This window comes from Tenrec ecaudatus, chromosome 1 (assembly GCF_050624435.1).
Source record: "Tenrec ecaudatus isolate mTenEca1 chromosome 1, mTenEca1.hap1, whole genome shotgun sequence".
NCBI lineage: Eukaryota > Metazoa > Chordata > Mammalia > Afrosoricida > Tenrecidae > Tenrec > Tenrec ecaudatus.
The window spans coordinates 47355897-47498356 of NC_134530.1; the positions used below are offsets into that span (position 1 = coordinate 47355897).

The following is a 142460-nucleotide window of genomic DNA, read 5'->3' on the forward strand; positions in this document are numbered from 1 at the left end:
TGAGAGGGAAAGGAGCTGCCCAGGGTAGCAGAAGGGGCAAGACATCTTTTGGCTCAGCTTACCCACCACCCCTTGCTGGGTCCCCTAGCTGAGTTGGTGGGGCCCCTTCCACCTGCAGCTCTGGCCTGGCCTTGCTGTGTGACCTTGGACCAGACCTTCTAATCTCTGAGCTGCTGAGCACTGTGGTGCCTAGGACTGTCTCTGACCCCAGATAGAGGGGCGTTTCATCTCCACGCTTCGAAGATCAACCTGAAAACATTAATGCGAGTGCATCGGATAGGCCTGGGGACCTGAATGGCTGTGAGTCTGTCCCCTCTGTGTACACTGGGTGAGCCTGGACCGCCAACTGGATCTAGTGACCTCCCCCTGGGGTGATTGCAAAGTTAGAGGTGCTCCCACTGCCTGGTGTTACATAAGTGCGAGTCACCTCAAAATTTCCTCTAGTCTCCTTTGCCCTGCTAACTGCCCTCTACACTGCAGCTCTGATTCAGGAATGCCTGCCCCCCTCTCCCCCACCCCGCCCCGCTCACTTATTTCCTAGCCATACATCCTGACATCAACATGACAGTAAGCTTACTAAAGCCCACTGGGTGCCAGGCCTAGGCCACACTCTTCATACACATCAGCCCCGACCCTGCCAACAGCCCAAAGGGCCAGAGCCCAGTGATCACCCATTTTATGGATGTGGAGGTGGAGGCCAGGAGGGGGAGCTGCTTGCCCAATGTCATCAGCTGGCTGGTGACCAAACCAATACTGGCACCCGGATCTGCTCACAACCAACTTCTCCCAAGCCAGGCCTTGGCCGAGGAGGGACACCGAGGCTCAGGGAGGCCTCTGATGGCGCCCTATCAGGTTGGATCAAGTGGAACGGAAGGCGACACAGCAAGCAGGGAGCAGCCAGTGAGGTGGAGAAGCCAGTAGGGACAGTGGAAGGCAGAACTAGGGGATTTTGCTTCAAGGTCTTTCCCATATCCGGGTCTTGGTGCCACTGCTGGGTCTCTGAAGGCCCATCTGACACTAGAGCTTTACATTGCTGCAATGGGTCTCTTGGCTCCTTGGGTGGGCGTCTGGTGGGCAGGCTGATGATGGGGAAGCTGCTTGCTGAGCCTGGACCTGAAACAGACCTGAGCTCCAAGGAGGGCCAGATGAGAAGGCTGCACCTGGCTGACCCTAGTAGCTCAGTTCTGCTCTCTCTCTCTCTGTGTGTGTGCATGTTTGTGTAGCTTGTGGCCTGAGAGGGTATGGGCATCTGTCACCATTTCTCCGTTCATGACCAGGGGGTGGGCACAGTTGCCTCATCTGAGACCCCCCAGCCCCAAAGGGGTCTGTTAAGGGGTGTCCAGGACCAAAGGCTACCCTGCCTCAAACACAGCGGGCCTCTGCTCCTTTGACTTCCTGGAAGGGCTTTCCCTTTGGGCATCCGCGGTGACTGCGCGGTGTAAGACAGATTAAGGACTGTCCCCAGCCCGCCTTGGCCCAACTGCAGAGCTCAGCCTCTACAGAGGGAGGAGGGTCTCAGCCCCCTGGGGCGGACCACCTGCCCACAGCTGCTCCGCGCTCACAGTCCCCGAGGAGAGCTGTTGGCACCGGGCTGGGCAGAGGGCAAAGCTTCCCCTCAGCTCTCCTGTGACAGGGTGGCCGGCCCAGCAGCTGCTGCGCCCCCCTGTCCCCGTTCACAGCAGAGGAAGTCCCTGGGCCTATTCCTCCTTGACCTCTGGGGCCTTCAGCTGCCAGACCCCCGGCACCTGTGGATGAGCCACAGGTCTTTTTAAAGCATGACTGATGCACAGGGATTAAGTGGGGCTGGGCTCGTGGCCTCCCTGCCCTTTACTCCAGGACTGGGGTGCTCTCTTCCCAGAATGTTGTGGGTGCCTGCCAGGAGTGGGGTAGGGAGAGGTGTGTGTGTGTGTGTGTGTGTGTGTGTGTGTGTGTGTGTGTGTGTGTGTGTGCGCACGCGCACTAAGGGGCTTAGTTGACTATGTTCCTGGAGAGGAAACCTCCCCTGTGTCTTTTTTCTGGGGGTTCAAATCCCTGGGCCAGAGGTCCTGCTGACCCCTCTAGTTTTCCTAAAAGACTTCCATCTGCTGTCCCATGGCAACAGCCACAGGCACCCCCAAGTGAGAAAGGGCAAGCGGGAGGGAAAGGAAGCAGGAGAGCTCTGTGTGTCTGTGCCCACAGGGCCCTTCTTAGCCAACGCCCATCAGCTTTCAAGAATTCTAGCATCTCCTCTCCCTCCCCAGGCTCCAGTCATGAGCTGCATCTGTCTCCCTGAGCAGCTTGTTCTCCGCCTCTAGCTGCACGTAGGCCTGGCAGGGCTCAGCCAGTCCTGCTTCTGAAATGTGTCCCCAAGCCCACCGGCCACTGCCGCACTACAGGGAAGGATCCCCGTCTCAGGCCACCCCCAGGGTCTTGTTTTACAGCTTTCACCTCATGGAGCACTCAGTTTGAAAGACCGGGAGCCACCCAGCACGGAGAGCGGGGCAGGGGCTCTGAGGACCCTCTCACACTGTCATTTGGGTCCTTGTCTAAGCAAATATGGTATCTGCTTTCTCTTCCCAAATCAAATCTCTCAGGTCCCTTTACACACACACACACACACACACACACACACACACACACACACACACACGGCATTTGCCAAAGGGAAAGCAGAAGAGCCGAGGGTCCTACCCTCAAAGGTGACTCACAGAACCTTCGGTGCCCACTGTGGAGTCCGTCTCCGAGGAGAAGGTTCCAGAGGATGAAGGGAGGGGGCCTCAGTGTCTCTTGCTCTCTCTCGGCTGGGACTGGCAGCGGAATGTGGCCCTGGAGCCCGCACGGGTCTTAAATATAGCAGCACTGAGAGCGTGCAGTGACAATGGGTGAGAACTATGAGGGGGGGCTGTCCCCTCCTCCGGCATTGCTCAGGCTCAGCTCCCCACCCCTGTTCCCAGCCTCCGGCAAGCTGCCCCTCCTCTCAGTGACAGCCTTTCTGCACAACTCCACCGGCAAGCCCCCTTTGTCAGTTTACAAACGTGTTGCTGTCCAGCGATGCTGTCACGGCGATCCCACCGAGGGGAGCGGCTCCGGGGGCCTGTGGCTGTCATCTTTACAGAAACAGATGGCTTGGCCTCCTTCAAGTGTCGATGGGTGGATTGAAACCGCCAACCCTTCTATTCCACGTTGATGAACAGCACCACCCAGAGATCTTGGGGCGGCAGAAGAAGGGTAGCCGGTGGTTCTGATCTGGACTCGGGCAGAGGAGGGTGGAGGAACCCTCTTCACGGCATCCAGTCTGTGCCAACTCGTAGGCACCCTACGGCACAGGGTGGAACCGGCCCGGTGAGTTTCCAAGACCGCCGCTCTGTACGGGAGCCCGGGAGCCCTGTTGGTAGAGTGGTTATGTGTTGGGCTGCGATCTGCCTGGTCAGCAGTTTGAAACCACCAGCACCTCTGTAAGCGCAGTCTCAGAAACCCAGAGGGGCCACTAGGTGTCGGCATGGACTCAAGAGCAGCGAGTGGTTCTTTAATCCTTTATGGGAGTAGAAAGTCCTGTGGTTTTCTACAGCCCAAGGAGCAGCTGGTGGTTTTGAACTGCTGACCTTGGGGATTGCAGCCCCATGCGTGCACAGTTGCTATAAGTTGGCATCGGCCTGGCCGCAGGTTTGGGGTTTGGTGGTTCTGATCTCGTGCCCACACATGGTTGCGTGGCAGTCTCGAGGACGGCCTCTTGCATTCCTTCCAGAAGGAGCGCTGAAGTTAAGGGACAATGTCAGGATCCGCCTCGCGGTCCTGCTCTTCCACAGCCTCCAGGGAGCACGACGGGGCTACCCAAGCTGAGTCTGGCGAGTGACTTGCAGCGAGCCTGTAGGACAGTGTAGAACTGCTCCGAGGGGTTTCTGAGACCGTATATCTTTATGAAAGCAGGCTGGTGCAGCCTCCTCCCACAGAGCGACGGCTGGGTTTGAACGACTGACCCTTGGGTTACTAGCTGAATGCTTAAACCACTGTGCCATCAGTACGTGGTTGACAAGGGCCAGAGAGGCTGGTCATTTCTCTCCAAAGTAAGATTTCTTCGAGGCAAAATGTACTCTGGAGCTCAAGGCTGGACTAGTCAAGGCTTGGTCCACTCTGCATCATGGCCTGAAGGATTCCCTGCCACCGATGGCTCCTTCCCCCTTGGCCTTGACCCGAGTCACCTGAACAAATCTCTCATCCTCCTCATTCCACCTGTTTCCCGGAGGACCCAACTGGCACCCATTCATTCTAAAGGATTAGGTAATTAAGTGGATTATAGTAATGTGATGGTTGCTAGTCCTACAAGGATTTGGTAAGCCAACCATTCTTGACATAGCTGCTGGGAAACTGAGGTCTGAGTTGGAAATGCCTGGCTTAGGCATGTCTTTTGGGAGCAGAGCCCATTTTCTGGGGCTGGGCCGGGGGTGGGGGTGGGGGCGGGGGTGGGGGTGGCGGTGGGGGAGGGGCAGTCTGTATTCCTCTGGCTGTTCCTACTTGGGCTTGTTTCTGGTCCAGTCAGGAAAGAGGGGCGGGGTAGCTGCTCAGGACTTGTGCCATCTGGTTACAGCCTCCTAATCAGGCTGATCCTCGGCTGTGGAGAGTGGGGCCTAGGCTCTAGTCCTCTGGGAAGCCCAAGTGGAAACCCATGGCAGTCCTCCATGTACATCCCGGAGGGTGGGGAGCTTTGTGGGTGATGGGGAGGCGGGGGATGGCCTTGTTGCTCCCTACTCCTTGTCCGGGGGACAACTCCAGGGAGGCAATGTGAGGTGGTAGTATGAAGTATGAAGATACTGCTTCCTCAACTTACCTGATAAGACTTGTCAAAGGTATTTATTAAAAATGCAGATTTTAGGACCCCACCCACCCACCCCCCGGGCTACTGTGTGGGGAAGCTCTCCAGGGGAGTCTAATGATGAGGCAAGTTTGGGAAACTGACTTGAGCAAATAGCTCCTTCAGCCCCATTTCCTTCCTGGGCAAGTCATGAATGACACCACCTGTCATGGAAGGGGCATAGGCAGGTGGGTAATACAGGATGTGAACAGCCAAGTAACATGGCTGAAGTCTTCCTTCTGTCTCTGTAACTGTTACTGCCATACTCACTGATGCTTACTCCGGGGCTTGGCTCTGCTGGGCTTTCCAGGCAGGCAGCACCTTAGGGACTCACCCTTTTGGGGCTGGGCTATGGAAACTCCTGGGAATGGGACGCAGCCCTGACTCTGCCCCAGCTGCAGCCACAACCGGACCGGGAGGCCGGAGAATGTAGGGATTGATCGTGCGTCTGTAGGCGCGCAGGGAGCCGAGTGGCCCTGGGAGTTGGAACAGCTCTTTGCAACCTGCCTCACTTACCTGCCCGAGTGTAGTCCATCTGCTCACCTGTTTATTTGTTAACGGGCGAGGTGAAGAGAATCAACCTTTGGCCAAGTTTTCCACAAGTGACAGGAAGCAGGCCTTTGGCAGGGTGGGGGAATGGAGGAGCTATCAGCAGGGCAGAGAGCTACAGCTGCTGAGAGCCGGGCCACCCACACCTGTCACAGGATGTCGGGCCTAAACCAGTGGCCCTGGAGAGACGTTAAATATTAATGACAGACTGATAAGCACTGTGTGGCCTTCGGCTGCAGCGCAGGGAGGAGAAGGGGATGGATCTGGGTACAGGGAAGGAACATGGCCCCCGAGGTAACTGGAGTCTGATCCCGTTCTTTGGAATGTTCAGAGCTCTTGAGACAGGAGGGAGCGTTTGCTCCTCAGGGACCCCCATTAGCGTCTTTGTACCCCCACAATCTCGTTCTCCAAGAATCCAACTAGGCAAGGAACATGCCTTCTGTTGATGAGGACAAAAAGCCCAAGGCTTGAGCTCCAAGGTCTCTGGGGGTGGGGGGGCCTTCAGTGAGTCCCCTGTCCTCTATGGGCTCAGTTGCCTCATCACTGGGGCCACTGGAGATGCCAGTAGAAGGTGACAGCACCCTGAGTCATGCAGCAAGGGGCCCTGCCCTCACCTGGGAGCAGGTGCAAGGGGCAGGAGGACACTGTGGACTTGGAGTGACCTCCAGGAAGGCTGGGGGCGGGGTGGGGAGATGGGGTAGGCAGGCCTGCAAGAAGGTCCAAAGGCCTGGGGACCAGGTGACCACGCCACCTCTGAAACAGCTCCCACCTGCAGCCTCCTTTGTCTCTGGCCCCTGTTTCTGAAATTCCTGCAGTCCCTGCCTCCCCTGTGTGCCCCCACAGCCCAGGGCCTCTGACTAGGAGCGATTCTGAGGAAACTGGGGCACTGTGAGCCGGTGAGACCAGGCAGGAGGCTTCTGAAGCCACCCCCCAATTGGGGAGTGGGTCACTCCCTGTACTGTCCCGTGTTAAAGACCAAACAAACAACCACAATAAAAAATAGCTGCTGTAGGGGTGCTGCTGGTTCTTAGGCATGTTGAAGACATTGTTTTATTTCGTCCTCAACACAACTCTGTGAGGGAGGACTGATCCTTCCCATCTTACCGATAAAGGAATGGGGAGCCAGACTGCGATTCACTTGCTTGTACGTCACGCAGCTGGTAAGTGGCGAGGCCGGGATTCCGGCCCAGCTGTGCTGAGCTCCCAAGTCGGGAGGGAAGTCAGCTTGTTGCTGGTGTTGCCTCCAGGGGCCCCACGCTCCCAGGGTCCTTTGTGATGCTGCTCTCAGGAGGGACAGGGCCTGAAACGCCTCCTTGCAGAAAAGCTGAGCGAGCTCTCCCTCCCCAGGGGAACTTGTATTTCAGAGAGAGTCTCCAGCGAAGGAATGAATGAGGTGAAAATGGTGGCATTTCAGGAGGTCGCCCTGGTTGGGCATGAGCTGCAGGCTGCATCCCTCCATGGAGTCCTGCCATGGTGCTGCCTCTGGCCGGGGCAGCGGTGCAGGATGTTCTGGTTCCAGCAGACACCCTGGTTCAGATTCCTGCTCCACCCTTTGGGGAGTCAGAGCAGGCAGGGCGCTCGCTCTCCATCATGCCCCCTGACGAAGCTGGCTGGGCTCCTGGAGGGCTTTTGTGAGGCAGGGCCATCTCCCAGCACTGACCCCTCCCTCCAGGGACCTGGCTCACACAGCATGTAACTCCTCCAGGCAATTCATGATCACATCTCTTAGCTCCAATGGGCGATGGGAGCAGAAACCCGGGGTCCCCACTCTGATTTGCTCAAGGACACCCACCCGGAGCTGGGCTGCAGGGAATACACACGTTGAAGTGATAATTGGGGCTGTGAGGTCTGTGGAGATAGGGAGAGCGCCCTTGCCCCTGTCTCTCAGTGGCTCTCCCCTCAGGCCTCCCACTGCACAGTCAGGGCCAGGCCTTTGAAGAGGGACCCCAGCTCAACCGGCGGCTCCAGGTCTGGGGTCAGAGGGTCTGTGCTCCCTGTCTCTGTCTTGGACATTGAAACCTCGTCCTTGGGGCACACAAGGGTCTCCAGCAGGCCCCAGTGGCTTGGGCCCTGTTCTGAGGGGGAGCTTGGAGGGGAAGGGGTGCGCAGAGGGAGGGACACAGGATGGCCTTCGATCTGGACAGAGGACAACAGGGGGAGCTGGCCCTTTAAGTACCCTGGTGTCCTTGGCTCCCCATTCAGGTTGTCTCTGTCACCCTCCAGGTGCCGGTGGAAGGGTTTTACTTTTGGAGGCTCCTCCAAGGCCAAGGAGGTCACAGCAGTCACAAGAAGGCCATCTGGGACACAGTTTCTGGCCAGAACCTCTTTCTGGGGCTGGCCTTTAGGGGTGGGGTGCTTGGGACTGGAGGGTATGACAGGGGAGTCTTTGCCAGAGCCTTCTACACACACCCCATAGGAGGGAGGCCAGCTGGTTCGGGTGGCCTGGGGGGCGTAGGAGGAAGGCAGGCCCTCAGACAGAGTCTGTGGAGTGTAGTGTGGGGGTTCAGTTTTGGGGGTGGCCTGAGGCGTGTAGGATGGGAGCCTGGTCTCAGGGCCAGCCTGAGGTGCGTAGGACAGTGGGGACAGTGTCTGGTGAGGTGGCCCGTTGGGAGGCTGGAGGCTGGAGGAGTCTGCCTGCCCCAAGTAGGTGATCTCAGGCAGACCGTGCAGCTGGGGGGCTCCTGGGGGCTCCCTGGGCGCTGGCACCTTCACCTGGGTGTACTGGACTGGCTGGGAGAGGCCGCTGGGGCCGCTGATGTCCAAGGCCGGGATCAGGATGTGTTCCTGGAAGAACTGCAGCGGCTGGAAGGTCAGGACACGCTGGACGTTCTGTGTGGGGATAGCATTCCACTTCATCAGGCACCTGGTGGCATCTGGGAGGCTTTCTCATGATACGGGTACACAACCCCCCTCCCCCCGTTCGCTTTCCAGAAGCCTCTGAGTGCTGGGGCCTCTGGGAAAGCACAGGGACTCCCAGGCTTTTAGGTAAAGGCCACTTCTAGAGGCTGGGCTATCTTAGAGGGGAGATGGAGGCTCTGGGCTCTCTTGTTGGCTGCCGTGAGTCAGCTCCTAGTTCATGGCTGACCGCTGTGCTCCATTGAGCTTTCCATGGCTGGCTTGGGGCAGGAGAGCCAGGCCTTCCAATTTCATCATAATTTGGACCCTCCACTGAAACCACAGTGGTGACTGCTAGGTGATGCCCGGGCCAGCCATCGAACCTGGATCGCCTGTATGGAGTCCAAACCAAACTCACTGCCATCGAGTCGATTCGAACTCACAGGGACCCTGGAGGACAGGACAGAACTGCCCCTGTGGGTTTCTGAGATGTAACTCTTTCTGGGAGTCAGAAGCCTTGGCTTCCCCCAGCAGAGTGCCGGGCTTCAAACTGCAGACCTCGTGGTTGACAGCCCCATGAGTAACGGCTACGTCACCAGGGAAGGTGAGCATGTCAACCATGGGACTACCACTGTCTCACAAATACCGCGAGGAGGAGGAGCCTAATCCAGGAAGGAGAGATCCCAGTTCCCAAGGCCAGATGATATGGAGAAGCTGGGGAAGGAGGGGCTAGAGAGTGGGGGCGGGATTTCTATAGGAAGTGGTTGAGGGAGCAACCAAACCCTGCTAGGGCGGGATGCCCAGCCCTTCCTGTCCCGTGGGGCCTGCCACCTGAGCTGAGGTGCCAGATCGGGGCGGCTGTGGGATCTACATGGCGGGCACAGGGCCTTAGGTTTTCACCCGTGTTGCTGCCCATGTTTGAGGGTTGGGGATTGCACGTCACCAGCTGAAAGGCTGGCTCCTCCGGAAAACGAAACCCAGACAGGTGCATGTGGGCCACCCTGCACCTGTGTTCCCACGTGGCCACACTAGGCTGCCCGCCCAGCCAGCTCACAGACCCCACCCCTATCCCACCCCGATCCCCGGCCCCCCAGCCCCATTCTCCAGTGCGGACAGTGGCCTGCTTCCTGGGTGCTTGCTCTCAGGGCTGCGTGGGGCTTCTGTTCTACACCCGTTATTCCCAACCCCTGTCCACCCCCTCGGGCCAGGCCACTGCTGGCTCTACGTTGGACAGTGAGCACTCCCAAGGGGCCTAGAATAAGCCTCTGCCCTTGGACCTTTCCCTCCTACCCCAGCGCGGACGGCTCACCAGGGAGTTGGGTGGCTGAGGGGGCTTCGTGACGTATCTGTAGCTCAGGTAGCAGAGAACGGCGACCAGGAAGCCCATGGAGAACAGGAAGGCGCCTGAGAAGGAATAGGTCCACGTGCGGTCTGGGAGAGTCAGGAGGGGGAGAGGGCAGGGTCAAGCTGAGACCTGGAGCTGGGCTGGCTCTCTAGGGGGTACTAGAGAGCCAGGGCTTACGGGGCCTCCCCACCCCACTATTTGGGGGCCAGGGCCCAGGCACCAATGGAGGTTCACACAGGGTGAAAACAAGACCAATCACGGTCTGCTGAGTTGGCTGCAGCACAGGCAATTGTGAGTTCCACTGCAGAACGGCTCACGGACTTCTCTTGGCTGGAACCTTTAGGTGGCCAGGCCTGCCTTCCACCGCTCCACAGGGTGGGTCTGAACCACCAACGTTTTAGTTAATAGACAAAGCCATCTATGTCACCCAGGGACCTAGTCCTCACACCAGGCTTCTCCTGAATATCCAGAGCCTGCAAATCATGCTCTTACACTTTTTAATAACTTATGCGCTGTGTTCCCACCTGGACAAACACACTCTTGATAATAACCTGAAGGTCGGCTCTGGATTTCAAATCCTTGGAGTCGTTGGGGTGCTGTGCCAAAATGTGGAGGTGCAGCAAGTGCCCCTGAGAGGCCTGGAGCCCACTCAAGCTCCATCTCACACTGCCAGGAGCCTGGCCCACATGCTACGGGTGCTCCAGAGCACACAGCTAGGTGCCCCCTACCCCCCTGGCCACCCACTGAGCCAAGCAGCATCCTCAGGAGGAAGAAACCTGGGAGGAGGTCTGCACACAGTGTGTGGTCTGGAAGGGAGGCCAAAGGGTCTAGGTGGCCCTGTCCACTTTGCTGTGTGTGGGGGGCAGGGGAAGGACATGGGGGGAGGTTCTAAGGTTCAGGGCTCAGGGATGGTCCCTAATGGCTTGGGGACCAGCAGGCCTTTGCTGGGGCCAGGAGGCTGGGAAGGCACTGCCCTTTCTTAAAGGGGAAGAGAAACACCACAGGCTTCAATGTCTGAGCCTCGTCCCTGTGGTCTGGCATCTCTGGATTGCCACAGGCTGTCCTTGGCACGACCACTTCCTGTCACCACCCAAAGGGGCTGGTGAAACGCTTGCTGAGGAAGAGTTGGTGGCACTTCTAGTAAGGCTGGGGGTTCAGACTCTTTAGGCAGCTTTTTTTCTGATCCCGGCTTCCTCTGTGGCTTCAGCTTGGAAGTCAATCAGCAGCTGCCAGTGACCTTGGCCATTGCTGGCAGTCCTGAAATTGTGGGATCCTCTGCCACTCTCAGCTCCTGCCCCAGCCTGCATGGCTCGGCCTCTCTAGGCCAGCTTCCCTGTCGCCTGTCATCTCGCCTGTCAATGTCAACCCCCCCCCCCCAGTTGCTGCTGCAGGGAGAAGACCTGACCCACATGTCTCCACATGACATATCACAGGTTCCTGGGAACCCACCGCTCATTGTACACTTTAGAATAAGGACTTGGAACATTCTCTGGTTTGACAAATTGCTCATATGCTATTTCACTCGCGGGGAGGAAGAGAGAATGATAAAGGTAACAGTGGCCTGGGAGGGCCCACCATGTATCTCTGTAGTAGCCAGTGATTGCTGAAGTCTGGCTATGTGTGCCATGCCTTGTGCTGCGTGGGCTACCGGTATTGTCCAACTAGATCATCAACACACTTCAGAAGGATGATCTCATCGGACAGAGGGAGGCCGGGACTCAGAGACATTAAGTGGCAACGAAGGTCTCATGGCCACTCAGTGGACATGCTGGGGTTGACCCGCGTCCCTCTGAAGCTCATCCTCCGGCCTCATCTGGGAAATGAGGACACGGGGTGAGATGACTCCTAGTACCCTTCACAGCTTTCCGTTGCTATGATGTCGCTCTGCAGACTGCCCGGGATCCTGAGAGGAGATGACCTGGAGGCCTGAACACAGGGGCAGCAGGAAATGGCTAGGGACACCTTTGCAAAGGGGTGGCGAGAGCCCAGGATTCGGGTGGACAAAGCTAGACTGAGTGATCAGCTGCGCGGCCCCAGACATGTTACTCAACCTCTCTGTGCCTGGAGCGCTGCATCTGGAAAATGGGATGGTGTTACAGGATTGTTATAAGACTAAAGGAGATACTATGTATCAAGAAGTGAACACAGCGTTTGGCAATCTAGTAGGTGCTTTTAACAATATTGTTGTTAGGTATTGTCTGACAACATGTGTGTTAGTTCTGACTCACACAACAACCCTGTGTGCAATAGACTGAAAACTGCCTGGCCCTGCCCACCCTCACAATTGTTGTCATAGTTGAACCCGTGATGGCAGCCACTGCATCAATCCACCTGGTTGAAGAAGTGTGGGATGGCTTAGACATTGTCCAACGTGAGGGGAGGGTGGGGTAGGGGGAGGGACGGGAGACAATTAGTCTATTTTGGTCTCTAGAAGCGGACCCTAAATCACACACTCACCCTTAGCTTGATGTCAATGATCTTGTTCTATAATTTGTTCAAAGAAAGTGTCACCTGTCTTTGGAATGGGTGCAAATCTGTCTTGGAAGGACAGTCAGAAAGCTTCTCAGAGCTTTTGTCTCAATGTACTTTGGACATGGTGTGGTGTCAGGAGAGACCAGGCCCCAGAAATGGACATCCTGCTTGGTGAAGCAGAGGGGCCGTGAGACAGGAAGACCCTGGCCAGGACGCATTGACGCAGCGGCTGCAGCCATGGGCTTACCCATGAGAACTCTTGTGAGGACAGGGCAAGACGGGGGCGTGTGTCATCCGGTGGTCCAGAGGGTCCCTACGAGCCGGACAGGTCTCAATGGCGCCTAACAGCCATGCTCTCAGCCCAGACTGCGCATAACAGCGGTTTCCCCTGTCTAGTCCTCCTCTTGCCAAATTCTATTCTGGTCTCCCCTGTGGCTCTTTTCCCGGGAAGGCCGTGGCCTGGTAAGAAAAGCCCATGAGGCATACCTTCCCCTGTAAACCAGGGCACCAGGATTCGGGTGGGGAAATCACCTCTCTGTGGGCTCCTGGGAAAACGAGGAAGTCAAGTTTCTGGACAAAGCTGAGGATCAACAACTCTCTCACTCGGGCCGAGTGAGTCCAGCCAGCTGCAGTTGCCGACACCAGACCAGCTCCTCCAGGGGCCCCCTCAGACCTCATGTGGCACTCCCCTTTCCGCCTTACCAGGCGCCTGCCATCCTGTCCAGCCTCAGTTTCAAGTCCAAGCTGAGTGTTGGCCAGGGGCCCTGGAGGTGTGATGGCTCAGCTCTCGGCTGCTAACAGAAAGGTTGCCCGGTTGAGCCCGCCCACTGTCTCTGAAGGAACAAGACCTGTAGACGGGCTCCCGTAACACTTACAGCAGGGGTCCCCAAACTCTTTAAACAGGGGCCAGCTCACTGTCCCTCAGACCCATTGGAGGGCCGGACTATAGTTTAACAAAACAAACAAACTATGAGCAAATTCCTATGCACACTGCACATACCTTATTTTGAAGTAAAACAAAACAGGGCAAAACCACCTGGCAGCCTGGATAAATATCCTCGGCGGGCCACATGTGGCCCGCGGACCGTAGTTTGAGGACCTCTGACTTACAGCCTAGGAGAGCCTCTGAGGCAGTTCTGCGCGGCCCCACGGGGTCACTGAGTTGAAATCCATGCCGTGGCCCCAACAATCACCACGAAGCCGGCATGCTTGCAGCAGTAATCACCACGGGCGCTGTCAATCTGAACATGCGGACGAGGGTCGGGAGGGCCTTTCGAAAGCCTTCCAACCCCCTGCTGTCCCTTTCATCCTCTAGACATTCAGCCCGGGCATCGCAGTATTTTTATCTATGAAAATGAGCACTCATCAAAGCCCGGTGATGCTTCTGACCAGCGTAAGTTTCAGCCTTGTGTGCAGAGGAAGGGGGAATGAGACATTATCTCACCAGGCAGATGACTCAGAACTATTTCTGTGTGGCACACCGGGGAGAACACGGCCGGCGGGATTTGGCTGCTTGGGTTCAAACCTGGTACCCCCACTCCACAGCTGTGTGACTTAACCACGCTGAGCCTCAGTTTCCACCTCTATTAAACGAGGGCGGTAACAGAGCCTACTTTGTGCACAGTTTATGAGGCCTGGACGTAGTAGTGCCCAGTGCCTACTTCTAGCTGCTGCTGCGTCAATTATGACTCACTAGACCCCCCTATGTGTCAGAATAGAACTGGGCCCCATACTGTTCCCCAAGGTTGATTTTTCTTTTTCAGACGCCGACCACTAAGTCTTTCTTTGGTGGTGCCTGTCAGTGAACTTGACCCTCCAACCTGTCCATTAGCAGCTGAGCACATTGTCCCTTTGCGCCCCTCAGGGCCTCCTGACACTATGCAGTCCCGGCGACCCCTGCAGAGGTGCTAGGTATTACGATGGCCATATGATGGCTTGGCTTTGGGTGATATCGAGCGGTCTCTTTATCTCTTCTGTCCTCACCCCTGCAGCTTCTGTACACATCCCCTGCGGGCCCACAGGATATGTCACTTGGGTTGATATCAAGACCAATTTATTTTACCAGGGCACACAGGAAGCTTGCCAGAGATAGGAAACCCAGACATACACTGGACGGTGCAGAGTAAACATTTGCTATGAGACCTGTCAACCACCTCATTTAGGCAGAAACAAAGATTAGCCTTAATAAAACACCAACAACGCTCCCGCAGCTTTCCAGAGCACTGCCAAGTCTCACCGTGGTTACAGGGAGAAGGGGGCTCATGCCCCGATTCACAACTCCCTTCGCCCACCGGCTCCCGCTGAACTCACCTGGCAAAGTCTTCACGCGGCACACGTAGGGGGCGCTCTTCTTATGCCAGTTCGGAATAAAAATCATAGTGTTCCCAAGGAACTCGGTGTCCGGGGTCAGGCCAAAGAACTCGAATTCTTTCTGCTTCCCTTCAAGGTGCTGAAGGGGACAGAGAATCCACAGTGATTCCTTTTACAGCGTCAATCTCCATAGAGACCCCCACCTCTCCTGGGTTGTCAAGCTTAGTGAGATGGTACCTCCAGCTCCCCAACCAGAAACTGTGGGCCAGTCCCCGTTCTCCATCCCCTCTGCTTAGCCTCACATCCAAGCAGTGGTGCAAGTCCACAGAACAATGCCTGGCCCGATGGCCAGTGGGTTCCAACCTCGGACACCCATTGTGTTACAAAGCAGCACTGCTGCATAAGGCCTCCGCGGCTGGAATCACACAGAAGCGGATTCTTCCACGGTGCTCCTAGGCGCGCTGCGGTCTCCAACTTCTATGTTAGTAGCTGTGCGAACCTCCCAGTCTCTGATAAATAAGGTGAAGTAAGGGTGTATTTGTGCTCACATTCTTAGGAATCTTTAGTGATCAATAACATTTTTTTCACCCCAACAAAGATTCGCCGTCATTAATCCAATGGACTAAGGGGCCACACACCCATCAGTCACCACAACCCTGAGACCAGATGAACTAGATGGTGCCCGACCACCACCACCAACTGCTCGGTAAACGTCCTGATAGAGTGAGGGGAAAACATGTGGAACAAAACTCAAAATCATAAAAGAGACCGGGCTTACTGATCAAATAGAGACTGGTGGGGCCCTGGGAGTAGGTCCCTTAGTCACCCTTCAGGCCAGGAACAGAACTCATCCTGGTGGCTCAAATTTCAGCCCAAACACTAGATAGGTCTATACGGGGAACAATAAAACGAATCAACTATTTACGATCAAAAGGGCAGCATTCACCTAAGGACAGAGTTCAGAAGGTTGAGGGGAGAAGGAGAGATGGAAACAGGAAACGGTGCGAGCGCGATTAACAAGGGCACACTGCAGGGATTGAAATGGAGGAGAGGAAGCAGAATGCATAGGAATTTGTTGACGTAAAACTGATGGCCTACTCTGTAAACCTCCACTCAAGTTACACAAAAGAGCAAAAGGTTTGCTTCTAGGCCTGGCTGGCATCTGCCTCTCAGCTCCACAGCCCTTTCCTATCGACTCAAAACCTCTTTCCAAAGTTAAAGTCCTTGACGCAGACGGAGCACCTGGTGCGCAAGGTAAAACGTGAGCTTGCCCGTGCGCATTCGCAATGGGTTCTTGCACCTCTGATGTGGTGAAACCATTCACTATAGATTAGGAAAAAGTGAGCACAGGTAAGCGAGTGGTTTCCTTGCGTTTCGGGTACTCTACCCCTGGTCCCACCCACGGGTCTGACTATAGAAATTCCAGTTTCTGCCATAGTCCGCGTCCTCACCGTGGTCACACTTGACCCCAGGATGCAGCTGTAGCAATGTCACTCACGGTGGGCCCTGCTTGCGAGAGGCATGTCGTAGGAGTTCCGGGCACTTGGTTTGGGATCATGCTTTTAGAAACGGTTTAGCATGTCCCAGCCCAATGGAGCAGCCCTGAGCTTTCCAGAGAGGCCCTAGGTTTGCTTGCTTCCCTCTCTGATCAGAATAAAAAGCAAGTAGGCTAGCGGGTGGGTGGGGGAATGGGCTTTGAACCGAGCTGGATTTGAATCTTGGCTACGTCATTATTTGCTGGGCCACTTTGAGCAAGTGACTTTACCTCTCTGAGCCTCTGTTTCTTCATGAGACGAACGGAGACACAAGCACTTTCCTGGGGGGCCAGGGGGTGTAGTAGGTGACCCCTGGGCTGCTAACTGTGGGTCAGCTGCTTCAACGCCCAGCTGTTCCTTAGGAGAAAGAGGGGCTTTCTCCCCTCGTCAGGATTAAGTGTTGGAGCACACAGGGGGCAGTTCTCCCCTGTCCTACAGGGTCTCTGTGAGTGGAAATCAACCTGACGACTTTTCGTACCTTTGTCATCAGGCTGCTGAAAGGTCAGCTGACAGCATGGTTCTATTACCTGGCCTACAGGACGTGCTCAGCAACCAGGATTGGCCCCAGTGAGGAGAATGTTCTAGAAACTGACATCTTATTTCCCCCGTGATGCTCCTCGTTCCGCTGCTTATAGATGTTTGAGAGCTTGCTTGGACTCCCTCCCCACCTGCTACACTATAAGCTGCCTGAGAGCAGACTGGAAACACATATTCCTCCATTGAAATGATGGGCGAGTGGCACACGCTAGGGGGAGAATACTGTGCTTATTTTTCAATATAAAAGGAAGTGACTTTTAGACCCTTTTATAGCATGTGTTTCTCTATTATAAGCTGAAGCATCTGCCTGCAACAGGAGGCTTTGTTTCCAGACCCCCCAGAGTGGATACCTGCATTGTTCGTGGGGGTCGGTTCCTGGATTTTGAGAAATATTAAGTGAAACACATAGTCCAGATTCTACCAATAAAAAGGAATCTCTGGTCAAAGAAATGTGCGATCGGCTGTCTGAAACCAGTGGGAGCTGGGGCCCTGCCCCCCAGGGCTTCTCAAGGGCCTTCAGTCAGTGAGGCCACAGAGGCAGCCTGTGGTTTGCGATGTGTACGAGGCTCTGAGAGTCTCCTAAGAGGCAGTCTGGGGTGCTAATTCACACGATAGGCCCCTTTTCTACTTAGAGCAATGTCGACCTAGTTTAGTGGGAAAGGGGTGTCCCAGGCGGGGGCGTTCGGGCGCAGCCCATCTCACCATGGCATAGGTGTGGTTGACCTGGAGCTGGAGGTGGTACAACAGGTCCTGGAAGATGTCTTCCAGCGTTTGCCGGCGGCCGTCCTGTCCACGTATGGGCGTGAAGGTGGGATGAATAACCACCTGGACAGATCTCACTTTGGGGATACAGGTCACCTCAGGCTGTTTGATGGTAGCTGGGAAAATGCCGAGAGAAATGCGGAAGGGAGAGTCTCAGTTGGCTGTGGGTCTGTGAGGCTGCCCTGAGTGACGTCCTCCCCAGCCCTAGCTGCGCTTCTGAAAGGCCAGCGAAACAAAGAGGCAGGCAGAGGAGAGTGCCACGAGCAGCTGGTGATTGGCACTGAAGCTGCAGAGGATGACCAGGGGTGGGAGAGCGGGACCTAGATAAGGGGCACTCCTGCCGTTAACCACAAGGTTGGCGGTTTGCAGCCCCTCGCCGCTCCTCGCGAGAAAGATGAGGCAGGCCGCCCCCTTGAAGATCCCGTCTCCGCCGTCCGGTGCAGCAGTTCCCCTGTGCTCTCTAGAGGTGCCGTGAGTCAGTGCCCACTCCACGGCAGGGGTCGGATCCTGTGCTTGTGCCCTGGCAGGTCCACCCCCCCTCATCCCTGCCCCCCGTTGTCCTCAGTTAAGGCTGCCTCAGACACGCTCTCTCTCTCGTGCCGATGGCAGTTTGGGGTCCTGAAGACTCAACTAGAGAGCCTAAGCAATGCTGTGTGGGGTGAGATGGGCACTATTTTCAGTTCAGCCGTGAAGGCCAGATCGAAGACTTCGATCCCACTCAAGAGGGAGTTGATCTTCACTGACGGAGCAGCTCAAGGAGGCTGTGGGTCTTCCCTCCAACAATCTCATATCCAGTGTCAGGGATTCGGAAGGATCGGTTCCCTTAAACTATTTCTAAAAAAAACCCCAAAATCCCTCATGGATCAATTGGCCACCAAAATGCAAGCTCTAAGAGCTGGAAGAGTGTTCATCGCGGTGTTGTTGACGTAATTGAAACGCTGAGCGAACTGCCCACAAAGGGAACCGGGTCAGCCCACCAGAGCACCTCTGGGAAGGACCCACTTCCCTGCCAGGAAGCATCACGCTGCAAGTGTTCACCAGACCCGCCGATGGGAGAGCGAGATTCTGAAACCATGGACAAAGTTGTTAGCAATGGCAGTTCCATCTGAATGTCCTTGTTGTTCTGGGCAGGCGGATTTTGTCTTTGTGTATTTCTATAAACAAAATAAACAAACCCACTGCCATCGAGGCCAGGTCACAGGGATCCCGTGGGACAGAGTAGAACTGCTCCCATGAATTTCCAGGTCGGTAACTATGTACAGGAGTGGAAAGCCCCCAATCTTTCTCCTGCAGAGCTGGCTGGTTTCAAACTGTTCACCTTGAGGCTTGGAGCCCCACACCCCGGTGGCTATGCCACCACGGCTCCTTCCCCAGGAACCTGGATCAATAAACGAAGCTGGGGTGCGGTGGGGGGACAGGAGTGGGGGGGGGTAGGGGATGGTGTCACAGAATCCAACAACTTGTGTAAATATATTTTCTGCTTCGTTAAGAGACCACGTGACTGTTAAGTCCCTCGGTGCACATCACTGCATTTTAGCTGGTGTGCGGGTTTGGCAGCCATCCATTCCCTCAGTCATTTAACATCTTCTTGGAGCCAGGCCCTGTAGTAAGTAAAAGCCGGAGGACAGTGGATTCCACAGGTCACGGGCGCCCATGCATTTTAATGGAGCAGGGAGATAATAGACATATAAGCAAACACGATAATTGCGGGTTGTGTCTGAGCGCTAAAGAGAATGGAGAAGTACTGACAGGGGTGAGCTACTGAAATCTGGAGTTGAGTGGGGGGTGGACATGCTCTCTAGGGGGTGATGCTGAGGTGAACACCCAAGGATTTTAGAAAAGAGCCCGTGAAGAGCCATGAGGACAACGACACGGGAGCAGCAGGAGTGCCGGGGCAGGGCAGAGCTCGGCGTGACCCCGGATCCATGGAGCACGGGGCCCAAGGCAGGGGCAGGGCTTTAAAGGACAGGGTCAGGCAGTGGGTCTCATTCTAAGAAGCCTGGGTAGCCATTCAAGGGTTCTGAGCCAAGGGTTAAAACCCAAACCCCATTGCCATCACGTTGATCCTGACTTATCACAGCCTAGTCCACATCGGCTTGCTGAGGCTGTCAATCAGCGGTTCTCAATCTGTGGGTTGAGACCCCTTTGGGGGTCAAAGGACCCTTTCACAGGGGTCGGCTGATTTGTAACAGTAGCAAAATGACAGTGATGAAGTAGCAATGAAAATAATTTATGGTTGTGGGGGTCACCACCACATGAGGAACTGTATGAAAGGGTGGTGGCACGAGGAAGGTTGAGAACTGCTGCTGTAAATCTTTATGGGAGCCGGATAGCCTCACCTTCCTCCCGAGAAGCGGCTGGTGGGTTAGAACCTCGGACCTTGTAGTTATCAGTCCAGTGCTTGCCTGATAGCACCGCCAGGACTCCAGGGGGTTCGAGGGTCCAATGTGGTTTGAGCAGACCTCTCTGACTGCTCCATGGAGGGAGTGGGCAAGTGAGTTGGGAGGCAGGTCCCTGGTGGCCCCCCAGCAGAGGTCTGCCCTGCCCTGTGTGTGTCCGGAGACTCCCACTCACTGTCCTGCAGCAGGTTGAAGCGGGTGCTCATCTCCTTGGCGGTCTGGCCCCCTGGGCTCGTGGCCGTCACCTGGGCGTAGTAGTACAGCTCGGTGAGGTTGCTTGTCTCTGCCGTCAGGTTGCAGGATTGGCGGGTGATCTGCTGGCAGCCCTCTTTGGCCAGCCACGGTTTCTTGCCATACCTGTGGGCGAGGAAGGGGCAGGCCCCGCTCTGTGATGAAGGGTCGGGCTATCAAATGTTGACTTAGCACTTCTGTGTCCCAGGCAAATAGTCTGCTCACCCTGGCCCAAGGTTCGTGCCTTGTTCTCGCTCTTGTTCGTGGAAAGAACTGAGACCAAAGCAGCTGCAGCATGGGCTTGGGCCCACGTGGCAGCTGCTGTGAGACTTGGCAGTGCTTGTGGTATCAGGGCCGCTGTGAGTCGGAATGGACCCCACAGCACCGCATGACAACATCTAAAATATGCACATGGGGTCCCATGTGGACCCTGCAGTCTGAGCCCACAGCTCAAACCCATCCGCCCCGACGCCTGCGCCCCAGGCATCCCCCTCCCATTAGACAGATGCGGGCGCCTAGTGAGGCTTGGGGAGAGGAAGTGACTCGACACAGGGTGAACTGGCAAGACACCCCAGCCTGGAGGTCCTGAAGCCCACATCAGCCCTCTTCACCCCCACCCCCATCGAGAAGAACGAACTCACGGGGACAGACTGGGAGTGGGCATAACTATCAAATGATCCCTTCTAATCAATTGAAAAAACAAATACATAAATAAGCTATAGCTTATTATATGCCGGGCCCAGGTGTTAACTTCTTTCTTGGTCTAACTGAATCCCCCTGGCACCCCCCTCATGGCGCTGTGGGGTCATTACTGGGCTGCAGTTCCGACCGAGCCGTTCTGCTCCGTCCTATGGGGTTGCTACGAGTCGTAATTGACTTGATGACAGTGAGCTTGGTTTTGTTGAATAATCCTACATTCAAGTCTGGTGGCACAGTGGTTAAAGTGCTCAGTTGCTAAACTAAACGTGGACAGTTCAAACCCACCAGCTGCTGTCTGGTTGAAAGATGAGCCCATCTGTTTCTATACAGATCACAGCCTTGGGAACCCACAACAAGTCCTACTTGGCTCCAGAACAATGGGTTGCGTTGGAAAAACTGATAAGAGTACTCTCATACCCCAACTTCTAGGAGGGGGAGACTGAGACTGCCCAAGGTCCCAAGACGAGAGGGCATTTGAGATGGGCAGTGTGGTTGCAGAGCCTGCCCAGCTCTACTGCCATGATTGTATCCTCCCTCTGCAAACAACCCGGGAAGGGCCGGGGCTCCCTCTGGGAGGAGCTGTGTGGCTTTGGTCCAAGTGGGTCAACAGGACACGAGGACCGGGGGGATTTCCCGGGAGGGTTTGGTTTCAGCGTCGAGTCAGGCTTACGCTTTATACTCCACGCTGTAGACGGTGTCTTGGGTGCTGTCTGGCCCGCTGTCCCAGTGCAGGATGTTTTCAAAGTTCCAAGACTTGAATCGCACGTGCTGGAGAAGGTTCGGTTTGTCCTCAGTGATGTGGGCTGTAGGGAGGAGAAGGGAGAAGGGAGGGGGTAAGCAGAGGGGCTCACGGACCTGCCCCCTTCCATGCCTTCCCGGAAGCGGGCCCTCAGTGGGGATGGGAACTAACAGCCCACTCTCAGGAGGCTGTGCCAACTGCCCCCTCACTGCTCTTGGTCACTTCTTCACAAGAAATGATCCCCTTTGTATTGAGAGATGATTCACATTCCATAAACTTCACCCTTTCAAAGTGTGCCATTCATGGTGTTTGGTAAAGTCACCAAATTGTGCAACAATTCTCCTGGCCGTTGAGTCAATTCTGACTCACAGCCTCCCAGGAGGATGGAAGGGATCCACAGGGCTCCTGAGGCTGGACACCTGGAAGGAAGCAAGCAGCCGCCCATCCCTCCTCCCTCAGATCGCCTTGTGGGTGCTTTAACCACTGTGCCCTGTGGGTCTCCTGTGGTGGAGTGCTCTCGTGAATGTGGGTTTCCCTGGCATGACTGCCTCCCTTGCAGACCTGGCTATAGTTTGCCTGAACCTCAAATCACAGGGGGGAGTGTGGCTCCAGACCAGAAGGGTGACCAAGGATAGTCCTCTGGAGGGTTCCACCCGTCTCTGTCTGACCCAGGCAGCCCGGACTCTTCTATGAATTTGAAAGTTGTTCTACAGTTTTCACTCAGGTCCGCCGAAGGTGCCCCCCTCCGAACAGCTGGTGGGGGTCACCGGCCCCGGGGGGTTCTCACCACCCCCGAAGGAAAGCCTGCACGCCTTGGCAGGCGCCACCCATCCTATTCCTCCCCCGGCTCTGGCACCCGCGTCATCTACTTTCTGCTTCGATAGATGTTTCCTTGTCCTGGCTTGTCGGACAAGTCGAATCTGTCACCTTTTGTGTCTGGCTTCTTGCACTTAGCACCAGGCTTTGAGCTTTATCCTATGGTAGTCTATATCAATCCTTCGTTTCTCTCTCTCTCTCTCTCTCTAACAGCAGAGGAGTATCCCATCATATTTCCTAGTTTGCTGAGCAGCTGAGAGCACGCGGTTGTTTCCACGTCTTGGTGAGGGTAGATGATGCTACTAGAACATTCCTGGACCAGTCTCTGGTGTGGACAGGTGTCTTCCATCCTCTCGAGTGGAAGAGAGGAATTGTTGTCACCCTGCTGGGGTCCCGGGGTGGTGAAGAACCTTCGAGATTGCCCTCTGACCCAGAGGTCCGTGCCCCTGCAGGGCGGACTCAGAAGAGAGACCTTGCCATCCGCCTGGTGAAGAGCACACACGACAACCCCAGGGAGCTCCGTTCTGCTCTGGAAGCAACGGCATCGCCAGGAGTCAGAACTGGCCTTGATGACAATGCGCTTGTTCTCCAGCCCCTCTGGGCTTGCTGCTCCCGTGAGCAATCACCGTCTCAGAGACTCACAGGGCACTTCTACCTGGCTTGTGGGTCGCCGTGAGTCGGCGTCCACTCGGTGGCAGCTAGGCCACGGAGCAATTGAGGACCTGCTGATGCATTCGCCAAAGCAGCCGCAGCCTTCCTTGTGCATCGGCGATGCTGAAGGGGTCGGCTTCTCTCCACCTCCACCTCGAGGGCTGACCCTTGTTAGGGGCTCTCAGTCACTTCTCCACCCAGTGGGAAAGTGGTGTCCTCACTCCTAGTTTAGAGACACCCCACTAAGACACGTACAAAAGGGCTCTGCCAAGCCAACCATCTCAAACAATGGTGGAGGGGTATTCATGAATGCCCACAGCTCTCCCTGCCGAACAGAGCCCTACCCAGCCCACCATACGGCCTTCTCGCTAAGGCCAAGTCATCGCCTCCAGCTGCGTGGGGAGACAGGATTCTGACTCCTGCACAGTCAAGGTGACCTTGGGAAAGTTGTTTAAGCAAAGCACTCACTGCCACCGAGTCCATTCTGCCTCATGGAGGCCCTATAGGACAGGGGAGAACTGCCCCTGGCTCTAATTCTTTATAGGGGTTCATAAAGCCTCGTCTTGCACCCCCAGAGAAGCTGGTGGTTTCGAACTGCTGATCTTGTGGTCTGCAGCCCAAGATGTAACCACTCCATCATCAAGGGGCTCTGTTTAAGCAATGAGAACTTTGAAGCTAAAATGAGACGGAGCTCTACAGCCCTAAGGCGCACCAAAGGACAATAGCAGGAGGTACCATTTAAGAAGTGCTCACTAGACCCACCCCAGGCCCTACAGTCTCAGACAACCTGATCAGGCGGTTGCTCTTACTACAGCCACTGTATGGATGATAAGCCTCGGAGCGCAGAGAAGATCATTTGCCCGGCTGGAGCCTGCCAGCAGCGATCAGTGCGTGGCAGAGGCAGCACCAGTCGGTGGTGCTGAGCTGGTTGTGGGACAATGATGGAGGTGCAGATAGAGGCGTGCTGAGTCTGAGGGGGAGGGACCTGGGCTAGCAGGAGTTTTGCGGGGTGGGGCAGTGGCTGTGCGATTTACAATTTCTTATGGGTTGAGGGAGCTTCTGTGGCCTGGGTCCTGGTAACGGGGTCAGCTTAGGGAGGGCGGCACGAGCGGGGGAGGGAGAAGCTGCTCCAGACAGCATCGCTGGCCATCTGGCCCAGTCTCAGTCCTGGCTTGGTCACTCCTCTTAGGCCAAAGGAAGGGCAGCAAAGGCCCGAGCCCCCAAGAAAGGGATCAGGGAGGGGCTACTACATTTGAAGTCATCTTCACCATAAATGAGAACCCTCAACTGAGCAACTCCCTCCCCCAGCCCCCCAAGTCTGGCCTGTGGCGAGAAAGAAGGTGCAGGGCAATGGCGGCCAGGGCTCGCAGCTGGCTCTGAGCATACTCAGAAGGGTCTGATTGACTGGGGTGGGAAGCGAGCAGGTGCTAACCCAGTCAAATCAGCTTTTGAGGCTATGTGTGTATGTGTGTGTTTGGAGTGTTTGTATGTATGTGTTTGCAGTGTGTGCGTGTGTGTGTATGTGTGTGTTTGGAGTGTGTGCGTATGTGTGCTAACTGGGGGTGCCATGGCTATTCTCAGGCTCAGGGGCAGAGGGAGTGAGTTTAACCTCCCTTCCCAGGTTTACAGTATTTCATGGGCTTGGGGAGGCACCTGTGGGCACGGGAAGAAAATTATGATCGTCTGGTCACCTTGCGCATCCACAGGCCAAACCCTCGTCCACACGGACCTCCTCTCTGCGTTTGCAGTCTTCAGGCTCCCCAGCAGCCCCAGAACGCCTTGTACTTTGCCCTCTGTAATGGCTGTGCTTCTGGCTGAGGCCTTGCCTGGTCTGAACAGGGGGGTGGGATTAGGGTCCTGGATTCAGGGCTAGGTCTTGGGCCAAGGGAAGCAGTCTAGCTGGGCTAAGAACTGAGCGTTGGCTTCTAGTGGAATGGTGGGCAGAAAGGGAGATGGTGGCAGTTGAAAGATGGCCAGGTCCCTCTGCCTAGGGATGGGCTTGGCCTTGCCGCTCGTGGGTTAGGGCCTTCAGTGGGAAGTGTGGTTGGTTGGGATTGTGTCTTGGGTGGGGAGGTGGCTTTTGGTAGCGGTGAGGGCACCTGGGTTGGGTGAAGTTGGCACTACTTTTCAGGAAGGAACTGTGGTTGACTTCTTGAATTGGGGTGGAAAGACCCCAGGGAGGGGGTCTCCTAGCCACCATCTGCTTGCTCCTTTCCCCCCTCAAAGCCACTCCTCAGGCGGTGCCATTTCTAGGGTGACCCTCTGCACGCTGCACCCCCAGACGTCCTGTGCTGTGGAACTGGGCAGTCTGGAAAATGTAATCAAAGGGATGTTTCCTCATTTGTGTGGAAAAAGACATGTTTGTCCATCAGTGGAGAAGTGAAGACACAAAGAGCAATCAAATGTTCCCCACCCCCACCCCCACCCCGAACCGGCTTAAGAATCCGAGGGCAGGGAGGGAGGACCTGGGGCCCTTCCCAGCGGCTGTCAAGTCGGCCCCAGCTCGAGGCAGCGCAGGCGGGGCAGAGCAGATGGTGCGCCACGGGGTTCCCCAGAAGGTGACTCTGCAAACGGAGCACCAGGTCTTTCATCAGAGGTGTCTGGGTGGGCTCAAACGGACAGACATTCAGGTAGGCTTCACCTGCCTTGCTACCAGGGGCCACAAAGAGGACTTATTGACCCCTACCAGTTCTCTGCTATCTGGAGAGGCCAGTCCTTGGAAAAGGACTGCGAAAGAGAGGAAGACTCTCAACAATATGAATTCACACAGCAGCCGCCACTGGGCAGTTTCATTCTGTTGTACAGAGGGCTGCTCTCAGAAGGAGCCAACTAGACTGCATTCAACTACCACCACCACCACCTCCTCCACCTGCACCTCCTCCACCTGCACCTCTTCCACCACCTCCACCTGCACCTCTTCCACCACCTCCATCTGCACCTCCACCTCCACCTCCACCTCCACCTCCACCACCACCTCCACCACCTCCACCACCTCCACCTCCACTTCCACCACCTCCACCTCCATCACCACCTCCACCTCCACCTCCATCACCACCTCCATCACCACCATCACCACCACCTCCACCACCTCCTCCATCTCCACCACCACCACCACCTCCTCCATCTCCACCACCACCACCACCACCACCACTTCCACCATCTCCACCTCCACCACCACCACTTTCACCTCCACCTCCACACCTCCACCACCACCACCAACTCCACCTCCACCACCACCTCCACACCTCCACCACCTCCACCTCCACCTCCACCTCCACCACCACCTCCACCTCCACCTCCACCACCTCCACCTCCACCTCCACCACCTCCACCTCCACCTCCACCACCACCTCCACCTCCACCTCCACCACCACCTCCACCTCCACCACCACCTCCACCTCCACCACCACCTCCACCACCACCTCCACCTCCACCACCACCTCCACCTCCACCACCACCACCACCTCCACCACCACCACCACCTCCACCTCCACCACCACCTCCACCACCACCACCACCTCCACCACCTCCACCACCACCTCCACCACCACCTCCACCACCTCCACCACCTCCACCACCTCCACCATCACTACCACCTCCTCCACCACCTCCACCACCACCTCCACCACCTCCACCTCCACCTCCACCTCCACCTCCACCACCACCACCACCTCCACCACCACCACAGCAGCAGCAGTGGTTTCCTGAGGGCTGTTTTTCATGGGTCACCATCTGAAAGGAGCCAGAGCCTCCAGAGCCTCTGGAGCAGGCATCCTCAAACTATGGCCCACAGGCCACATGCGGCCCACTGAGGACATTTATGTGGCCCGCTGGATGTTTTTGCCCCATTTGTTTCTTTATTTCAAAATAAGATATGTGCAGTGTGCATAGGAATTTGTTCATATTTTTGTTTTAAACTATAGTCCGGCCTTCCCACGAGTCTGAGGGACAGTGAACTGGTCCCCTGTTTAAAAAAGTTTGAGGACCCCTGCTTTACAGCTTCCAACAAGCATGGGGAGACCTGCCTCAGGGGCTCCTGGGAATGCCCAGCTGGGTGGCAGGGGAGAACCGACCAGAGTGAGTGGCCATGGTGAGGGCTGGGCACCCTGGTCCTGGCAGTGGTGGGTGCAGTCAGCTCTCATCAGCATGGCATGGGAGCGGGGGAAGGGTGGGGGGGGGGAAACCCTGGCACCCTGGCCCTTCTGAGAGTCGCTGTGTGATTCCTCTTCCCACCCCACACACTCTGACTTCCTGGGAAGTTTCCCCGACCTTCACTGCACATCCTCTGGGAAGCAGAAATATAACCCAAGTTCTCACAGGTCTGTCTGAAAGTTCCAGATGTTGATTCCAAAGCCACGTGACTGGATTGGAAAACTATACCCTTTAGTTCTAATTTCAGAGAGACGTAGCTCTTTTCAGAGCTGTTTGTTTAGTAGATGGACCACTCAGCTCCGAGAAGGGGCTGGAGGAGGCCCCAGTGGGGCACAGGGAGGGGAGGGGGCTTTGGGTGGGACTCGAGCTTGGTCATCCGGCCTTCCTTGCCTCCCCCTGCAGGCCGATGCTGCCTGACACAGAGAAATGGGGGGAAGAACAACTTCTACCAGAATCATCATAGGGGTCAAAAGATGTCCCTCTCCCCTGGGAGGGGCTCTGGACCCCCTAGTTCAGACCACTGATTACTTCCCTCCCCCACCCCTAGACCTGAGGGTCATTTGAGTCCCTAGAAGAGCCAGGGCCTGAAGCACTCCGTCTTCTTCCCAGCACCCTGAGTTGGGCATCTGCTTTTCCAGGAAGATCTGGCACCCAGTTCTGCCCACATAGAGAAGACCCGGGAACTGGCTGGCTGGGGTGCGGGATGACAACCTGGAGCATTGCCTCAGAGGGTGGGCACTCACTCACCCACCAGGGATCCCACGGCCAGGATGGTCAGTAGCGTCCTCATCGGGTCCAGCTCGGAGCCCTCTCTTGGCCTCACTCGGCGCCGTCACAGTGGGTGGAGGCCTGGGAAGCTTTGCCGCCTTGGCAGCTAGCTCCACCTGAGCAGGGCGGGGACCGAGGGAGGGGGCGGGACTGGGCCCATTGGTAGCCAGGGTACAAAGGTGCAGGGCTTGTGCTTGGGAATTCCAGGTCCTGGGCGTGCTCCCAGGGAGTTCCCTTCCTTGGTGCAGAAGACAGGCTGGCTTGTTGATCTGGTCTGTCTGCTGGGACCGGATTCACGCCGAGAGGGACTCTTCAGAGGTTTATGAAGGAGTTGGTCGGCATGAGGGGCAGGAACAGCCTTATCAGAGAGCAATTTGGTCCTGGCTATCAAAAGCCTTCTACACGTGCCCATTTTCGGTCCCAGAAGTTCCATTCCCAGGGGATTTACCTTGAGAAAAATCACTGCATAGGGAGCAACACATATGTTCTAGAATGTTCCCTGAAGTAAAGGGAAAACTACGACTTCCTGCCCTTATTCCGGCAGGAGGAGATCCGAGGAGTCTGCCGCCCTTCCTGGTGCCCCTCACCCCATACTGTACCAAGGGCCCTGGGGACAGCTTCCTCCTTGTCAGGTTGCTGGGGGAGAGGGTGCCAGGCATTCTCGGAGCCTAGGATCTACAGTAGGTTAGGAAACAATAAATAAATCAAACCAAGACAACTGTTTTCAATCGTTAAGGATTCTGTCTGCTGCACTAGAGATGAAGTCAGAACCCACGAGTGGATCGCAGGTGTGAGTCGGCGAAGCCGCAGACTCTCTGTGGACCTGTGTGAGTCTAGGGGGATCCACACGGAGTGTGCCTGGAAGGCACGTCTCAGGAAGAGGTGGGAGAAAACGGCTTTCTCCTCCTCGTTGGCCTCCAGAGATGATTGAAGGGGCCAGGGCATTCCAAGTGCCCTGCCCTTGGGGAGAGGTTGGCAGGCCCGGGTCACACCAGGACAGGTTGAGCCCATGGCAAGAGACCTGCCTCATAAAAGATTCACTCAGCGCATTTGGCTTCTGGGCAGATTGGGGGGTGGTGCCCAAGGAGATATGTGGAGGCCTTTTTTCTGGTTGGTAATTTAATCTATCAGCCCTGAGTCTTTCGTAAGTTTTGTTCAACAAAACAATTAATTTGATGCTATGATTTACCAAACTTGTCTTCTACCGTATGAAACTACATTTCCCAGGATCCTTTGTGCACGGGTTCTTGATGGGTTCAGCTAAGTCAGGCACTAGAGTAGAGAGTCTTAGTGGCACCGTGGTTACTCCAGGGGCTGGCCTCTTCCTCATTGCCAGTTGGAACCCAACAGCCACTCGGTAGGAGGAGGACTGGGCTTCCTACTCCCCTAAGGAGCTACAGTCTTGGAAGCCCCATGGTCACGGAGGGCCATTATGAGTCAGCATTGACTCGTGACAGTGAGTTTGGTCTGGAGGAAGACTGGGTTTCTGGAGGAGAGCAGTCAGGGCATCTCTCCACCTTTGTTTCTGCTTGGAGTGGCCCCCTGAAGTAAGAGCTGCATCTCTCTGGGACTGCAGTTGCCGCCGGACAGCCCCTCTGGCCAGGTGGCCCCCGTATGTTCCTAGTTCCTGTCTGGTGGCCACTTCTGGGCCCTGGACCACCGCTTCCCTCTCTCTCCAAGGATGGAGCAGCTTCCACTGTGGTGTCTCCCAGTCCCGGGCTGGGTTCTCCTGACGGGGCCACAATTGTCACGGGACCTTGGATGAGTCTAGGAACAAGGTCATGGCCCAGAAGAACAGCTTCCCAAGTGTAAGAAGGGCCGTTACCAAGAGGAGCAGCTCTGGAACCAAGAAGGGTGACTGGCCTCAGAGCTGAGCTGCGAGATAACCCCTTCGGATCTGTGGACACTCAAGCCCCCCTTAGGGTTTCTCAGGAGTCTCAAGAGGAAAGAACTTGATGAAGCCAGACATCCCGGTGGTTATAAGGGACTATAGGTATGCAGGGGTCCACGGGAAGGATTTGAGATCATCCAGACTTCATTTCTATGAGTTAGAAAAAAATGAGGGAGGGTGCATTCCGCTTGCCCAACCTTTGGTTAAATGAATGATGGTACGGTCACCCAAGGTCAGCCCAATGCAGCCTTCAAATGATGTTCGGGTACAAAATGTTTGGTGGCCAGAAAAGAGTCACCACGTGAGATAGTTAAAGGTTTATTGTGCCAACCTGGTCGATAAACACTTGTGGGATTCATTGAAGGGTGGAGAGATAAATGGCTTGGTGAGCCTCGCCTTTCTAGTTCTCGGGGTCGGACCAGGCTGCAGCTGCCTTAGTCAGTTCCCTGCTTCAGCTGGCAAGGCTTACTTTCAGCGAGACATCCCTGAGGAGAAGCCACATGGACCTGCCCCGATGCAGCCCTGGGTGCTGAAGCACCTGTGTGGAGACTCCTGCCAACGCTGAGATGCTTACGTGCTCACTGATTTGGCTTTCCTCCTGTAGTCGGCATCCTTGCGTGTGTTTTGTGAGATTGAGGAGGACTTTGTAGATCGGTGTCAGACATATGGGCTAATGTTGGACTTGTGGGCTTAGACTGGACTGGGTTGGGATGGTTTCTTAATGTACACTTGTCCTTTATATAAAACTCTCTCTTATACAGATGAGTTTCTGTGGATTTGTTTCCCTAGTTTACCCAGACGAACACACCATCTCTCACTGTGGTGAAACCATGTCTAGGTCAAGGCTGTGTCTGGTAAAGACATGCAGACACAGAAGGAGGTCTCCTTCTCATGTTCATATGTGCTTCTGAAAACATTTCAAAAGGAAAACTTAAGAGGATTTCATTAAATTATTCTTCCTAGCATAAAAATATTAACCTTTCTCATTTGTCCTTCTGTTAAAAGTCTAAGCTTTTGATTTTTTTTCCTCTGCAATGATTTATGCATTTAGACATTAGGATTTAGAAATTCTTCCATATAATCTTTATATATTTTCTTTGCTTCCACCTCTATCCAATATAATTTCCCTCCAACAGTTTTCTTAGCCTTAATTCACAGATCATACAATGCAATCGCTCAGTCGCGTCAAGAAGCGTTGTACGAGCATCTCTACAATCCGTCTTAGAGGCTTTTCTTACTTCCTGTACTCGTGTCAGGGGCTCCTCACCCCCCAGCCTCCCTGCCACCCCCCAAGGAGGCAGTCACCCAGTGACCGTATCTGCAGATTGCCCGTCCTGGATTTCACAGACAGACACACGTTAAAACCAACAGACAAGAACAAACCCGCAAGAATGACAATGTGCAACCGATACGCACCTCAATGGAAAAAGGGCAGAAAATATGAAAAAGTGGAACCAACTTCGATGGGTCCCAGGGAGATCAAAGGGGAGGGTGCTACACTGTAACCTCCCTGCAGCCTGCGCGGCACAATCCCCTTCGCAATGCGCTCTGCCTGTCAGGAGACCCTTCCCGTCCCTGGTCCACCGTCAGAGGGGGTTCCCCAGGAGTGTATTTCCAAACATTTTTATAAGTGATAGTTTATTTTGGTTACTGAGCAAAACAAATAGGCTATTGTTAACGAAATATCTGTGCTGAAGCTCTCTCCTGGAAGGCCATTTCCTCACTCCCAACCAAATGCCCTGGTCTTCAAAATCCCCCTGGACGGCTTCTCTTCCTGGAAGATGAAGGCGCACATTTAAGCCAACTCCAGCCCGCGGCACTCTCCCTCCCTCCCAGAGCTTCCAGTCGGCCCTGTGTTTTCCTCGGTGCTAAAAGCAAGAGCCAGTCTGAGTGGAGCCAGCCTGAGACGGGAGCCCCTGGCTTCCGTGACCTGAGAGGCTGTTGCCTGGAGAGCCCTTTGGGGAATTCACTTTGACACAGAGGAGCCGAGGAAACCGGGGCTCACTGCTGTGGTGAGGATGGGCTCCCTTGTGAGGCAGGAGGTTGTGACCACTGGTAGTAGACAGAGGTATGGGCTTGACCTCAGAGCAGCAGATTCACCCTGCCCAGATTCACTCTGGCCCAGATTGCCAGAGAAATGGGCCGCTACCTTGCCTTCCCTTGTGTCGGAGCCTCCCTACGAGCCGTTCTTACAGCCCAGAACCCCGCTTTCTGTCCTTCCTATGGAACTCCTGCTCATCGTCTCGAAGTCACTTTCTCCGGGAAGTCCTCCCAGTGTGCACCACCCACCCAGTCCTGCGCTCCCACAGTCCCCGTGTGTCCCATCCTCACACGGCCCCATCTGCTGCCCGGTGGTCACTCCAGGCTGGAGCCCGGAGCAGACACTGAATGAGTGAGTGGCCGGGGGAGCCGCCTGGGGCTTCCCTTCTGGCTGTGAGACTTGCCTGAGCTGGAGAAAGGCATCTGAAGTGACTGAGGGCAGCCCTGGTTGCTAACTGAAAGGTTAGAGGCGCAGGTGCTTCCAAAAGAAGGCCTGGTGAGTCTACTGAAAAAAAGAGTCAGCTACTGAAAGCCTTCCTTGCCATGTTGCTGCTCAGGAATGTGACCCTGTCCCTTCCTTTCTCCAAGCACCAGAACCTGCTTGCAGCAGCAGGAAGGCCAGCAGACGCTCACTCACTGGCTAGGAGGGGCTGCCACTCTACAGGACAGGCCGCACTGCCCAGGGAATTCCCGCGAGAATGCCCTGGGCTTCTCCCTGTGAGCGGCTGGTCAGGCGTCACTGCAGCCCTGACCCATAAGGGCAAACATTGCATGCCCTCAGGGACACAGGTAGGCACCTGTAGTGAGATCTGAGTTTATTAGTGGGCAGGTGTGTGTGTGCGTGTGTGTGTGTGTTGGTGGGAGGAGTGCCATTGCTTAGGAAGCACTGCTGGGAAACGTGAGCATGACTTTAGTGTGCTGGTTGCCCAACATGTTGAATGTAATTGACATCCCTAAATTGTGGCATTGACGAGTGACGTATATTTTTACATCAAGGCAACATTTTGAAAAGCTGAAGATCAGGTTTTTAAAAAGTCAGTGTGCGTGTTTACAGGGGGAAGTGTGCGTGTTCCCGGGGGAAGTGGCCACCCTGCAGCAGGTGGCACAGCCGAGAGAGAGAGAGAGAGAGAGAGAGAGAGAGAGAGAGAGAGAGAGAGAGAGAGAGAGAGAGAGAGAGAGAGAGCCTGCAGGGGTCCCTGGCATTCCTGGCTCAGGAGGAAGGAAGGCCCAGTGGCCACTTCAGCCCAGCTCCTCTCCCTGCAGAGAAGCCGGCGTCAAGACCGGGCCTGGGTTGGTGGCCTCAGCTCTGCGCTGGGCTCCCGGTGCCCGCGAAGAGTTCCTGTCCCCTCGCTGGGCCTTGGTCTCAAAGGGCCCTGAAAGCTGGGACAGCTTCTGCTTTCACTTGGGGCTGCCCTGCATGGCGAGTGTCACTGACGTGAGCACATATTCAACGCACCATGCACTGACTCTGCTCATATTCCAGCTCTCTGGGAGTAAGGACTTCTACAAGTTTCTTACACGCTTATACGGTGAGACAAGCTTGCACTTCTCAAAAGCCAAAACAAAACCCCCCAAACGGAAAAAGTCAGTTAAGCCTCCCACAGCATAGTTGGAGTCATTGCTTCACATGCCCCTTGGTAGCCAGGGGATCTGGCCAGAAAACAGCCTTTGGGACAGACAAATCTGCCTCCCTGCTGCATGTCAAGTCACTATATACATTGTCTGACCCTTATCTGCAAAATGGACATCAGTCTCTGCCCATTGGCATTGCTGTGAGCAAAAAGCCTCCAGCTGGTTTCTAAGCAGGGTGCACAGTGGAGACCCCAGGGCAGTGTGGGTTGCAGTTCATGGATAAGTGGGGCCCTGTGGGCCTGGGGCCTGGGGCTGGAGGAAGTCAATGCCCCTGCCTCATATATTAGGCAATAGGCAGGTTAGTTATTTAGAGGAGGATGATTCTGTGAATAGGTTTGGGACTCAGAGGGGGGACCCTCTGTTATAATCTGGCTTTCGGGTGGCCCATTTCGAGCCCCAAGAAACCACAGCTCAGTGTGGGTGGGGTTCACTGAGCAAGAGGAGCTTGGGGGCAGCCTCCTTGTGCCTGCTGATGGGGCCGCCACCAGGACTGGGTGCTCTGAGGAACCCTGCCTCAGGTCCCCAACTTCTCCTCTCAGCCCACTGACAGAGGCAGTGGGGAAAACAGCAACAACAAATTCTTGACAATTTATAGAAAACTACCACGCTTCTTATCTCCAGGCGCCCCAGGGCAGCCCTCTCTGGGCTGGCGCCAATCAGTCTCTCCTGAGTCACCGACTCACTCATTTAGATAGAGATACAAGGAACTTCTGGTCCGTTTTGAAAAACAAATAAAAACTCTCATGATGTCAGCTTCACTTTCCACACACGCAAGAGCCCTGGTGGCATAGAAGCCCAGGAAGTCACTACTATGCCACCAGGTCAGCAGTTCGGAACCACCAGCCACTCCATGGGAGAAAGAGGAGGCTTTCTATTCTCATAAAGGCTTACCCTCTTGAAAACCCATGGGTTTAGTTTCATTCGTTCCTATGGGGAAGCCTTGTGGATCAGAATGGTTTCGAATCGATGGCAGTGAGCTTGGGTGTATTTTTGTTTTGTGCATTCAGGCAGGAGCCCAAGGAAGATGTAAAGAAACACTCACTGACCAAGGCGGACACTCACAGGAGGGTGCTACCTGGGCCCCATCGCTCCCCCCTCCCTCGCGGTTTCATTCACTCGACTCTGATCTCCAATGCTGGGTGGTGGGGAGGGCAGTTCTCCCAACACGGGAGAAACTTGGGGCCCAGGATAGTGTTGTCTAGTGTAAGCTCTCCATCCCTGCCCCCCCCCCCCCCGCCCCGCCCGGGTCACTCCGGCCCATCCAATCCCTTGGGAGTTCTCGCTCCCCTTTTGCTGATACGGGGCAGTTGACTGCTGCCTGAGGCACCCACATGCGTTACCGCCTAGAACTGCTCCTGAGGGTTTTCTAACAGGATCCTCATGGAAGCAGGGTGCCAGGTCTTTCTTCTGCAGCACCATGGGTTAAGTTCCACCCTTTCGGTTAGCAGTCGAGAGCAAACCACGTACACCAACTAGGAGCCTGAGTCAACCTCTCCCCAGCCCAGACCTCATATTCATTCCGTCTTTCATTCGAAACGAAACTCCCACTCTGGCCAGGTTCCGGTGCCAAGAGCAAAGCCGGCCTCATCCCTAAAGGAGTGTTTGGGAATGTCCCTGATCCCAGCTCTTCTGAGTCAGCCTCGGCATTCCATGACTGACCAGAAGGTGGCAGCACAGCAGCTAAGAATGCTCCGGGGAGAGCAGGCAGGGGAGGTGGCCCTGCTGGGTTAGATGGCCTACAAAGCCCCGCCTCATTTTCTGCAGAAGCGGAAGAGACCTGGCCCCTGCCCAGAAGCCACACTACCCATGGCCTCTGTCTTTATGAGTTAGCGATGGCATCTGGTAAGAGTAACAGAAGGCACTGGAGAATTTATGATCAGGACACTGGGGCATCTCATGAAAGCCAAGGATCGGACTCATGGAAGCCAAGGACCGGACCCAGGGCTCACTATTGGTCCTCTCAGTTCTTTGTGCAGCGGCCTGAATCTCATGTTACCTGCGCACTGGGATTTTGTGTTCCTCAAGACGGGAACTGTGGCCATAGCTGCTTGGAGCTCACGTGTCCCAGGCAAAACCAGCCAGGAAGACTTCTGTATTCCAAGGCAAGCGATTGGGCCCAGCTCGTGCTGGGTCTGGTGGCAGTAAGTGGGGACAATCTTCAAGCCCTGGGCAGCCAGCCTGTGGCCCCGGGAGCCCCTCCCCGATACAGATGTTCAGCCACAAGTTTAGGTTTGCAAGGCCAGCCTCAGAGGCTGACCTAAGTTCCCAGGGACTAGGGCTGCCAGCAGGGGGTGTGTACCTTGGGCAGGGGGTGATGGTGCCCTGGGACTCTCCCCTTCTCTGTGCCCTCAGCCTGATGGTTTTCACCTGCAAGTACCTACCATTGTGCCTGAGGAAGCAGCCTACCCAGGACTGCTGGCATTTGGGTAAATTCTCAGCTCCTGATGCCGGCAAGGGGAAGTCTGGCATGTGCCCTCCATTGACTCTGAGGTTCCCGCGGGGAACCTGTGACCCCGCACCTCCATGGGCTGCGTTCCCTCATCCCCTTCCCCTCTCCCACTCAGTCCCGGCGAACAGCTGAACCCATAGTCCTGATCTGTGAGTCTGCTTCTGGAAACCCAACCCAAGACCCCTGTGGCCTAAGCCACGCAGTGGTAACCAGTCTGAAACACAAGAGCACACACCGCTTCCTAACTTTGACGGTTGCCTTTCTTTCTAAAACCAGATATTTTATTAAAATTATTTAAATAGAATATAAATATAGAAACAATTAAGAGTTAAATAAATACAAACACAGGACCATATGGAACCTTCTCGGTTATGCGGGGGACTCAGACAGGCTGTTTTAAGCTTGGGCCCTTGAAGCTCTTCACAGGCGGCAGGGAGCCGGGCCTGGCGGCCGTCTCTGCCCGTGTAGCTGGGAAGGGCGCACACTCGGCTCCAGGCACAGACCACCTGCTGATGACCCCGCTCTTCCCAGTGCGGCCCAGATTCTTGGTTCCACTTGACAATGTGAGTATCAAGGAGCCGGACTTCAGAGTTCCTGCCCCCCACCCCCACCCCTGGCCCGCCTCTCTGAAACCAATGTGGGTGTACTGAATGCCATGGAATTGTCCTCTTAAAACGAGCGTCACGAGCCATTTCATGCTGTGTCAAATGTGCCTTGGTAAGAAAAACAACAGCAGGGTTTAAGAGTGAAGTGGGCCTGCCACCCAAGCCTGGCACAAGAGGGCTAGGAACTTTTGAGTTTCTGTACAAAACGTCCGCCCGAAACGGGGCATTTCCCTAGGAGAAGCAGGCCCTGAGTCAGCTCCCTGGTGACACCTCGTGGACCAGCCTGTGAGGTGGGTGCAGGTGTGTGTGTGTGTGTGTGTGTGTTGTGTAGACCGAGAGTGAGAGGGTATGCCCTGCAGTGGTGGCAGTGTCCTGTCACTTCTGTTACCCTCAGAAACTCTGGCTGACATTTTGGTCCTTTGTTGGCCCAGCCAAGGAGCCAGGCATCGGGCCAGCTGGGTAGAGATCAAATGTCTCACCCTTAAACCACCAGAATGTCCATCAACAGATGCGGGGACACGACGTGGTAGGGACACTCAGAAGGTCATGCCGCTCTGACACATGCCACAGCCTGAGGGAGCCCCGGACGCATCCGCTGTGCCAAGTCAGGCAGTTGCAGAAGGACAAGCGGTGTACGTACGAGCTCGCTCCCTGACACGGAGTGAGCAAATATGTAAAAGCCAAAGATCATTAGTGATTCCCAGGGCAGGAGGGCATGGGGGAGGGGTTTACATCAGACGCAGAGTCGGTGCCAACGCCGGCGACACAATCTGGCAAAGGATAGAGGGAAGAAAGCATCGCCGGATTGTAGCAGGTGGAAATTGCTGGATTGGAGTTTTGTTGTATGTTATTTTTATCAGAATTAAAAGTAAACAAATTCACCCTTAGAAGTCACAACACATACACAACAACTGGGCATGTGGGCACCGGACAGTGTCTTAGAGCTTGCTGGTGACCTGCACCAGTCCCTTTGCTCCTCGGGGGGGCTCAGCTTTTTCGGGGGCGTCCCCTTTCGACAGACGCTCCAGGACCACCGTGGTTGACTTCCTCTATGGCAGTGGAGCCCCTAAACAGAAGCCCACATGGAAGGCCACTGTCTCAAAACCATGGCAGAGTAAGGCTGCTCTGGTTGAAGGGGGGGCCTTAAAGGGTCCCCCTTCCCTGGAATCCAAGGCTTCTCTGGTCATGAACAGCGGAGGGCCCCTGCACCATACGCCCTCTAGGTTGTCATTTAAAGGTACCCACTCACGTTGGCTTTCAATGACATAACCCTGGGGACAAATGAGTACAGCTAGCCTTTTGTTGACGCATGGACACACCCAGACGTCCAGACAGGTTAACGGTGCAGTTCAGGCCATGGGGTCAGCTCCCTGGTCCCCAGACATGCAGACACGGTCTTCCAGGAGTGAGAGTCTGCAGACAGGAGTGCAGCGTAACCCAGTGACTGTCCCACGGAGGGACAGTGACCTGTTCCTGTGGAAACACTGGCCTCTCAGAACGGAAAGGGACAGGAAGATTTCTGACCACGAGAGTCACCAAAAGAGCCAAGCATACGATCCCAGACAGAGGTGACAGACCCCAGAGCCCATGTCTCATTGGTTTGCTCCCCCACCTTCCGCACACTGGACCCCCTGGAAGGCAGATGGGTTAGCTCCTGGCATTGGACCCAGAGTTCTTACTGCTGACGACAGGCAGGTGGCGGCCCTGGGTCCCGCTGGCTCTGGCACTGGCCTCTGAGAGCTCAGTTTCCGGGGCAGGATGGGCGGCCAGGGAGGGCCAGGTCAGAGGGAGTGTCTCCGGTGGAACCAGCCCTCAGGTGATGCCAGCTCCGATGCCCCCCGTGAGCTGACCTCACCCACTGCGTGCTGGTCACCCCAAGGTGCCATGAGCACCCTGGCACCTCAATGCCGTAGGCAGGTTCTCAGTGGCGCCTTGGCTCCTTGAGGAGGGAAGGTTGTAGCCCTGTCAGCAGCCTGTGAGGTGAAGCCGGCACAGCTCACCTTGCCATGTAATGCCCAAGGAGCCCTGCCCTGGCCTCAGTCCTCTGGCAGCTCCCAGCACCCCAGCTGCCGCTGTCGCTGTCGCTGCCCTCTGTTTCCCATTCCTCTCCATCTTCCTCCTCCTCCTCCTCCTCCTCTTCTGGGCCGCTGTTCCAGCAGAAGGTGAGTGTTTGAACAGAAAGGGGAGAGTCCTTGGGGACAAGATTGAGCTCTGCTTGGGAAGACTCCCAGGGGGTCCAAGAGGAGAGGTCATCACATGGAGGCCCTTTCAGAGAGCCTGGGTCTTCGGAGAATTCCGGTAGAGGGGGAAGCTCCAAGGGCCCAATGCTGTCCACCTCCTCGCCTGGCTCCTTGTTGGCCAACCAGCTGGCAGACCCAGCCTCATCCCAGAAGGCGGAATCCAGAGTGCTGGCCCAGCTTCTTCCTGAAGAACCTCCGGCGGAGGAGCCTTGAACCTGGACTGGTGTGTGGAGTCCCCCGGAACCCCCTGCTCCTGCCTTAGGGCACCGCAGAATCTGGCCTCCTGGCCCCAGGAAGGAGGGGGGCTTGATGTAGGGCTGGAAGCTGACGTTATCATCTGAGTCTGAGTCCTCCTCCTCCTCGTCACTCTTCTTCTCAGTCTCTGCCTGCAGGGCAGCAGGGGTCCTGACTCCGGGGGTCAGCTGGACCCTTCTGGTCGGTTCCTTCTGGGGGCAGAGGATCAAGTCATCTGGGGACTCAGGGCTCCTGGGCTGAAAGGTGGCCACGGAGCGAACGTTTTCAGAAAAGTCCTGGTTTGGGGAGGGGAGAGAAGAGCAGGGTTAGGCTCTCTTGAACCTGCCTGGTTACCGAACTTTTCGGATCTGGAAACAGACTCCGAGACAAGGCTTCAGATGAAGCCCTTTCTTTGAAAAGAGATCCCAGGCAGCCTGGGATCACCCACCACGTGGAGCTGGAACCAGGGTCCCGGTTTGGGAGTGGCTGGAGCTCCATCCTGCTGGGAGCCAGGGAAGCCCTGGCAACTGGAGCCCCAGAGCCACAGTATACTGAGGGGCGTGTCCAGAGCCGGGGGTGGGGATGGGGGGGCACTGACTTCCTGCCACTTGTGTGGACAGAGTGGACTCTCGGGCTAGTGAATGCCCCCAGGAAGCAGCTGCTGTTAGAAGCTGGTGTGGGGAGAGGGGCGGGGCACATGGGTGACTGACAGTCCCTGGGATTTCCCACAGACTCTGGAGCCAGAAATCGCCCCTCCCAAATACCGTGTGGCACAGGGTCACCCTCAAAGCCCCCACTCCCACATGGCTGCCACTGAGCCACAGCTGTGGTGGTGCTTCATGCACTGGGGAAGCCATTCTGACCTCCCTGACCCTTCCCCAGCTGGCTCCCTGGTTTAAAGGGAGCCAGCAGATTGGGGTGGTGGTGGTGGAAGGGGGGTGAACTTCAGTTGCTCTTGGCTGAATGGTGACCAAGTGCTGGGACCTTCATAAGACTCCCCCTTTTTGGTACCCCTGCCCCCCTCCCCCACTGCTCTGGGTGTCTCTTGTATGGGCTCCGCTCTGTGCACCTGCATATCCTAAGCAGAGCTGAAGTTATTGGACGAAAGGGAGCTTGTACGGCCCTTCATCTTCCCAGGGGTATTTGCTACATTAATGAGGTGCCAAAGGAAGAATTACTACTCGTGGGAATGTAGGTGCAGCTACAGGTGTAGCCTGGCTGTCCTGATCATCTTGACGGTCCATCTTACCTAGTCTTTGCCCTCGCTCCCCGTCCTTGCTCTGCCGCCCACCCCCACCCCTTCGTGGCCACTTCTCCTACATCCGCTATACCAAGGCCCGTGGCATCTTTGCTTGCTGAAACCAGGGGTTCCCCCTGGAGCTCCTCCAGATGGCAGCCACGGCGATGACCAGCAGCAATGGCAGCAGAAGAGCCAGTGGCATCAGGATGGGCCAGTTGACTCCTGAGGAAGACAAGACAGTCAGTGCCGACGACTCACACGTGCTCTCACCCCTCGCTTACATCCGGGCTGAGAGCTGCGCACACAGCGCCCCAAATCCTCCCAACTGGACCGGCAGACAGCATCATGCTCCACGGAGGAGAGATGCACATTGTCGAGGATTCCATTTTGCTCGGATCCACACTCAGAGCTCCTGGGAGCAGCAGTCAAGCAACCAGGTAGCACGTTGCACCGGGTGAATCTGTGCGTGCGCGGCCTCTGTCAACTGCTGGGGCGCAAGGACGGCGTGTTGGAGACTAAGGTGCGTCTGGCCCCGGCTCTCGCCCTTTGAACCACCTCAGAGGCATGGGCACGCTGGGAAACGAACAAGGAAAGCTGAGGTGAACGGATGCATTTGAGAGGTGCTGGTGAGGAACAGGGAACACACTGTGGACAGCCAGAAGAACAAGCAAGCCTGCCTCGGACGAGTGACAGCCACAGTGCTCCTTAGAAACGAGGGCAGGGAGGGTTTGTCTCACATGCTTTGAACATGCTATCCCCAAAAACCAGTCCCTGGTAAAGTGCAGGGTGGGCACAGGAAAAGAGGAAGACCACCCAGGAGAGGGATTGACACAGTGTCTGCAAGGACACTTGTGAGGAGGGGCGGAGCTGGGCACTGGTTCACTTGGTCGTGCACAGGTTGTTATGAGTTGGAGCCAACCCCCTAAGTGACAACATACTGCTTAGTCCCCATAAGTCTGTCCTACGGGACATCAGACGGTGGTCAAGATCCTTGCTTTCCATATGGGAGGCCCAAGTTCATTGCCTGGCCAATCTACGTCAAGCGCGGCCACCATTCCTCCCTCAGCGGAGACTTGAGCATTGCTATGATGCTGAAGACAAAGACAGACTAGGAAGAAAGGTCTGGTGATACACTTTTGAAAACCAGCCGATGCAAACCTTATGGATCTCAACAATCAGGTCCATAACCTACCATGGGAATGGTGCTGACCTGGGATCTTAACAATCAGGTCCATAACCTACCATAGGAATGGTGCTGAACTGGGATCTCGACAACCAGGTCCATAACCTACCATAGGAATGGTGCTGAACTGGGCAGCATTTCATTCTATTGAGTAAGAGGTCACCACAGGTTTGGGGGTGTGGTAAGGGGTGTGTGTGACTCAGCAGCAGCTAACAGCAGCAAAGACTGCCGAAATGATAATTCAGAAAGGCATGTAAACTGCCCAAAGACTCTCAATGACTGTGGCTGAGGGTGGGAATTTCATCTAGGCGAGTGTCTTCAGAACTCACGCTCATAACTCATATGACAGAGCTCCTGAGGCCAGGGAAACAGTGTCCCCTTCTTCATCACTGTGTACCCACCTGGTGCCTCCAGGAAGAAGCAGGTAGGCTCAGAAAACTTGCTGTACTTGGAGGTAGCAAAGGTGTAGATAGTCCTGCCACTGAGGCAGTGATGTCCACTCGCGCTTGGCTGAATGGGGATCTGGACTGGCTGGCCGTGGAGAGTGATGGGCAGTACAGTCTGTTAGGAGAGAGACAGGTGAGCTGATGTCCTAGGGTGGGTGACTCTGGCCACGCCAGGGTGGGGTCAGCAGGTAAGGCACGGCTAGGACCTTCCAACTTCTGTTTTTTCTGCATGCGTCGTCTGTCACAAAGGAGCACAGAGACCCCACGCTGCCTGGTTTTTCATCTCAAGACCAATGACCTGGTTCAAAATAGGCTCTGCTACTCAGGGTCTTTCCCATGTGCACCCTCCTGGGCTTCCTGGCCCTCTGCACCTCCTCTCCCTCCCTCCCTTTGGGGAGAAAACTCCTCAGGCTTCTACTACAGAGGCTCTGGTCTACTGGGAGGTCATTCAGGAAAAGCAATTGCTAGCACGGCCATAAGTGGTCACTGAGCCACTTGAAACACAACTGGTCCAAGCTGAGATGTACGGTGAGAAACACCAGATTTTAGAGATGATGTGAAAAAAGGGGCGGGGGGGGGGGCGGACATAAGCTATCTCAGCTATGTGTAGATGAATCACATGTTGAAATGTTAACATTTTAGATCTGATAGGGTACATAAAATCTGGAATTAAAATTAAACCACCTATGTTGCTATGAACAGGAATTGATCGAATGGGCAATGGTCATCTCTGGGTACTTGCAGTTTTCTTTCTAGAACTTGTCTGTGCTTTCTGACTTCTCTGTGACTAGGTGTGATAGTTAAGGCTTTGTGTCAACTGGCCTGGGCTAGGATTCCCAGTGCTTTGGCAGTTCGGATGCAGTAACTTCCATGATGCAATCTGTGGTGAGCAGCTAATCCACTGAAAGGATGTTTCCTTGAAGAGGTGGTTTGCTTCCAATATACATGGATGGTGTGAGAAAGCTTGTATGCTGGATTGGGCTCCTGCATCTGGCTTGTCTTCTGACCTCTGGTTCTGCGGACTCAAGCCAGTGGCTTGCTGTAGCACCTGACAATTCACTTTGTAATCAAAAGCCTGCTGCCTGACCTGTTGGTTTGGGGTTCAGTAGTGCCTGCAGCTCCTCGAGTCGAGAAGCCTTTGGCCTGACATCTGACCCATGGGCTCAGAGCGTGCCTACCTCTACAATGATGGGAGCAATTTCCTGGCTATCTATTTCTCTATCTAGATAGCCATATATAAGCATCACTAGTTTTGTTTCTCTAGTGAACCCAGGTCTCTTGGAGCTCGCCCTACTTCAATCAGATTTTACTGGGAAGAGAAGGGAGGTCTCATCATGCAGAACAGACAAGCAAGCAACCATCTAAGTGAGGTGTCAGTTAAGTCTACACAGAGGGAGCACAACAGGCCATGTGATCCAAGGATTGTAAATCATAGATATGAGATGAGAGGAGGGAGCTGTATTAGGGCTTAAGCTCTGAGCACCTGGTTTGCAGAGGCTATTGATGACAGCGAAAACCCAAAATGCATTTGCAGAGCCCCCCACGCAGATTCCACCTCTGTTGAATTCCTTCAGACCATTCGCCAGGGATGTGCACAGTCTTGCCCTCACACAGAGTGCACCGGAAAGTGAAGTACGACAGGTCTAGTTAGATTAAAATTTAACACATTGCCATTTGTTTTCCCTTTTGATCTATTTTTAATTTGTTCTAGTTTCTATTCTGCTTTCGCTTGGATTGAGGTTTTTCTGTGTTTTACTTGTTGTGTTTTTTGGGGGGCATGCTTTTCTTTATATGAAACCCAGGATAGGAACTCCGTAGAGACAGTAACTAGATGAATAGTTCCTTAGGGTTATGGCAGGGGAGGTTGGGGGAAATGGGGAGCTAATAATCACGGATATAAGAATGAGAAAATTGTTCTGAAATTGCTTGTGCTGGTGACTGCACAACTCTTTTTAACACACTTAAACCACTGGATTGTGCGGCACATCACTTACATGTCAATACTGCTGAACTACATTTCAAAACAACGACACAAACTGCTGTGCTGGGGCCCCAGCGACAAGCAGGGGCTGGATGCCCTGTATGTGGCCTCTCTGACGGAGGCGGGTAGCGGGGTCCTGGATTTCCCTGGGGGTAGGCCCTGTCCTACGAGACATTCTCACACACCAGCCCCTGAGATGTGACTGATACCAGCTGGCCTGTGGGCAGGAGTGACTGCCAGGAGTGGGTGTATTCTGGGGAAGCTTCCTGAAAATAGTGTTCTGAGCAGGCTGTCGGGGGAGGTGAGAGAAGTAAAGTCTGGTGCGATGGTGGTAGGGACCCGGACTAGGAGCAGCCAAGGGGTTTCTTACCTTGTCCCCCGTCTGTTCCGTCCACAAATACACCTCGTACCTCAGGTCCACTGAGGGCATGCACTGTGGCAGCTGGTATGTGGCATTGACACTGAGAATCCCCTCTCTGTGGGTGAAGGTGAGGTTGGGCGGGGCTGGCTCCACTGGCAGACGAGAATAGAACCTATCAGTACCCTCTAAGGGTCACACTGCCTCTCCCCAGCCTCCAGGAAGGCCCGGCCCAGAGAGCTCTCGGGAGAAGGAAGCAATCACGCGTAGCAACACTGGCTGTGCTCGGTCTTGGAAAAGACTGACAAGCATCGGTTGCTCCTTCTCTTTTTAACCTTCCGGTCAGTCTCATTGTGCCCACCAGCGATTTGAGAAACCTGGAGAGCAGACTGCAGAGCTAAGCTCCCTGCGGTCAATGTCCACGGATTAGCCACTCCTCGCTACTGCCCTTTGCCTACTCTGAAGCCTGGCCCAGTATCTGCTTGCCCAAGGTCAGAAAGACCCAAGTTCACATCCTATTTCAACCCCCCACTGTAACTGTGTATCCAGGCAAGTCACTTTTTCGAAAGCAGCAGTGAAACTAAATCTCACCCGGCGGCCGTGAAGATTAGAAATACAACAAACCAGGGGGAGAGTGAGCCCTCCTCAGCCAGTGTCAGCTACCTCCAGGGACCTCAGAGCATGGGACCCTCATTCTTATCTATGCGGATCTTCCTCTATTGTTATCTTCCTCCAATGCTCTTCCCATAAAGTCCTACCCCACATTTGGAATTACTTCTGCAACCAGAACAAAAAGCAGTTTGTTTTCTTAAAGAGAGAAGTTGAACAACAATGAAGAGGAGTAAACATGTAAGTGGTCTTGCAATGGAGCGTGTGACCTCTCTCCATGCAGGCCCCTGAGGTGGCCCCAGAGGAACTGCTGAGGCTGGCTGGAACTCCCCCACCCACCAACCCCCAGCCCACCATGAAGCCAGGCTATCCAGACATAAGCCTGGCACCATGGCTGCCCCAGAGAGCTGTCCTCTGTTCTGGGAAAGGGAGGGAAAGAGGGCCAGGATAGCAAGCCTCTGCGGAAGGGTCCTGGTTTACAGACTTACTATCAAAGAGGTAGTTCATGAACTCGGACTCTGTCCACCTGGACTTGCCACAGCGAGAAGTGGCCTGCACCCGTCCCTTGAACTTGAAGTACAAGTCCTGCTTCTTCAGGCACATCAGAGAACACATCAACTCCTTGGTGCCCGCGCACGAGTCCACCTTCCGCCAAAGTTTAGGGCGGGTTTCGCTGAGGGAGGAAGCAGAAGGGTTTGGGTTGGGGTCTCGCCCTCTCCGAGCTAGTGGAAGGAAGCTCAGAGACCGTTCCTTTGCTCATGCCAGCTGTCCATCCAGACAGTCATCCGGACAACCACTGACTGACGGCCGAACAGTGTGGTAGCAAGTTCAGGCTCTGGGATCCGAGAGAGGTCATGGAGTGCCCTGAGCCGCAGTCCTGCCGTCTGTAAACACAGGAGCTCACGCCTCCATCACAGGGCCGTGGGGTCGCTGTCTTTGCTAGGACTCGTGACTCTGTGTTCATTTGTTCTGTTGTTGGTGGAGCACCTGCTGTGAACCGGGCACAATGAGGGGTGCTGGGGGGAGGGGGCTGCCAGTCAGCAATAAGCAGAAGTCGTGTGTTGGGTATTATTTTGGGCACGGGGAATTGGCAGTGCACAGACAGGTGAGGTCCAGCCCTAAGGAATTTACACTCGGAACGAGGGACAGCAGTCACGTGGACAAGTGGCCCAGGCACTGTTGAGCCCCGTAGGAAAGATAGCACAGGGTCACGTGGGAGTGGATGCTTTTGAAATGGCTCGGGGGATGGGGGGCGAGGAGTGTGGAGGGGGCTCTTCTAAGAGGTGGCTTTGAGGTCACGACCTATGAAGGGGCCAGGTGAAAGTTTGAAGGAGGAGGAAACACCAAAGGCCTGTAGAGGGAATGAGACGGAACTGCTCAGAGCAAGGTAAGAAGGCCAGTGAGGTCGAAGTCCAGGGGGCAAGCAGGGAGGAGAGCGGGTGGCTGGCTGGGGCTGAGGGTGGAAGGAAGGAAGGAAGGTAGGGCAGGCTCGGCAGGGCCTCAGGTCTTGGTAAGGAGCCTGGATTTTATTTCAAGTGTGGCGGAAAGCCCTGGAAAGTTCTGAACAGTGAGACTGAACATTTGTCAAAGGTTGTGTTGGACAGGGTTCTCTAGAGAGACAAACCAGATTGCCAGTAATTATATATAAATATATTTATAAAGATAGATATATAATACAAGAAATGAACCGTTAAATTATATACAGATAGATAATACAAGAAATTAACAGTTAAATTATAAAGCAGTGAGACACTAGCAGTCCTTTAAGGCTTGAGAGCTGCCAGTTGCCAGTCCTTCTGTAGAGAGAGCTGGGCTATATATATCCAGGCAGCAAACAGCAAGGCAGGTCCCCAACTGTCATCAACTGTCAGTCCCCAGCTCCAGAGATGAACATTCCAATCGTGTGGGCTTAAAGGGACCTCAACTTGCAGCGACACAGTCCACAGGCTAGGCATCCCACAGGTAGTGTACCCCTTTAAACTGAGGCACAGAACAAGCAAGGCGAGGCTCACCGAGCCATTTATCCCTCTGCCCTTCAGTTAATCCTACTTGTGTTTATCGGCCAGGCTGGCACAATAAGCTATAGCAAAGGTCATTCTGGTAAAAACCACCAACCCAGGAGGAGGCACCAGTGGTCCAGCAGAACACAGTGGTGGAGAGGGTGGAAAGGGGATGGGTTTGGGAGGGAAAGCTATAGAATTAGCTCATGGATCAGATGTAAAATGTGGGGTGGGGTGGGGGTGGGGTGGGAATGCAACTGACGACCACGTCTGGTTTTGGAAACTGAGCAAATGGGTGAATTCCGAAGGTTGAGGCAACGGTGGACAAAGAGAAGAGGTTTTCCTAAAGGCGAGAGGTCTGTTGCTGCTGCTGTTAGGGCTGCCGAGTGCGTCGGTCTGCCCTCGCGGGACCTTATGTACCAACCCTGGTCTTGTTTGAGCCCTGTTTCAGCCAGCGTGTGAGTCCTTCTCAGGGTAGGCCCCCCTCCTTTTTGCCGCCCCGCTACCAAACATGGTGTCCTGCTCCAGGGACGGGTCTCTCAGAGGATGTGAGACAAAAGCCTGGAGTCGATGTCAATCTGCGACAAAAAGCAGACGACAGCAATGCTCCGAGACTAGGAGGTTTGCTCTTGCTCGTACGGTAGTTCAGGTACGTGGAACAAAGCATCAAGGAAAAGAACTTGACGGAATCGAAGAGCAGGTTGAGAACGCTTTTGAATGGGACTGAGAGGCGACAGTGGTACGACTCACACATGGTAGCGACGTTGTGGCTGGACGTCACCAAGGTCGTTCTGACCACAGCGACCCTCTTGTGCGCAGCCGACGCCGTCCACAACACTGCTCCTGCGCCTGGGCCCGGGGTGCAGCCACTGTGTCCATCTACTGCTTCTGGGCCTTCCTCTTTTTGCTGCCCCTCTACTCTATCAAGCATGATGTCCTTCTCCAGGGACTGGTCTCTCTTGACAACATGTCCAAAGCATGTCAGTCAAAGTCTTGCCGCCCGTGCTTCTAAGGAGCTCTCTGGCCACGCTTCTTCTAAGACAGATTTGTTTGTCCTTTTGGGCATCCATAGTACTTTTAATACTTTTATATCGAATAATATTCCAATATTCTTATCATATATAGTATTACATAATAGAATATATAACATGACATAAATTAATACACCACAACATAATATGCGGTATTATATATAATAGAATATATGTGTTATATAGTCCAGTAATATATATAGTATTACTGAGGAGGCCTGGTGGCATAGTGGTTATGTGTTGGACTGCAGTCCGCAAGGTCTACAGTTCTAAACCACCAGATGCTCCATGGAGAAAGACAGAGCTTTCTACTCCTCTAAAGAACTGCGGTCTCAGAAACTCACAGGAGCGGTCCCACCCTGTCCTAAAGGCTTGCTAAGAGTCAGCATCGACTCGCCAGCAGTGAGCTTGGTCTGGTCTGAGTTGATACTATTAGCACGAGAACTTGTAATACCTCAGAGTTACAGCGAGGCGTGCAAAGGACAGTGGGCGCTATTACATTTCATACGATGCTGACAAGCACCGAGGCCTGGCATAGGAAACCAAAGGGGAAGATAGCACACTAGGCGTTTCTCAAGCTGAAAGACCGAAGCGAAAACTCCAGCCTCGTGCTGCCATTTTTTGGATTCTAGGGGCAAACTATTGGACGTTCCAGGAAGCATCGGAAGGTGGGAGGGATACAGGAGGATTGGTGAGGTTCGACCACCCAGGAGGCAGCTAGGATCAAGAGGACTGAAAGAAGCTGGAGCAGCGCCGAGGGCCCTAGGGAAAAGCAAGGCGCCAGGAACTGATGGCCAGCCATCGAAAAGGTTTCCAAAATTCGATGCGGCACAAGCCCATGCCGAGGGATTTGGAAAACGGAGATTTGGCCAGCCGACTGGAGAGAGCCGTGCTGTGCCCATGTGAAAGAATGTAGAAATCACTCAACAACCCCATGAATATCACAGGCAAGCAACATTGTGCTGAAGTTAATTAAAAATCAGCTCCCGCGGCACAGCTGTGAGAAGTTCAAGTTGGATTCAGAAGGGGAAGTGGAGTGATGGACCGCACTGCCGAAATCAGATGGACCTTGGCTGAAAGCAGAGGGCACCAGAAAGATGCTTACCTGGATTTTATTGTCCATACAAAGACAGTTCACTGTGCGGATCATAATAAGCCAGAGAGAATGCTGTGTAGAATGCGAATTCCAAAACATTTCAGTGTGCTCGTGAGGAACCTACACAGAAACGCCGAGGCAGCTGTTCAACTGGAACAAAACCACTGACTTGGAGCTGATTCGGACGCAGAGCGACCCCATACAACTGAGTAGAGCTGCTCCGTCCAGTTTCCGAGGCTGTGAATCGTTCCCGGAGCAGAAACCCTCATTTCCCCGTGGGACAGCGGCTGAGTCTGAACTGCTCGCCTTTGGGTTAATCACCCAACCGCATAACCAACTGTACCATCGGGGCTTCCTTCGAGCAGAACAGGGGGCACCAAGGGGCTTCAAATCAGGAAATGTAGTGTTGTGTTTGTGTCCTTTCCCCATACTTGTTCAATGTGTATGTAGTCCAAGAAGTTCGACTGGCGGGAGGCTCACTAACAGCCTGGCATATTCGAAAGACACAACCTTGCTGGAAGGACTTGAAGCACTTGCTGATGAAGATCAAGGATGCAGCCTTCAGTGTGGATTATATCTCAATGTGAAAAAAAAACCAAACCCCAAATTCTCACAACTGGACCATGAAGGGATGGAAAGAATGAAGCTGCTCAGGGTTTCGTTTGGCTAGGATCCACACCCAGTGCTCACGGAAGTGGAAATCTAGCAATCTAGGATCCACACCCAGTGCTCACGGAAGTGGAAATCTAGCAATCTAGGATCCACACCCAGTGCTCACGGAAGTGGAAATCTAGCAATCTAGGATCCACACCCAGTGCTCACCTAGCAATCTAGGATCCACACCCAGTGCTCACGGAAGTGGAAATCTAGCAATCTAGGATCCACACCCAGTGCTCACGGAAGTGGAAATCTAGCAATCTAGGATCCACACCCAGTGCTCACGGAAGTGGAAATCTAGCAATCTTGCATTGAACAAATAATTAGCAAGCGACTTCTTGAAAGTATTGAAAGCCAAGAGGTCCCCTTCTCCATCGCCTCAGACCCGGTTGTAGATGTGAAAGCTGGACAATGGCGAGGGAAGACTGAAGAAGAATGGGTGCGTATGAGCGAGGGTGCTGGGGATCAGTCCTGAGTCCACCGTGGTCTGCCGGAAATGCCAACAGATCTATGTCGGGGCAAGCACAACCTAGAACCCCGCAGAGGAAAGGGTGACAAGACTGGGTCCAGCGTCTTTTGAACACATCATCAAGAAGTACTCGTCCCCGGAGAAGGACGACATGAATAATAAAGTGGAGAACCATGAACACAGAGAAATACTTTCAACAAGACGAATGGTCGCAATGGCTGCAACAATGGGCCCCAACGTAGACATGACGGTGAGTGTGGAGCAGGGCCGGGGCGTTTCATTCTGTTTGGCCCAGGGTTAGTCCGAGTTGGAACCAACTTGCGAGCACCTCCCAGCACCCATAACAACACCACAAAGACATCTCTCTGACAAAGGACTGAAGATCTAGCACGACCCAACAATGAGAGAAACGGTCCAATACAAATGGGCAACCACAAAGCCGTGGACAACCCCCTTCTCAGAGATAGATGAATGGTTAATAAACACACCAAGGGGTGCTCAGCACCATCAATCGCCAGGGAAATGAAAATGAAAGCCACAATGGGCGTGATGAAGGGAGAAGGGTAGCGACCTGCAGTTCCAAGAGCAGCAAGAATCGGCTTCAAGCTCATCCCTATAAAGCCGAGGTCAAACCTGCCTCCAGCCTCCAACCTCTTTTTTTTTTAACCAATTCTGATACCAGCCAACCCTCCCACAGCAGTCGACTTCTCTGCTTGGTTTGATCATTGATGGCAAAGGTCCCAGCGTACTCACCAACCAGACCCACCGTGATGGGGCTGACGAGGGATGTCTAACAGACTACAATTTAAGATCAGGGTCAGAAAACATGTAAAAACCAGTCTCCCATCTTTAGTTTGTCTTGATCATGCAGGGGTCTCCTCCTGGTCCTCGAGGACACGCTTGGCCTTCCTGCCTCCTCCTGCTCCAGGAAGTGTTACAGAGCTGTTTCCGCTCTGTGCAGAAATGCCGGAACGCACCAGACTCCTTCAGGAGGCCTCCGGCCAGAAGGTGCTCAGCTCTCCTCCCCCACGAGCTGGCGAGCCTCGTGCCATCACGTGTCTGGAGACACCTCACTCTGCCGGTGGGTTGTACGTCCTCTGTAGTTACCTTTCTCCGGGGTCCAGGAAGCCCACCACCACCGTCTCTTCCCTGTCTCCTGGTTTGGCTGGTACTGGATGCTTATCACTCTCTCTCGTGACAGCTCTCTCCCCTGAGTCTAGGAGATTCACAGTCTCGAGACCCTGGGTCTAAATGTGAGTTCTGCTTTGGCCTCTTCTTGAAGATAGTAAGGTCCGATATTTCTACTGGGACTGGGTCCCGTTAAGCCTAGCAGGATTGAAAAACTGACCAATCCCTTTGTTAGGGGTTCCATGTACCTTTCCCCCCTTCACCCCATTAGCAAGCTGTCCAATCCCTTTTGTGGGCCATAAGCACCTTACTGATGTAGTCACTGCAAACTTTGTGGGGGACTTACAAGACTATGCATGGCAAAAAAAGGTCCTACTAGGTCATTCGCTGCACACGGTGATACCACTTCCAACTCTCTGAACCCAAACCCACTGTCATGGAGTCAGTTCTGACTCCTAACCCCTCTATAGGACAGAGTGATAGGGAGTGGCATGAAGAGCCTTATTTTAGGCTGGAAATAGAATGTCGTTAAGAGAATGATATACTCTGCTTAGATGTAACTTAGCTAGAACCCTCCAGGCCTGTGGCCCTGAGCTAAACCCTTCCATCTGGTCTCACAGGGTATCTTGTGACAGTGTCCAGGCAAATTCTCATGACCCGATTCTTATCTGAGGGTTGGGAATCTCCCAGGCTTCCTCCCTCCCTTCACTAAGCACCAGGAACTGCATTCCCAGACTGTCTCCTCAAGATTTAGGATCCCTGAGTAATGGAAGCCTTGTTACTTAAGATCTTTGCTAAACCTAAACTTTGTTTTCTTAGCTTGTCCCTGTCATTCCAAGATTTGTGCCTGTCTGAAAGAATGGGCTCTCTCGGCCTTGTCTACCTATCCTGTGAGAACAAAGGGATGGGGGACCAGCATGTGGAGGAAGAATTCCCTGCTCTCTTTCCCCACAAATGTGAAAATCACACTTAGAATCTTCCGAATCCACCTGGTCTCTGTAATCTGGCAATGGTGACCAGGAAACGCAGGCCCTCTTCTTTCCCACCCGACAACCACAGTAGAACCGCCTTTTTAGATTCCTGAGACTTTACATCTTCAAGGGAGCAGACAGCCTCATCTTTCTCCCTCACAGCGACCGGTGCATTCAAACCACTGACCTTGCAGTTGGTAGCTCGACTGTGCCAGCAGGGGTTCTTTCAGCCCACTAGAATGACTGAGAGTAAAAGGATGGAATTCCACCTGTTGGCGAGCATGGGGTACAGCCAGCACTCATTCATTGCTGGTGGGAGCGAGGGAAAGCCATTTGAATACAGTTTGGTAGCTTCTTGTAAAGACACACACGAGTCGTTACCATATTGTCCAGACTCTACTCCTAGGTCTTCATGCACGTGAAATGAAAACACAGGTATCTCCTGCTTGCCTAAGGTGTGCATTAGGCTACCTTGCTTTTACAAAAGACCTACGCTGGTACCGGTTTTTTGCTAACCAAAAGAAATCCCAAGAGAATTTTGCTTAAAAAAATTTTTTTTTTGATCCCAAGGGCTCAAGGGGGAAGCAAATATTTTGAGAATGATGAGGGCAACAAATGTCCAGATATGTCTGACACAATGGATGGATGGATGGATTGTGATAAGAGTTGTATAAGTCCCCCCATAAAATGATTAGATTTTTATTTTTGATTTTATGAAAAAAGGCAGAAACACTTGCACCCAGTGTTTGTTTGCTGGTGAGCTGTTCTAAAGAGGCAGCATGCTCCGAAGCGGGAACAGTGGGGTGGCCAAGTTCCTTTCCCGAGAATGGCAGGCAGCGTGTCAGCCGCTGGCTCTGAAACGTGTCTGGGAGCATGAAGTGTTGGTGCTGGTGTAGAGTTTACGTGTCGCTTGCTTTTGGGGGTCTGCAAAAGCTCAAAAAGGTTTCCCAGTTAAATGAGTGAAAAGCGCTTTGCTTTATGCCATTTCAGCTTACGAAGTAGGAGCAGTCGGCTTCTGGATGACAGAGATTTTTACATGAGCGTTCATGGCACTTTTCTTCAATACAGCAGCAAACAGGGTGCAGCCCAAATACCCATCAATGCGCAAATGATCGATAAACTGCTATGTAGCTGTAGCATGGAATAAAAAACCCCAAACCTCTCACTGCCATCAATTCTGACTCATAGTGACCCGAGAGGACAAGGTAAACTGCCCTGTGAGTTTCTGAGACTGTAGCTCATTACGAGAGTAGAAAGCCCCATTTTTCTCCCCCAAAGTGGCTGGTGGTTTCAAACTGCTGACCTTGAGGTTAGCAGCCCAACCTGTACCCACTACGCCACCAGGGCTCCTCTAGAATGGAATACCATTCACTCAGCAATAGTCATGAACCAGCAATAGACACAAGAGGGAATTTCAGAAGCGCGAGGCTGAGTAAAGGGACATGGGTACAAAGAGTGCGTAGGATGTGGCGCAGTGGACCGTGCAGAACCACAAAAGCAGCTTACAGTGGCAGAGGCAGGTCTGTGGCTGCCTACCGGATAACCCTCTATTAAAATGGAAACTGAGTTGAACGGACACGTTCAGAGGAAGACAGAAACGAATCCAACTGAAAAGGAGGAAGGAAAGCTGTCATGTTCAAAGGCTTCTCAGAAAGGCAACTCTCGTCCCAGTTACAGAGATGAGTTTTAACAAGTATTCAAGAAAAGGGCAATTTCAAACTTGGAAAACTTTCAGAGAACAGAAAAAGAAGAAACACCCCACCACCACCACTTAATTTCCTACTGTAATGTGCATTCTGAACATATCAATAGACCAGGAGAAGGGGAATTTGAGTTTATTTCAAATTCATTCATGATCTCAAAAAAGGGGACAAGTAATTCCCTTGGACAAATAAAACCTACTTAGTAACCTTAAAGGACATTCAACTTAAAATCAGGTCTTTTACATCTAGCTATGACAAAACAATCTGTATATACTTTCTGAGATTATCTAGAAAGATTGACAGAATATTTTAAAACAGATTTCAGTGAAGACAGACTAGGGCTGAGATGACTCGAGGGGCCAAGATCCCAGAGATGAAGAAAGCCCAGAGATTTGTGATCTCAAGTAGCAGCTAAGAGGCTAATAAGTGTTTTTAAAAAATCATTTTATTGGAGGCTCATACAATTCTTATCACAATCCATACATACCTCCGTTGTGTCAAGCACATTTGTACATTTGTTGCCATCATCATTCTCAAAACATTTTCTTTCTGTTTGAGTCCTAGAAATCAGTTCATTTCCCCCTCCCTCCCTCACAAACCCTTGATAATTCATAAATTATTATTATTTTGTCATGTCTTCCACTGTCCAATGTCTCCCTTCACCCACTTTTCTGCTGTCCAACCCCCAGGGAGGGGGTTATATGTAGATCCTTGTGATCGGTTCCCCCTTTCTACCCCACCTTCCCTCCACCCTCCTAGTATCGCTACTCTCATTATTGGTCCTGAGGGGGTTATCTGTTCTGGATTCTCTGTGCTTCCAGCTCTTATCATCCTCTGTGTCTAGCCGGATTTGTAAATTAGTATTGGGATCATGATAGTTGGGTGGGGGAGGGGGAGGAAGCATTAAAGAACTAGAGGAACATTGTATGTTTCATCGTTGCTACACTGTACCTTGACTGGCTCCTCTCCTCCCTACGGCCCTTCTGTAAGGGGGATGTCCAGCTGTGGCTAATAAATTGAACAGAGATTTCAGTAGTCTCAGAGAGGGTGAAAGTTGCAATTCAGGGTCTGTCAAGGAAAGGGGGACTTGATGAAGTCAAAGCTTTATTAAGGCAAATTAGAAATAAATAAATTAGTTGGGTTTTGTGTCAACTTGGCTGAGTCAGGATTCTCAGTGGTTTGGCAGCTGAAGTCTAGTACTCTCCCATGATGTGACCTAACATAATCTAATCAACTCCATGATGGAACCTGCTGTGAACAGACCCGGCAAACCCCTTACTCAGGCCACAGCCCTGAAAGGAAGTCTGTTCATGTAGGAGTTAAGCACTGGGCTGCTAAGTGCAAGGCCAGCAGTGGAAAACCACCAGCTGCTCCACAGAAGAAAGATGTGATTTTCTACTCCTGTCAAGAGTTATGGTCTTGGAAACCCACAGGATCGCCATGAGTCAGAATTGATTCAATGGCAGTGAGTTTTCTTCAGGGGTAAGTGGACGCTATGGGGAAACTTGCTTGCTTTTTGCTGGGTCTGGAACCTGCACCCAGCTCATTGACCTCCATCCAGTTTTTTGGACTTGAACCAATAGCCTACCACATTGCCTGCTGATCCCAGGAGCCGTCAATGGCCTGTTGTCTGACCTGCTGACCTCGGGTCCATTCACTGTTCCAGTCACAGTCTGACCTGCTGACCTTGCATGCATCCTCCTCTGCAGCCTGATGTGGCTATGGTGTTCCCACCGATCTTCCGTTCCTAAAGCTATGTGAGTTAGAAGCCTCCTTTTTCACATCTGACCCATGGAACTTAGACCAGATGTAGTCACGTCTACAACTGTATGTTATTTTCTTGATACAAAACTCTCATATATACACATGAGGTGGTACACACACACACACACACACATAGAGACACACACACACACACACAAAACCCCCCAAAAGCTCCTCTTGGTGGAGTTTTCATAGTACACATTTCCCCAACTAGGTGAGCATAAAGCACTCGTTCTGAGTTAGTGCACCCAGTGGCATCTCCTGGGAAGGTTCTCTCTGGTCACAGTGAACTTTTTCATAAAAGCAGTTTCGTTCAAACCTCGTTTTTCGTAATGGCTGATTTAAAAGAACAGCGTGCAGCAATGAAATTTTGTTTCCTGTCAGGAAAAATGCCACAAAAACTGTTGTGATGTTGAACACAGTTTACAAGGACAACTAGCACCATGGGGAAAACTCAAGCGTACAAGTGGTTTGTCGATTGGTGACAAACCTCGTTCTGAACATTTGTCAACTTTCCAAATGGATGAAAATGTCGAGTCATAGCGCATTTGCAGTTCGTTCCATCAGGTCAGCCTATTTAGGGGTTCTGAAAAGATTGTATAACAGTGTGTGACAAAAAAGGCCTGATTTGTGGCAGACAGGGGACTGGTTTTGCCACCACGACAATGCACCTGCTCACACAGTCATCTCAGTGAGCCGGTTTTTGATTAAAAAACCAACATGCTTCTCTTGCCCCATGCACCTGACTCACCCAGCCTCGCTCTGTGCATGCGGCTTCCTTTGGTTTCCCCAGATGCAGGAGGACGTGAAAGGACAGGGATTTGACGATGTAGAAGCAGTGAAGAACAAAATGAGGCAGGTACTGTCAGCCCTCCAAACAGATGAATTTGAAAAATGTTTCCAAGAATGGAATCGCAGATTTGACAAAAGTTTTAAGTGTAATGGAGAGTATTTTGAAGGTGATAAGGTTGTTTTGTAAAAAAGACTTAAATACATAGCTTTGGAAAAAAAGTTTAGATGCCCCTCATGTGTATCTAGACAGATAGATATAGATATGCAGATAGGTCAGTGGTTTTGTTTCTCTAAGAAACCAGCCTAATAAACAACCGTACCAACACTCAGATTTGATTGGTAAAAAAATCCATCTTGATTACATTAAAATGATTGGTCCCCACCCTTACTGCCTGACCGAAGCAAATGCAGACTCGTTGGAAGAAGACATTATCACCCAGAGTTTAAAATTATCAAATTATTTTATAATTAAAAAAATCAGAATGTAAAAATATTACAAACGGAGCAAAACCAAGAGAAAACACTCAATAGAAACAGTACCAGATATAAGAGCTAGGAGACACAGATTGAAAATAACTGATTAAGTGAAGAAAGAAAAAAAATGTAGGGAACTGAAAACAATTTTAAAAACTCAAGTGAGCTTTCTAATAACTAAAATTAGGGAAAGTAGATTAGGCACACAGACAAACAGAAAATTGGTAAACTTGAAAATATGTAGGAAGAAAAAATGACGGGGAATACAGAAAAAGAGTATAAGGTACACCTAGAAACACGTAAAAAAGTTTTACTATAAGCATATTTGAAGCCCCGGGAGAGGAGAGAGAGAATGGGGCAAAAGCAGCGGATAGACGGAGAGGGACCCCACAGGACACGGTAGGGCTGCTCCATGGGTCCCTGAGTCTATAAGCAGTTACAAGAGTAGAAAGCCTCCTCGCTCTCTCTTGGAGGGACTGATGGATTCAAATTGCTGACCTTGTAGTTAGCAGCCTAAAGTGAAACCCCCTCTGCCTTCACCTGAGGAAACAGTGGCCGAGACTTTTCCATAACTGATAAAGGTATCAAACCTCAGACACCACAGCTAAAGCATGACAAGCCAAGACAAAGAGAAGACCATCAATGTACCCCAGACAAATGACGTTCACCAGCAAAGAGCAACTTAATGAGACGGACAGCTGACAGCAACCCTGACGCTAGAAGGGAAACAGATTGGGGTCTTCAAAACACTGAAAGAAAGAGTTGTCATTCTAGGATATTTACCCATCTGATAGCCCAAAATTCAAGGAAAACAAAGAAAATACAACACAGAGAATTTGTTATCAGCTGATCCTCATCAACCAAAGTTAGGTCTTCAGGTCAAGCTGGAGGAAGGATGACGCAGGAAGGGTGAAGAGCCGTGGAAAACAGGTGGACAAGTTTTCATTCTGACTGTGTGGAGCAATAATCATTGCCCTGTGGTTTGAAAATACTTGAAGAATTAAAATATAAACATGCAAGACAATGGCAGAGAAGATAAGAGGAAGGTTAATGGGTTTGAAGCGTCTTAAAGTCCTTGTAGCATTTGTTCAGGAAGTGAAGCAGCTCAGCTATATTAGACTTTAATAGGTCAAGTATGTGCGGTAATCTCCAGGGTAAACAGTGAAAGAGTCATAAAACATTGCGTAGTAACCTACTAGAGGAGGAAATAAAGTAAATTTTAAAACGCCACCCAAAAAGACTAGAAAGAGAAAGGAACAGAGAACAGTGGAGCAAAGAGAAAACAAGTGTTAAGATGGTGGGTTTGTGGTGCAGCGGTTTGCTTTATATGGTTTTTCTAGCCATCGTCTGCACTCCTACCAATGACGGGGGACCACGCAGACTGGCTATGTGTCTTCTCTTCTTGGTGGGTCTGGGTAAGAGTGAGGGAAGATTTTGATAGGACTCTGATTTTGTGAGTCACTGCTAACAGCGTTAACTGTGATTGTAAAATGTTGGCACTCGAATGGCGGATTGGTCAACTCTGTTTTCTGACTGGGTATAAAATGAGTCATCTGGGTAGGGATGAAGGTGGAGAGTGGGGGGTCGAGGCAGGCATCAAACTACCACCAAGAAGGAAGAGCGGAGCGTGGTGTGCAGCCTTTTGAACTTGAGACCTGTGCACACTGTCCAAGGTTGTGAGGCCAGAGGAGGGGCAGGTGAGCAATGGGACCGGGACAGTCCCTTGGGTGGGCTCTCTCCCATGGAACAGGCAAAGCTGAGGGTCTTTGGGCAGGTGGCTTGCTTGTGGAGTCCACTGCCCCCAAGCACTTAATTGGGGGAACTAGGCTGGCAGATCCACAAAGCAAGGGTCTAGTCCCTTCAGGCTGAGGCTTCTGTGCAGTGCCTTTTGAGCACTTGTCAGCGGCACTAAAGGACCTTTGCAGCCCTGCTCTGAGCAGGGTAGAGGCCGGGAGGCCACGCGGCTGAGAAGAGATGCTTCTGACTGGGAGCGCTGTATTGTGGACATTTCTGACTGCCGTATAGCACGTTAACTACTTCCTTAATGAACCCCATGTTTTCAATCACTGAATGCGCATGTGAATGCTGGACGGTGAATGTAGAAGACCAGAGATAAAGCGACGTACCTGAATTATGGTGCAGGTGAAGAAGATTCAACATGCCATGACCTTCCGGAAGAAATGGCAGGTCTGTCTGGGAAGGAATGCAGCCAGATGCTTCTTAGAAGAAGCAAGGATGTGAGAGTTTGTCTCATATGCTTATGACAGGTCCCTCAAGAACGGCGTGAGGCTGGTCAGCAAGCAGGTCAGCAGAGAGAGAGACAGACAGCTAAGATGGATTGGCGCAGTGGCCACAACGATGGGCGCAAGCCCGGGCGCACTTGACTGTGAGGACCTGGCAGGACTGGGCGATGTTTCATTCTATTGCACATAGGATGTTATAGTCAGGGCCACCTTGTTGGCCCCTAACAATGAAACAACATGAGTTGCTGTGAAGGTCAACTCCATTGACTGTATCGACTCCACGTGCCTAACCCACAGCAAACAGGCAGTAGCTGAGTACTTCTGCAACCTCTCTGGTAGTCTGTCCTTTCCCAGGCCAGGTCCCACCTCTCACACCTGCGTCCGACAGAAGGCAGTATCTCAGGGGGACAGGAAGAACACCCTGTGCCCTATTCACGTCCTGTTCCATGTTGTGGCACCTCTCAGCTCTCCATGGGATGATCTCAGGTTGATACTGGGAGGAAAAGAGAAATAGTCCATAGTTCCCTCCTCTTCCCACTTACTCCTCCCCACCAATTCCCGACGAAGCCTCCTGAACATCTGCTTTCATCATCTTGCTTTCCCACGGAAGCATTCAAATAGATCTCAGTCTGCTTTCTGACACTCAAGATCAGTGGAGGTGGCTGGGCTACAAGTTGATAAGGACCCCAAGGTTCTCTCCAGGCTCAGCGATCATCTAGTGAGGACCGCCACAGGCTCTGTGGGGACTATGCAAAGCAGTTCACACTCAACTGCTAATCTAAAGGTTGGTGGGTCAAACCAACCCAGCAGCTCTGCAGGAGAAAGGGCTGATGATCGGCTGCTGGCCAGATCCTGGCCAAGGAAATGTAGGGAGCAGTTCTTATCCATAACACATGGGGTTGCTATGAGTCGGGATTGACTTGGCTCAATGGAAATGGGTTTGGTCTTTTGGGTTTTCTTCTGCAAACAGCACTAAGCACTTCATCCAGGCACTCAGGAATTCCACCACCTGGATGGGGTTGCCCAAACTGACTGTAATTGCTGCCAACAACATGTAAGAAGTTGAAGGGGCAAAAGTTCAGTGATAGATATCTTTACAACAACAACAACAACAGAAAGAGGGGTTGCTGAGGGTACTTATGTATAGCCAAATGTATTGAACAGGGTTCTCTAGAGAGACAAACCAGATTGCTAGTAATTATATATAAATATATTTATAAAGATAGATATATAATTCAAGAAATAAACCATTAAATAATATACAGATAGATAATACAAGAAATTAACAGTTAAATTATAAAGCAGTGAGACACTAGCAGTCCTTCAAGTTTTGAGAGCTGCCAGGTGCCAGTCCCCTTCTGTAGAGAGAGCTGGGCTATATATACCCAGGCAGCAAACAGCAAGGCAGGTCCCCAACTGTCATCAACTGTCAGTCCCCAGCTCCAGAGATGAACATTCCAATCGTGTGAGCTTAAAGGGACCTCAACTTACAGCGACACAGTCCACAGGCTAGGCATCCCACAGGTAGTGTACCCCTTTAAACTGAGGCACAGAACAAGCAAGGTGAGGCTCACGGAGCCATTTATCCCTCTGCCCTTCAGTTAATCCTACTTGTGTTTATCGGCCAGGCTGGCACAATAAACTATATAGCATCAAACATCTAATGGAATTTGGTTTCTTGGTTTGGAGGTTTATGGTTATGTTTATGGTCTAACAACGTGTCCAGTGGTTGTGGTAGTTAGACGACTTTACGTCAGCTTGAAGACGTATGTAAATGTAGGGGTGGGATCCAACCTGTCAGTCAGGTCACAGCCTGATGCTGATGTCTCCTTGGCGGCGTGGCCTTCTTACAAGGCGGTCTGTGGGTACCTCCCTCTCTCTCCGCCCCTTGCCTTCCTGCTTGCTGGGCCTCTGCCACTGACTGCAGAGAGCTGCCAGAGCCCTGCCCTGTTCCCACTGACCGCGGAGCTAGAGGACTCTGCACTCACCAGCCCGCGAGCATTCCTCAACCCTGCGTCAATGCCCGTGACTATGGGAGCAAAGAGGGGCTTATGGACTAGGATCAGACGCATGGACATGAGTTGGGCTGCCTTCTTTATATATAATTATTTTTTGATACAGAACTCTACCTTATATGCAGACGAGTGTCATTGGATTTGTTTCTCTGGACAGTCTGGCCTAACACTGCGCTTCTGTTTCACCACCTTGTTCACGGCACAGTGCTCGGAGTTTTCAAGGTTGCAAGTAGACAGGCAAGGCACAATAAGCAGTCTCCATTCCCGCGGAGCGGAGGGAGATGCAGGGGTCAGAAGAAGATACGGGCGGTCTGGCCACCGCCTCTTTTGCTCTGAGACCGAGGAAGCAGATGTTGCTCAGCTGCCGTTACTGAGCATTTTGATCACCGATTGTACAGAAGAATCCTGATCAACAGGAAGAACATGTAGAACGAAGTTTCAAAATCTCATAGACTCCAACTTTCCTGGAGCCATGAAGATTGGATGAACCCTTGAGACTATTCCCCTGAGATCATCTTTAATTCTAAACCCCAAACAAGCCTTCAAATCTTAAAATCAAACAATAGTTCAGCATCCATAGTTTGAAAAAAATCTCCTTTGAGTATTAAGTTACTTTCACAACTCTCTGTAAGGGGTCAAGCAGAGAAAAGGAAGTTGAGAGATTGGTAATGAATTTTTTGATGTGCAGGACAAGGAGAGTGGGAGTATTTACACCACTGGAAGAAGGTAATCCGGGTCACTGAATGGTTCATGTGTGAACGGTCAGCTTGGTGTATGTTTTGTTGACTGTATTCTCAACAACAACGAGATAAAATCATTTCTTTAAAATGAAAAAGAATTCCATCACTTGACCCTCCACTCTACCTGCTCCAACTTTACTTGAAGCAGCACCCCGCCCCTGGTAGGGCTATCTCCTGCCGCTGCTCTCTTAAGCTCAGTCCTACCTCTAGGCTTTACCTGAGCTTCAAGCGACCCTCTCCTTCCTTGTTCCTGCTCCATGCCAACTCCCACAGGACAAAAACAGAACCAGCAATGCTCACCACACTGAATGCCATCATCCCAGCAAGCCACGTGCCCCGCGTCCTGCCCACCCCGACCCGAGTCCTTTATCGACCCTCTCTACCTTTGATAGGCCACCAAATAAGTCACGTCCGGGGGATTGCCAGGCCCTGGCAGCCACTTCAGGTACACATCAAAGTTCTGGGAGAACAGCGTCACGTTCTGGGGAGCGGCCAGGTGGGGCCTCCCTGTGGGACAGAGAGAGGTCACAAGGTGAGGAGCTGCCCCCAGGGTTTGACAGGGGTCACTAGGAGCAGTAGCGGGGCGTCCGGGGTCAGGGGTGGCTGGGGTGGAGGAGGGCATGGGCTTGAGAGGGAGCCCTGGGGTGACTGTCTGCATCTGTCCCGGTGGGTGGGGCACACCACACTCTCCAACTCTGCCTGCCATTGAGTGGATGCTGGCTTATAGCATCCCCCTGGGTCAGAGCAGAGCTGCTCCGGTGGGCTCCCAAGACTGTAGATATTTATGGAGTAGGAACCCTCATCTTTCTCTTGTGGATGGAGTCACTGGTGGGTTCGAACTGCTGACCTTTTGAGTAGCAGCCCTACTCTAACCACGACGTCACCAGGGCTCCTACCCCACAGAACAGGATCCATCAAAGGCACTAGGAGCCCTCCCAGGTGCAGGAGGGGAACAGCCTGAGGAGCCCAAGGAGCAGGGGCTCCGCCTTGTTCTCAGCCATGTCACCATAGACTGCAGGGGTGCCCAGTAAGTGTTTGGTGGGTGAATGAACGAGTACTGCGAGAACTTGCATTACTTCCAAAAGCCTTTTAATCGGTCTCTCTGCTTCTAACCTTGGACTCTCAGCCCATTCACACAACAACAGGGATCAAAGGAAAGTGCCGGAAACTCTCCAAAGGTCTTCATCTTACTCAAGGCAAAAGCCAAACTCCTCACCACTTCCTACAAGGCGCTACCCAGTCCCACCTTTTGCTCACCCTCATGTTCCCCCCTCTTTAGTCCCTCTGGCCTTTTCTCTGTTCCCAGAGCAGTCAGAGAGAGGCACTCCCACCTCAGGGCCTTTGCACATGCTGTTCCCTCTGCCTAAATTGCTCCCCGCTGGATATCCACTGGGATCATCCCTTTGCTTCTTCCTCGTCTCTACTCAGATGCCCCTGTCTCAGGGGCACCTTCCCTGACCCTTAACTCACCCCTACTTCCCTTCCGGGCACCCCACCTCATTACCAACCCTCACCATCTGCAATGTGCATCTGATGATTCAATATCCCCGCCTCACGATCTGCCCTGGCTCTTCAAATCCAGTCTATCTTCTCCAGTGAGGTGCCTGGTCTGGCCCCATATCTCACTGACCTCTCCCAGACGGCTCCCCTGCAGGCCACCAGCCTGCAGCTCGTCTTCCTCCTTGCTGGTCCCAGGCTACTACATTCTGGTAGGTATCTATGAGCCCAGCTATCTCCGACTGCCTGGCGTTCACGGTCTCTAATCCAAGACTTGGAATCAAAATAGTCCTCAATTTTGAACATTTGGAAGGACCAGCATGATAGCTGGAATGGGAAGGCTGGCGGGTGGAAGAAGCTGTGCGGTGGGAGACTCAGGAGAGGCACAGGAAAGCCATTTGGGAGCCTGCGGTGGGAGGATAGACGACTGGAAAGTGACACAGTCCAACGATGTGGTCAGCCACCATCTTCGAGTCAGGCGCCTTTGGTTTCCAAATCAGGAGATCTGGCTGCTATGCAAGGCCCCATTGCCTTTGTTTTCTAAGGAGGAAATGAAATTTCTAGCCAGGTGTTCATCTGTATTCTTTTCTGTTCCAGGTATCATTCCGGCTCACCCACACTTTGATGGGTTTGGATCGGTCGGTTCTGGTTTTGCTTCATGGGCCAAGCCTAGGAAGAACCAGTTCAGAGCCCTGGTTTACCTGATCAAATGTCACATTTGCCAGGAAATCTTCCCTGACATCTCTAGACATGAGAAGGATGCTGATGAAACATAATAACAGCAAACATGTACTGTGGCCTTACCAAGCCCTGGGCTCGGTCCCTTCCCTGCAGTTTCTCATTCAATCCTCCCACGCTCCTAGGAGGTAAAACCAAAACCTCAAACTCACTGCCATTAAGTCCACGTTGACTCATAGCGACCCTACCGGGCAGAGTAAAACTGCCCTGGGGGTAGGGGGGTGGGGAGTGTGTGCCAAGACTAACCCTTTTTTCCCCAAGTCATTTTATTGAGGGCTCATACAACTCTTATCACAGACGTACATCCATCCATTGTGTCAAACACATTTGTACATTTGCTGCCGTCATCATTCTCAAAATATTTTCCTTCTAGTTGAGCCCTTGGTATCGGCTCCTCACTTTTTCCCCTCCCCCTCAAAAAAACCCCTGGATAATTTATAAATTATTATTATTTTGTCATATCTTACACTGTCTGGTGTCTTCTTTCACTCACGTTTTTGTTGTCTGTCCCCCAGGGAGGGGGTTATATGTAGATCCTTGTGATCGGTTTCCTCTTTCTACCCGACCTTCCCTCCACCCTCGCGTTATCACCACTCTCATCACTGGTCCTGAAGGGTTCATCTTTCCTGAATTTCCTGTGTTTCCAGTTCCTATATGTACCAGTGTACATCCTCTGTTCTAGCTAGATTTGTAATGTAGAATTGGGACCATGATAGTGGGGTGGAGGAAGCATTTAGGAACTAGAGGCAAGTTGTATGTTTCATCGTTGCTACACTGCACCCTGACTGGCTCGTCTCCTCCCCACGACCCTTCTGTAAGGGGATGTCCATTTGCCTACAGATGAGCTTTGGGTCCCTCTTCACACCACCACTCATTCACAATGATATGATTGTTTGTTCTTTGATGCCTGATACCTGATCCCTTTGACACCTCATGATCACACAGGCTGGTGTGCTTCTTCCAGGTGGGCTTTGTTGCTTCTAAGCTAGATGGCTGCTTGTTTATCTTCAAGCCTTTAAGGCCCCAGATGCTACACCTTTTGATAGCGGGGGTACCATCAGCTATCTTCACCACATTTGCTTATGTATCCGCTTTGTCTTCAGTGATCATGTTGGAAAGGTGAGCATCATGGAATGACAGTTTAATAGAACAAAGTATTCTTGCATTGAGGGAGTTACTTGGAGGCCCAATGTCCATCTACTACCTTAATACTAAACCTATAAATATATGCATATAGTCTATTTTCCCATCATCATATATATTTACATATGTGCATGCCTATATTTAGACCTCTGTAAATGCCCTTCGCCTCCTAGTTCTTTCCTCTATTTCCTTTTACTCTCTTTGTGTCCCACTATCATGCTCAGCCTTCATTTGGGTTTCAGTAATTCCTCTGTTACATTGCCCTTGATCAAGTCCTACCAGGCCTCTTACACCTCCTCACGACGGATTTTGGATCACTTGTCCCTGGGTTTGTTAACACCCACTTCCTCTCCCCTGAGTTCCCCTCTCCTATGTCCTCCCAGAATCATCCGGTCCTGTTGTTTTCTCCTCCAGATGGTTTATCCCACCTATCTTATTTAGATAGACCTGCAGTGATAACAATATACACAAAAACAAGACAGTACAACAAAGCAACAAAAGAAAACAAAACAATAACAAGTCAGTGACAAAAAAAAAGCCTGTAAATAGTTCAAGGTCTTTTTTTTTTTACCTTAAGGAGTGTTTTCTGGTTGAGTCTGATGGGGTACCACACCCTGGCCCCAAAGTCTATTTTTGGTATCCCCTTGGGACTTCCTTGCTCTGCTCGCTTTGCTGTTCTGTTGCACGCCAGTGATGTTTTGCCTCAGTGTGGTGGGTCAGATCAGGCACCATTCCCACACTGTGTCAAGACTTTATGGGAACAGAAAGCCTCATCTTTCTCCTGAGGAGTAGCGAGTAGTTTCAAACGGCCGAGCTTAGGGTGCCCAGTCCAATATGTAACCACTACACCACCGGGGCTCCTTATTTAGGAGGAAGGAGGCTCTGAGTTCCTTGTAGAAGCACCCCCAGGCCTATCCGGCTCCCCTGGTGTTTCACTTCATTCTCCTTGGCTGGGGGCTGGGGCTCTAAAGAGGAGCAGAACCCGATTCCCGCCTTCAGAAGCTCATGGTCTTGTGGCAAATTCAACTGCAGCATCATGGGGCTAGGGCAGAAATGTTTACAGGCGACAGAAGGGCGTCAGGGAAGGGGCGGGGGCGGGGGGGGTTACTGAGAGGCTCTTAGCTCCGCTCTTGAGGTTGGCCTGCCCACCTTTGGCCTTTTAGACCCACACACAGACCTTTGCTGCTCCGCATCCTGGGTGCCACAGTTGGAAATGGACCACCTGGGTGCCGAAGCTTTCCTGGCGAGTGGGCTTCTGGGCTTTAAGGAGGCAGGAGTCTGCTCACTTGTCATTTGTACGGCACTAGGTGGGCAGGCCAGGCCAGGCCCAAAGTTTGCCCTGAATCACACATAAGAGGGAGCCACTGGAGGAGCCATGCCCCGTCCAGCCTTCATGGGGTTCCAGGCACCAGCTGGGCACCTTATACACAAACTTCATCACTCCCCAGAGCCAACTTGCCTTGGGGTTTGGTGTCACCTCCATTCAATGGGGGGTGGGGAGGGGAGAGGGAGGGACAGGTAGCTCGGAGGCAGAGATTAAAGCAACTGCCTGGGTCTACACAGGTAGTTTGTGTGGAAATCACGTCCAGACTCAGGATCTGGCTGTACTTTGACCTTGAGTATGACTCCACTATCTGAGCTGTGCACCTGAGGTAGTCCTCAGGGGGAGTGCAGCCAGATCGAGAGGAAAGCCAGTGGGGGTGACAATGAAACAGGGGCACCCCCCGGTCCGCCACCCCCTCTCAGGCTGGAAACACACAGCTGCGGAGGTGTGAAGGGTAGGCCATCCACCCCACTGACCCAGGTGGACCATCAGCCCTTGCTGCAGCTGCCTCCCCTGGAGGCCAAGCCCGTCCTGCTCCCTCCAGCTGCAGCCTCTGTATGTGGCTCTCACTTCCCTCACCCCTCCGGCAACTACCTTAATTGCTCTGAGCCTCAGTTTCCCTGTCCCAAAAGGGGTGGTGGTGGGGTAACCTCTATCCTGTAGGGCCTGCTGTGAAGCTGAAACAGGATATAATATTGTGCCCAGAATGCAGAAGTCTCGCAATAAATATTGGCTTTTAGTATTATTAGCTTGTAAAAAAAGTGCCCTGAATGCACTCAGAAACCAACCTCTCTGCCATCAGTGACTCCCAACTCATCAGACCCACAGGGCAGGGGAGGCCTGCTCCTGCGTGTTTCTGGGACTCACTCTTTATGGGAGTAGAAAGGCTTGCTTTTTCCAGAAGAGTGGCTGGCTGGTGGTTTCAAACTGCTCACCTTGAGGCTGGCAGCCCAGCTGTAACTATGGGGCGCCTCCTGGCACAGTGGTTCTGACTCCTAGCCTAAAGTTCTCCCCCCGGGGAGAAAGCTGTGGCAGATCTGCTTGGCCTCACAGCAACGTGTTAAGACCCGAAAGACAGCCTGGGGCAATTGGGGGCCGATCATGGGAAAGGGGTGTGTGGTTTGTACCCCAAGGGGCCACTGAATTTTCCCCGTGGAGGGGAGGTAGACAGCTTGTAAGGACCCAGCAAGGGCAAGTTAAGCCAGAGCTCCCAGAGCACCGGCCCCAGCCTCGCAAAGGGAGGCGCCCTGGTGGGCGGTGACGTGTTGAGCTGCTACCCACAGGGTCGGAAGCAGGGGCAGGGGGGACAAGCGCTGGTTTCCGAAACTGCTCCCCGCACCCCGCGGTCCACTCCCAGCACAGAGGTTCTTCGGGAAAGTCCACAAAGAAAGTGTCGTGGGCCCACAGGCTCTATTGGCACCCTCTGCGGTGCGGCCGAGGGTCCCCGTCCAATGTCCCCGCCCCTGCCACCGCCACGGGAGCCCGGTCTCCGCCCGGAGCCTCTGGCCCCGGGGGTCCCGGCCGCGCCTTACCTCGATTCGGAGCGGACTGCAGCAGGCACAGCAGCAGGGGGGCCCACGGCGGGGCCCCTGCCATGGCGACTCTTCGGCGGCCCGCGGCCCGGCGAGGTGCCGGCCTCCGTGTCCGCGCCCACCGCGGGGCAGGTACCCGGCCGCGCAGCCAATGGGAGGCCGGCCCGTCCCGCCCGTCCCGCCCATCACGCCCGCCGGGACTCCCCGGGGCCCTTCCTGGGACGCTGCACGACTGGGGGCGCGCGTGCGGACTTTCACTCGCTTGCCACCCCGACGCCGGGGCATGCCAACTCCTGGAGACCCCGATGACAGAGTTGAACTGCTCCACGGCCTTGCCATGCGCCCTTCAGTCCCTTGAATCTTTCAATATTGCAACTCTCCGCTTGATCCCCACCCCACCTCCATGTTTGGGGGTGTGGTTTTTTTTTTCAGCTTGAGGAATGCCAGGAGCGTTTCTTCCCTTTGGGTTTTTCAAGTCCCAGGGCTTGGTACCTTTCATTACAAAAGGTTGCCTTGTCAAGCTGCCCTTTGACCTTTTCTGTTCAACACTGTCATCATTTCTTGTAGCCGAATAGCGTCCCTTCGAGAGCAGCTGTCCTTCTCTTCTGACCATCCACTTGGTCTTTTCCCTCTGTCCTTTTTACCTCATCTATCTATCTACCTATCTATCTATCTATCTATCTATCTATCTATCATCTATCTATCTATCTATCTATCTATCTATCTATCTATCTATCTATCTATCATCTATCTATCTATCTATCTATCATCTATCTATCTATCTATCATCTATCTATCTATCTATCTATCATCTATCTATCTATCTATCTATCTATCTATCTATCTATCTATCTATCTATCATCTATCTATCTATCTATCATCTATCTATCTATCTATCTATCTATCATCTATCTATCTATCTATCTATCATCTATCTATCTATCTATCTATCTATCTATCATCTATCTATCTATCATCTATCTATCTATCTATCTATCTATCCATCTATCTATTGATCTATCGATCTATCTTAATATGATGCCCTTGGTGTCATTCACACGATGCCTGTCTTCAGTCTCCATCAGAGCTCAATGGGTCAGATCTGTCCTTGAGATGGTCTCCAGGTGGACTCAAGGTCCTATTTCCAGAATAGATTTGATGGTGGCAAAGGAATGAAATGCACTGGTGGACTGCCCGAAGGATGGACACGTTAGTCTTGACAGACTAGCCAGGAAGCTCCTCAGAAAGCAAGCATCGGAGATTTAAGTCTTGAGTTCTTTGAACATGTAGCTCCGACAGGCATCAGGCTCGGTAAAGTCATTGAAAAAGAAGACAACCCTCAAAAGAAATGGGTTGACACAATAGCTCCAACAACGGGCTCAGACGTCCCAACACGTGGAAGGGTGGCACGTGATTGGCAACGGCTCCTTCTATGGTATATACAGTCACCATGGTCAGACAGAGCTGAGCGCCCGGAACAACAAACACCATGTCATATGATGAGGTTGGCTTCCATGGTCTTCATGTAGCATGGATTAAATATGTTTGGGTCCCCGCACACACTGCACAGAAGTAGTTCCCCACAGTTCTTGAAGGAGAAGTTGTCCCCCATTTGTTTATGTGGAAGAGTCCCGGCTGATGCCATGTGGGCTGATGCCCACTCAGAAGTACCTGGAAAGAGAGATCTACTTCTGAAACACCGCTCCCCTGAGAACTCTGGGGGTACAGTTTTGCTCAGACAGGAGGTAACCAGGAGCCAGCATCTCGTCATGGCATTTTAAATTTTTTGTATTTTAAATAGTTACAGAATCAATTCTGAGACCTTAGGGCAGTGGTTCCCAACCTTCCTAATGCTGTGGCCCTTTCATACAGTTCCTCATGTGGTGGTAACCCCACCAACCATCACATTATTTTCATTGCTACTTCATCACTGTCATTTTGCTACTGTGATGAATCGGGTGAACCTGTGAAAGGGTCGTTCGACCCCCAGGTTGAGAACAACTGCCCTAGGGAGTTTGTGCAAATCGCAGACTGGGATTCTGCATTCTGTCGCAGGCCAGGTTGACCCCAAGACCAGCCTGCCATCGCATGGGGATAGGAATCATCTGTCTAGCATTTCATGCCATTCCTCCTATGTGCCCGCTCGTCACTGAGTGCCCCTCTGCTTTATCAGGTCAATTGTCCGGTATTGCAATGCCAACCTCAAGGTCAGGAATTCAAACCCATGTGCAGCTCCATGAGGAAAAGAGGAAGCTATCTGCCCCCATAGAGCTGGATAGCTCGGGGCAGTTCTTCCCTGTCCTACAGGGTCACTAGTGAACTGGCGTTGCCTTCAGGGTCACTAGTGAGTTGGAGTTGCTTTCAGGGTCACTAGTGAGCTGGAGTTGCCTTGATGGTAGTGAGGGTTTTTTGTTTATTGTTTTAATGAAACTGTGGGGAGGGGTGCTAGGGGAAAGAAGCAGACCTCAATTCCATAGCAAATACGGCCCGTTTTATATGTGGGTGTTATTTGAAATTTGAACATTGGCAGAAACCCCACCTCAACTTAAAGCTAACAACCTCCCTGTCTCCCCAGCCTGGGGAATTCCAAGGGGGATGCAACTTCTGGTTGGCTTTGGGCAGGAAAAGATGCTGGCTGGCTTAGGTGGGCTCACATGCCTTCCTGAACCCCTTGGTGTGATCCAGGGAAGGAGATACTAGCTGGCTGTTCTGGGTCATAATACCCTCCTCTGGGGACAGTGGAAAGATGCCTAGTGGCATAATGGGCTACGCATTCAGCTGCTGGCCACAAGGTCAGCCGTTGGAAACCACCGTCCACTCTGGAGAAGAAAGCTAAGACTTTCTACACCTGTAACGACGTACAGTCTTGCAAGCCCACAGGGGCAATTCTACTCTGTCCTATAAGGTCCCTGTGAGTCAGAATCAACTCAGTGGCAGTGAGATTCTGTGACCACTGCCACACCAGGGGGTGGGTGTAGTCTCCGGATGGACAGTCTCTCTATCACATAGAATGGAGCGAGCGTGTGGGTCCCTTAAGGAATGGATGCTGGGAGACGAACAACAATCTCCCACATGCTGGAAAGACCAGCGTGCAGGATCTACTGAGACTTTGGGGATGTCAATGCTGTCTGAACAACTCTAATTAGAAACCAACCAACCACAAACAAAAGCCCTCACTGTCATTGAGTCGCTGCCCACTATAGTGACCTACATCCTTCTTAACAACCAAGTGAGAGACTGTATACTCCCACAAAGGGAATTCAGCAGTCAAGAACTCAAAGATCTAAAAAATGGAGAGACGCCATGTTCATGGGGAGGAAGAATCTACATTCAGATGTCCATTCTTTCCAGCTTCTTCTATAGATTCCATACCATCCCAAGAAAATCCCAGCAGGTCACTCGGTGGTTATGCTAACCTATCAGAGTGAAGCTCCCCAGAAACAGACTCATACAAATATACTCAACTGATTCTTGACAAAGGAGCCAAGATGAGGCAACGGAGAAAGGGAGGTCTTTTCAACGAACGACGTTGGGAGCCACTGGATTGCCACAAGCCAGAGAGAGAGAGAGAGAGAGAGAGAGAAAGAGAGAGAGAGAGAGAGAGAGAGAGAGAGAGAGAGAGAGAGAGAGAGAGAGAGAGAGAGAGAGAGAGAGAAATGAAAGCAGACACTGACTGGCTGAACACTTTTCCCAGGAAATTCCCAGGAATGAGTCCTAGACCTAAGTGTAAAGTGAAAAACTTTCCAATGTCTAGGAGAAGACTAGGGACCCTGGGTATGGCGATGATGCTTTGGCTGCAACCGCAGAAGCATGGGAGTAAAACCTGGCCAGGCGGCCTGCATTCCAACAGAGAGCGGCGGCTCTATCAAAGACCCCGGCGAGGCCGGGAGAGCCCATTCGCAAAGCCCGCCATCGGGAGGAAGGCCCCGAATCCAAAGCATCCCGAGGACTCTCGAAGCACAGCATTGGGAAAACAAGCACCCCATTCAAACGTGGGCAAAAGACCTGAACGTAACCTCACCCAAGACGATCTCGAGATAGCAAGCCAGCGTGAGGCTGTGATCGGCACCCACGTCATTGCTACTGTGTGGCACCGGGACAATTCTGACTCACAAGCCGTTAGGGAGCCGAACACGCTAACAACAGTGAGACTCCGCCTCACCCCTACTGGAGTGACTGAAAGTCCAGACACTGACTGCCCTGCATGCTGGCCAGCCTGGTGAAGCGACTGGGATTTTCACCCACGGCTCGCGGAATGCACACGCGGGCAGCCATTATGGATGGCCGGGAGAGCTGGCCTGCGCTCAGCCTGGGATCTCGGTGGCTGGGAGGCAAAGGAAAAGGAGGGTGAGATACCCCCTCAGGGCCCTTCCCATCCAGACAGTCAGTAGAGCAGGGCGCAGCCCGTCTGAGGTTGCTGGTGCCGAGGCAGGGAGTGGGAGAGGTGGGGTGGGGGTGCTGTGTGCATCCGAGAACCCCGCTCCCTTTCCTGGAAGCACAGCCACACTCTTTCCAAAGCCACCTTCATCTCCCTGAGGGCCTGGGAAACCCCCAGGCACCTGTGAGCAGTCCCGGGCAGGCTGCCCGCTGGTCGTGCCAGGACCTACTCTGGGCGTGCCGGCACCGGCCCTTGTGGGAAGGTGGAGGTTCTGCGCGAACCCCACAGCTGCCCTCGGTCGCCTGCTGGACTGCCCGCTCACCTGGCTTCATCTGCACCTCTCGGGTGACAGCTGCCCCTCTCGGGCAGTCTGGGGTGGGTGTGTACCAGGCACTACGTCATCTTCCAGCCTGCCTCCCTGCCCTCCGCCCTTCTTTTCTTCTGGAAATGCACACACCCTGTGATCCAACGGGTCCAAGTTCCCCAGTGCCAGAGGAACACACACCAAGTGTGCGGTGTGCACAGGGGTCGTTCTTTCTCTGCCTGCTCCTTATTCACACTGCACAGGTGTGAACACTGGCTCCTTAAACAGCAAGCCCAACCGCCGAACCCACTGCTGCAGTCGCATTCTGGCTCAAGGGGCCCCATGTGTTGCAAAGGCTGGATTTGCCGCAGGCCCCGTCTCAGGGGACCGCTAGGTGGGTTCACACTTCAGGTAAGCAGCCTGCACAACCCACCTGCTCCGCCCATTTGGATTGACTTTATCCCTCGGGGACCTTACACGCACCTAATACTAGTTAAAATAGCACAGATTCACCCTGTCTCCCTCCCCCTCTTCCAAGCAACTGCTGGGACCCCATTGAGGGTGGATTTTCCAGAGATTTCCTATATACCCGTGTTGCTGCTGCTGTCAGGTGCCACCAGGTCGGCTCCAAGTCATGGCGACCCTCTCCCTGTACACCAGAAGGAAACACTACCGGCCCTGCACTGTCCTCACAGCGTGGCTGCGTGTGAACCTAATGCTTCAACCAACCTGTGTCAACCCATCTTGCCCAGCATCTTCCTCTTTTCCTGCTGATTCTCCGCTTTACCAAGTGCGTTAGTCTGGGTAGACTAGAGAAACAAACCCATGGACACACATATGTGTATAAGAAAGAGGTTTATATACAAGAGCAATTAATTGAACATTGAGTAAACATCCCAGCCCAGTCCAGATCAAGTCCATAAATCCGATATTAGCCCATATGTCCGATACTAATCTATAAAGTCCTCTCCAGGCTCACGAAACACATGCAATGACGCCAAGTGCAGTAAGATCAGGGGCCAGTGGGTGGGAAGTCTTATGGATCCAGTGGCAGTGGAAACAGCTCAACGCTGGCAGGGGTCTCACGTGGCTCCTCCAGCTCCCAGGGCTCTGGCTGTATCACTGTAGCTCCATCAGGCTCCTCGTCAGTCATGTCTCACAGGGAGTGAGCATGTGTCCCTCCTCCAGCAAGCTATTTCTCTCCTTGATGCCTCCAAATGAGGTCATCAAGCTGCCACCTGATGGACAGGCTAAACTCCATCCCTTCACTCTTAAATCTCAAACTGACAACAGAATACATAACCACCACACCAAGCATGATGTCCTTATAATCTTGTGCATCTTGGCATAGTTTTTACAGATAGTCTGTAACTTTCCCCCCGGCTATTTTTCCTGTACAAAATGTCATGGAGAACCTTCCTCCTTAGTCCGTAGCAAGTCAGGAGAAAATAAGGGGAAGGAGAATCCATCTCCATACCAGCCCAAGGTCAATGGCTAAGAGGCAGAGGTCAGACATGCGTCCACCCACCCTCCTTCTTCACCCTGTTCTGATCCCAGCCCCTCCTCCCACAACACTCTGCTTCTCTGCTGGGGGCAACCATTCGTTTCAATGGCCACACAGACAGCACTCACAATTGTGGGGGCTGTCAGGGCTGTGAGTGGGGTACCACTAGCCCGCATCAGGAACCACGACGGTCCACAGCAGTGCTTCTGCTCAGCCGGCAGCCAAGTGTCCCTCTGGTCCTTAGCCTCTCCTGTCCTGCGGATGCTGAGTGTCACTGTGGCCCCTGGGGCAGCATGATGGCCTCGAGAGGATGGCCTCCCTCATCTGACTGATGCATCTTTGTTGCTGTCCTATTTAAGACTTAAAAAAAGTGTCCTGATAGATTACATTTGGATCGGGGATGTTTTTCTCCCCTTCCACATGAGGAAATCAGCACGGAGCATCACTTTTGTACAAGATCCCATGGGCATCCGGGCGCCTGTTTCTAAAGCTCTGTGATATGGGATATGGAGCCCTGGTGGTGTAGTGTTTAAGCATCAGGCTGTGAGCCGAATGCTCGGCAGTTCAAATCCGCCAGCAGCTCCGCAGGAGAGACTGGACATTCGACTCCCTAAAAGTTAGTCTTGCAAACCCACAGGGGGTCACTGTGAAGCAGCCTGACGTGATGGCAGTGAGCAAGTGAGTGTGATGGGACAGGTGACAGAAAGATTGGCTCCCTGGTGGCACAGTGGTGAAGTGCTCCTCTGCTAACCCAAGGATCCGCAGCTCAAACCCATCAGCCGCCCCACGGGGAAAGAGACCTGGTAGTCGCTCCCATGAAATCAGTTTAAGACATGACATGGGGCAGGTCGTAGGAGTGTGAATCGGCTCTCTGGCCCTGTGTCTGGGCCATAGGGTGAACACATTGAAAATCAGTAGTTACTGCCAATTGTTCTCCCGGGTGGCTGCATTTATATAATTCCTGCCAGTAATACACATGAGAATATCCCTTTCCCAACATGCTCTTGCAGACCTTTGACCTTATGAAAACAAAAGTTTTGCAAATAGTGGTTTCTTCTCCCTGCTGTGCTAATTTGCCTTCCCATGGGAGGTGCTGGTGTGGGAGAGGAACTCAAGGATTGGGGTCAGATGGCTTGAACTCTAGACTGGATTCTGTCACCTACTGTGTGACTTAGTCACCTGTCTGGTGACCTGCCTGAGAGTCTTGATTAGAGCTTGCTTTGGGTCCCTGTTTGTCTCTGAAATCAAAGCTTTCTGTCCCCAGCCTCTCTTCTCCAGCTTTCCCTGTGGACTCTGGAATACCTAGATATAGAACACACGCACGCACGCACACCCAGCAGTGCTGACTCACAAGAGCCCTTGAAGAAAGGTCTGGTAATTTACTTCTAAAAGATCAGCCCTCGAGAACCCCGCGGAGCACAGCTTCACTCTGACACACCTGGGCTCACTGTGCTGGGATCCCTGAATGGCAAATGATTTCTTATTCTTATTATTACATTCTCAGCATGCCTATGAAGACATGTTTTGAAGGTTCGATTTAACCTCCCTACGGTCTACTTTTGTCGGTAATTGAGTGTTTTTGCATAAAATTTGTTTTTATATTGTAGGCCTGTAATTCCTAAGAAATGACTCATTTTAATCTCTCTAGGAGACATTCCAGATATGATAAACTTCTTCTGACAGTTAACATTTACCCCAAGCCACGCTCGGGATTACCGCCAGGGAGGTTAAAAAACAAACAAACAACTGCTTTAGAAAGAGCTGTACCCATTTGAATTTCCACCAGAAAGTGTGGACAGGTTCTCGAGGGGAGAATGGTCACGAAGTTACAGTAATTAGAAAACACACCTGGATCGGGCATCGGAGGAACAGACAGAGGTGGGAACCAGATCGGCACAAAGTCAAAGCTATGTCTGCCTGAGTCTAAACAGCAGTACAAGACCAGCGGTTTGTCCATTAACCTCTGTGGACATTTGATCCTCTCACCAGATACAGGAATCCCTACACCAGCGGTTCTCAACCTGTGGGGCGTGACCCCTATAGGTGTTGAACGACCCTTTCACAGGGGTCCCCCGATTCATCACAGTAGCAAAATGACAGTGACGAAGTAGCAACGAAACTAATGTCATGGTTGGCGGGGGAGGGGGGGTCACCACCACATGCGGCACTGTATGAAAGGGTCGCGGCCTGAGGAAGGTTGAGAACCGCTGCCCTAGACCATTAGTTTTCCAAAGATTTTTTTTTTTCCATTCCAGGTCTAACTGTTGTCCTGACCCAGAGTAGATGAGCATTGCTCATAATAGCCCTGTTATCAAGCAAAGATTTTGAAACACGTTTTGAACCAACCGGAAGGCCCCAGCAGCAGTTTGGAGGAGGCCAGGCCTTGGTCAAGCTTCCTAAGCCAGGAGGCCAGTGTTTCCCCGAATGGGCCATACTGCCCCCTGGTGGGACTACAAGAGCAGGCATCTACTTTGGTCACTCAGTGGTTAAGCATGGGGCTGCTATGGGAAGGGTTTCAAGTTCAAAATCAAGAATCCACTTGGGGGTGGGGGTGGGGGTGGGACTGGGACTGGAGGTGGGAGAATGAGTAGGTGGACAGAGATGGGGCTTTCTATCCCCGTAAAAAGTTACAGTCTTGGAAACCCACAGGGACCGGTCTACTCCATCCCGTAGAGCCGCCGAGTCGCAATCAACTTGATCGCAGTGCGTTGAGCTGAGTTGAGCTTCATTGTATGGCGTGGTGCTGGCGAGGAATTTGGAAAGTACGAGGGGCTGCCAAAAGAACCAGCCAATCCTTGTGTTGGGAGAAGTACAGCCAGAATGCTCCTTAGAAGCAAGGATGGAGAGACTTCCTCTCCTGTGCTTTGGATGTGTCCTCAGCAGAGACGAGCCCTGAAGAAGGACAACGTGCTTGGCTGAGGGGCAGAAAAAGAGAGGAAGCCTCTATACAAGCTGCATCGACACACTGGCTGCAGCAGTGGGGGGCACACACACCAGGAGAGCAATGCTTTGTCTGGTGTACACAGGGCCGCGCTCCGAGTCAGAACCAACTCAGCAGCATCTAACACGAGCACGTTTTATCCTGGATTGTGGGCTATGGTACAAAAGGCATTGATTGTGCTCAAATCCAATTAAAACAAGAATACAATGAATACCCCCCCCCCAAAAAAAACACTTTCCTACTGGAGCTCCTGGTAGATCCTGAGTAATTTGGTTCTGAAATAGGGGCCAAATGAGTTTGTGAGCCATCTGTCAGGCAACGGATCAGGGCTTGACCCTCCTGTCTCCTTTGGACTCTGCCTTGGTGGGTCAGAGGTCACAAATATGTATAAGTACTCAAGAGGGTGTTTAGACTATCTATAGGAAGCTTTTGGCTGGAACCTAGCCAAATAGAGGTATTTGTTATATTATAATCTTTATCTATAATCCTCGGTTTCCAGCACCAATGCATGCGTAGGCTTTGAAAGCAGCCCTCACGCGTCTGGAAACTCTCTGGTCTAAGGGACAGAGTTCTGTGGGGAGGAATCTCAAGCGTTGTCCCCATATCCTTAAAGTTCTCTCCTCCCAAGGCTTGCATAGATAATAAACTGCATTTCCAAGGGGTGAGCACTAGGGGGCACCAAACCCACACAGACAAAAGCCAGAATTTGGTTTCCCCAACACCCTCCTGACCTGACGCCATGCAGCTTCTGGGGGACCCTGGGTCAACTCTGGGGCTTGGAGGTGCATGCTCAGGAAAGCATCTTTTTTAAAAGATCATTTGGGGGTGGGGAAGGGCTCTTACAGCTCATCACAATCCATACATCAATTGTAGCAAGCATATTTGTGCATATGTTGCCATCATTATTTTCTAGACATTTACTGTCTATTGAGTCCTTGATATCAGCTCCTCTATTTTCCCTTGCCCCCACTCTCATTACCCCTTGATACATTATAAATTATTATAATTATTTTCATATCTTACACTGACCACTGTCTCCCTTCCCCTGCAGTTTCTGTTGTTCATCCCCCTGGAGGGGTATGTGTGAGGTTATGTGTCAATCATCCGGTCAGTTGCCCCCTCCTCACCCCACCTTCCCCCTACCCTCCTGGTATTGCTACTCCCATTTCTGTTCCTGGATTCTGTGTGTCGTAAGTTCTTATCTCTTATCCGTACCTGTGCGCATGCTCCGGTCTAGCCCGCAGTGAAAGGCAGGACTGGGGTCATGGTAGTGGGGGGTGAGGAAGCCTCAAGGACCCAGAGGAGTATTGTGTGTTTCATTGGTGCTTTACTGCATCCTGATCGACTCATCTCTTCCCTATGATGATAGCGCTTCCTGAGGTGGGAAGATGCCTGGATGGGTTTGGGAGTGGTTAGGACATGGCACGTGTGAGGTGTCTTTCAGACATTTGAATGGAGGCGTGGGAAGTTGTGCATAGTGGCGGGACCCAAATAATTTAATAACCGGTCCGCTGCCCGAATGGCACTTTACAGTATATATAAAAAAAGATACACTACAAGGTCGTTTATTATTTCATACAGTTATTGTTCTTAAATAACATATTGTTCTTAAATAAGAACAACACTCCCCACTAAGAAACTCCCCACTAAGAAACACTCCGCCAACACTCCCCACTAAGAAAACGGTGATTTAAGATATTTCCACGTTGCTTCTTGACTGGCATCCTCCCCCAATAGCCTTCGCTTTCAGCGGAGCATCCTCGGCTGTGACTCTCCTCAGCCCTCTCCTCACTGTCGGAGTAGGATCCCCTTCCTCTAAAGCAGGCTTCTCCACCTCCTCAGGCCGCCACCCTGTCGTACAGTTCCTCATGTGGTGGTGACTCCCAGCCGTAACCTTATTTTCGTTGCTACGTCATCACTGAATTTTGCTACTGTTATGAACCGGGTGACCCCTGTGAAAGGGTTGTTCGACCCCTAAAGAGATTGAGACCCCCAGGTTGAGAATCGCTGTTTTAGAGGCAGGTCGATTAGCCAATAGTCATGGAGTTTGGTGTATCGGAAGCAGTTAAACAACTTCTCTTCTCTGAACACAGCATGTTCATCTTTGAAAATCCCTTTTCCGCTTCCGATGAAGTTACAGCAATCGCCGTGACAGCATTTTTAGCTCTTTGAACACTTTCAGGAATTGAATCGTTGACTCATAATATCTCATGGAAATTTGGGGTGCAGCACAAAGCTGAAACGAGCGACAGCCTGTCACCCTCTGTTAGCAAGGCCCTTTTTCTCCTCACGTTCTATGCTTATCTGCTGAAGTCACAGCGCAAGGAAATAAAAATGTAGTACTTCGTGGAAAGCGGAGTGAGTTTTTGGAAAGGCGCAAATAAACACTACAGGCACAGTTCCATCTCATCTTGCATACCTGTGGCTGGGCGAGCATGACTGCGGGCATCAAGAATGTGCAGCTGCACGGATGAAAGTTAAAAAGAGTAAGTTCTGCCAATCGGTGATTTCAGTCGCTACCTGGGAGAGACCCCTGATTTCCAGGGCCATTTTAACAACCATCTTAACGCCGAAGTCAACAAAAAATTAGGTATGGGTTCTGCAGAACCGGTGAACAGTCAGGGAGTAGTGGATACTTGAAAACCACGAGGCTGAATGAGGTCATGGGTTGAATGAGGGAGGGCAGAGGTCAGGCATTTGGGCTGTGAGCACTTTCTCGGGGTACAGCACCTCTCCTTCCCATCCCCATCCTCAAGCATCCTAAAGAATCCCTCTCAACACAGGGTGCCAACCCAGTGGAGGCGACAGCAAGCTCTCCATCACCCTTGCACTTGAAGGGAGGCCCAGGAAAGCAGTTGGAAACACAGGCCCTTGAGTGAAAGACCTGGGCTGGGCAAGCTAATCTTGTTAGAAAAATAGCCTGTGATCTCACAGAAAAAAAAAATGTAGTTTCGTGACTCCATTTCCTCATTGGCCAAGCGGGGTCAATCTATTTCACAGCACTGCCGTCAAGATCGTGTGGAAGATGGTCTAAGAAAAGTATGTAGCACGGTGTCCGGCACAGAGCAAGCTCTTTGTTGATGAAACAGCAGGAGGTGTAACAGTTGTAGAGTTACGTTGTTTCAGCTCTGACTGAACGGCTTCTGAAGGCTCTGGCAGCGACGCTGCAATTCCAGAGCCGTCCCACAGGAGGCACTGTTGACATGTACTTCCTTACTGCCCTTAGGAATTGAGGAAGCCCGAGCAGGTTTCCTTTGAAGGCTAGTCCCAGCAGCTGCCTACACCTTTCTTTTCTGGTCCCCTCGCCTGAGCTCTGGGCTCCCACGCAACGGTGTCTCATCTTTCTTCCTTGGCGACCTCGACCTCAGGCTTCTGACTCCAGCGGAGCCCCCTGCGGTCCAGTGACCAGGCAGGAAGGGCCTTCTCCACCCATGCTGTACACTCTCAGAATGTGTGTCCTACATCCTTGCTCAAAAACTAGAAGCCCCTTCTTCTCACTCCTCCCCTGCAGGGCAGGGGAGCGAGGGGGGCCACTGCTAACCTTGCAGAGCAGATTAAACGTTAGGATCTCAAGTCAAAGGGGAAACTCGAACCCCGGTCTGTGGAGCCTCGGGCCTGGGAGAGTGGCTCATAATAAAAAGTTCAATAAACAAAAAGGCCGTGATCAGTGCTCCAACAGAGATGGATGAGCGGGGTGCCGATCAAGGGGGCCGTGACCTGCTGTCCCTGGGTGATGCAGACAGTTCATGCTCCTCTCTGCTGACCAGAAAGGCTGAGGGTTTGAGCCCAGCCCGAGACACGTTGGAAGAAAGGGCTGTGGACACATACAGGGACGCCATGAGCCAGAGCCACCCAGATGGCAGCTGGCCCACTGGTGAGTGACCCAGAAACCCCCAACCTGAGGCATCGTTCCCCAACCTCCGCAGGCAGCAAGGAACCCCTCTTCCAGCTCAGAACCCTTTCTAGGCCAACGCTCTCTTCCCTGCTGCCCAGTGTCCCAGCACCCACCATCCCGTGGGAAGCTTTGGCTGAGGGCCCCTCTGCTGAGAAGCAGCCAGCTCCTCCTCTTCCCCACCCAGGCCCCTGCTCCCGCCCCCATCCCCCTCCAGCACCCCTTCCTTCCACCCCCACCCCCCCAGTCTGGCACCCAGGGCCTTTATCTCCAGCGCTCCCAGGCTGGGTTTTGTATAAAGATGGGAGGGCGTATCGCTTGATAAACTGCAGCGTGCCTTTGCTGCCTCCCCTCCCTCCTCGAGGCTCAATCTGCAATCTTTGGCATGCGTTTGCTACACAGATTGGCACCAGTAGGTCATCAGCTGTCACCACAAACGAAAAGGAACAGAGAAGCAGGCTACTGGGTGGTGCTCAGGAGCTTCAAGCCACAGCACAGCTGGAGGGATTCCGTGGGAAGCGGCCCTGGCTCCTTGCAGGGCGGGGTGTGTGTGTCTGTGTGTGTGTGTGTGTGGGGGGGGTGTCAGCTGCGACCCAGGGCTGCATCTCACTTCTGCTGACCAGAAAAGCCATACCCGTTGCTGTCGAAACTCAGGAAGGGGACAAACTAAGCAAAGCCTGGTGTAACCCCACCGGATAGACACAATGGCTGTGAGCGTGCGGGGGGCTCACTACCCACAGACCACACGGCCGTGTCCATCTTTCACCAAACGGGCTCATTTTGCACATCTCTTAGGACTCGCACCTTTCCAAGGAAGGGAAGGCGATCAAGTAGAGCCGACTCCAGGTGACCCCGGGACTGTTGGTGTGGGTCCTCCGTGGTGCTTTGGGGAAGTAGATCGACAGGCCTTTTTTCTGAAGCACCTGGGGTGAACGGAAACCTCCAACCTTCGGGTTAGCAGCGGCTTGCACTGCCCAGGGACCCCAAGAATAAAGACTTGTATCAGAAAGGAAGGCCCTGGCGGGCTAGTGGCAACTGCGACTCTTCCAGGTGGGAGACCTCCCGAGCCGTGGGGGCCTCATGGTTACACACTGGGCTGCTAACCGCAAGGTCAGTGGTTTGAAACCACCAGCCGCTCCCCAGGAGAAAGACAGGACTGTGTATTCCTGTTAAGAGTTAACACCTCAAAACCCAAACTCACTGCCACCGAGCCGATGCCAACGCATAGTGACCCTTTCAAACAGGGTAGAACTGCCCCCTGTGAGTTTCTGAAACTATAACTCTTTATGGGAGTAGAAAGCCCAGTTGTCCCCCCATCTCATCCCCACCCCCAGAGGCTGGTGGTTTCGAACTGCAGACCTTTTGGATCGCAGCCCAATGTCTAACCACTACTTGACCTGGGCTCCTCCGTTAAGAGTTACAGTGTTTGAAACCCACTGGACAGTTCGACCCTGTCTGGTGGGGTCACTATCAGTCGGCATCAACTCAATGGCAGCGAGGCTTGCGAGTTGCTGCGATGCGGGGCAGGCTTCCACGGAGCCTCCAGATAGACGAGTAAGAAAGGCCTGGCCACCTACCGTTGAGAACGAACACGAGAACCCTCAGAGTTGCATGTGTCAGCTCCGACACCCAGCAGCCATGGGCGGGCGGGCTCAGGAGCAGGAAGTGTTTCATTCAGTTACCCATAGAGTTGGGGGACAGACCCTGTCGCAGCTCACAAGCGAGCACAAAGCTGCAACCTTTCCCGAGCGCCCATCTTTTCCCGGCCGGAGCATGACGAGGAGGTCTGTTCTGGGAAAGGCTGACAGCCTTGGAAACCACAGAGGCAGCTCCGCTCTGTCTAAGAGGGCTCTGGGAATCGGCATGGACCGACGCAGGGAGCTTTCAGGGGTTGGCCAGGCCCCGAGCCATGTGCTTTGCACGCAGGGTCTCATATACTCAGGCCGGCGGTGTCAGTCGCTGGCCCCACTTTAGAGATGAGCAGGCCCCTGGGGAGTCAGGGCCCAGGCAAGCCAAGGCTGGGGTGGGGGCAGGAGGCTAGGATCCACTTCCGGGTCGGGGACTGGACCTGAACAACAGTCTTCACTGGGGAGTGGGCTCCAAGCCCCTCCCCACTTAGAGAGGCCGCTTCCTCTGAGGCCTTCCTGGACCTGATAACACTCATGATGCTCAGAGTGAGCCAGGCACCTTGTTTCATCCTCCCTGTCCAGGAAGGTGCCCATCACAGACCGGGAAACTGAGGCACAGAGAATGGGAGTAGCTTGCCTGGCGTCGGGTAATTAACTTTCTGTGCCGTGCCTGTGGTGGGTTTTGAATACCTTCCAACCGAGGGAGCTTTGTGTTGGGCAATATTCTGGGGTGACTCCTGGGGTTCCTTTAGCCAAGTTATGTAGGAGACCGCCAGCACTTTCCTCCTAGTCTGTCTTACTCAAGAAGCTCCCCTGAAGCCTGTCCACGGCCAGGGGGTCAGAGGGGAGGGCAGCCTGGTATTTGAAACACGGGTGGCGTAGCTCCCGGTACCGTAGCTATGCACAAGAGTGCAATCAGGGGACAACGTGGTGGGGGAGGACGGTGTCAGGAGCCCTGTCGACAGCTGAGGCTCAGAGAGGGCGAAGGACTTAGCTGAGGCCACACAGAACAGCTCTGGGTCTCTGCCATCTCCCCAGAGCCAAGCTCAGGGCCGGCAACATAACCAGGTACCGAGCGAACCTGTGTGCCTGACCCCAAAGCCGGAGGGGCATTTCTCTGTGATTGTCTTATTCGTTCCTTCTGGGGAGGTGTGTCCTGGGCAGGTCAGCCTCCAGGGCAGTGCAGGGCTTGCTGGGATTCTGCCTGGGCCAGGGTCCCTGGGGTGAGCACCCTTTGGTGAGTTTCGGTTCCAGGTCCCTGCATGCTCGCTGGCCCTGCCCTGTCAGCGGGGAGGGAGGGGGAGGGAGCCAGACCGCTCCCTGGGCCTGGGTGGAGGAGCCGCCTGCACCTGTGCTCCCAGCCTCTCCCAGGCCTGCTCTCAGCTCGCCTCTCTCCCAGCCTTCCCTCCAGGGGTCCTCACTCCTCCACCCCTGCACCTTTCTAGCAGCTTTCTTGGGGTAATAGGGTCTTAGGTGTCGGCCCAGGGCTGTTGTCCTGCCGCCCCTAGTGGAGAGGAGCATGCCAACAGGCCCAAGGGGAGGCCCTGTCTGTCCCTTTGGGGTAGTGCATTGTCGCTGAGACCAAGGAGGGGGCGGACCTCAAGATCTTAAAGCTAACCCACCTTCCCCTGAGCAGAAGGGGTCTGATCCCCATTCGGAAGCCCAAGCTGACTCAGAACCCATGGGAGGGGAAGTGAGGAGGAAGGAGGGTGGAAACCAGGGCGGAATGCCAACAGCTGGCTTTGAGAGGGCACGGCATGGCTAGGGAGGTGCCAACAGTCCCAGGGGTGTGGCATTTTCACCTCCACCCTCCTCTCTACCATGTGGGCCCCACCCCTCCTAAAGAGCTGGCTCAACACACGCCCTCCATGCAGGAAGCCCTTCCCAGATGGACCCCACCCCACGCCGCCTGCCGACACGACGGACTCTCGATTCTCCACGGCAAGGAGCTTAAGACAAGCATGACGGTGAGCTCCCATCCAAGAGGTGCTGGCAGCAGCTCCGCCCTTCTCCCGACAACGCATGTGCAGAATACAGGGCCCAGCTTTGGGAATGCACACCCCCTACCACACACCTGTCCTGACCTGATAGGCCCTTGGGGGGCTGAAGACAGAGTCTGTTTACCAAGCACTTTGGAAGTATTTCAGCATGTGTGTGTGTGCGTGCAATCCCCCATCTTAGACATGGTTAAGTGCCCTCACCATTCGGTGACTTTCCCACGACCTCAAACAGAATCTCTGTGCCCATGTAACAGGGATCCCCCCCCCATGCCTCCCCAGCCCCTGGTAGCCACCAACTGCTTTCTGTCCCCCACAAACTGGCCTATTCCAGATGTTTCCTAGCACTGGAGTCATGCACGGGGTCCTCTGAGGTCTGGCTTATTTCACCCAGCATTAAGTCTCTCAGGCCCCTCCATGCTATACCAAGCATCCCAACGCCATCCCTTCTGACAGCTGTGTAATGCTCCATCGTCCCATGATGTCAGGCCATTCACCTGTCGGCAGAGAAACGTAATACTGCTGTTTTAAACATCCCTCTGGGATCCTGAATATATGTCTAACCAAACTTGGCAGTCTTCACATGCATAATTCAATCGATTACATTGCTGTGTCCATCCTGTTGTGGTCACTGCTCTCCTCTTCCAGATTGTCCCACCACCACTAACAAACACTCCCCCTGAACAACCCATCCCCCGTGTTCCCCCCACCGCCAGCTGTGGTCACCATGAATAGGGAGTGCACCTAGGATTGGTCCTTCTGTGGCTGACTTACGGCACTCCACACCGGGTTGCGAGGTTGCGGGCCACCAGGACGTTGTGCGTCAGCAGTGTGGACAGCTAGGTCGTCGTGGATTGTGCTTCTGGGACCTGGGCACGCAAGGGCTTCGTGACTGAGGGAAACCCCTGGCAGGACCACAGGCAGAAGCCAGAACGCCGGCTGCTGCCCCTGGCTTCCTTTGCCAACTGAGAAACAGCCCAAAGTCGGGATAGACACCCAAACCCATCAGCCTCGAGTTGATTCTGACACGTAGGGACCGGAAGGACAGAGCGGAACTGCCCCGTGGGGTTGCTAGGCTGTGTTTACAAAAGTAGCAAGCTCCATCTCTCTCCTGTGGAGTGGCTTGTGGGCTTGAACTGCTGACCTTTGAGATCAGACAGAACTGAGTGCAAATCCCAACTCAGACTCCTGCTGGTCAAATGCCTTTGCCCTATCTCACCGTCCTCATCTGTGAAATGGGGACATCACCTTGCTTACGGCATGTTGTATGGGTCGCGTGAGAGGCTGCTTACCAAGCATAGCACCTAGCCTCGTGGTTCCAGTTCTAGTTGCTGACCTGTCAGTCCCGACTCACGGGAAACCCACCATGCGTGTCACACGGACACGTGCTCAATGGCTTTGTAATGGCTGCATTCTCAGAAATGGCCAGGCTTTTCCTCTGAGGTGCCACTGCAGGGACACAAACCCCTGTGTGCCAGTTACCAACGGAGCGCTTAACAGCAGTGCCACCCAGGGACTTGTCTACGGGGCTCAGCTCACCGCCATCGAGTCCCTTCTGCCTCACGGGGACTCTCTCCACAGCGCAGAGTGGACTGGCCCCTTCAGGTTGCTGGGGCGGAGTCTTGGCAGGAGCAGAAAGCCCTCTTTCTCTGGAGGCGAGGCTGGGGGGGGGGGACGGGGCGGGTGGTCTCAGGCCACACTGCAGTGGGCAGCTCACCCCGCTAGACCACCGGGCTCCTTTGTCCTCGGGCGCCATCATCGATGAGGGGGGCCGCTGTTGGTCATCAACAGAACTGTCGGTCAGTTTCCGCCTTTCTTTAAGGACGACGTAAGTTTGGGTCTTTTCATTGGCAAAATCAATTCTCTCGACGTTGCCGGACAGCAACTAGAAAGACGAAAGCGGCGTGTACTGTGAGAAATAGAAACGCAGGCGGCTTCGAGTTGCTGTCAGATTGACTCCTGAACACACTGCCCTGGACAGGCCTCACCAACAGGTACCAGGCCACCTGGGCAGGAAGTCCACGCCGTCAGTCAGCACCCAGCAGCAAACTATTTCCGCATCCGCCATCCAATTAAAGTGCAGTCATAGCTTCCACCTGTCACCCAATCAGAATGGAACGGTTTCCAACTCCCGAGCTGTCACTCAATCAGAACATCTGAATGGCCATCTCCTCCCAGCCGGCTCTCCAATTAGAAGAGTGGACTGCTCCTGTACAGACTGCCCAACCAGGCTCCGTCTGGGCTCACTTTGGGTCAGTCACACAGAACAGGGGGGCTCGTTTGACCTTTGATGGGGTCCATTATCCTGAATTCAGGGAACACTTTGAAAGGCTTAGAGACCAACTGAAAGACTGGATCATAATAAAATGAATAAGAAGTCAAAATCATAATTATTTATAACGCGGTGTGGCTTATAATTCCTATGCTTTATTTTTTTATTCATTGATAAAGTTTTGAAATAGTTTGTGCTTATTTTGAGGTGGTCAGATGGAACCCATGCACTTGGAAGAACCTCTGAAGAAAGGCCTGGCAATCCGCCTCCCAACGTGGCCGCCATGAACATTGGTGGAGCACAGTTATACCCTGAGACAGAGGGCCATCTCCCGGAGTTGGAACTGACTCGAGGGCAGCTGGCCGATGCCTAGTGTGAGGAGACCTCTGGGAAGAATGTGTGCTTGGCAGTAATTGGGGGCTGGTATTCCAAACAACAAGAGCCGCACCACTCCTCGTGGAGGGAGGAACCATCTCAGCCAAGGTCTTCTCCATGGGAAGGGTCTTGGCCACTGGGGACTGAGCTGGCTGCCCACTGCCTTGCCCACAGCCCACTAGTCAGTCATGGGAGGCCTGGGTCCTCCCTCCAGTGTAGTACCCGCTTCAGGCCAGCTACCTGGAGATGGGGGCTGGGTGCCCAGACTTGCCCCCCACTTTCCTGAGCAAACAGTTGGGGTGGTGAACCCCCAAGGAGTGGCACGCACAGCGAGCTTCTAAGTGATGGTCCCAGAAAGCGAATCCCATCCAGGTGACGCTGGCTTAGATACTGACCAGAGGACAGAGGTGGCCAGGCCCTTGGCATACCCTCCTGCCTCTAAATAGTCCGGGTGGGGGGGGCTTATAGCCTGGAGACAAGTTTCTATGGCCAGCCCCTAAAGATGCACTCTCTACCACCTGCAACCAGAGGGACCTGGACTTGATTCAAGGGGACTCACCTTCCTCCGGGTGTTTGGAGACTGCCTTGAAGCCCCAGGGGTTCTGCAAGGCAGAGAGAAGCAGCGCTCAACTCCAGGTGGCCGCTGGCTTCAGAGGCAGAGGAATGGTTAACAGAGGGCCACTTGTGTAGCTGGAGTCTGGCTCTGCCTCTCTGGTAAAGTCACTTCCCATCCCTGTCCGCCATGTTCTCACCTGTGAGAGAAGGGTGCCAGGGGGAGGTCATTGCGGGAGTCCTTAGCCCATCCCCATTGTCTGGCACTGACCAATTCCTCTCTCTTGTCCACTAATTCTTCAACAAATGTCTGCTCAGACCCTGCTCCTCCCTCCCCACCACAAAGCCCGCTCTACTTTCCACCTTGCCTGGAAATGCTACCTCTAGTCCCAGCTCTGCCTGGATGCCCCCTCCTCCCTGAAGCCCTCCCCTCAGGCTGTTCCAGGCTGTACCGGGCATCTCCCTCTCTCTGGGGGCTCTCCCATGCCCAGTGAAAGCCTAGCATTTCCCCCAGGCTTGGGGAGAAGGTTGCCGTGGTTAGTTCCCATCCAGTGGGTTTTCACTTAGCAGAGTGCAACGCTGCCTGGTCCAGCTCCACGTTGCGGGTGCGTTTGAGTCTGGTAGCGGCTATTGCGTTGCTCCATCTCCGTGAGGGCTTCCGCATCTTCGCTAACTCTGCGTCACCAACGTGGCGCCCTTTTCCAGTGGGTGGTCTTTCCTGAGGGTGCACCCACACTGTCTGCGCTTGGACGGCACCTTCGGTTGCATTTCTCTGGGGTAGACTTGCTCACCATGGGGAAACAATAAGGGGGTAAGTGGCGCTAACTGCCAAGTTGGAGATTCCAACCCACCACCCCCCGAGGAGAAACTCCGGTGACAGGCTTGAACTTGACGGACTCCCATAAAGATTAGAGCCGAGGACTGGTCCTGAGGGGATCATCTGTCCTGGATTCCCTATGTTTCCAGTTCCTGTCTGTGCCAGATTTGTAAGAGCAAACTTCTTCAACCTTTTTATTGGAGTTACTTTTTCCATTAATTGATTGATGGTGGCGGACTCCAGGAAGATGGCCACCAGATAGGTAGCTCACACCCGGAGTTACGAGGAGATCGCTTGCTGGACCAGAGGATGTACACTGGCGCAGATGGGAGCTGGAAATACGGGGAATCCAGGACGGATGAACCCCTCAGGATCAGTGGTGAGAGTGGAGATATCAGGAGGGTGGAGGGAGGGTGAGGGAGAAAGGGGGAACAGATGACAAGGTCTACATATAACCTCCTCCCTGGAGGACGGACAGCGGAGAACTGGGTGAGGGAGACATCGGATGGTGTAAGATATGATAAAATAATAATTATTTCTAAATTATCAAGGGTTCAGGGGGAGGGGGTAACAGGAAGGGAGGGGAAAATGAGGAGTTGATACCAAGGGCTCAAGTAGAAAGCAGGTATTTTGAGAATGATGATGGCAACATACGTACAAATGTGCTGGACACAAATGATGTATGTACGCATTGTGAAAAGAGTTGTACGAGCCCCTAATAAAATGATTTTTTTTAAAAAAGATGAGAGCTGAGGACACACTATGAGGCATTCTCCTCGGTCATATAGGACGGTTATGAGTGAGACTCAGCCCAAGGACACCGCACAACAGCCTTGCCTGTGGGTCACACACTGGAGGAAGCACTGTACAAATGTTACTCATTGAATCCCCACCATCTGATTCATAGATGGGAAAGTGAGCCCAGGACAGTGAAGTAACTTGCTCATGGACACGCCGCTAGTGAGTGGTGAAGAGAACCCAGGCAGTGTGGCTGCAGCGCTCTGCTGTCCAATAAGTAGCCTCCAGGCACACGTGGCTTTTGAGAGCTTGTACGTGGCCAGTCTGAATTGAGACGTGCTGTGAGACAGCATGCACACTGGCTTTGTATGTAGGCATGCTAAGTCAGAATGGACATGATGGCAGCGAGTTGTCTTGTTTTACTTTGATGGCTTGATATGAGAAAAAATATATGAATGATCACCCTACATTTCTTATATTGATTATATGATGAAATGCCAATATTTTAGGTATATTGGATTTGATCAAATTTGATATTTACGTCTACTTTTTTGATATGGCTCCTAAAAATTTAATTTATATGAACACTTCAAGTATATTTCTATGGGACAATGCTATTCTAAATCTGTGCTAAAAAGCACTCTGTTATAGGACCCATTTCCTGGAAGAAGGAGGTGGCTGTGGAGGTGGTAGTAGACGCGGAGGTGGCAATGGCATTGGTGGTGATGGCAATATGGGGATATAGGCAATGGTTGTGATGGGAAGGTGATGTGGGTAGAGATGGTGGTGATGGTCAGGTGGGGTGGGTGGTGATGGTGGTGGAGGAGGTGCCGACAGTGGGAAGTGGTCGTAGTGCAGTGGTAGATAGAGAGAAACTGGAGACTTTCACTGGACAGCCATCTCACTTTGTGGTTAAGCAGTTGAGGCTCAAAGATGGCAAAGGATGTTTCCAAAAAGTTGGGACCTGCTGTGAGAGGTGGAGTGGGACAGTGGTGAATACCTCCCAGGAGTTTGTTAGGACTGCTTGAGGCCTGCTTGGCCTACAGGACCGTGCCAGGGTGCAAATGCGTGAGCGCGAGGTTGTTTCATTAGGACATCTTCTGGCTCTATTCTTGGACAGACACAGCCTTCGTTTCCACAAATGCACAGGCTCACTTTATTTTTGTGAGTGTAAACAAGCAAGGTGCCTCTTTGATGAGGTTTTAGCTTTCCCTCTATGTTGGAAACTGGGGAAATAGCTCTCGCTCATCAAAATAACGGGAGCAGCAGCGATATAGGATGCTGTAAACACGTGGAGGAGACATGGACAGTACCGGGACCCTGGGCCAACTCGGTGGTCGCGTACCTTGTATTGAGAGGGAAGTTGTGGCTCTTCTCTGATCTACTGGTACCAAGTGGGGGTGTAGGCCTAGGGACACTGGGGTGTCTCAGCCTTCAAAATAATCTCAATATTGCGGGTTTTATTAACAATCTCTGAATTTTTCATTGTTTGCTTAAAGATCCTTCCTAATGCTGCGACCCTTTCATACAGTTCCTCATGTGGTGGTAACCTCACCAACCATAAAATTATTTTTGTTGCTACTTCATAACTGTCATTTTGCTACTGTGATGAAGCGGGCGACCCCTGTGAAAGGGTTGTTCGACCCCCAAAGGGGCTGTGATCCACAGGCTGAGAGCGCTGGTGTAGAGGGAAGAGGTAGCCAGCAAATAGCATGTTACTGTACTTTGCTGGTATGAGAATTTCTCATGTTATTTGAGACACGTTTTTTCCTTTTTCTGGTTCTGTCTTTTGCCCCCCCTAGACACTTATTCCAACATCTTTAAGGGGTATCTTTGTTTACTTATGTTCTTGCAGAGTGCTTCTTGCTTTGTGATGTGCTATACTTCACATTCTGAGTTTAACCTTTTTTACTCTGCGCTCTGTTCTAAGCTCACCTGTGCTGCCAGGTGTACGTCTAGTGAATGATTTCTGGTGACTGCAGCTTTGCCACGCTGTTCATCCCTGCACCATCTCTGTCTCATCTCCTGGAGATGGCTCCGGACACTGAGTAGTTCTCCAATGAGCATGCTTGCTCACCTGAGCTTGAGATTTCCTCAATCCCTATGGCCGTGTTGGCCAGTTGCCACCTGGATTGATTTACCTATGGTCATCCTTTCAACTCCCTCCAAGAAACCCGTCTGAGAAGCTGGACTCTATGGAGCGGGCAGGGGAGGGGGGCGCGGAGGAGACATTCGGAGTGGAGGAAGATTCATTAACAGCCTGCAATGTGTTGAAAGGGAAGACCTTCCGTGTGGATTGCACAGCCACAAAAAGGAATCGAAGCTGTCCAAGATGTGCTAGGACCGACAATCAAGCCCACAAAAACAGCAGTCAAAAAGGGAAACGTTGTATCGTGTGGGGCAAATACGCTGTAGCTCCCCTCCTATACATTGTATACAGCAAAGAGGCTTTCATTCCTGGAACAGGGGACCACACATGTGGTTTACATGCTTAAAATCCCATGATGTGTGTAGATGGACTGCAGGGTCACATGGGTAGGGTAGGTGGCTGGTTAGACCAGGCTGGTGGAGGTGGTCAGATGCAAATATATTGGCCCTTGACAGTGGCGGCCACAGGATTTGCTGCTGGACAGTGTGTGGGTCATGAGGAAGAGTCCTCCAGGATACGGCCTGGGTTTTGATCGAGCACCTGGAGGAAGGAAGCGGCTACTGAGTGCGATGGGGAGTTGGGGGAATGAGCAGGACTCGGGCAGTGTGCTTTGGGCCATGTTAAGTTGGAGGTGCTTGTGTGACATCCTAGCAGCCCAGGAGATCAGGGAGTTGGGGATATGAATGCAGGGCTTGGAGGGTGGGGTCGGCGGAGAGTTCCACGCTCAGCGGTCATCAGTGAGAGGCATATCAGGGATGTCACCTGCCCCCTCCCACCCCACCCCCATGCCCAGGGCTTTTCCCACCGTGTCCCTCACTGCCCATCCCTTCCTGGCTCTCCCAGGAGCAGCTCTCTGCTGCACAGAGCCCTGCCCTCCTCTTTCCTCACCTGCCCTGGCCCTGTTCCCATGGCAAACAGCCCCGGGCCTCCGAGGCTGCCGGATTTCAGAGAAGCGCTCCAGTTTCGCAGAGCAAATACAGTCGGGGCGAAAGGCAACACCTTGCAAAACAGCACCAGGCCCCCAAAGAAGAATTTTCTTGGTCTTTTCTTTAACTTTCACAACTGGCCTCAAGCCAAGAATGTGTCCTGTCTTTTCTTCCTGGGCCCCTCCCCACCGCCCACCCTGCCCCTAGTAGGTGCGATTCCCAGAGGGCCAGCAGGCCGTGGGAGGCAGCCCTGGCCGTGGGGGGACTCTTGCAGATGGCCAAGAGGGACACAGCTGCCTGCGCTGATCCTCTCCCCTCCCACAAAGCCCATGGCTTCCATCTGCTCAGAACTGCAGTGGTGAAGCGTGCGGGCTCTGGGGAGAGTGAGCCTGGATGTGAGGCCAAGCGCAGCCACCTACTAGGGGTGTGGGCTGATGCAAGTTGCTTCCCCTCTGTGCCTCAGTGTCCTAACCTGTAAAAGGGCCTGATGGCGGTGCTGACAGGTGTGTCGTGAGTAGCGGATGTTTGGCATCTGTAAAGCTTAGAGGGGGCTTAGCATGTGGTAAGTACGCAGCCGGGACTGGTGAAGACCGACTGCCCGGTTCCAGTCCCAGTGACATCACTTATCCACATCACCCCTGGGGGTTTGGAGTTTCCTTTCTCTTCTCTGGGTGTGAATTGGGTGCAGGTTCCCAGAGCACAGCATCAGTTTTGCACCCAGCAAGTCATGCTCATTTGGTGTCGCCTTGTGCAACGTGCTGGCACGTGCCCCTCTCACTCCTTGCCTCGTATCTTTGGCTCCATTCCTCCTTCTGTCCTCGTCCTCTGGACTTTGTTCTTGGGTAGAGGCTGCCATGTTGATCACAAATGGATGATTCTTTGTAGGTGTGTGGCCCTCTCGTGTTATTCTTTCTCCTGATAGACTTGTCCCTTGGGCTGAATTTTGAGCTACGGCAGTGACTCCACTTCCAGATCTCAAGCATGACTTATGGGCCCCCCAGTCTCTATTCTACTAGTAAGCCTGGTCTCTTATGTGATTTTGAGTTTTGTTCCACATTTTTCTCCCGCAATATCCAGGACCTTCTAATGGGATCCTTTACAGAGCAGTTGGGAGCGGTGACCGGGCACCATCTAGTTCTTCTGGTCTCAGGGTTGTGGAGAGAGACAAGTTTGCCTGGTCTATTTTTCCACTGCACTAATTATTTCCAGTGGCCTTTGCTTTCCACCCCTCTTCTTTCCTCCAAACACAGAGATACCAATAGTTGCACCTTTGATGCCTGCTTAAAAGCTTTTAAGACCCCATTCCCTACTCACCCAAGTAGTTCGATGCAGGACATTGCCTTTGTGATGCGTGTGGGGTTGACGCAGGTGACGTGCTCATAGGGGTGGCACAGTGATGAGTACTCCATGAGTGTTAATGGAAAAGAAAAGCCAAATGCATCGCTGCTCGGGCAGTTCCAACTCTCGGTGCGGCCGCGTGTTGCACAGTAGAGCTGGTTCCACAGGGGTCTCTTGGCTGTTACCTTGACAGCCGCAGGTCACCAGCCCTTTCTTCTGTGGCGTCCCTGCATGGGTTTGAACCACCAACCTTTAGGTGCATAGTTGAGCACAAATGGTTGCTGACAACCAGGGGTGACCATGGGGGCTAGATCGTTCTTAGTTGCTAAGGGCTGCTCAGTGGACTGGAGAAAGTTCAGCAACATCTTAGCGCTCTGCTGTTGCTCTTGCAGAAGTACCTCAAGGCGTGGGCTTCAGCACACAGACATTCTTCCTCTCACAGTTCAGGAGGCTGGATCCAGGGGAAGTCTTTCTCTGTGTGTCTCCTGGGTCTAGGACAGCGGTTCTCAACCTGTGGGTCATGATCCCTTGGGGGGTTGAACACACCTTTCACAAGGGTTTCCCAATTCATCACAGTAGCAAAATGACAGTGATGAAGTAGCAACGAAAATTATGTGATGGCTGGGGGGTCCCCACCACATGAGGAACTGTATGAAAGGGTCATGGCCTGAGGAAGGCTGAGAACCGCTGCTCTAGGAGGTTCTTAGTGCAGGGAACCCAGGTCCAAAGGTCATGCTCTGCTCTCAGCAATTCTTTCTCGGTGGCAGGAGATCCTTCTGATAGCTGCTTGCTTGCTGAATCTCTTTATAGCTTAAAAGAAGGAGCCCTGAGCTGATGGTGCCCGGCTATCAAAAGAGATAGTGACTGGGGTCTTAAAGGCTTGAAGATAAACAAGCGGCCATCTAGCTCAGAAGCAACAAAGTCCACATGGAAGAACACACCAGCCTGTGTGATCGAGTGGCCCCAAAGGGATCAGTTACCAGGCATCAAAGAACAAAAAATCATATCATTGACTGCACACCTCCATGATAGGATCGCTGAAGACAAATGGGTGCATAAGCAAATGTGGTGAAGAAAGCTGATGGTGCCCGGCTATCAAAAGAGATAGTGTCTGGGGTCTTAAAGGCTTGAAGGTGAACAAGCGGCCATCTAGCTCAGAAGCAAATAAGCCCACATGGAAAAAGCACACAGGCCAGTGCGATCACGAGGTGCCCAAGGGACCAGGTACAAGGCATCATGCAAAAAAAAAAAAGATATGTGTGTGTATGTATGTGTATATATGTGTATATGTATATATGTATGTGTATATATGTATATATATATCATATTAAATGAAGGGGGAAGTGCAGAGTGGAGACCCAAGGCCCAAGTGTCGGCCAATGGAGATCCCTTCATAGAGGGGTTTAGGAGAGGAGATGGGTTAATTAGGGTGTGAGGTAGTATCGATGAAGAACACAGCTTTCCCCTAGATCCTGGATGCTTCCTCCCCCCAACTACCATGATCCGAATTCTACCTTGCAGGGCTGGATAGGACAGAGGCTGTACACTGGTACATATGAGGGCTGGAGATACAGGGAATCCAGGGTGGATGATACCTTCAGGACCAAGGGTGTGAGGGACGATGCTGGGAGAGTGGAGGGTGAGTGGGTTGGAAAGGGGGAACTGATTACAAGGATCCACATGTGACCTCTTCCCTGGGAGAGGGACAGCAGAGAAGGGGGGAAGGGAGACTCCAGATAGGGCAAGATATAACAAAATAACGATGTATAAATTACCAAGGGCATATGAGGGAGGGGGGAATGGGGAGGGAGGGGGGGAAAAAAAGAGGACCTGATGCAAGGGGCTTAAGTGGAGAGCAAATGCCTTGAGAATGATTGGGGCAGGGAATGTATGGATGTGCTTTATACAATTGATGTATGTATATGTATGGATTGTGGTAAGAGTTGTTTGAGTCCCTAATAAAATGTAAAAAAAGAAAAGAGAAAAAAATGATTAGGGCAAAGACTGTACAGATGTGCTTTATACAATTGATGTATGTATATGTATGAACTGTGAAAAGAATTGTATCAGCCCCAATAAATTGTTAAAAAAAAAAAAAAAAAAGAAGGAGCCCTGGTGGTGTAATGGATTATGCATTGGGCCTCTAGCCACAAGGTCAGCATTTTGAACCCACTAGTCGCTCTGTGGGGAAAGGATGAGGTTTTGTAAACCTGTACAGATTTGCAATCTTGGAAACTCACGGGGGTGGTACTACTGTATTCTATAGCTCCACGAAGAGTTGGAATTGGCTTGATTCAGGGAGTTTGGTTTTGGGAGATACCTTAAAAGATGGTACCCAGTCCTATAGATTGCATTTGGCCTCATTAACAGCAGAAGTAAAGATTTCAAATACATGGGCTAATTACATCAGATGCCAAAATGATGTGAATCATGGTCTGGTCAAAATTATATGTCTTTGGGGGGTGGGGCACAATTTAGATCTGGCCTCTATGTACTAGAAGCTAATTGCTCCCACCTTTGTGACCATCAGAAAGGTCTCCAGACATTGCCACTGTCCTCCGGGGTAAGACTGCTCTGGCTGAGATGCCTTGGTGTGTAGAATATGGTAGGAACTTACAACTGGGCAGACCTTAGCTTCGCACCCAGCCCAGCTCCCATGCCCGGCAGTGTGCTAGCGACGGCCATGGACGGCACACAGCTGGAAGGCATCGGAAAGCCCTGCACCACGGACAGCTCGGTGACTTCACGGTTTCACAAAGGAGCCCCGTGGAGGGCTTGACTACTGACCTCAAGAACAAAGCTTCAAACCTGCCTGTGGCTCCCCAGTACAAAAGAGGACAGCCTTGGAAAGGTCCGTGGGGCAGGTCAATGCTTTCCTGCTCCTGTTGGGTTACTCTGAGGTGGATTCGGCAGCCACAGACAGGACACTTTTTAAAATGAAACATAGTATCTCATTTAAAATAAAAGAAACAAACCTAGACTTGCTACCATGGTGCCACTTCTGACTCATACCAAACAACCACCTCGCTGCCATCAATTCTGAGTCATGGAGCCCCTGGAGAGCAGGAGTTGCTCCCGTGGATGTCTGAGACTGTAACTCTGTGCCGGAGTAGAAAGCTTCCTCTTTCTCCTAAAGAGCTGCTGGTGGTTTTGAACATGCAACTCCGTGCGCCTCCTTTACGCGTAGCACCCCCGTAGAAGGAGCAGAACTGTCCCAGGGGGGTTCCAAGGTCATCATGTTGATGGAAACGGACGGCCGCAACTGGCTTCAAACCACCCACCTTCGGGCCTCCAACCCACCAGCCTGTAGGTCCATGGCCAAGTGCAGCAAGGTGCGTGGGAGATTGCAGCTGACACTCTAGGAGCAGCAGTGCCAGCCGCGCCCTGCCCGCACCCTCTGAGGATGAGTTTTGCTCAGTTGGGCTTCACTCCGTTCAGGAAGGGATGTCTTCCCCCATTCTGCCCCGCTTCAGTCAGATGACCTCCCCTGCCCTTCCCCAAGTGTGTGCTGATTCCCACACAACCACATCTACGCCATCGGCAAATCCTCTCAACACGGCCTCCGAAACCACGTGCCAGTCTCGCCTCTGTCCAGCCCCGGAGCCCACCCCCACCCGCCACGCCACTCTCCACACAGCCTCCTGAATCAACTGCACACGCCTGACCAGGTTTCCTCGGTCCCTGAGGTCCCTGAGAGGCACGGTCCATACACCACGACTGATGTCAAGGTTGGCAGTTTGAGTCCACCGAGCAACGCCCTGGAAGATGGGCTGGCGAGCTGCTTCCCACGGGGAACCCCTCCGAGTGGTAAGATTCAGGGTCGCCCGGCATCAGAGGCACCGTGACAGAAATGGGTTAGGCGTTGTGTTGTTTTTGTGGGTTTGTTTGGCTAGCCAGGCCTCGCTGACCTGGTTGGCCCATCACTGCCTACTCTCTGGGGCCTAGCGGGAGGATCCATCCTCACTGGCCTTTTCCCTTCCTCGATCGAGGACATTCCAGGCATGTCCATCCTCCCTGCTCACTTGGCAGGTCCCTCACCCCTGCTAGGTCTCTATTCTAGTGTCGCCTCCTCAGGGAAGCCTCGCCTGTCTCCCCACCCACAGCATCCTCCCCCACCCCAGTGGCTCTCTATTTCTTTACCCCACACTATCTTCTCACGGCATTTATCATGATCGGAAACTATGCTATTTATTTATTTACTTTCTTTCCTATTAATAGCCTTCCCCAACCTGAATGTCCAGCTTCTTGTGAGAAGGAACCTTGCCCTGTCCACTACTGCACCCTGAGAGCCAAGGACCGTGTCTGGCATGCAGGGGGCACCAGCCCGACCTCAGTGGGCACAGGAATTCTGCTCTGAAAAATTGTTCTTCTTTAGAACGAAACTCGGGTGTCCCCACCTGCCCATCCCCTGAATGGAAGCCATGCCAGGTGTCCCCACCCCTACCACGAATGGAAAGTTTCCATCCTCAAAGCCTCGGAAGTATCTGCATCTCTTTCCTCAGGCAAAGCCACTTGGCCCTGTTACTTAGCATTCCTTTTTCTCAGGCAGGCTGTGACTCCTGGGGGCCATGCCCCATTTATGTCTGTATTCTCTTAAAAGGGGAGCACCAAGTAAGTTCTGCATAAATAGATGGGGACATGGGGTATCCGGGAGAAATGGGAAGGGAGCTGGCATTTGTCGATTGTTTTAGGGACTGGTCAGTAAGCTTCATCCTGGCACCAGAGTGAATTAAACATGGCTATGGGGTCTGTGGCTCTCCGTCCATCGAGAGATGGGGTTTGCGTCCCCCCCAAGCCCTAGCCCCCAGACGAACCAGACTTCTCTGAGCAGCAGGACTCTGCTGAGGGGGTGCTGTGCTTATTTCTGGCTCAAGCGGGGACGTGGGGGTGCGCTGCAGCGTCCACTTCCTGTCACTTGAGTAAGAGATGGGCAGCATGATTACTTGTTGGGGAGGCCCCAACATCAACTCGAGAGACCCCGTGCAGAGGGAAAGGGGTCCAACTGCCCCTCACAGCTGTCCCCACCAAGGTCCCAGGCATGTGTGTGAAACTGGTGGACCCTCCAGGGGGAGCTGGTTGCCCTCTGATTACCACGTGGCCCTTGCCTCATCAACACCACGGGCAGCAGAGTTGCCTAGCTGACCCCTGTCTGAATTCCTGACCCGTAAAAGCATGAGGCATCATGAAAATGTTTGCTGCTTTAAGTCACCCAGTTTGTTATAGATTACGGGCCATAGATCTTTAATCTACTGTAAGTAAGCTAAGCGACTACCCGGAGGAGGAGTCTGACGCTGTGATTGGGCTTGGTGGGGGATGATGTCGTGATCCATTGGTGATATCTGCCGTGAGCACAGGAAGGAAGATTGGGAGGTACCTGTGCTGCACGCTTCCTATTTCTGGCCAAGTGTGAGTCAGTAGAGGCGCCCTGGTGGCGTTCCGGTTTATGTATGCATTGGGCTGTGATCTGCAAGGCCACCAGGTTGAAACCACCGGTCCCTCCTTGGGAGAAAGACAGGGCTTTCTCCCCCCGTGAAAGTGACAGTCTCAGAAACATACAGGGGCAGTTCTACCCTGGGCTGTGGGGTCGCTGTGAATCGGCTTGGACTGGATGGCAGTGGGTTTGGAATTTTTATGTGTCAGTGTTAACTCAGGTGGACAAATTCATAAACACTCATATGGGCGTAATAAAAAGCTTTATACAAAAGAGTAATTGTATATTAAGAAAACATCCCAGCCCTGTCCAGATCGAGTCCCTAAGTCCGATATTAGTCTGTATGTCTGATACCAGTCTATAAATTCCTCTTCAGACTCATGGATTATAAGCAATGATACAGAGTGCAGGAAGGCACAGGCCAGTGGGTGGAAAGTCTTGTGGATCCAGTGGTGGTAGAAGCATCTTAGAGCTGGTATGGGTCTCCATGTGGCTCCTTCAACTCCAAGGCTCTGGCTGCCATCAGCATAGCTCCATGTGGCTGTCAACAGGAAGAAGAAGCAAAGAGAGTGTGTGTCCCACCTCCAGGGAGAAGACAGGGGTTCCCAGTAGCCTCTGCAGAAGGCCGTGCCCCCACAGAGACCTCATTGGCTATGGCCTGATTGACAGGCTAGATTCCACCCCTTCACAAGTTGACAGAGAATGTAACTGCCACAGTCAGTATAGTAGACATGATTTAATTCACTCTTCACAGGCAGAGTTTATCGCCCCTGCTTTATCAATGAGAACAGCAGAGGTGGTGTGTAGCCTGCCCAAGTTCACATAGCAAATATGGATGAGCAGTGACTAAGAGGCCACACACCGGCTTTATCTGCGCTTTCAAGGGAAGGTTTTCCCCACTAAACCAAGACATGCGGTGGTGGCTCCCCACCACCTGACTCCATGGGAGGCTTGTAAGTCTCTCCTCCACCCTGAACGACTGCAGTCTGCTCCCCTGGCTTCCAGCTTTGCCAGCCCGCCCTCCTCTTGCCCAGGCTGGGCTTCACTTGAGCACGGGGCCCGCTGGCAGCAGGCCAGCGTCACCAGGGCCTCAGAACCACCAAGTTTCCCCTTCTGTCATGGGAGGCTGCCCTTTAGGTATCTCCCAAGGGTGGAACCTCGCAGGTTTATAAAGAGTTGAATGAAATACCCGTTTCACAGCTCCCGGAGCCAGGCAAATCCAAGCGGCCCGTGCAAAGCTCTTAGAGAGCAGTTCCAGAGAGCTTTCCTTGGGGACCTGGAAGCCTGTGATCATGGGGGCAGCACCGGGGGGGGGGGGGAGGGGGCGGGGCAGGAGCTGAGAGCTCAGGCCCAGTTCAACCCTCCTTAGAGGTGTGAATCTTTAACGTTATTTTTAGTTTCAGTTGTCATTGAAAATATGCACACCAATCAAATAACTGCTTCACGTCCGAGCCAATGGCGTGCCTTACAGCCTTCAAGTTGTAACTCCAATCGCTCCCTCCTTTTCCAAGTTGCTCTTCCTCCAGTTGTGCAAGCTCACTGCCGCCTAGGCTTCCTCACTAACGGACGTGTGAGGCTCAATCGAGTGACTTCTCCATTCTGAGCCTCAGTCTTCTCATCGGTCAAGTGGGAATCATTAGCCTACCCTAACACGGATGGCAAGGTCGAGGGAAGAAGGATCCACTGTAAGCAAAGTTCCTACAACAATGCTTGGCACACGTTACCAAACTAAAGCACAAAACAACCCTCTGCTGTCAATACAGTGGCGACGCATAGCCACCCAACAGGACAGGGTTGCCTAGCCTGTCCATCTTTATGGGGGTAGAAACCTTCATCTCTCTCCATGGAGCAAGTGGGGGGGGGGGTGTTTGAACGGCAGCAGATTTACCCAATACAATGAGTCCCTTGATCTCGTGACTGTTGTTTCCATGAGAATGGTTTGTGAATCCAAGCAAGACAAAAATCCTCGATAATTTCCATTTTTTCCTCCATTGATCAGGATGCTACTATTGATCCGTTTGGATTTTCTTTACACTGGGTTGTCATCCATACGGAAGGCTGCAGTCCTTGATCACAATTCTAAGTTCTTCCTTGAACAACTTGGCCTAATAATATCTTCAGTGCTTCTGTTCTGTCTCCTACTTGGTTGTGTAGCACGTGGGGGTCTTAAAAGCGTGAAAGCAATCATGGAAGACACAGTGATGCATCTCTGTCCTCCCTGGAGCAACGAAGAAGGCTGAGAGCCGCCATGGACAAAGGCCTCCCTTGCCATGAGCCTAGACGTGAATGATGTCCAGATACCATTGCTGAACACGTGTTCACACTCTATAGAAGAAGACTGATCAAACAGGGAGCGACTCAGAACCGCCCAGAGAGAATCTTTGAACCTTAAGCCAAAACCACCGCCTGAAGCCTTGTCAAAATGCAGTCAATGGTTTAGCTTAACTAGTTAAAAAAAACACACACAGCCATGTGCCTTGAGCATTATGCTCTTGCAAGAACGATCTGTGTAGGACCGAATTGACTGAAGCAAACTGAAAGGTTACTTAGGAACCCTAGTGGGGACGGTGAATTGATGTTCGTGGGCGAGGAAGAATACAGAAAAAGAGGGTAAGAATTGTCACACAAGTTTAAGAATCTAATCAACACCATGAAATGATACATACAGAAGATGTTGAATTTGTGTGATGATTTGCTTTGTATAGCACCCCCCCAAAGAATAAAACACATAAAATGAATCTTTAAAAAATGCATTAAAGAATTCAAACATTCTTCTAAGACCAACCCACTAAAATATTTTCTAGGCATGATAAAAAAATCATACAATACATTCCAGCACAGATAGAATGTGTTTGGTGATGATAATAGCTCAGCGGACTCAATATCAGGCAGCCTCATCTGTGAACCGGGAAGTAAGCAAACAGGGCCTCTGAGCACACAGAAGAACAGACAGTCTAAAGTTCATGCCCTGATTTCCCGAAATTCTGCCTCCCACCCCCACCGGAAGTGCCCTCCCAAACCCAGATGCCACGGAGCTGATGCTGACTTGTGGGGCCCTGTGTGATTCAGAGTCGAACGGTGCTCCACAGGGCTTTTGATGGTCGACTTTGAAGAAGAAGATCACCAGGTGCCAGTCTACCGAGGCGCCTCCAGCTGGACTGAAATCGCCAACCTTTCAGCTAACAGTTGAACAAGTGAAACGTTTGTACCACCCAGCAACTCCGGAAGTACCCCCAGACCCTCATTTTGAACCTAGTTACTCTTGTTTACAAGCAAATCCAATAAACATCAGACAAGGGGGTACCCCCCCCGAAAAAGATGATTTTTCAAAGCTATGTATTTAAATTTATTTAGAAAGCAACCTTATCACCTTCAAAGAACTCTCCATTACACTTAATGTATTTGTCAAATCTGCAATTCCATGCTTGGAAACATTTTTCAAACTCATCTGTTTGAATGGCTGACAGCACCTCCCTCGTTTTTTTCTTCACCTCTCTGATTTTGTCAACTCGCCATCCTTTCATGTCCCTCTTCATTCACGGAAACAAAAAGAAGTCACACAGATGGAGGTCAGGTGAGTCAGATGCATGGGGCAAGAGAGGCATGCTGTTTGTTTGTTTTTTGCCAAGAACTGGCTCAATGAGATGGCTGCTCATTGTGGTGGTGGCAAAACCAGTCCCCCATCTGCCACAAATCAGGCCTTTTTTTTGTTACACACAGTTATGCAATCTTTTCAGAACCTCTAAATAGAAAGCTTGATTAACAGTCTGACCCAGTGGAATGAACTCCGGATGCACTATCTCCCTCATATCAAAAACCAAATGAGCATCATCTGTATCTTTGAGTTCCCTTGACGAGCTTCTTTTAGGTGAGGTGACAATGGCGTCTTCCACTGGCTGATTGTTGGTTGGTTGTAAGAATATCACCATGTCTCATCATCCGGAAATGACCTTGGAAAAAAAGTCAAAGCACTTTCAAAGCCTGGCATGTGGCATGTTTCCACTGGATGCTCTTTTTCCTGGTCACGCAGAACCTGAAGCACAAATTTTGCAGGGACTCTTCTCATTCCTAAATCTTCCATTAAAATTCACTGAACCGAGCTCCAAGACAGTCCAGGTAACTTCTCCATCTCTTCAGTGACCTGTCGTTGGTCTTCAAGTGATATTTTCATCCATTCGGGAAGTTGATGGACATCCAGAACGAGGTTTGTCATCAATCAACATTTCGCCTTTGTTGAAACAAGAAACCCACTCGTACACTTGAGTTTCCCCCATAGTGCTGTCCTAGTAAGCTCTGCTCAACATCACAACAGTTTCTGTGGCATTTTCCCCCAGAAGGAAACAAAATTTTACAGGCACGCGCTATTCTCTTAAATCAGCCATCACACACAAAAAAAACGAGGTGCTAGCGAAACTGCTTTTACAAAACAACTCACTGTGACCAGAGAGAACCTTCCCAGGCGATGCCACTGGGTGCACCAACTCAGAGCTGGTTTCTCGATGCTCTCCTAGTGGGAAAAATGCATACTATGAAAGCTCCGCCCAGTGGAGCTTTTTTCCATTTTTTGGGGGGGTACCCCCTCGTATGTTGGGTTTGAAACTCAGCTGAGATTAGAAGCAGATTGGTGACAAAGAAGCCTTAGAAATGCAGAAGAAATCGACAGCACTAGTTCCAACAGAAAGAAGTTGGGCCCCACCTTCGTAAAACGGAAGAGACAGAAATGCAGTAAAACCAAGGGGTGCAAATTCAGGTAAACTTTGATTGGCTATTGGCTCCTGGTTGCCCAGGAGTCATCTTCAACTAGCGGTGTGGGTGGCAACCCTAACTCTGCCATGGCCTCACCTTGCATTTTTCACATTTGGAGTTTGGGGACCCCAAGGGCAAGGCAAGGACGTCCTGAGTGCCTCTCGGTGCAGAAGACAAGCCACGCGATGCTACCACTGTTTTCTCTGGTGGGTAGCATTTTGAGTGATTTCTCTCCATTTCTGTTTGGCTGTGAAGACAAAGAGTACACATTGCTTTTAGAACAAGACACAGCCAATTGTGAGTTTCCTTGTACTAAACGATCCATAGCAAAAAGCTTATCACTTTAAGCATTTTAAGTGTAAAATCCACTGACGTTGCTTTCGCTGTGTCCTCTTCCTATTACCACTACCCATTCCCCAGGGTTCATTGCTCACTATCATATTCATTATAATAAAAATCACAGTATAAAATAAATAATACTCCACGTATGTACACGGGTAGACCGCATTCTGTTTATCCACTCATCTGTTGATGGACAGATGGCCTGTCGCCGCTGTGTGGCTAACAGGCTTCAGGGAATACTGGTGTACACATGCATCTGTCTCAGTCATGTCAAATACTGAGTGGTCGTCTAAGATACTAAGCTATTGGTTTATCTCAGAAGAGTGGAAGAAAGCATCATGATGAAAGAGACATAGAAACAATGAGTCCAATGGACCAATGAACCACACAACCCCCAGTCTGTACATCCCCGAGGCCAGGAGAATTGGGCGGGGGGCGGGTGGGGGGCGGCTACCTCTGTCAACTGCTGGGCCAGGAATCACATCAGAAGGTCTTGGACGGAGTGGGAGGAAAATGTGGAACAAAACTCAAAATCATTAGAGAGTGCAGGCTTACTGGTTAGATAGAGACTGGTGACACACACACACACAGGCATCTGGCCCCCAGCCACCTTTAGGTCTGGTGCTTTAGCACCCTGAGGCTCAATTTTCAGCCAAACAATAGACAGGTCTAGAAGGGGAACCAAGCACGTGAGATCAAAGGGCGGCGTTTATCGGAGAAGTTCAGAAGGGCGGAGGGAGCAGGAGGCAGTGGGGTAGGAGAGGGCGTTGCCTCGAGGGGTCTGCAATGAACGAGATGACACTCAGTGAGTACTAACTGTCGAATATGGAACTGATGAGCAGCTCTGGACACTGTCCCCCAGCTCACAATAAACAGTGTTTTGTTTGGTTTCTTACATTCATGGAAAAATCCCGTCATCTTTTGAGTTTTGCACTCTCCCCTTGTAAAGACCATTTTTAAATGCTCCACAAACATCCAGCTCAATTTGTACACTGGACGCATTTTCCTGCGAAGTGGAACCCGCCCACCGTCTTTAAGGAATGAGGCAGAGGACGTCGGGGTGAGTATAAACAAAATAAAGTACAGTCACCACCCGGCAATGCCTTCTGCTCCCATTGATCTGGGCAAACCTCTTCCGAGTGTCCGGCGTGCCGAGAGCCGTGCCAGGCGCTAGAGAGAGTCGGGTGTGTGGCTACAGACATTGCCCTGGAGCCCGACTGCCCATTCCTGCTCTCTCTCCGTGGGTAGATTTCTTCACCAGCCGGAGGCTCAGTTTTCCCATCTCTGCCATGGGGAATAATTACCCTAACGAGGGCAGGAGACAGAAACCATGCCTGGTATGTTAAGCAAAAAGAATTTGATACAGGGAATGAGGAGCTTCCCCATCCCTTGATGGGCTGGGGAAGGAGCTCTAGGCTGAGCCTTCGGAACCAGACGCAGAACAGCTCCACCGGAGAAGTTATTCCCTCTGCGGTCATGTTCAAGACACGCAGCCCTAACTGTTTATCGGGCACTCAATCCGAACCAGCCCCACTGCCACCGAGTCAATTGTGACTCACAGTGACTCTGCACAGGCTTCCTCAGACTAGGTTTCGACAGAAGCCGACGGGCTCATCTTTCTCGCAGTGGCCGCTGGTTCTGAACCACTGACCTTGCCCTTGGCAGCCTAAGAGCCCACCGCACCACCAGGACTCCTGCATCGGGCCTTCCGAGGGCAGATCGTAGAAGCCACCCAGGCATCTGCCTCTCCGCATCCATGGAGAAGGGGCACTGGGGGCCGCGGCAGGAAAAGCGCACAGTCCCCACCTTTCCTAACCAGCAGCAGCAACTGAGAACAAAGGGGGATGTGCTCCGCCTCTCTTCCCGCCATGAAGATCACCCTAGAGCAGGGGTGCTCAACCTTCCTCAGGCCGCGGCCCTTTCATGAAGTTCCTCGTGTGGTGGTGGCCCCCAACCATCACATTATTTTCATTGCTACTTCATCACTGTAAGTTTGCTACGATTATGAATCAGGCGGCCTCTGTGAAAGGGTCATTTGACCCCCAAAAGGGTGGCGACCCACAGGTTGAGAACCACTGTTCTAGAGCCTCAAATTAGCAGAACTGACCTTATCACCAGAAGTGCCAGGTGCCAGGAGTCTGGGCAAGGTAGCCTTTAGCTTCCCACATTTTCAACAGAATGGGCCGATAAAGTCTGGATCCTCTGAGAAGCGGTTGCCGAGAGAACTAATCATGCAAGGGCTTTCTTAGGGGAAAGACCCAGGTGAGAGAGCACCAAGCGGGCGCTGGGCAAAGATGCACAGCTGTTAAAGAGCAAATCGAGTCGACTCTAAGTGGAAGTCCAGGGGAGGGAAGGCTGGGAGCACCCTAAGCCCTGCCGCCTCAGGGAGGTTTTGCAACGTCAGAGCGGGTCGACCAGGAGGCCTGGGGCGCCATGGAAAGGTTCTGCGTCCTCATGTCGGTTATTATCACCGAGCAGACCATCCCATGGAAAGCTTGGCCTTGGCACACACCTGGAGATGGGTCTCAAAGTGAAGCAGCTAGAGCCCTGGGTCAAGCGGGCTTGCTGTAGTAGCTAGTGTTGGATGCATGCCCTCCTGGCTGCCAGAGAAGGGTGGGATGGAGGTTGAGCAAAACAGTCCACAGAACGCACCCCAATACCAATGCCTGTGTCCTAGGGTAATTGAGGGGTTAAATAAGATCGTGCATGTTGAGCACTGAGAATTGTGCTTGGCACAGAGTAAGTGCTCAGCAATGTTAGGAGTTGGTTGAAGATTGAAAACCAAGGGAGACCAGTTCTTGCCTTCAGGGTCGTCCCCACCCTCCGTGGGAGACCATCCTGCAAACAAGTAATTATAGGACGAGGTGCTACGGTCGGGAGGGAGTGTACTGACAGTGTGTTCTTGTCAATCAGAAAGCATCTCAAAAAACACATGCTCTGGGCCCCACCCTGGAAGTTCTGGTTCAGCTGCTGGAGAAGGAGCCTGGGCAGATATAGGCTTAACGTGGAACATGAGCCCCAGCCCCGGTTTGGGCCACAGGTGGAAGTGGTGGAGATGGGTAGGGTCTGAGTAGAAGGAGTGGAGTTACTAGGTAGAGGGTGGGAAAGCCAAGACAAGAGAAACTATGAAGAGGAGACAGAGTCTCAATGAGGGCTTGAAGGGTGAATAGGAGTTGATGTGCAGGGGCAGAGGGCGCTCGGTGCATACCAAGGCAGCACAGCTTTAAGAGTTCAAGGTGTTTGGGGGATCCCAGAGGACCCTGGGGAGGTTGAGGCCTAGGATCTTTTTTCCTTTCTATTTCCATTTGCTAGGAGCAACGCTCAGCACGAAGAGCTTGACATGGGTGACGGAATGTAATGGGCACAACCACCCAACGAAGCTGGTATTTTTATCAGTCCCATTTTGCAGATCAGGCAGCGGAGGCTCAGGGAGGTCAGCTTACTTGGCCCAGGTTGCAGCTATTTTAAGCATGCAGTGAAGGCTGGAGTCCATTTGGGTCCCAAACCTATGCTGTTCACATTCCTGGGAGAAGAGGCATCAGTAAGGGGCACGTGTGACATCGCCTGTGGCTTCTAGGAACGCAGGCTTGGGTGTCCTCAGAAGAACATTTGGACCTGCCACTCATTGCCTGTGTGGCCGTGGGCAGCTGACTTTACCTCTTCATGCCTAGTTTGCTTCGTCTGTAAATACTGTCCACCTTATGGGGACCACAAGGACGTCATGAATTATAGACGCAAAGCACTGGGAACGGTGCTGGGCACAGAACTGAAACTATTGTTGTTTACGTCCCACGAATGAGTTGGGACTTCAACTTGTCAATCATAGAAAGGGTCTTAGGAGCCCTTGGAGCCCTGGTGGCATAGAGAGTTACCCCCTGGGCTGCTAACCACCAGGTCAGCAGTTTGAAACCAGCAGCTGCTCAGGGGAAGAAAGATGAGGCTTTCTACTTCAATAGTGAGTTACAGTCTTGGAAAGACACAGGGGTTATCTACTCTGCCATGTAGAGTCACGATGAGTCGGAATTGACTCGATGGCAGAGAGTCTGAGATTTGAACTTGAGGGTGGCACAGACAGCTAAGTGCCCAGAGACTAACGCAAAGAAAGGGCAGCAGTTTGAATCCACCCAGAGCACCTGGTGGCGAGCGTGGGAAAGAGCCCGCACCGGGCTGCTTGGAAACTCGAGGGCTGCCCTGAGCGAGTCCCCTGCAGCGAGTCTTTCCTTTGGCGGGAGATGGCAAACACCTCTAGGACATCTTCCAAACATAACCTTGAGCTTAAAGGGCAGCTGCTCAGTCACTAACCAATGGTTAAGGAGACTTTGGGGGCAGGTCTTCCGGGAGTCTCCCCAGGTGGTCCGTTACTCATGGTGGGCTCCAGCTGAGAGAAACATGTTACCTTAGAAAATGACGAGCTGTCTTCGTGACAGAGCCTGGTGTGTGTGTGTGTGTGTGTGTGTGTGTGTGTGACTAAGCCTGGGGTGTGTGTGTGTGTGTGTGAGACTAAGCCTGGTGTGTGTGTGTGTGTGTGTGTGTGTGTGTGTGTGACTAAGCCTGGTGTGTGTGTGTGTGAGACTAAGCCTGGTGTGTGTGTGTGAGACTAAGCCTGGTGTGTGTGTGTGTGTGTGACTAAGCCTGGTGTGTGTGTGTGTGACTAAGCCTGGTGTGTGTGTGTGTGTGTGTGTGTGAGACTAAGCCTGGTGTGTGTGTGTGTGTGACTAAGCCTGGTGTGTGTGTGTGTGTAACTAAGCCTGGTGTGTGACTAAGGATTCCTTCTCACCTCCTTGTGTTTTCACACGCTTTCCACCATGAGTTAAAATTTGATTTGTGTGTGTATGTGTGAAGGGGGGGGCTGTTATAAAAGTTAAGTAACAAGTATCAAGAGTCCCTTGAGTCTCCGGAGGCCACAGGTCTCCCAGTGGCAGCCTGTGAAGACCAGCTGTGGGCTGGCATCTCTTTGCCCTTATTTGCAAGCCCATGGTGGCATGTGTGTTGCCACAGGGCAGCTGTGCCCAAATTTTCTTATTTAAAGGACTCCTTTACATGCTTAAAAATTGTTCAGGGTTTTCTCAATTGACAGTTTTCCTTTTAGGAACTGCAGAGAATATTCACAATATTTACTTATTCACGCACTGAAAGCAATGTTTTTCAGTGAGGGGACAATTTTGCCTACCGGCAGACATCTGCCAATGCTTGTCCAGGTGGTGGGGCTGGTGGTAGAGGTCGGGCTGCTGCTTAACACCCCATGATGTGCAGGACAGTTCCAGCGAAGAGCTAGCCAACCCAAATGGCAGTAGTGTGAGGTGAGGAAAGCCTGATTTAAAGTGGAAGGTTGATATATTTATAAAACAAATATTGTAAGAAATAGCATTATCAATCATAGTTTTATAAGAAGTAACAATACCTCCCTAATAAAAATGTAGTGAGAAGAATGGTATTGTTGTGTTATCCATAAGCCTGGTTCAGGAGAAGCTGCTGGTTCTTGAACCTGTGACCGTGCACGCCACGTAGCTTCTGGAAAACTCCACTGTGCACTTGTAAGGGAATGAGAATGAAGAAAGACAAAGACCACCTCAGTATTGGTATGACAATGGTCAATAGGTCTCTTGGATTCTTGGGGTGCACTGTGGAAGAAACAACCAGTGTTTGAGGCGTGGTGGGCAATGGGGACAGGGATTGGTGGGATGCCAAGGGTGTGTCAGTCCCCGGCCCCACCCTGCAGCAGCACCCCCTTGTCCGACCCCCTCTCCTCACTGCAAGATGGCCGTCAGCTATGGATGATCACAGTCATTTCTAATGACAGATCTCACGTTCCACCTTAGGTGAGAAAACACATGCCAGGCAAGTGGGAACTGAAGGAAACAGGAGGAAGAGCAAAGTCTTCTGAGAGGGAGGACGATGAAGTGCTCACTGCTGCTGTGGGGTCCCCGAGGGGTGTGAGTGTGTGTGGGCAGCCCACGCCTTAGCCTAGCCCATGTGCCCAGCCCTGGAAGCAGCAATCAAGGTGGCCCGCCTCGCCTGAGTCACCCACCTGAGTTTCACAGGATGCGATAGGCTAATTTTCGCCAAGGAAAGAGGGAGCCCCAGTGTTTGAGGCCCCGGAGGGAGAGCCAGGCTGAGGTGGACACCGTGGCTCCTCTCTCAGAAGGATCTGTGCCTCTGGTCAGGAAACCTGCCCACTCAGGAGGCCTGCCTCGTCGAGATAACCCCATGCTCGCCCTCATGCTCCTGAGGGGCCGAGAGGGTCAGGCTGCTCCCCTCGGGGGCTGAAGAAACTGGAGCACGGGGCGTGTTTACGGAGTGCTTGCTGTGCCCCTCTTAGCGCCTCTCCTCCTGTCCCTGTTGCTGTGAGAACTGTCCCGATTCTCATTTGACCCTCGAGGACAAGGCCTGGGGCAGACAGAATCATATGTGAGTCAAAACCAGGCAGCTGTGGGCTGGGATTTTAGCCCCTGCGTGTCTGGATCCAGAGCCCACGCTTCCAACCTCTGCTCTATATGTGGTGTTGAAAGGCTGACATTTATTCACATACCAGGTTACTGAGGGGGCCCCTCTGAGCCCTGTGCTAGATGCCAGAGACACAGATGGGTGACATACAAGGCCTGCTGCAGGGTGAGTAGGTGCACAGCATTGAGCAAGACCCAGGCAATTGCAATGTATCATGTTGAGTACTGTGATGGGGTAACAGGGAGGGAGGGAGCCAGAGGAGGCTCCCGACTCAGATTGAGAGGGTGGGCGAGGCTGGCTTCCTGGTGACACAGAGGCTAAGGCCCAAGGACACAAAAGGAGTGGAAATATCTCAGACTGGAGGCATAGTACCCAAGGGTCACACAGCAAGTGAGCTCCGATCCCCCTTTTGACATGTTTGCTGGGCCAATGCTTCCTCTCCCAGGAAGAGTTCTGAGATTTCCACCATAAGCCCTGGCCCCTGACAGTCGACATCTGATGGAGCTGGGGAATCTGATGGAGGCTGTTTGGGAGATGAGGCTGTCTGCTCCCATAAAGATTCACAGCTTCAGAAACCAAATAAGAGCCCACCCCCTCGTGGAAGCTCCCTCCCCCACAGAAGCCCCTCCCTTAGACAGACATCCCTTCCCGACTTGGAAGCCAGTGGGGTCTCTGGAGGCTGCGCGGCCAAGGGGTCCAGGAGCCGCGGCACGTTTTTTTGTTTGTTTTTAAAAAATCATTTTATTGGGGGCTTGTACAACGCTTCTCACAATCCATACATACATACATTGTGTCCAGCACATTTGCACACTTGTTGCCATCATCATTTTCAAAGCATTTGCTTTCTGCTTGAGCCCTTGGTATCAGCTCCTCATTTCCCCCCTCTCTCCCTGCTCCCCACCCTCATGAACCCTTGACAACCTATAAATGATTATTATTTTGTCATATCTTACACTGCTCAATGTCTCCCTTCACCCACTTTTCTGTTGTGTATTCCCCCAGAGAGAAGCACACCAGCCTGTGTGATCATGAGGTCTTGAAGGGATCAAGTTTCAGGCGCCAAAGGACAAAAATTTATATCATTGTGATGCTCACCTTCCTGACATGATTGCTGAAGACAAATATGTGCATAAGCAAATGTGGTGAAGAAAGCTGATGGCGCCCGGCTATCAAAAGAGATAGCGTCTGGGGTCTTAAAGGCTTGAAGGTAAACAAGCGGCCATCTAGCTCAGAAGCCACCAAGCCCACACGGAGAAGGCACATTTCTAAGCAGATCTTTGCACACCCTGTGCCAGGCACTAGACATCCCTTCACAGCAAGTGTCTGCATGGCCGTGAGCTGCAGGATGAACTTACTGTGTGTAAGAAACCTTTCACTAAACACTTTGAGTCATTCCAAACTCACTTAGTTCAAGACTAATCCCATCAAAGGGGCCTCCCATTTTATTTCCCCTTGCCCTACAGGCTTCAGCTGAAAGGGTCACAGTCTGTGTGGGTGGTCCGCTGTGAACGTATCTAAGCGCTTTTATTATTTTTTTCACGTAAGAAGGAAATGCTCACTGTTTTCAGTGTTGTGTTTGGACTCTCTCATTATAAAGGAGCCCTGGTGGGATAGTGGGTTATGCATTAAACTGCGAACCACAAGGTCGGTGGTTCAAACCTGCCAGCTGCTCTGAGGGAGAAAGACGAGATCGCCATTCTTGTAAAGTCTCAGAACTCCCAGGGACAGTTCTATGCTGCCCTATAGGGTCGCTGTGATCCAGGAATCAACTGGATGGCAGTGAAATATATAAATACACACACACATATGCATATATATTCTTTACAATGAGTCTCGATGAAGAGTCCTGGTGATCAGGCTGCTAACTGAAAGGTCAGCTGTTCCTACCCACCATCCACTTCCCAGGAGAAAGGTGAGACTCTCTGCCCCAGTAAAGATTTACAGCTTCAGAAACCCAAAGGGGCAGTTCTACTGTGTCCTGCAGGGTCCCTATGAGTCAGAATCAACCCCGTGACAGTAACTTGGGTGGGTTATGTCTTCTTATCACATGCTACTTTATTGCTACTATTAATATCCCATTTTGCTGTGGGGAAATGGATGTCCAGGGAAGCTAAGAAAGCAGTCTAAGGTCACCCAGTTGGAAGGTAGTGGAGCTGGGGCTGGGCCTCAGGGAGCCTGTCTCTTCAGCCATGCAGGCCTAGCTCTTGGATGGCGCTCTCAGCCACTTCTCTCTGCCCTGAGAAGGCTGTGGTGGGAGAGAGTGAACTGTCTGGAGCCGGTATCTAAGATTTTCCCCGTGTGACTCAGGGGGCTGGCCCAAGAGAAACACAGCTCCCGCATGCCTGGGCGAGCCTTTTCTGTCTCAGTGTCCTCTCCTGGGGCCACTTGGGGTGAGACGGGCTGTAAAAGGGGTTGCTAGTGTGGGAATAGAATAGAAAAATGGTAAACAAACAAACAAAAAAACAACAATAGAATAGAAAGATGGTAATCAATGGGATAGAAGTACTTTCTTCGTGCTTTACAACGACCTTTCCTCCCCTATTTGAAAAGTCACCAAGAAAATATGACATGCCTGGTAAGCCCAAAGAAAAATTAAAAACCCACAACTCATCAGTTAAAACAGAACACAACAAAAGACCCACCGTCAGCATCCTGAATGCAGTTCCTTCTCATTTTTTGTCTGTGTGCCTATCTAGAAACATATTTACAATAGCAAATGTGTTCATGATAGCCTTTCATTATTGTCAGAATAGGGCATGCTCACTGCAGAACATTTAGAGAGCAGAAATGAACAAGAATAAAGGGGGGGGGGCAGAATCTCAGAGTTAAAAAACCACCTCACTGCCATCTAGTTAATGCTGACTAGTAGCGACCCTACAGGACAGTGTCAACTGCCCCTGTCAACTTCTGAGACTGTAACTCTTTACTGAGACAGAAAACCCCGCTTTCTGCCACAGAGCACCTGGTGGTTTCAAACTCCTGACCTTGCAGTGAGCAGCCCCATGTGTAACCCCTCTGCCACCAGGGCTCCCTTATCATCTCTGATAGTGCTGTCAATTCTGTTGTGTGACCTTCCAGGTTTCTCTCATCTTGAATTGTGCTTTTATTAAACAAAACAAGAACAACGTCATGGCCCGCCTGCCTGTTTCAGTGTTCAGTGTGTAGCTGGCATTCGGAAACCTCCTCTCCAAAGAACAGAATTTAGCTATAAGACCAGTGTTACGGGGTTGAACCTCCTGTAGGTCACAGACCCTTGGAAACTCTGGAAAGAGTTACGGACAACAGAACACAATACAAAGTCCCCTGAAATGTTATGGGGTTCGTTAACTCTCTGAAGTCCCTCCACCACAGGCATTGGGGGGGGGGGCAGTTTTAAAAATCCTCCTGTTCTTCATGAAGTGCTAAGGTGGGGAGGCTTTTTCACTTAGTGAAAAAGGTTGAGTGTGTGTGTGTGTGTGTGTGTGTGTACGCGCGCGAATTCACACCCAAGACTTCCATCAGCCTTGCTCTCCTCTCTTTCACCTGAAAGTCTGGGGCTGTGCTACCTCCATGTAGTTGGTAGTTTAGGGGGGACTTTCACATCTTTGTTTCATTGTGAAGGTAGTTGTTGGGTGCCACGGAGTCTGCTCTGACCCATGACAACCCCAGTCACAAGGACACGTGCCTTGTCCTGCACCGCCTCACAGTTGTCCTTATACTTGGTCCCGTTGGCGCAGCCACTGCGTCCGTCCAGCTCCTTGAGGGGCTTGCTCTTTTTCGTCACCCCTCGACTTCATCAAACACGATGTCCTTCTCCAGGGACTGCTCGCTCCTGACAACGTGTCCAAAGCATGTGAGACTGAGTCTTGCCGTCCTGGCTTCTAAGGAGCACTCCGGTCTTACTTCTTCCAGCACAGATCAGTCTGTCCTTTTAGCAGTCCATGGTACTTTCAACAGTCTTCTCCAGCCCCATATCTTAACTTTGATCAACTTTAATGTAATTTAAAATTTACAGAAAAGTAGCAAAAATAGTACCAGGAATTCATATACCCTGTTATTTTTTAATTACAAAAATAATATATCATATATATACATAGATATATATAGTGAATTAGCTGAAGGTTTAAATACAGCATTTCAAAATTGACCGTGATGTCCATTGCTGTCTGTTATTGGATATCTGGATACCTACAAGGACACCTATTTCACGCAACTATTATTCAAATTTACATACAACCACTAAAGCACGTGACAAAGGAATTGAAGAATTCTACCAACTTCTTCAGACTGAAATGGATCAAATATGCAATCAAGAAGCACTGATAATTACTGGCAATTGGAATTCAAAAGTTGGAAGCAAAGAGGAAGACTCAGTAGTTAGAAAGTTGGCCTTGGTGACAGAAACAATGCTGGAAATCACATGATAGAATATTACAAAACTATCAACTTCTTCATCGCAAATGTTTTATTTTTTCAATAGCATCAAGAGCAACCATACCCTTAGAGCTCCCCAGATAGAAACCATAGGAATCAAATTGATCGCCTCTGTGGGAAGAGATGGTGGGCCAGGTCAAAAGCATCAGCCAGAACTGGACCACAGGCCAACTGTGGAACAGACTGTCAATTGTTCACCTGCAAGGTCAGGTTGAAGCTGAAGAAGTTAAAACAAGTTCACGAGAACCCAAAATGTGACTTGGAGTGCATCCTACCCGAATGTAGAGACCCTCTCAGGAACACGTTTAACTCTTTGAACACTAACGACCCAAGACCAGCTGAGCTGCAGATGACACCAGGCGCATCATGCACAACGAACGCAAAAGGTCATGAAAAAGACCGGAAGCAAAGATCAAAGTGGAAGCCAGAAGAGACTCAACAGCCAGGGTGCAGTGAAGCATCGATGAAACACACTACATTCCACCTGGTTCCCTGAGGCTTCCTCACCCACTACCATGACCCCAGGGCTGCTTCTCAATTCAGACTAGACCAGAACATGTGCACAGCTATAGAAAGGGATGGGAGCACACGACACACAGAATCCAGGAACAGGAATAGGAATAGAGATACCAGAAAGGTAGGGGGAAGAGGGGGAGAGGGAGGGAGAAAGGGGGAGCCGATCGCAATGATGGACACATAACCATGGACCTCTTTCCAGGGGGAAGAACAGCAGAAAACATGGGGAAGGGAGATAGCAGTCGGTGCAAAACATGAAAATAATAACAATGTACAATCTATCGAGGGATTGTGAGGGGGGAGGGGGAAAAGAGGACTGATACCAAGGGCTCAAAAGAAAGTAAATGTCTAGAAAAGAAGTAAGGCAACATATGTACAAATTCACCTGATGTAAGAGATGTTTGGATTGTGACAAGAGTTGGAAAGGTCTCCAATAAAATGAAGAGAAAAAAAGAGATTCAAACTTACTCTTGAACATAGAGTAGCTAAAGGACGTGGAACTAAATGATATATGAACTAAAGCTGAACAGAAAATTTCAAAAGGCAGGGTGATATAATGAAATATACAAAGACCTGGAGTCAGAAAACAGAGATGAACACAGCATATCTTAAGTTTAAAGAACTGAAGCACATATGCATGCCTCAAGCTGAAATAGGCAGGATTCTAAGGACAGAGTATTGAAGGATATGGGAAACATCGAAAGAAAATGGAAGAAATACATAGAATCACTATGCCAAAAATAATCGGCCCACAGAGCTCTGGTGGCACTGGTGGGTGAGCGTTGGACCGTCAACCTCGAGGTGAGTGGTTCAAACCCACCGCTCACTCTTCAGGAGAAAGTTGAGGCTGCCTGCTCCTACAAAGATTTCTAGCCCCCGAATCCCTGTGTGAGTTGCTATGAGTCAGAATCGAATCCACGGCAGTGAGTTCAGTTGGGTTTGGCTTCTGTGATCAAGACTAGACGGTGTGGAAGGAAGACGAGGGAGCTGCACTGAAGTCAATAGCAACCAAGTCTCCAGGGAGTGCTGAAATACCTGGAAACGCTGGAGGGTTTCACGTTTCTATACTAAGACATTTTGGAAGCAGCCCCCCTGGCCTATTCTACAGAAAGAACAGGCACAAATAGAAAGTGGACGCTATCTAGCAATAGCATTCACATCACACTCAAGTAAAGTCTTACTGAAGACAGGTCAAAATGGCTGGAGCAGTGCATTGACGGAGCTACCAGACATTCAGACGGGATTCTGAGCAGGATGAGGCATGAAGGATATCATTGTTGACATCAGTTGGATCTTGACCATGAGCAAAGAGGATCAGAAAGATGTTTGCTTGGTTTTTTTTAATCATTTTATTAGGGGCTCATACAACTCTTATCACAATCCATCCATACATCAATTGTGTAAAGCACATTTGTACATTCATTGCCCGTATCATTCTCAAAACATTGGCTCTCCACTTAAGCCCGTGGCATCAGCTCCTCATTTTTCCCCTCCCTCCCCACTCACCCTCCTTCATGAACCCTTGATAATTTATAAATTATTATTTTGTCATGCAAGGTTCGACATTTCCCTTTACCCACTTTTCTGCTGTCCATCCCCCAGGGAGGAGGTTATATGTAGATCCTTATAATAGGTTCCCCCTTTCCACCCCACCCTTCCGGCATCGCCACTCTCACCACTGGTCCTGAAGGGATCATCCACCCTGGATTCCCTGTGTTTCCAGTTCCTATCTGTACCAGTGTACATCCTCTGGTGTAGCCAGATTTGTAAGTTAGATTGGGATCATGATAGTAGGGGGTAGGGGTGGGGAGGAAGCATTTTGGAACTAGAGGAAAGTTGTATGCTTCATCATTGCTACACTGCACCCTGACTGGCTTGCCTCCTCCATGAGACCCTTATATAAGGGGATGTCCAATTGCCTACAGTTGGGCTTTGGGTTCCCAGTCTGCACTCCCCCTCATTCACAATGATATGATTTTTTGTTCTGATGATGCCTGATACCTGATCCCTTCGACACCTCGTGATCACAAAGGTTGGTGTGTTTCTTCCATGTGGGCTTTGTTGTTTTTGAGCTAGATGGCTGCTTGTTTACCTTCAATCCCTTAAGATCCCAGGCGCTATATCTTTTGATAGCTAGGCACCATCAGCTTTCTTCACCACACTTGCTTATTCACCCACTTTGTCTTCAGCAATTGTGTCAGGAAGGTGAGCATCATAGAATGCCAGTTTAATACAACAAAGTATTCTTGCATTGAGGGAGTCCTTGAGTGGAGGGCCAATGTCCATCTGCTACCTTAATACTAAACCTATAAATATATGCACATAGATCTATTTCTACATCCTCATATATAAATATATTTACATATGTACATGCCTTTATTTAGACCTCTATAAATGCCCTTTGCCTCCTAGCTCTTTCCTCTATTTCCTTTGGCTTTTATTGACTGTGAAAAGGCATTGGATTATGTGGAGTATAGCAAATTGTGGCTAACATCGGGAAGAATGGGAATTCCAGAACATTTCAGTGTGCTGATAAGGAACCTGTACACAGACCAAGAGAGAGTTGTTTGAACAGAGCAAGGGAAACCTGTGATCTGAAATAAAGAAAGGTCTGCATCGGGCTTGTATCTGTTCACTGCACTTGTTCGATCTAAGAGGAACTCTGGCGGTGATGTTGCGTAAGTGATGCACTGCTAATTGCAAGGCTGGTGGTTTGAACCCACCAGCTGCTCGTTGAGAGAAATAGGAGGCTATCTGTTCCTGTAAAAATGTATGGCCTCGGAAACTCTATCTACATAGGTCACTGTGAGTCGAAATTGACTTGCTGGCAGTGGTCAGCAGGTCAGCAGTCCATCTGTATGCTAGCCAATATTCTGTAAAGCTGGACTGTTTGAAGCATGATGCGGCACTGGGATTGAGGGAAGGCTCAGTAATAACGTGCCTCATGCAGACGGCACCACCGTGCTTGCTGACAGCAATAGGGATTTGAAGCACTTACCGATGACGGTCAAAGACAGTAACCTTCACTGTGAAGTTCAGCTTCATGCAAAGAAAACCCAAATCCTCAAACTGGACCCATAGACAGTATCATGGTAAACAGACATGTGGGAGCTATCGAGGGTTTCATTGTGCACAATCAACCCTCATGGAAGCAGCAGTCCCGCAATTCAAGGAAGTATTACATTGGGCCGATCTGATGCATGAGACCTCATTAAAGTGTTAATGAGAAACGATATCACTCTGATGACTAAGGTGCACCCGACCGAAGCCATGATATGTCGATTGCCTTATACTGACGTGAAAGCTGGACAATGAATAAAGAGAACCAGAAGAGGTCGATGTCTTTGAATGATGGTGCTAGACTATTGAAAACACCACGTCCTTTGGCCATCTTGTCAGGAGAGACCCGTCCCCAGGGAAGGACATTGTGTGTGGTGAAGTAGACGGGCAGCAACAAAGAGGAAGGCCCGCACCAAGCTGGACGGACCCGGTGACCGCAGCAGTGGACTTAAACATAGCAATTGTGAGGACGAGGCCTGCCTGGGTGGCGTTTCTGTCTGTTGTCCAGGTCGCTGTGATTCACGATGACTCAGGGACATCCAGCAACAACATAAACATTCGTTCACAAGCCTTTGAATGGACATGTGTTTTCATTTCTCTGGGTAAAAAGCGAGGAATGGAATGGCTAGATCATATAGTAGATTTATGTTCACCTTTAATAAAACCCCCAAACCTGCCAAGTTACTTTGCCAAGTGGTTGCACTGATCGACATATCCACCAACAGTAAATGAGAGTCTCAGTGGCTTGGCATTCTCATTAGTGCTCCGTGTGCTCAGGCTTCTAAAGTCTCCCCTTTCTAGTGGGTATGTAAGGAGCCCTGGTAGCATGGTGGGTTATACACTGGGCTGCTAGCCATGAAGTCGGCAGTTCAAAACCACCAGCCACTCTGCAGGAGACATAATGCTTTCTACTCCCATAAAATGCTGCAGTCCTGGAAACCCACGGGGGGGGGGGGGGCAGGCTCAGTCAATGCACAATGAACACTAGTTCCATTTTCTGTCTCAAGGAGCAGCCCGGTTCTCTTATTTATGCTGAAGAGTCAGGGCTAAGATGATGTGAATGAATTTCCCCTTCCAGATTCTGGGTTGGGTCTGTTGACAGTGTGGCTTCGTCTCTTGGCACGCGAACTCCAGGATCTGAGACATGGGATCATCTGTCATTTTGCTGAAACCAGCATTTGAATCACAAGCTCGGGAGGGCTGGAGTCGGGGAGTGAGTGGTTTATTCCGCTAATGAATAAGCCCCAGGAACCACCCATCACCCACTTCTTAGCAAGGGCTTTGTCATCAACTCGCTGGTTGAGCAAAGGACATGAAGAATGTATGGAGACTGAGAAGAGAGTAGAGCTTCCTCTGTTTAAGACGCGTTCGAGAATGAAGTCGAAATGTGGGAGGAACCTGGCTCTATGTTAACATTGTTACCCGGGGCTTACTTCATGGTGGCCCCATGCTGACCCACATGCATTCATCAAATCCTCACAACCACTCGGAGAAGTCGGTTCTGGTTGTTGGTGAGTCAGCTGTGACTCAGGGCAGCCTTCTCTTCAGCAGAACGACTGTTGTCTAGTTGTTTGCCATCCTTGTGATCGTTGGCGTGCTTTAGTTCCGTACTGCGGCCCTTGTGTCAATCCACTGGACTGAGAGTTTCCTTCACATTTGCTGCTGTCCCATCTTAGCAAACTCGACCACCTTTTTGACTGACGGATCTTTCCCAGTGATGTGTCCAAAGTTAGTGAGCTGAAGTTTCTCCTTCTTTGCTGCTAAGAAACATTCTTGTTCTGTTACTTCCTAGACTTATCTGCTCCTTATCCTAGAAGTCCCCACTGCATTCACTAGACCAATTCAATTGGCCAATTTCAATATTCCGATGCATTACGTTTTGCATTCCATGGCTGCACACGGGACTATCATCACCCCCATTCCGTTGGGGGTGATAAGACACTGAACCAAGACCCAGAGAGAACTCGATACCCTGCTCGGGGTTATGTAGCTGTAAGTGGCAGACCCAGACACTGAACCCAGGCAGTTTGGCTTTAGAGTCACATTCATAACGACCCCTCCACACCACCACTCACGTGAACAAGCCCTCCTTGAGGGAGGCTACCCAAACAAGAAAATGGTGCTAGAAAAGTGGCTTCTGCTAGGGTTTCTCCATGTTCTAAAAGCCCAGTCTTGTTGGTAACACATATCTGTTGAGCAGCGCTTCCATGTGAGCAGGAGCTTTGATGGCACGGTGGTTAAAGTGCTTGGCTGCGAATCATAAGGTCATCAGTTTGAGCCTACCAGCTGCTCCAGGGGAAATGCTGAAGGATGTCTCCATAGCTCGTTGCAGCTTTGGAAACCGCACGAGGCAACACTGCTCTGTCCTCGACAGTCGCTGTGAGTTGGAATAGACAGAGGTAGATAAGCCAAGAGACAGTTGTGCGAACGGAGCATAGTTTTAAAAGCAGGAAGGGTGTGCATCGGGGCCGTAATTTTTCACTATACTTATTCAATCTGTATACTGAGCAAATAACCTGAGGTGCTGGACTCTGTGCAGAAGAACGTCACATCGAGATTGGGAAAAGACTCATCAACAGCCTGTGGTACACAGCTAAAAACATTGTTGATTGACAATGAATAGGACTTGAAATACTGTGTTAGTCTGGGTTGACTAGAGAAACAAATACATATGTGTGTAAGAAAGAGTTTTACATACAAGAACAATTGAATATTCAGAAAACATCCCAGCCCAGCCCAGATCAAGTCCATAAGTACAATATTGGCCCATTTGTCCGATGCCAATCTATAAAGTCCTCTTTAGACTCATGAAACACATGCAATGACACTGAATGCAAGAAGATCGCAGGCCAGTGGGTGGAAAGTCTTGTGGATCCAGTGGCGGTATAAATATCTCAGCTCTGGCGTGGGTCTCCACGTGACTCCTCCAGCTCCAGGGCTCTAGCATAACTCCAAGTGTCTTGTTATCAGGAATACGAAGCCGAGAGTGTGCGTGTCCCGCCTCCAGCAAGCTCTGTATCTCCATAGCACCTCCAAATGAGGTCATCAAGCTGTGACCTGATTGACAGCTAAACTCCACCCCTTCACTCTTAAGAGTCTCAAACTGACGACAGATTACGTAACTGCCACCCTGACGGAAATGAAAGTTGTAAAACTACAGCCTTCATTATGGATTGCACCTGAAAATAAAGAAACTAAAAATCCTCATAGTCGATCAACAGCAACTTTGTGATAAGTAGAGGAAAAAACTGAACTTGTCAAGAATTTCTTTTTGCTTGGATCCACAAACAATGTCAAGGCAGCAGAAGTCCAGAAACTGAGTGACATGTTGCACCGAGAAAACCTGCTGCAAAAGATCGCTTTAGAGTGTGAAAAAGCCAAGAGGTTACTTTGAAGATTAAGGTGTGCAAGCCACGAGGTGCTTCGAATCTCCACATCTGCATGTTAAAGTTGGACAGCAAGTAAAGAAGACTGCTAAAAATTTGATGCGTCGAATTATGGTCTTAGGGAAGAATATTAATTACGAGTAGGCTGGAGACTGCCAAAAGTACAGACATATCTATCTGTCTTGGAAGAAGTATAGCCAGAAAACTCCGTAGACGCTGGGATGGCACCACTTTGTTTCCCTTGCTTTGGACATGATGTCAAGAGGAACCAGTGCCTCGAAGAAAGACGTCTGCTTGGTAGAGGATCAGTTAAAAAGGAAGCACTGAAGATAACAAGCGGCCTTCTAGCTCAGAAGCAACAACGCCCACATGGAAGAACACACCAGCCTGTGTGATCACGTGGTCCCAAGGGATCAGTTATCAGGCATCAAAGAACAAAAAATCATATCATTGGCTGCACACCTCCATGATACGATCGCCGAAGACAAACGGATGCATAAGCAAATGTGGCGAAGAAAGCTGATGGTGCCCGGCTATCGAAAGAGATAGTGTCTGGGGTCTTGGAGGCTTGAAGGTGAACAAGCGGCCACCTAGCTCAGAAGCAATAAAGCCCACATAGAAGAAGCACACCAGCCGGTGCGATCACGAGGTGCCAAAGGGACCAGGTATAAGGCACCATGCAAAAATAAAAGTGAATGAAGGGGGAAGTGCAGAGTGGAGACCCAAGGCCCATTTGTCGGCCACTGGAGATCCCCTCATAGAGGGGTTTAGGAGAGGAGATGGGTCAGTCAGTGTGCGATGTTGTACGATGAAGAGCACAGCTTTCCCCCAGATCCTGGATGCTTCCTCCCCCCAACTACCATGATCCGAATTCTACCTTGCAGGACTGGATAGGGCAGAGGTTGTACACTGGTGCATATGGGAGCTGGAGGCACAGGGAATCCAGGGTGAACGGTGCCTTCAGGACCAGGGGTGTGAGGGGCGATGCTGGGAGAATGGAGGGTGAGTGGGTTGGAAAGGGGGAACTGATTACAAGGATCCACATGTGACCTCCTCCCTGGGAGATGGACGGCAGAGAAGGGGGGGAAGGGAGACTCCAGATAGGACAAGATATGACAAAATAACAATCTATAAATTATCAAGAGCTCATGAGGAAGGGGGCAGCGGGGAGGGAGGGGAAAAAAAAGAGGACCTGATGCAAGGGGCTTAAGTGGAGAGCAAATGCTTTGAAAATGATTAGGGCAAAGAATGTACGGATGTGCTTCATACAATTGATGTATGTATATGTATGGATTATGATAAGAGTTGTATGAGCCCCTAATAAAATGTAAAAAAATAATTAATTAAAAAAAAGAAAAATTAAAATAGGCTCAAGTACCATAAAAAAAGAAAGAAAAAGAGGAAGCCCTGCCCGCGAGGGGATTGACACAGTGACTGCGGCAAGGGGCTCAGACACAGCAGTGCTCATCCAGGATGGCTCAGGACAAGGTAGTGTGTCCTTCTGTTGTGTACTGGGCCACTGTGAATTACAACAAACTTGATGGCACCTAGCAACAAGTTGGAATGAACTCAACACTGACATGTGTTTACGTTGGTTTTGATGTGTTAGGTACTGGAAACAGAATGTTGCGGTTGTTGTTGTTGTTGTTGGGTGCCGTCAAGTTAGGTGTGACCTACAGCAACTTTATGCACAACAGAATGGAACACGGCCCAGTCCCATGCCATTGTCACCATGGGTCCTTTACTCGAGCCCGTTGCTGCAGCCATGGTGTCAGTCCCTCTCCTGAGGCCCTTCCTCTTTTTCACTGCCCCTCCACTTTACCAAACATGATGTCCTTCTCCAGGCACTGGTCTCTCCTGACAACATGTCCAAAGTATATAAGACGAAATCTTGCAATCCTTGCCTCTAAGGAGCATCCTAGCTGTACTTCTTCCAAGACAGCTCAGCTTGTCCTTTTAGCAGTCCATGGGACGTTCAATATTCTTCTCCAGCATCTCGTTTCAAATGCATGGATTCTTCTGCAGTTTTTCTTATTCTACGCCCAACTCTCCCAGGTAGATAAGCCCGCTGAGAATGCCAGGGCCTGGGTCAGATGCACCTTAGTCTTCAGAGTAACATCCTGCTTTTCAATAAGCCAAAGAGGTCTTGTGCTGCAGATTTATCCAGCACAGCTCCTCTTTTGAACCCTTGAGCACTGTCTCCATGAGCACTCGCTGTGGATCCAAGCAAGACAAAATGCTTAACGACTTCAACCTTCCCTCCATGTACCATGATGTCACCTCTTGGTGCAGTTGTGAGGGTCTTGGTCTTCCTTACATCGAATCGTAATCTACACGGAAGGCTACAATCCTTGGCCTTCATCAGCCTCACCGTCAGCAGGCAAGGTCGTGTTATCTGTAGATCGCAGGTCGCTAATAAGCTTTCCTTCAAGCCTGAGAAATGGTTGTGGATCCTGGCTTCCTGAGAAAGTGGTGGGTAAACCATGCTGGTGTGATGGAGCGCCTTAGGGTGCTCCCTGGGCACATGATGAGAGGATTGATTTAGTCAGGATGGTCAGGAAAGTTGTAGTTCAGGATCCGTGAGCTGAGATCGGAAGGCAGCTGGACTGAGAGGGCGTGAGGGGACCAGGGGCTCAGAAGGGCCGAGCGCCTGTAGAGAGAAGAAGCGAGGCTCATTGGAGGAGCTGGAAGGAGAGTAGTAGCTGCCTTGGAGAGGGAGGGGGCGAGCTGTGAGGAGAGGAGGGAGTGCCATGGGGGCCAGGGAGAGGACGTCAGTCTTTATTCTAAAAGCAGAAGAGCCCCTTGCCCCCCGAAGGTTGAGAGAGTGTGTGTGTGTCCGTGTGTGTACACCATCCAACATGGGTGACTTCAACGTCACATTGACTTCTGACAACAACCTGAGGAAACAAGAGGTGTGCTCTGCACTCTGTAAAGGGGGAGACTGTGAGATTGATGCTGCAGAAATATTGATGGGTTGGGGGACTTGCAAAAGGCTCCAGGTGCACGAGACCGCGTTTCTTAACCTGGTCTCACCAGGGACCTTGTTGAAGTTTGGCGACAGGGAGCGGTAACCGTTGGCCTTGCAAATCTCGACGCAGGCATATCGAAACCATTGGCAAACACTCTCCTTGACCACAGACCCCATGTTAAAAGCCTGGACAGACGTTAATGGGTTAAACATGTAGAGTGAGAACGTGGCTGGGGCCGGGCTGGGGAAGGAACCTCGCCCGCCTGAAGGGGCCCAGCGGGGTATTTGGGGTGTCATGGGTGGCTAGCCTCGCTCGAGAGAAGGAGCCAGGAGCGATCAAAGCTGAGTCAGGGAGCTGGAGGAAGAAGCCGAGCAGCTGAAGGAGCTGCAGACGGAAGGAGAGACGCAGATGAATGAGTCCACCGCCAGGGATGCCGGCCCGAGGGTCATGGCCACTGAGGAGAAGATGGAGGCTGATGCTCGGGCCTTCTGGGTTGGCATGATGGACTAGGGAGCCACAGCCAAAGAGCCGGAGGCCCACGTGCATGGCTGTGGTCAGGCAATCGTGGTACGGTACTCTGTACCAAATCCGAGGCCTTCCCAAAGGGTTTGCAGCCCTGGAGTTCTCAGACAGGGGTCAGTGAGGACCTTGTTGGCCTTAGATGAGTTTCTTTTTAGAGGAAGGCCAAGCAAGGTTATCCCAGAGCACACCAACTGTCCCGGCGTCAGCACACAGACCGGGGCTTCCCGCGAGGGGCGCACTATGGGCCCGGAGACCACCAGTTCCCAGTTCCTGCTCTCGATTCTGTAGCGGTTTCAACAGCAGGCTTGGGGCTGAGTCTACAGGGCTGGGCTAGAGCGACCTCATGGTATTGCTCTTACTAAAAAAGTGTGTATTCGGAGGAGAAAGAGGGGGGAAGAGGAAAGAAGGCCGGGGGGGGGCGATAATTAAAAGAAAAACAGAAGATGACCTTGATGGAAAAAAAAAATTTTTAATAAGATATACTGTGGAAGGGGGGGGGGAACGGGATCCCCTAACTAACTGCTGAGGAGGGACCTGCTTTGGGGAGGAGGGGAAGGCCCAGGATGGGATAGGGCTGCTCACACCCTGGGGAGTCATCATGGACACGTCTCAACTGCGCAAGCCGCTCCGTGTTTCCCTCTCCTACCTCACCCCTTGGGGGCTGCTCAAGGGAAGGTGGGCATGGGTGGTAGGGTTTGTTGGTTCACCCAGGGCTCTGGAAGGACACCAATCTGTCCTGCTTGTGACCTTCCCTCCATCTCCTCCTGCCTTTCACCCTCCTGCCTGCCTCCTGTCCTGCCAGCTCTTGCCACTCGCCCACCTTCCCTGCTCCCTGCCCCTCCGGATGACCTGGGGATCTGTTCTGTTTCCTTTTGTGTTTCTTTTTCTGTTTGATGTCTTTCTTTGCAGGTTTCTGGAGCCGGAAGATCTCCCTTCTGCTCCCAGCAACTCCAGTGCAAATTCCCCTGTCCCGCGGGGGAGCCACTACCTTGTTTCAGGGGTCTCAGGGTGGTTTTTTGTCCCTGTTTTTTGTTTTGTTTTGCTTTCCTTGCCTTTTCTCCTCCCTTTTATTTGGAGGGAATGGGAAGAAGTGGGATCAAGGAGCTGGATTTTGTTAATTTTTTTAGCTCATTTCCATGGGGGTGAAAAATTTTTTTAAATGGGTTATGAATGAAAGTTTGTTTTTCAAATTTTTTTTTAAAAATTAAGAACTAACAAATGGAGGGATTTTAGGCAACCCCCTAGATCAGGTCCCAAACCCAACCCATTGCCATTGAGTTGATTCCAACTCACAGGGGCCTAAAGGACAGACTAGAACTGCCCCTGTGGGTTTCTGAGACTATGGCTCTCTCGCTCTCTCTAGCGCGTGCTCTCTCTCTCTGCTCTCTTAGGATATTTCTGAAGATGTCTATCTCTTTGTTTCTGCCAAGCAGATGTTCTTTGTGGAAAGAGGTCAGGGCAGCAATATCTTGATGTTCTTGGTGGGTAAGCCCTCAGCAGGGAGGGTCAGTCTAGGCTTTGGGTGACTGAGGTAATGTCCCCATTGTGGTCCTGAGGTGGGTCACGCCGCTAAGTTCACAAATTTAGGAGACACTTTGGTTGGCGTGGGCATGATGGAGACCCTGGGGTCCAACTGTGGGTCAGATGCCCTGAGGGCAATAGTTCATCTCCAGGAGAACTCAGCCCATGTGAATGCCAGGAGTCTTACGAATACTCCCGCCCCTATCCCCAACTAATTCACTTCAGAGGACAGCACTGAAGCTACAGCTCAGGAAGAGGGACTTGTCTGGTCAGAGCACACAGGAGCCAACGAAGGGGGAGGGAAAAAAAGAGTGAAGCACATCCTGGCTCACCAAGCCCTGAGGACAATGTTCCTGCTCAGAGCAATGCACAGAGACGACCACAGGGCCGGCCCCACCATGGGACACAGCGTTGTGATAAGAGTTGTATGAGCCCCCAATGACATGCTTTATATATAAAAAAAAGAGTACTGGGACACAGCTTCCTCTTGGGGTTGGGCTGACTTCAGGTTACGCCCCAGCAAGACCCGTGACCTTGCGTCAGTTGATTGAGTCATGACATTACATAGAGGAGAGTTGGCATGGACTCTGTTAATAGATGGGAGCCTCTTGTGGGGAGGACAGCCCCTTGGTGCACCCTGGAACTTGGAAGCCATACCTAGGGACCTGGACATGTGGGTCCTGTGAGTCTCATTGTTGTCTTCAGAGAAAGGTGGGTATACATCTTCCTCACACACCTGATTCTCCCATGTGAGGTGAATCCCATCCCCGTCTGGGTTGTTGTGCAGTCGTGGCTTCTCCCAGGACTCTCTCAGTTCAGTCTGGTCCGAGCTCACTGCTGGATGCCCTGCCAGAGCCTGGCCCTGGGAGGATTGCTATTCCTCTTCCTGGGCGTGGTCTCCCGTCCCTGTTCACTTGCATAATCCCACCACCTTCAGGAACCTCCTCGTCATCTCATTCTATGACCAGCCCCCCTTTTTTTTTCGAATAATATTTTAATTGACATATCTTACTCATTCCACTATATCCCTACCCTTCCCACACGGTTCTGTGGTTCAGTCTCATCAGGTGGGGTGTTTGTTACTAGCCCCATTGCATAGTCAAGGAAGCAGAGGCAAAGAACAGTTGAGCAACTTGCACAGGGTCACTTAGCTAGGTCAGAGCCAGCCATTACTAGTCAATTCCTGATCAGAGCCTGCGCTTAACCACAAGGCAATCGTGTTTCCCCTCAATAGTCCTTGGACTCATCTTGTCTTGCACCCCCAACAGCCATCTGTATCAGGCAACATGACCGAGCGAATTCTTATTATTATCTCTACTTCATACTCTCAAAAGGATAGGGTACTTGTTCCACGTTACCCCGTCGACACTGAGTATCAGAACCCCAAATTGAGCCCAGGTCTGTAGGAGTCTGAAATCTTAAGAATGTATGTTCCAAGTAAAAGCTGACTTCTGGCGAGGGTCTTGCATAGCGGCTTAATCTGTGGGTGTTTGCCTCGGTTCCCCCACTAGCCTGGAAACAGAGGGAGGGCCCGGTCTGAATGCTGGGTGGTCCAGCACAGCCTGGCAAACAAACTCTGTGCCAGCATAGTGCGAGCATGCTCTCCTGGCTCCTGGCTCCCCTGGCATGATTAGGTCGCCTGGGAGACAACGTCACCCTTGTACAAATCCATTCCTCTAAATGAGCGATCGAGGAAAGAACAGTAAACGATTGGTCCGCCTGTGGCTCCCTTGGCAGCCCTGCGCTGGTTTCCCGTCCTTCCAGTTGGCTAGCCTGGCACAGAGCATGATCGGGAGCCCAAGCTGGGGAATCACACAGACCGGGCTTCAGACATGGGCTCTGCAATGGACCCCTGAAGGACCTTCGCTCCCACTGGGTAATCATTACCTTCCGTGCCTAAAGATACACCACCACCTTCAAATTCAAAGTGATTTCTTAACAAACTGCAACATCCAGGGACTTGGATCTCAAATAGAGACTTCTGTTTTCTCCCAATTCAGTCAGTGAATCAAGTTCTTTCTCTCCCTCGGCATTCTTTTTGTAAGCCAGACCTGGGTTCAAATCCTAGTCCTGCCACTTCATTGTTGCTTGATTTGTCGAAGCACTAAATGATGAGATACCAGTAGGTTAAGTGCAGCCGTCTCCGGCCTCTGCTACTGAATGCAAGGCTTGGTTCACTGATCCGGTTTCCTCCCCCAACTCCCAAAGCACTGACCAGACACAGGCAGTTCCTGCCTCCCTCCACCAAACCAGTCACTGTGCAGAGCCCCCATGGGCTTCGTGTCTCCAGATCCTCCCAGAAATCCTGGGACTGGGTTGCATTGGTTCCTAATGATTAGGCCCTGAGCCCCCGGGAACAGAGGGGGCGGTCACTGGGGCTCGGGAGTTGCAGTGATTCCATTCAAGTCAGCCCCAGAGGCGGAGGGCGCACAGGTCCATGTCCCATCTTGCTGAGTGTGGCTAGCCACGGCGCAACCAGGCCTCCCTGAGAAGTCGTTCCGCAGCCACAGTGAATGGGTGACAAGTTAGCTGGCTGAGTCAGTCAGCGGCCAGTGTGGACACGTCAGACCTACACAATTTGTGACTTTGTCGCCCGGCTTTCTTTCCTCCTGTGACACTGAGAAGAAGAAGCCTTTCCCTGACGACTGTCTCCTTCCCCAGAAGACTGCTCCCAGGCTGCTCTCATAATGGTGTGAGCGCCCAAGGCCTGGGACCACCGTGAGGACCGAGAGCCTCCCTCTGTGCTGAGTGCAGAGCAGGCGCTCCGACCCCCTGTCAGCTGACGGACAGTGAGCGGCTGGGTGTCACAGAGAGCCCACGGGACACAGCCCTTGTTGTGAAACTGTTCTTGGTTTCCCGGCAGGGAAAATTCCTTCCTGCCCACCTTGGGAGGGATGGGCTGCCCGAGGGCCAAACACCCTGATGGGAGTTGATGCAGGCTGGTAGGTGGTCATAGAATGTTCCAGTCACTTCCCCTCTCCCAGTCCCGTGACCATCTTCACAGCCAGTCGAATACTCCCACAATGCCCTGGGGTTTACAGCATACTTTCCTCACAACAATGGCCTTCAGGTGGGTGGGGGTGGGCCGCACCTTGGCCTGGTGGTAGTGCCCAGGCTGTGACGTCAGCAAGCCTGGTTCAAAGCTCAGTCCCGCCACCTACTCGCCGATGGCTTCAAGAAATAAACTCAACCTCCTGGAATCTGGATTTTTTGTTTTGTTTTGTTTTCCTTTCTGTACAAAAAGGAGAAGAAGAGTCCTTTCCTCATCCAGTGTTGTGAAAAGGAGATGATAGAGGTCAAGTTTCTAAGGACTTGAAAAACAGACCTTAAAAAAATTAGGCATTCCTCGCGTCATGATCTAGTATGTTGCTCATTAGAGACACTACTTGCCCAAGGTCGCTCAGTTCAGAAGTTGCAGGACTGGGACTCACACACACACTCCTGGCCCGAGTTCAGGGGCAGTGCCCCTGGGATCCAGGCAGCCTGAGAAGTAACACCGTCTTCTCCTTGAGCTGACCCGAGTAGGCTTGGGGTCGGGCTGGGGGTCCTCTGGCTGCTCTTCAGCCTCTCTAGGGTCCTCCCATGCTTCGTGACGGGCATCCACTGGCGGAGTAGTTCAGGGCCCAGAGGCAGGAGTGTGGGGCAGGGCAGGATGGAGAGAAACCACAGCCCCTAGGAAGCGCCTGGCTTCCCTTCCAGATGTTTTGCCTAAGGTCTCCTCCCAGAGTCCTCTGCTGCTGCTGTAACTCTCCAGTGCCTTGGTGATTTCCCAAGAGGTGCACGCCACACCTCAAATGAGCTGTCTGCCTAAATGATAGGGTGCTCTTGGTTCATCCAAGGAATGGATATTTGTGAAGTCTCTACAAGGCACGATACCCTGTCATCAGGGCTGGAGCGGGGAGGTGCCGGACAACAAAAGATCCGCGCCCGCAAGGATCTTCCAATACCGCAGTGGCCCGAAGCAGCCGCGCTGGGGAGGGGGTGCGTGGGTTTTGTCTCCTCTGCTTGCTTCCTGACTCAGAAGCAGGAAGGGTCTTCGCCGACCCACGTCGGCCTCTCCAGTGGACTCTGTGCGCACTGGATGGGGTTCAGCTCCTTCAAGCCCCCAAGGGCAGTTTGGCCAAGAGCAGATCAACAGATAGCTGTTTAACGCTCCCTAGATGAGGGAGGGGTGAATGTGAGGGTGGCCTGGGGGGGTGAATGCCAAGTGGTCCTGTCTCCAATCGGTGACCAAGAGCTGCAAACTCCATAAGAGCCGGGGCAGCTGCCCCCTCCCTGGCCCTCCCTCGGGTGCTACGCCAGAAAGCAGCAGGTCATCGGAGAGGGCCCGGTGCCAGGCAGATGCAAGGGTGGCTTTGCCGAATGTTCGAGTTTTTGCTTGAGCCTAGGGTCTCCTTTGCCCCAGGATGTCACCTTGACAGCACGTGAGAAGTTTGAGACGGTGGCTCTGGGCCCACGTCTTCCTTCAAAATGTCTTAGAAATCTCAACAATTTTGAACAGGGAACTGTAGAATTTCTAAAACCATGCATACGCCCACCTCCTGAAGGCAACTACAAGATTTGGCATCTTTTCTAGGAATCCTTTTTAAAAATATATATATCATTTTAAAATACTTTATTTTACGTAGTTGCTCTCCATAAGCAGCTGCGTTCTGCTTGGTTCACACAGCCAGGTAAAAGCCAAAAGGAATCCCCGGCCCTTTGTGACCCTTGTGTTAATGGCTGGCTGCATAAAACTTCAAAACGTTGGTGGAAAAATGAAATAAAATGATCATGGATTTTTTTCATAGAAGTTTGAAAACGCTCTCATATTCATTAGGAAGCGATACCAGAATTTCCTTCACATTTCCTCTTTTGGAGATTGAGGATGTTCCTTGGTCACAGTTGGCAGAGATGCAGCGAGCAGCTGACAGAGGACCTGTTTCCGTAGTCGAGAGTCCGGCAGGATCAAAGGGTGTGCGCACATCAACACGCCGAGCCTTTTGATCTGCTCGCACATTGCCAAATTGTTTTCCCAGGGCTGTGCCCATTTCCACTCTGCCAGCCGTGACGGACGGAGAGCGCCTGTGCCGCCCCACCCTCGACAACCCTGGGATTAGCATTTTTCAAAGCCGGGCTGATGTGGTAGGCAGACCATTTGCATCTTATGTTAATTTCCATTCCTTTGGTGAATAATGAGAAGGTGCATTTTTCCATCTGGTTGGAAATGGTTTAGTCTGGACTTCTAACCATTCATTTCCTTCATTCATTTAACTTTCGGAATCTTCATTTTTTTAAAAAAATGAATGGCGTTGGATAAGTTCTCCCAGGACCAAACTTTCGCTGCTTCATATTTTGCTGCCTCCTTTGTAGCAGGGCTGTTCTCTCTCTCTCTCTCTCCCTCTCTCTCTCTCTCTCTTTCTCTCTCTCTCTCTCTCTCTTTCACACACACACACACACACACACACACACACACACACACACACACACACACACCCTCCTTGAGCCCTCTCTTGTCTGAGGACGACCCTGCACCTCCCCAACTCCTGCACATTCTCCAACACCCAGTTAAGCCTCTCCCTTCCATTCAAAGTCAGTCCTGCCAGCTCCGGTCTCGATTCTTCATTCCCTTCCCGCTGAAGTTCGCACCGTCAACTACTCCACAATGGGAGTGTGTTTTCAGCGTCACTCAAGTGTCCCACGGCGCTGGGCTCTCCTTGACCCCAGCCAGCACCGTGCTAGACATACAGAAGAGGTGTGACTGGTGCCTGCCGAGCGGGCGCGGCCGGGACGCTTCTGTCTTCGGAACCCTCTCACTTCCCGGGGCCACTGCAGACCCATCTCGCACTTCAGGAGAACATGGCGGCTCATTGGCCAGCAGGCCTGGGTTTGAATTCCAGCTCCGCCGATGTCCCTGGGCCTCAGGGACTTGCTGAGTCTCCGCTTTCCCGCTTGTCAAATGGAGCGGTGGCACCTGCTTCACTTGATGATGGAGGAACCCGGAGGCAATCGGAAACAAATTGCCTTAGCACCCGCTGAGTGCAAAAGACATTCTCAAAGTAATTGGCGCTATGAGCATGTCTTCCCCACTGGTGACTGTCTTGCCGCTCCTTCAAAACCTGTTTTTTCCACACCAATGTCCGTCGCAGCACTTTCACCATAACAACTGAAGCATCCAACGATGAATGGGTAAACAAAATGTGGGGCATGCATACATGCAATGGGCTTTTTCTCATGCATACGTGCAAGAGAAATTCAGTCCTGATGCATGCCACAGCCCGGGTGAACCTTGACGACATTATGCTGAGCGAACGATAAATGCTATATGATCTCACATATACGAAGGAAGCCAATAGGCATATGTAATGTGCTTATGTATATATTTGAATTTCTGCCGCCACTGAGTCTGTTCTTTCTTTTGTTTCTCTTCCCATCCCTCCCTCCCTCCCTCTCTCCCTCCCTCCCTCTCTCCCTCCCTCTCTCCCTCCTTCCCTCCCTCCCTCTCTCCCTCCCTCCCTCCCTCCCTCCCTCCCTTCATTCTTTCCATTGAGTCAGTTGGGACTCGCGGGTCCTCTTGGACATTGGTTTTCCGGGCTGGAATCTCTGTGGGCGCCCACTGCCGTCGCTTGCTCCCATGGAGCGGCTGATGGGTCAGAGCAGCTAAGCTGGTGGTCAGCCACTGAGCGCTGACCCGCCGCGTCATTAGCGCTCCTTAATCGAATCCATGCCCAGAGCTCCACTGCCACGAGTGGACGCCAGCTCCTCGTGGGCCTGCTGCACAGCGCAGAGCTGCCCAGGGGGCTCCTGGGCTATACAGCTTTAGGAAAGCCAGGGGTCTCTGGCGGAGCAGTGGATGGACCCAACCCACCAAGCTTTTCCAGTTGGCAGCAGAAGGCTTTAACCACTGTGCCATGACTTCTAAGCAAGCGAAGGCAAACCAACATCATTCGTGTTTACCAGGACTGGGAGGTAGGGGAGTGGGCGTTTTTGTTGGCAGGACGTTGAAATTCTGTGGTGGCAGAACGATCTGGAAGAGAGAAGTGAGAGCGGGGACACCCTTTGAAGAATGTAGCGGCACTGCAGTACCATTAGTTGACAGTAGTTCCCACGACAAACGATCAGAAATCATGGCTGGAAACAGCACGCTTGAGTATAAGTCCAAATATCAGCCAATGACCCAAATATCAGCCAAGGCACCTAATTTTACCACAAAAACTGCATTTAAAATGTGCTGAAAAACCTGACTTATACACGAGTATATACGGTACCATTCTGGAGGCCAGCCGGCTGAAAGGAGACAAGCTGGTCCTCAGGGCTGCGCTTCCTCCAGAGGATGCCGGGAGAATTGGGCCTCTCGTTTCTTGGTGCCTTGCTGGAGACATCTAGCAGCCCCGGCAGAGTCGTGGTCGTGCACCAGACTGTGCGTGACCCCACGCCGGCAGCTGCAGCCACCTGCAGGAGAAAGACGGGGCTTTCTGCTCCTGTCAACAGACACTGTCTCAGAAACCGACGGGGGTCACTGTGCCTGAGTCAGAAATGAAAGATGTGAACTAACGTCTGCCATCTGCAATGCACTCAGTGGCAGTGAGAGGACACATCCACTCCTTGGCTCCAGTCGCTTCTTCTATCTTCAGTGCGTGACAACTCCGGGCCATCCTGCTGTGATCAGACCTCCTATCTCCGTCTCTCGGGCGCTCCTACCGTCCTGTTCAAGGACTCATGTGATCGCCTTGGGCCCATCCACTAACCGGGATACTCTTCCCCTCTAAGGAACCGTCACGTAATCAAACCTGCAGTTTCTTGGAAGATGGATGGTAACTCTTTCACAGGTTCTGGGGACCAGGATGTGGACACCTTTGGGGCCGATTCTTCAACCTACCCTGCTACCTTTTCTCCTGTGCTTGACTTTCTCCACCTGTATGCATCTGGCTCAGGAAGAGGGGAGAGAAAACGATCAATGGTTACTGAGAACGCTCTGAAGTAGATACTCCAGTTTGAGCATCTGAAATGTACCGGGTGTGAATCTGGGGAAACGGAAGATTGTGAAAAATAAAGTGGAACCAATAAAGATTGATACACTAGGTAGGCATCAGTGAGCTGAGATGGACGGGCATTGACTGTTGTGAACCGAACAGTCCCATGGTGCCCTGCGCCAGAAACGACTAATTGCAAAGGAATGGCATCACATTCTCCCTCCAAAAGAGCATCCCAAGACCTCTGCTGAAGCACAGCGCTCTCCAATCACAGGCTGATATCCACACTCCTACAAGGAAGACATCAACAGTGCTATTGGTTCAAAGGGACCCCGCTACGAATGCCACAGATGAAGGAATTCAAGATGTTTGCCAACTTCAGCCATCTGAAATGGACCGAGCATGCAAGTGAGATGCACTGATCGAGAGCGGCGGTTGCAAAAGGTGGAAACGAAGAAGACTGGGCAGTTGGAAAATATAGTCTCGGTAAAAAAAAAAAATGGCCTGGGAAATCATATAAAGAATTTTGCAAGACCGATGACTTAGTCATCACAAATACGCTTTTGACAACATAAATGTCGGTGATACGTGTGACCCCCGCCAAGTGGGACACACCAAAGTGAAGTCAACTGAGCGAGCCATTTCCTGCTCTCTGTACAACACACACACACACACACACACACACACGATCACTTAGAACATCATTCACACACGGAGGCTCAATAGATCCTTAGAAAGGCAAGAACGAGAGAACAGACTAAAATGCGCATCTGAGGAGACTCTGAAACCGACGGTTGAATGTAGAATAGCTACATCAAACGGGGAATGGAGCTAAGGAGCTGACAGACTGCTTCTAAAGGAGGCAGGAGAAGAGAAAGTAGTATAATGAAATGTGAACAGTGAGAAAACCAATTTTTGAAGCTGAAAGAACTGAGGAAAGACTGCATGTCTAGGGTTTTAATACTGAAGGAGTCTGTGGGCGAAGCCGGGAGGCCTGCCTCAAAGGCAGTGAGTCATTCTCAGCACTGCGTGATGCAGGGGGCATCAAGAGACGATGGAAGGCGTACACAGTCACTGCATTAAACATAATTGGCCCTAACAGTCAATGATTCCAGCAGGCAGCAGGTCATCAAGAACGGACAGTGTTAAATGAAGGAGTCCCAGCTGCCCTGAAGGCTTTGCTGAAAAACACTGCTCCAGGATCTGACGGAAGACCACGCACAATGGCTCAACAAACGCACGTGACACTGGAACCACGCAGTCGGCGGCACACGTCAAAAATCTGGATGACAGCTACCAGGCCAGCCAATCGGAAGACGGCCATACTTGTGCCCATTTCGATGAAAGATGATCCAACAGAATGCTAAAATTATTGAACAATATTATTAATATTATACACACAAGTAAAAACTTATTCAAGATAATGTCAAAACAGTTGCCGCAAAAATGCTGCGGGGAACGTGGGACGAGGAATCCCGTTACTGGTGTTAGATGAATCTTAGCTGAAAGTAGAGAATATCAGAAATATGTCTACCTGCATTGGATTGTGTATCGCAGCAAATCACGGGCAACCTTATGAAGAACGGGAATTCCAGGACACTTCACTGTGCTCCTGCAGAATCTGGACATAGACCAAGAGGCAGCCATGTGAACAGACAAGGGGGACGGGATGATTTGGATCAGAGAAGGTGTGTGTCTGGGTTAGCTCCTTCATCATCCGTAGTCAACCTGTATCCTGAGAAGCCACCTGACAAGCTGCACTCTGGAAAACACGACATCCGGGCTGAAGGAGATGCGCAGATGACGCAGCCTTAATGCTGACAACTCAGAGGACTTGACGCATTTACTACCGAAGATAAAGACGATAGCCTTCTGTATAGATTACAAGCTGACATAAAGCAAAGCGGGCAAAAAACCACCGATCTTAACAACTGGACTAATAGCTTCATGATAAACGGAGACAAGCTTGAAGCTCTCAAGCATTTCATTTTACTCGGGTCCACAGCCGATGCGCAGGAATTTTTAAAAATGGAGCGCACTGGGCAAATGCTCTGCACAGACCTCTTTAAGGAGTCGAAGAGCCAGATGTCACCTTGAGGACTGAGGGGCGTCGTGCTCAAGCCCTGGTGTCTGCCACTTCCTCACACGCCTGGGAAAGTGGACCGAGAATAAGGAGGGCGAGTGAAAAATGAATGCCTGCAAATGGTGGTGCTGGTGAAGAGTGTCGAATACACCACGAGCTGTCGGAAGGGCAAACACGTCTGTCTTGGAAGAAGACAGCCAGAATGCCCCGTGGACGTGAGAATGGCAAGACTCACTCTCGCGTACTTCCGACATGTCATCCGGGTGGACGAGGAGATCGTGCTTTGTAACGTGAAACACATGCACCGTGGCTGCAGCAATGGGCTCACGCAGAGGAACAATGGGGACGAGGGCCCAGGACGGACAGCGCTCCAGTCTGTTCTCGCTGAGTCAGACCCGACTAGATGGCACCTAACAACGACCTAATTATCCCCATTTGGCAAGTGAGGGAATTAATCCCCAGACAAGTGAAATGACTTACTCAAGGCCATGCAGAGAGTACATGGCAGAGCCACAGCCAACCCATGCAGCGGGAAAGGCCAAACTGGCTCTCAGGAATTCAGCTGAGTAATTCCTCACAGCTGAGGCGATCCCGCTGGAAACTGCTCTCAAGACGTACAGTAATCACTAAACTGTTTGAAAAATGGATAGTAATCATTTCACTTCTGTTTCTTTCATGAGACTCTTGGGAACAGGAGCTGTGTCTTGCATATTTCACATCGTTGGTACCTTCAAATAGCTATTGATATACCTTAGACATAAGTGTTCATAGCTATTTATTGGATGGATGGATGGATGGATGGGTGGATGGATGGATGGATGGATGGATGGATGGATGGATGGATGGGTGGATGGATGGATAAGGCAGGTGGGTAGACAGATGAACCAATAAGAAGGTGAATAGATAAGTCCCCAGATGAAATGCTTATACATAAACCACTCCTCTCTAATAGCTCTCTGTCCCCCCCTTCCCCAAGGACAGGAAAGTGACTGTGGGAGACGAGTGAGGAAGAAAACATCCCCCGAGGGACCACTGTGCCTCGGTCACCATGGTGGACGCCGTAGTGGCTAGAGTCCAGGCACAGTACTCAGACCAGCCTCTCTCAGATGCCACCACAGCGAGACGGACTTCTGGAGTGCCCATTCAGTGTGGCCCGAGCCTTCTCCTCCCCTTTCCCTCCACCGGCACCTGTTGCCCCGCCCTCATTCTTGACCATCAGGTGCTAGGCCATGGGTCAGATTTTGCCATCAGAGCCATGAAGCCCTCAGGGAGGGCGAGGCCCCGAGGCTGCCTGTGGCCCAGGAAATGGGTCAAAAGCCACTGCCTCATGGAAATGGTAACAAAGGCCTTCGCTGCTTAATCATCTCTGATAGCATCTCTACCTCCCACAATTCCCTGGGAGGGAGGTGGGGCGGGAGCCCTGGGCATATCTCCAGTCCACAGTCATTGGGAAGGAGAAGAGACAACGCGTAGGAAGCCCTCGGCCCGCAGTGAGGGCTTCAGTAATGGGAGCGGCAATGACGACTGTGACCAATGATCACTGTTGTTGTTGGGTGCCATCGTGTCTGCTCAGACTCATAGTGACACGTGTGGCTACGTCTGTGGCCGTAGTTGCAGTGGCTGAGTTCACCCACCTCCTCGAGGCCCCGCTTCCTTCTTGGACACGTACACATGATTCGGACACCTACAGGATCGCAGGTTCCCGAGGGCTGGTGACGGAAGAGAGCAAACATATCCTGCCTGAAGGCTAAGCTTTTTACTCTGCCAGCCACTGGTCAGCAAGGACACACCAGGCACCAAATCTAGGTGGAGGCTCAGAATGGACGGAGGACTTCCACTGTCAAATCATAGCTTTCCAAAAGCCTGGGGCTCAGCATTTAAGATCCCATACAAGACACACAAATATAGGATAGATGGATGATGTAGGTATATGCATTATACATACGCACATTATCCACAACTAAATGTAGATCTAGCCAGAGTCAATATACACAGACCAATAAACAACATCATGATAAATAAGGAAAATATTGACGTTTTCAAAGATTTCCATTTTACCTGGATCAACAATCAATACTTATGGACACAGCAGTCACAGATATCAAATGTATGTATTGAATATTAAGCCCAACTATTGCAGAAGACCTCTTCACAACCTCAGGAAACACAAATGTCATTTTGACGCCTCAAGTGTGACTGCCCCACACCATGGCATCTTCAATAACTTCGTGCGAAAGCTGGACACGAGTAAGGGAGATGGGAGAAGAGCTGGCCCATCTGTGTGATGCCCGCGAATGGTAGTGAACAGGCCGTGAACTGACGGCCAGAAGAACAAGCAAATCTGTCTTGGAGCAAGTAGGAGGATAGCCGGAATACTCCTTAGACGGGAGGGTGGCGAGACTGTGTGGCATATACTTTGGACATGTTATCAGAAGGGAGCAGTTCCCAGAAAAGGGACACCGTTAGCGAGATGAATGGACACCATTGCTGTGGCAGTTGGCTCTCACACACTTCCTACTGTGAAGATGGAGCCGGACTGGGCCAGGTTTATTCTGTTACATGTAAGGTCTCTCTGAGTCAGAGCCAAGTGCAAGGCGCCTAACAACGAGTCAGAACTCAGCAAAGGGATACATCCCAAAAAAGGGTTGTTTTGTGTTCATGATGACGATGCATTTATTTTAAAACCAGACGTCATCCATAACGAACTTCTGTTCTTTTAAAAGTTACTGGTATTGCTGTTATTTTTAAAAGTTGTTGTTATTGCTATTTCCATAAAGAAAACAAGCTAACAGGAAGAAAATTGCATGCTGGGTGAGTTGTTGCCAAGAACCTAGACGTAGCAAGTATACGGCCAATCGACATTGCATTTTGTGTCTGAGTTCATTGCAGCTACAGGGCCTCAAGCTGCTCTGCAGACGCAGGTGCGCTGCGCTGGAGAGGCCCACTGTTCCCGGTGCTCGGCTCAGGGAGGAATGTGGCCTGGGAATCTGGAGATAAGGATCATTGTGCAACCCAGTGAGCAATGTCCTCAGTGATACTGACACATTCTTCATGGCTGCTCGTCACACCCACCCTCTATAAAAACCAAGGCCTAGCATCAAATCGCAACTCAGCAAAGATATTTCTCCACAGAGCAAAACTGCGGTGCCTTGAATTCATTGCCTAACTCATGGATGGAGTGTGAGCAGACACTCATGGGATTCTCAGGGTGTGTCACACTGTGTTCTAAGCACGGTGTGTGTGTTGACTAGCTTACTCCTCATATTAACCCTATGGAATAGGAATTGTTAAGCTGTTATCAATTCAACATTTTTTTAATTGTAAATGGAAAGAACTAGAGAAAAACATTCAAGCCTCCAGTTGCACTACTGAGGGATTCTATGGGCAACATATTGAGTGATGCAGGAAGCACCAAAGAAGATGGAAAGAATGCACAGAGTCACTGCACCAAGCAGAACTGGTCAACATTCCACCATTTCAGGAGGTAGCACATGACCAAGAATCAGTGGTACCGAAGGAAGAAGTTCAAGTTGCACTGAACTCTTTAGACAAAAACAAGGCTCCTGGAATTGATGAGCTACCAAGTGAAATGTTTCAACAAGCTGATGAAGCACTGTACACACTCCTCTATGCCGGAAACTTGGAAGACAGCTATTTGGCCAGTTAACTGGAAGAGATCCATATTTGTCCCCAATCCAAAGAAAAGTGACCCAACAGAATGCTCAATTAGAGAAGAATGTCTTGATGTCACACGCAAATAAAATTTTGCTGAGGATCATTCAACAATGTCTGCAGGTTGGAGTCAGAAGAAGATGTAGGCCAAGGGCTAAGAAATCATTGGTGGTGTGAGGTGGGTCTTAGCTGAAAGCAGAGAGCAACAGAAGGATGTTTATGTATGCTTTGCTGCCTGTGCACAGGCATTGGACTCTGTGCATCAGAACCAACTATGTGCAGCCTTGAGAAGAATGGGAATTCCAGAGCACGTCCTTGTGCTCATGTAGAACCTGTACACGACCCAGAGGCATTTGTGTGAACAGAACACAGGAGCATCGCGTAGTTTAAAATCTAGAAAGGTGCCTGTGAGGGTTGTAGCCTCTCACCATACCTATTCAATCTGTACGCAGAGCAAACATTCAGAGAGGTTGGAGGGTAGGAAGAAGAAAATGACGCCGGGATTGGAGAAGGCTTATTGACAACCTGCGACATGCAGATGACACCACCTTGCTCGCTGAAAGTGAGGAGGACTTGAAACCCTTGCTGACGATGATGAAGGTTGCAGCCTTCAGTGTGGATTATGACTCAATGTTACAACAAAATCAAACAAACAAACAAAAAGTCACTGCCGTTGAATCGATGTCAACTCATAGCGATCCTATAGGTCAGGGTAGAACTGCCCCGGTGGGTTTAGGAGACTGTGACTGTTTACAGGAGTAGAAAGCCCCATCTTCCTCCCATGAATAGCTAGTGGTTTCGAACTGCTAACGTGGTAGATTGCAGCTACTAGGCCACCACAACCCCCACAAATGGTAACCTCATGAGGAACAGAGAAAAGATTGTAGTTACCAAGGATTTCGCTGTGCTTGGCTCCACAAGCCAATGCTCATGAAAACAGTAGTCAAGAGATCAAAGGACACATTGCATTGGGCAAACCTGCTGCACAAAGGCTTGTGAAAGTGTTAGAACACAAGGAAGCTACTTTGAGGACTAAAAGTGTGCCTGACTCAAGCCACGGTACTGCCAGTCCCCTCCTGTGCATGTGAAAGTTGAACATTGAATAAGGAAGACTGAAGAAAAACCAGCGCCTTTGAATTCTGGGGCTGGTGACGAATCTCGAAAATACCATGAACCGTTGAAAGGACAAACCTGTCCATTTGGGAAAGAGGAGGTCTAGAGTGCCCTGAGAGATAAGGATGGGGAGTTGGTCTCATGTACGTTGGCCATGTTGTCAGGAGAGGCCAGTCCCTGGAGAAGGACATCCTGCCTGATAGAGGAGAGGGGCAGCGACAGAGAGGAAGGCCCCCGACCGTGCAGACGGACTGACATAGTGGCTGCAACATTAGGCTCCAACACAGGAACCCTTATGAGGATGGTCCAGGACTGGGCAGTGTTTCACTTTGTTGTAAGTTAGAATCAATTCAACGGCGCCGAAAACCATACAGAAAGTAGGTCAGAGTGGCAGCTCTCCAGACACTGCCTGGATTCAAGCCGTGTCCTCTGAGCCAAATCACTGTACCTCTCGAAGTCTTGATTTCTTCATCAGAGTGGCGCCCAACTCGATCATCAGTGTGATGTGTGGGCACGCTCCTTGGTGATTAAACCCTAACCACTGTCCTCTTTGGAATCCCTGGGTGGTGCAGTCGACAAGCTGGGAGCCCACCCAGAGGTGCCTTGGAAGAAAGGCCTGGCCATC

The 142460-nt window shown here is 51.8% G+C and overlaps 2 protein-coding genes and 1 pseudogene across 3 annotated transcripts; 1 reads left to right on the forward strand and 2 right to left on the reverse strand.

Moving 5' to 3' along the window:
- Positions 1-7276: 7276 nt before the first annotated feature.
- On the reverse strand, positions 7277-27650 carry IL22RA1 (interleukin 22 receptor subunit alpha 1). The gene is made up of 7 exons (XM_075538489.1): positions 27608-27650; positions 21173-21305; positions 19748-19929; positions 17114-17289; positions 14340-14478; positions 9522-9643; positions 7277-8206 (listed from the first exon to the last, which is right to left on the reverse strand). The coding sequence occupies exons 1-7, from the start codon at positions 27648-27650 to the stop codon at positions 7277-7279; spliced, it is 1725 nt and encodes a 574-aa protein (XP_075394604.1).
- Positions 27651-38241: 10591 nt separating this feature from the next.
- On the reverse strand, positions 38242-67917 carry IFNLR1 (interferon lambda receptor 1). Of its 2 annotated transcripts, none has more exons than XM_075538496.1 (7): positions 67854-67917; positions 62003-62126; positions 45025-45209; positions 43940-44082; positions 41544-41703; positions 40051-40181; positions 38242-38928 (listed from the first exon to the last, which is right to left on the reverse strand). In XM_075538496.1, exons 1-7 carry the CDS (start codon positions 67915-67917, stop codon positions 38242-38244), a joined length of 1494 nt encoding a protein of 497 aa, XP_075394611.1. The 2 variants fall into 2 exon arrangements, with proteins under 2 accessions (XP_075394611.1, XP_075394609.1); XM_075538494.1 differs by having other exon boundaries at positions 38242-39015.
- Positions 67918-124861: 56944 nt separating this feature from the next.
- Positions 124862-125856, forward strand: LOC142461923 (polyadenylate-binding protein 2 pseudogene; annotated as a pseudogene).
- Positions 125857-142460: the final 16604 nt, after the last annotated feature.

Coding starts and splice junctions, on each gene's coding strand:
- IL22RA1 (XM_075538489.1), bottom strand. CDS start 27,650: ATGAGGACGCTACTGACCATCCTGGCCGTGGGATCCCTGGTGG. Junction 19,930..21,172: donor TACAGCGTGGAGTATAAAGC/GTAAGCCTGACT, acceptor CCTCGCCCACAG/GTATGGCAAGAAACCGTGGC. Junction 14,479..17,113: donor TCAACCACACCTATGCCATG/GTGAGATGGGCT, acceptor TGTCCCCTTCAG/CACCTTGAAGGGAAGCAGAA.
- IFNLR1 (XM_075538494.1), bottom strand. CDS start 67,917: ATGGCAGGGGCCCCGCCGTGGGCCCCCCTGCTGCTGTGCCTGCTGCAG. Junction 62,127..67,853: donor GCAGTCCGCTCCGAATCGAG/GTAAGGCGCGGC, acceptor TCTGTCCCACAG/GGAGGCCCCACCTGGCCGCT. Junction 44,083..45,024: donor CATGAACTACCTCTTTGATA/GTAAGTCTGTAA, acceptor CTCGTCTGCCAG/TGGAGCCAGCCCCGCCCAAC.